Below are 144,179 nucleotides of genomic sequence, written 5' to 3' on the forward strand. Positions count from 1 at the left end.
AGTAGCTTAACATAACCATCATACTGTATTATCAAAATAGATTTAAAATAAACAGTTTAAAGAATTAAGTGCACAATAGTTACATGTACATTTACATAATACACCAAACTCTAATTAGAAATGCATTTGAGAAAGAAAAAAAAGGTAAATCTTGGGTAAAAAGCAGACAATAATTGTTATCAGATCGCATTTCTTACCTGTTGTTCAGTGCCATATTTTCAAATATGTGAAAACGGGAATACACAATTTAAATATTACCAAACACCTATGTTTGATCAGGAATTTACATTTCTGAAACAAGGTAAAATTTAAAAAATATATAAAACCTAAACACCATAGAAATTCGAGCAGGTATATTCCTTATCCATATCACAGAATATGACACACGCCTTATGAGTGCATATGTTTTTATCATCTCCCACTTCTATAAAAACAAAATCATATGCATATGAAAAAGGAAAAAAAGCGATAAGTTCATAGAAGTTAAGTTCACTGTTATGAAGGAGTGATTTATATTTTTTTATTATTTGTAATCTCTAGATAATAGGACATTTCCTTATACATGTAAGTAACTCTCCTTTACTTTTGAACATGACACTTGGATGACACCATATCTAGTACAGTAGGAAATGACTTCCGTAAATGATGGGTCACTTTATCTTTTTTAAGTACACTGACATTACATAACGATTCAAAACGGAAATGCCATAATGATTTTGAAAAAGTCTGACACACGGCTCTGACTGCGGTCTGTTTCAATTTACCACAGCTAGATTTAAGTCAGTAATGAATCATATAGTACAGTTTTCTTATTGTTTGCTGACATGGTAAGCATTTTTTGTTAAGGAGCATTACGCCTTATTCATAAGCTATTTCATTTCTTTCTGGATTAATATGTCCACGGAAGTTTCACTGCAGGAATTGTAATGCATCCTTGCGTGCAAATATGATCAGATTCTACACACTGATGACATGAACTGCATATGAGATAGCCGTACACTTGTGGTTTACCAGCTAGATCGTACCCTGTTTCATGGTTATATCACAAGTCAAAGAACTAACAAATATGGTTTATTGACATTCGATAAAACATTACATACAGCTATGTATCCTGAAATACTGTTGATTAATTCTTCTTTAGTTTAAGTTTTATTTTTCATTTTACATATATTAACTGTTCCAATTCGGTATCAAAATATTTTGTCTTCCTTAATCTTAAGATATGTACTCAAATATGATATCAAGAGTCAAAAGGAAAATTACAGAGGTTTTTAACAACTTACGACCAAAACAATATTAATGGATACCGTTCTTTAAAATCTGATTAATAGTGGAACTATTTTATTGAAAAAAAGACTAAGGTTTCAATAATTTAGAATCAAGAGTTTCCATGGATATTTTCGGGGTATTGGGAATCATTTTTTTAAAATACAATAAAAATACTTTATTGACCCTAATCTAAAACCGCAGTCATCTAAGTTGTTGAGTACCCAAGAAAATCATTCAATCAAGTTAGACATCACTTTTTAATATTTTCAGTGGTATGATATTTCACATAGAGAAGATGCTCGTTGTAGATCGTCGTCCCTCTAAACAACGCACACGTTTCTTTTGTATATCTTACTATTCTTTTATTTTATTTTCTTTCTCTACCTGTCAACAAGTGTTTTCTGTCGACTTTCATATATTTTAAATGCATTTCTTATAGCGCCATTTTCTTCATTATGTTTAGACCATTATCCGTTTAATAGCAGCTTATATTCAAAGGCAGCATCTACAATGAAAAGAAATCGTTAAAATGAAAATCCCTGTGATTTTATACAACACTATACACCATGGATAAAATAAAGAATATAAGTATGGTACCGTATTCCAGACATATTCAATTGGATTTTTGGATTATTCTCCATGTCTGTTCAATTCATGTCTTCAAATAATCAAAATACAGTACCGATCAGACCCAACCTAACATAAGTTAAACCCCAACTAAACCCTGGGTTTACTTTCTGGGTTTACTCCGGGATTACTCTGGGTTTACTAGAGTGGACCCAGAGTAAACCCAAAGTAAACCGAGAGTGGACACAGAGAGTAATCCCAGTCAGAAGTACACCCCTGAAAACAGACGCTAACTGTGTATTCGGAATATACAAGGGGCAGGAATAACCGGCAGGATGCTAAGATAAAAGACGGGTCTGCTTCACACTGCAGTGCGTACAGTTGGCCTCAAAAGCGATTTCCAAGTAAATCCAAAGTAAACCCCGAGTGGACCCAAATTTTCAAAAGGTAAACCCAGAGTAAACCCAAAGTAAGCATCAAAAGTAAACTGGGGTTTAGTTGGGGTTTTACTCTGGTGTTAGGTTGGGTCGGATCGGTACTGTAAGAGTCGATATTATACCGTCAATCTAAAAAAAAATGAATATATTTATTAATGAAAAAGTTGAGTTTCAACCTGCAATTCATAAATAAATGATTTATCCATTAATAAATAACAATACAAATATAAACAAAAGTAAAATTATTTTTGTAATAATAAATGTCATTATCACGCAGATATAGATTTGCTTATGGATAATAATTACATGTAACTCTTTGACCTTTATGTTATATCCTCTGATTTCTAAATATTAAGTTTTTTTGTGTATCTCATCAAGGCATATAAAAGTAAATAAAGGATTCTGTAATAGTTATGGATTTGTAATGAATTTAGAATAAATCTTCGGAACACGTAGCCTATTTTTTTTCAGACATCACTATTAAGATATTTCAAAAATCATAGAGTCAGTCTTTATTGATTAATATTCTCTCTCATCCTTCTCTCGAAATCAAAATCAAGAAGAAACGGAAAATACAAAAAGTCCATGGGGTCACAATGCTCACCTGGGTAATAATGGTCATAACTTTGAACGAAGCAGCTTTTAAAGCATAATGTGAAAAAATGGAAAATTCAGTACAATATTTTGCATGAAATCATTTTTTCCACGTGTTATTTTGCTCGATATCGACCCCCACTTACATATGTACAGATAGGCACCGGTGTTGTTTCAACAATAAAAACGAATCTAAAATCAAAACTATATCAGGTGTATACTTGAAATTATTACAAATCGAAGAAGTGCATTTCTTGAAAAGAATATTTTTAAAGACATCTAATCCATTCTTAACATATTGATTTGATATCTTCTCAAGATACCACAACATTTATTTAGGGTACAATGTAACGGTTTAAACAGTTTAAAACCTAAACTGTAGTACTATATTTAACTTTGAAACCCTCTTCTGGGTCTTGTATAAGTTCAAAATCTACAGTATCAAGATGTTGAAAAAGTTATATCACTAAAATGATGGGTTTTTTTTAGAAGATCCACCATATCTATTCCTATATCAAACCTTGAACCCTAACTGGGGACCAATCACTACTGAATTCAAAATCCACTGATATTCCCAAAAATTGACTGACATTGTCTGACATCTACTGTATAACCACTGTACCCTACTGTAAATCCACTGTACACCCACTGTACAGAGCTACTGTACCACACTGTATCCCACTGTACCCCACTGTACAGAGTCACTGTACTCCACTGTACTCCACTGGACAGCACAGTACCTACCCACTGACCAGCACTGTACCTCACTGTACACCACTGTACGGGGCACTGACCAGCACTGTACCCCACTGTACACCACTGTACAGGGTACTGACAAACACTGTACACCACTGTAACCCACTGTACCTATGTTTTTATAAATTATTATGTTTAAACAATGAATTGAGTGTTTACTTTATTTGATACCAAAATCTGGATTTGTTTCGATTCTTTCCTATCGCTTACAAAAGAGAAAATGGGTTTCTATTTCTTTAAGTTCATATATAATTACATGCGCGGTAAGAATTTTTCCAGGGAAAGGCAGGGATATTTCTTCTCCGGGGGAGCTTAGACATATTTTGGATATTTGTATTATGTATTTGAATTGAATTATCCTCTGAACCCCCCCCCCCCCCAATCCTCCGATTCGTGCAGGTATTAAAAAGTCAGAATCCAATTATCATACAAAATACAGCAACTTATTCAATTAAAAGGGAAAATGTTTTTTTTTTTATATATTTCGATATCAATGTTTAAGTAACTAAATATATAGGTTTTTTTTCAGTGAATTTAATTTAATCAATATTGTCAAATAAATGTTAGTATATATGTTACATTAAAGTTTTAAAAATCTATGTATTACAATTTACAGATACTTTTAAATTCTTTGAATTTTAAAACTTTAATGTAACATATTTGTGGGGGAGGAACAATATTTTCAACGATAAAAAGAATCCGCCATGTTGCTCAACATACTGATTTTTTTTTCAAAAGAGAGAAGATAACTGGTCTGAACACTAACATGTCTTTGAAGTTTTACTTCACAGGAAAATCAGCGAGGCAATATCTGTGTATAGTATACATACTTTCAGTAGATCAAAAGGTGTGAATGTCCCAATAATCAACCCTGTAAATTGTCAGTCTGACACCTTGTTCAAGATATTATGTAATTCTTTTATAAGGGTATTTTTGGTCTTTAGATTATTAAATCCATTTGAAATATATATTTTATATATAAATTAAATAAATATATATATTTTTAAAAACATTTCATGTATGAATAAACATTATACTTTAGATCTTTATATTCATCATTTTATATATTTTTTTTTTTTACTTAAATCAAGTCGAACATTAAACATTAAGAAAAATATTTATAAATTCTTCCCCCCCCCCCCCTCAATCACCACCACCAGTCGCGGATATCAAAATAAGTATGGTGTTAATTTAAAAATGAAACGTGGTGATAACAAACAGTGTTCAAATAATATTTCACTCTATTACGGTACTTTTAATTATATACTTTTGAATTTGAACACTGTTCGTTATCACCACATGTGAAACATCTACATGTATCTTCTCTTACACAGCGAAGAATGTTGCCATGATATACATGTAGTGACATAGTTTTAATAAGAAAAAAATATATCCCCTCCTTCCCTCTCCCCTCTCTCTCTCTCTCTCTCTCTCTCTCTCTCTCTCTCTCTCTCTCTCTCTCTGTTATGATGTACATGTAACTATTCTCCTCTTAAGTCAGAAAGGCATAAGCCCCCCCGCAATATTTTTGCTGCATCACAATTTTATTTTAGCAACTCTTAAATTATAAGCGAAACCTCAATTAATAGGGGCAAACGTGTTTTTTTTCTCTTTCCGTAATAAGTGAATTGTGTACGGGTCGGATAAATGAGAAAAATATTTTCACTATTCAGTAATTGAAAATACGCAATTTATTTTTTAATCAAGTTGAATGAATATGACCTAATAAATTCCACGATGAATGAGCATGCAGCCCAAAACTTGCATAAAAAATTTCTGTTTTAAAACAAACTTTTTAGCTATTAAAGCTGTATTTACTGGTTATAAACTCAATTGGAACTTGTTGCACGAAAACGTCACTCCATGGAAAACGAACTCCATTAGTTGTCATCGTATAATGGCTGCCTTTACATTCAACATTTCTTACACAATTATATTTGTTAAAATTAACGTCTTAAACAATGTCAAGTGCTAAACAAAATGTACTGAGTAAAATTTGTAAAGCTGAATTAGTTTATTGAATTTTTTAAATTGTGCTTTACACACGTGCTCTTGGTCTTAGAGAAAATTCAGACGACATTTCCGTATAAAACCACTTCGTATAGTCATTAGAACAATAAGATATTCAAACTAAGACCAACTCTGACTAATTTTTTATATCGTGTTATATTTGCTTCCTGTGTATAGTGATTAGTAGCGTTCACGACCGCAGATAGACCTACAGGCCCGGAGGCTTTCACACCTCAACAAATTAAGCCCCGTCCTCGCCTGAGATTTACCACCCGTTAAAAATGTTCGGCCTTTAAAACAGTCTTTTGTTTTTTCTTCTGTTTTTTCCCCTTCATTTACTGAAACCAGCATATTATATGATAGCAGACAAGATAATTTCAAATATACTATAAAATCTCTCTCTCTCTCTCTCTCTCTCTCTCTCTCTCTCTCTCTCTCTCTCTCTCATGATAACGTAGGAATATTTCAGTATTTGAATAAAGTACTACCGGTAATATGTACATGTAGTAATGCTGACAGCTTCTAAATCTACATCTTGGCGTTAAAAAAGTTAAATTATGTATTTATTTTTAGTTACGGAATAATGTCCATGGTTTCAAATGATTTAAAGTTCGTTATTTAATGATTGTCTTAAAAATTCTTAATGAATGAAAGTCAACGCTAACAAGAATTTTTTATATCGGCGGTGTACTGTCTCCGTCTTTGTGTATGTGTACATAATCTACAAAATCTTTTGTCTGTCTGGGAACAAAGAAAAACTCGGAACTAACAGAAAGGCTCAGACTATACACACGCCCGGTTGACTGCGACAAGGTGTGAAAACTGACCACCTGTGTATATGTGTTGGGGCATAGGAATAAACAAATGTAAACGTCGGGGAAATACACTGTTAAAACAAAAAGTCTGTATTTTCACTTTTGATTAAAAAACTCATTGCCGGGTGCATTTAATAATTTAAAATCTGTCAGAAAATATTATTATTATTTACTTTTTACTTACATGTAGGACTACTTGCATGTAATGTTTGTACAAAAATGGGATTTATTATATCTATTTAATAGTGATTACACATCGAAGTTAAAATTAAAAAGGCGCATTAATTTCAGTAACCGATTGCTTAACATGAATCGTTTCGACATAGCACAGTACTGCATATAGTATCAAGTGGATTTGGGGAAAAAAAGGGGGGGGGTTATTGGGTTATTATCCATGTTACATTTTATTTTTTGACTTAAAGTTTGCAGATATTTTTCTAAAACCCGGGAGTTGGTTGGCAAAGATAAACTTGAGACATAAAGAAAAATAATCGATATGTAAAAGAAGCAGATAGATTAATAGACAAACAAATTCTTAACCCAATCAATTTCGGATTAATCTCTCTCTCTCTCTCTCTCTCTCTCTCTCTCTCTCTCCCTCATGAATTTTCTAGTGCTAAAACTTGGGGCACCGAATCAGAATTGTATAAGCACGTTAAAATCCCCTTACGGCATCACAACCACCAGTTTCAACATAGATTTTATAGTGAACTTTTCTACAACTAAAAATGACACCAGTACAATATAGTCAGGAAGAGATTTTCCTGTAATCTCGTAATCTCTCTCTCTCTCTTTCTCTCTCTCTCTCTCTCTCTCTCTCTCTCTCTCTCTCTTTCATTATACAAAAATAGTGTGTAGATTAGGGCATTTTAAATCTTATTTCTAAAACATTTAAAAGTAAATAATATTTTAAGAAAACAGTACAGCTACGCATATTACAACATGTTACAACCTTTAATATGTCACTGATTATGTTCAAAATTTATAATGTATTTTGCAGTTGGTGTTATTTTGTAAAATTAAAACCCGATATTTGCAATGTATTTTTAAATGTTTTAATCAAAAGAAATCAATTAACAAATGAGCTAGAAACTCGCACGCTATCTTCAAAATTTACCTGTGTAGTCAAGCGGACAGTCATGATAAATGGACATGTGTACACAAAAAACAGGCATATGTATATTTTATGGATTCTGTTCATGTGTTTAATTGACTGTGTTTAGTGGCTGAAACACAGCTCATAAGACACAGAGAATTAACAATCCAATCATTTGTCATATATCATAAATTTGTAACCTTGCTGGTTGGGGGGGGGGGGGGGGGGGGGGGTGGGGGGGGGGTGGGGGTAATTTTCCAATGACTGGCAGAATAAACATAATCATTATGGCATGCACTTTTTAAATAATCAGATTCAACATGTAAAATTCAAAACTTTCATCTTATAGCAAAAATTTATCATAATTTTGTGATCGTAACATTCAATAACACATTAAGACATTAATAAATAAAACGTATTAAATAAATTTAACGACCTGTTGCATTCTTCTGTCAAGTTAATTGTATACATAATATTAAAGCTATATACGGCATAATAAAAAAAATATTTAAAAAAAAATATATAGTGTATATTGAAGATTTAAAAATCTAATTTTTTTTTCTCAAATTAATAGTACAGTGGCGTACAGTAGGGTACAGTGATGGTCAGTGCCCGGTACAGTGGCGTACAGTGGGGTACAGTGCTGGTCAGTGCCCTGTACAGTGGCGTACAGTGGGGTACAGTGGAAGTCAGTAGGACTGTACAGTGGCGTACAGTGGGATACAGTGATGTTCAGTAGAAATGTACAGTGGGATACAGTGGGGTACAGTGGAAGTCAGTGAAATGTACAGTGAGGTACAGTCAATGTACAGTGGGTGTCAGACAATGTCAGTCAATTTTTGGGAATATCAGTGGATTTTGAAGTCAGTAGTGAATAATTGTCCGGAATCACAGTTTGAACAATCAAGAAATAGAATTGCATCATAAATCTTGTATTGTTATATCATTACTAAATGCATTTAAATTTGATAGCTCATCGTGACTACACATTTTAAACTTTCTTATTAAACTATCTTTCCTAATAAGGGATTAGAACTCTTATTCTAGAAATATTGAATCCGATTTACTTAAGAATTTGTTGTGTGAAAGTTGATTCAATTTGTTTTATCTTGAGATGAAGTTAAACATGTGATAAAGTTTACAGACAGACAAACAGACGGACGTTATCAAAAAGCGATAAAAATAAGCATTTGCCAATGAGAAAAGAGAATATTAACGCATTCAGAAGCGTTGCGTTCATTTGTAATGTATTAACATTCACACAGAGGGAAAATAAGGTAATGAGAAATGATTCTTTAACAAAACCGCTGTAAATGAGTTGTATTGAAAATTTATTAATGATTATTCGAAAACTGGATGATAACTAAAATGCCTGAAAAGATTACTAAAAGGCTACGACATTCAAACACCTTTTAGTGTCCTTTCAGTCACATTTTATTTGATTAAGTGGCAGAGCTTTTGCTTCTGCCATGCCATATAATTATGTACAATACAAGCACAAAACTGAGAAAACAAAAACAATCAGATATAAGATGTGATTTTTTTTTACTTTTGAACAAATAAGTTACATCTAGTCATGCAAGCCAAGTACGGACAGTCCCCTTCACGAACTGCCGACATATTGGACATTTCCGCATTGCAGGAGCACAGTCCGCACAACAACAAAGATGCCCACACGGCAACATGGCGATGGAGGCGTCCTTCTCCATACAGATCTTACACATCCTGAGGTCCTTCAGTTGTCTGTTCTCCTCGATCAACGAGCGAGTGTCTGTCAGAGAAAGAAGTGAAAAGGGTCATAGTTTAAAACTGTCCATCAATTTAAAAACTGATTTCTGTCCCTTTAATGTACTAGCTGCAAATTCAATCAGACCTAACAGAGACGTATAACTTTGCATACCTGCTTCGTCAGATTCTTTCGTAACTGCCATTAAGGAAGATTTCGTTTGCTGCTCATTTGCATTTATACTATCTTCATATGACCTTGCAGTAGCCTCCTTGACATAGTCTGATGTTTTCGCAACAGAAGATGGTGGTATGTCATCACCTGACAAAATGACCTCCATTACTTCTTCGGCCTTAATGTTTATGCACTCTGAAAATTTAAATCGAATACAAAGTATTTAGCATGACTTTTATGAACAATTTTAGTACATGTACAAACAAATGCTAAGATTTTCTTATTTTATTTTCACTGACCTTTTTTGTTTTTTAGAAAATCGAAAGTTTGTTGTATAACATGAGATGGATATCCCATTTCGAGAACACTCTGGAATGCTGGAAGAGTAGAAACATCTGGTTCTGATGAACGTTCTGAGGTTACGTTTTCGGGTCCAGTTGCGTGATCTCTCGCCTGGTGTTCGTTTGGTGCTCCCATAGCTTCCTGAAAATTATTGTAATATTTACATGTATATTATGTAAAATTACCGTTGGTAATTCTTGATATAATCTAATACAATTTATGTCAAGGAATTGAACAAGTACCAGTTCTTGGTGCTGAATTTGAACCAAGGCAACAAACTCGTCTCCTTTGTTCTGTCTCACAAAAGCACACTTCGGAAACCATCGGGCATGTTCGGTCCACGGATCGTCTCCAGGCTCCCAGTTACGCAATCCTCCCCCACAAAAGAAACAACGGGTGTAATCCCCGTAACCTGCATACAGAAACCCTGCAACTGCCAAATCTCTAGGGGTCTGTGATAGACTAGATGGCCAATCCGCAAAGGAACTCACCCTTACAGCTAGCACCGAGTACGACGGATATTTCGGATGGTCAAAGTTAATTCCTAATGGATCCAGATTTCGAATTAATGCATTTATCTTATCTTGCTGTATTCTTGTCTTAGTCAACAGGTCGTTTGCAGTCTTATTTGACGAAGGAGCTTTACTGCTAGTTTTTTTGTCTATATTATCAATATTTGGTTCTGTTTTGATTGCGTTTCCAGACGAAATACTTCCAGAAGTTAATGAGGATGAATGTCTATTGCTACTGCTAGGAAAATCGTTGCTACAAGCGTCGTTTGACTTCTTCCGTGACGCAAAGGCTTGTACGTCAGCTTTTTTGTCTTTTCTATCAGCATTCGGTTCTTTTGTTATTTTGTTTCCATTCGAAACACTGTCTGAAGTTAAAGAGGATGGTAGTTTATTGTTATTGCTAGATAAATCGTTGCCACTAGCGTTAATTCGCTGCTCAGGTTCGTTTATACAATGCCAATTCCTTTGCTCATTTCCAATTTGGATGTTGCTAGTGGGCTGTGACGACAGAAGGGGACAGTCAGGAGACATGTTACGATGAACGACCTCAATGACATCGTCAGACCTCCAGTCACGTTTTCGACAGCCACAAGCAAAACAGATTGTGACGTCATACTCCATAGAATAATAAAACCCTTGGCGAGCCAATCGCAGTGTAGAAACAGATTTAGAGGACGGGAAATTTTGAAAAGACTTTAGTCTGATTAATTCCATGTTCATAGAATGACATACAGGACGATTGGTTGATGGGATATTGTACTTTCTTTGGCATAATATTTCATTCTGAACAAATTCGTCAAGACTTCGTAGACCTAAAATGAATTGAATAGAGTTTATTATTTTATTTAACTTGTTTTATTTTGATTGATTTTTCTTTAGATCAATCGATAAATATTTCTTAATTTTATCAATTTGAGGGATGGATTTAAATCTTAACTCAATTTTTCTTTGCTGTTATATCTTTGCTTATCATAAGAGTTAATAATTATGTATTTTTGCATAATTAATTTACGTCAAGTATTAATCTTTTATCATGGTTACTATCATCGTTTATAAAATAACATGAATATGATTACCGCCTTCTGGAAAAAGAAATACATAGAATTCGGTTATAGCAAAGTCTCAGGCACCAATGGAATTACTTCGTTATGTCCGTAATTCGTTATATCCGTATAACGAATTCGTAACAATATGTATAGTGAAATTACCATATACATGTTTTCTTTCGCCAGACTATATTTTTTTCTATTGATTGATGCTTTCTTTGATACCTTTATTAATCTTATTGTGAATTGAAAAAAATTATATGAATTCATTCAGACTATTCTCTTAAATGGTAGTGCAACCTTTTTTCAAACTGTAAAGAAATACTTTATAAAGGTGTTTAATTTAGTTATTATTCACCTCTTCGGGACTCCAAAGCAGTTCGCAATATCCATAAATTCATTATATTCGAATTCCTTCTAACCGTAAAACTTTGATAAGATTCGTTAAGAATTTTACCAAAAACTCAACAACAAAAAACTTCGCTTTATCCGAGAATTCGCTTTATCCGTGTTCGTACTAAACAAAATTTACTGTATCGTCAAAGAAGTGTCGAGTATTGATCCAACGGTACATTTTAAGGCGGGAAAATATCTTGCTCTCTGTGACGTCATACAAAACATTTCTTCATTTTATTTCTTCACAAAATACAAGGAAAATAAAAGCCATGTGAAACTTTTGTGGTTTTTTTTTCAGAGTGTGTATGATAGTCACGACAAGTTAATAATCCTCACATAATCATGAATTCTCAGTAGTTGGTCAGCTATTTTTGGCGGTTTACTACTGGGAGCATTTCTTGCGCATTAGTTTGAGTAGCTCGCTTCGCTAGTCAGTGCTTCATTTTAGTTTTATTCAACCTTTAGCATCATTTTGAGAGCGTTTAATATGAATCTTGTAACGTTAATTTTTTATGCTATCAATTCATATGCAGTTAATACTTGTCTATTGAATGATCACGAAGTATAACCTTTGTTGTAAGAGTAATTCTAACCTTGATTCTGTGTCCAGTGATTCATTCGAAGGGTATCTGAGGATGCCATTCCGATTGCTTGTTCCGTCCGTCTTTCACTTTCTGTGCTAGAGCTTGGTTCATTTTAGATGAATTCCAATTACGTTCTCCGTCGTCATCATTTTGAAAAGCTGATTGACATATTTTTCTTAACAGACTTTCTTTTCCAGTTTCGTAATTCATCAACTTATACTTGGTTTACTTTAAGTTTTCTTTTGAAGACGGCGATCTGGTTTGAAAATTCAATATTCTAGTGAACATTTTTGAAACAGGAAAAGTAAAGAAATTGACAGTAAGTTAAAAATAATAGAACTCTTACGTATCACTTGCTAGATTTGTTATGATGGTTAACATTTTCAATTTCTTAAGACTTAAAAGATCGTTGGCTACTTACTTGTTTTCATATTTATTTAAATCTATTAATTTCAATAGTAGTTGGGAATAAAATTCATTATAAATATCACTGAGTAGCCACTATTTAAACACAACAACTATTGAAATTAATTTTGTGCTCGCATTCACTGAAAGTGGGGGATATTGATTTGGGTCTATCTGTCCGTCCGTGCGTCCGTCTGTCTGTCTGTCCGTCTGTCTGTCTGTCCGTCTATTATTTTGTCAGTGTGCATGGCTCACAAGTAATTGCTAATTTTAAAAATGTTAATGCTTTGTTTTGTTTACCTTTTAGTGCCAAATAGAAAACACCGGGTTTAAAACAATATACAATGTGACAACGGGTTGAAAGTTCATGTTGTTGCATGGAACAATTGACTACGACTACTGTATTATGTTGAAGATGAAAACCTGTATAGTCATATCTGCTAGAAAAAAAATAAGATCTTATATCTATAGTAGAAATTATGCATATCCCAATGTCGTTTTTTTATAAATCAGGATTTTAAAGGATATATTTCAGTAGGTAAATAACCCCGTAAAGAGCTAACTGGTAGGATAAAGTCCATTTTTATCCTTAAATCTAAAGTCTTAGGGGGGGGGGTATGTTTTTTTCCATCGTGTTTATTATAGTATTCATATCATGCGGGTCATTCTCGATTAGAAATAGACAACGTTGTCATGAAATGCATATTTTAGAGATAAGTATTCAGCTTTAAACAGCGTTTTTGAAGAAAAAAATCAGATAATCCTATCAAACAAAATTATATTGTAATAATTTGAAAAAAAAAAACTCTTTTCAAATCAAAACAGAGGAAGGGGTTGTTATTAAAGGAAATCTATAAGGAACTCATTCAATTTTCTACTTAAACGTCATATGGGCCATTAATTCATTTCATGTGAAATGTTATCCTTTTTTAGTATTTCTTAGTAAAGTAATTGAATATCAGTCAAACAATCTATCAAGTTTGTTGACATTTGATTGTGAATTATTTGAATTGCTAATCTCTGAGAGCATCTTCAGTATATAGAAGTTGCCTGAATTGCATAAAAACGTTGAGAACATTGGGAATTTTACACGTCTATGTAAAGGTCCAGGGTCCAGAGATATGTATACATATACTCTCTGATTTCGGCCACATGTACATTTTGTACATGTAATACATGTGCACGAACCTTATGCATGTCCGGTACCCCCACTTATTTTCGTTTTTAATTGCTATATTACCCAATAACAATTGGTATATTATAATTAATATAGTTTCCATGTATAAACTCAAAATCAGGGAAACATTAAAGATATTTATAAAATTCGCTTACTAATAAAAACATAGTAGCCATTGGATTGATATCAGTAAAAATTATTTATGTAGTGGTTTTATGTGGTTCTCTTAATCTCGTAATCATGATTTTTTCAATGGAAATCTACGTGGAATATTATGGGTGTAAATAAAGTGCGAGGATAGACTGAAGTAGAAAAAACATTACAGCTGATTCTTAGATATTTGAACCTTAAAATAGTGTAGAATCACTTCATTTTTTTTATTTCATCTGAATATTTAATGTTAGAATATCCGGCCATTCTTACATGCAAGGATAGATCTATATGGATCATGAACAACAACGTGACTGTGCTATATCGTACACACGCTTTAGATATGTGTGGACCATCATTCGTTGCGACTTCTTCATAGAATAGAAGTAAACATTGCCACCCGTTATCATTATGTGATTTTGGTATGTAGTATTAACCGCAAAAGCAATCATCAAAATATATCCTTTCTCTGTATTCGTTGTTGTAGGTTAAAAGTGTGAAAATAAGTTTTTTCACACATACGATTTGATGAAATCTTAGCTTATAAAATGTTAAGTGTCGTTCTGCGAGGAACACTTACATGTGAAATGCATCATACTTCATGTATATACATGTATGTTCCTACAAAGGTTACTAACCTATTTCATTATCAATTTATATGCTCAGCTATGTTAAGGAAGGTCTAAGAATTCTACCACGTGTGATTTAGAAAAATTTGCATAAGCCCCGCCCCTTATTCATGAGATTTTACGAGATATGGGTATTTCGGTAATTAACAAACATCTACCAAAATGAAAATGATTAATTATTGGGTTTGAATGGTTCAAGAAAGGTGTACTGAAATAAAATCATAAACTATTCTTTATATCTCGCGAAATCATGAAATTCCTAAGTCGTCTGATGACGTGTCGAGGTTGACTACGTCACATCGGCGCTTGCAGCTGTGATCAGAATAAACATGTGGACTTCAGTGATATATCTCGGAATTTAACTCGTTTACAACCAGCGTGGACAGAAATCCGCATAGGATTCAACTGAACAAGGTAGGATTTATCTGTACTTCCCCTAGATATTGTTTTATATTATTTAATATTGTTGGATGGAACGGAAACGAAGTGAAATTCCTCGGCTTCGATTTTGTTTACTTGTTTACATTTGTTTTTCATGTAATATTGTGTTCAAACATCAGTTTGGTGACTCAGTCAGGCAAAGTAATTGTTCTGCGTTTCGCTAGTTTTGATCATAGAGAGCGTTGAGGCTCATTGTAGCTTTTTACTGGTCTCATATCGCGATAATATTAGATCGCATTTCCTCCATGTTCAAAGTACACATTAAAAAAGGCCATGGCCAAACACTGTATGTGCTAGCACTACAAAGATTACTGTGAGGATCTGGAATGATTATAGACAAGATTGTAATGTTGTTTGTGTTATTTTATTCAGCCTTCTTTATGAAGATCTAATTAATTTTATTTAAGACAAAATTAAAGTGTGTTCAAACTGAATTTCCACACATTTTAAACATTTGATTATGCCTGTTGTAATATCACTGAAATTGAAACCGCCATTAATATGCCCAATAATAGAGTAATGTTTCATTTTCATGTTATCTTTAACACAATAGCTTGCTATAATTATGACACATCATTCATTTTCAGGGTTACTTGGGCAGTAGATGGTCCACTGAAAACACTTCTTGGGATGTTGATAAAAAGTAGGTACTACAAATGTATATAAATATTTCTTTTACTCACTAACTTCAACTTCATGCATAGTTTGTTGTTTTTTAATATCATATTGATAATGATACTAATGTAACCTATTATAATAATTTGCATTGATATCTATTGAAATGAAATTTGAAATTGATATATATTCATCATTTCAGGTATTGGTTTTCTTATCAACTGGACTACCTCCTAATATCAAAAAGACAGAAGAGAAGAACATGTAGTGTGCAAGAAGAATTGTCAATTTCCATAAATTACACATTATGACTGAAAAATACTAAAAATCAGAAAACACTAGTCTTGTTGAACAGTTTGTCACAGAAAAGCAATCTCTATAGTATTTGTAAAGTTGATTATCAAAATAAATTCTTGATAATATTGATATATTGTTTCTTCTTGCTTTCTTTAATTAGTACTAAAATATCAATTATGATTACAAGTAAACCTGATTATACATTAAAAGAATTTATTCACCAGCATAGTAACATAAATTATTATGAAACATAAATGTGTAAATTACAAACTCAACACTTACACCCCCCCCCCCCAAAATAAAGGCAACTGATTTCAACAATTTTATAATGATGATTGGTGTGAACAGAAACAACATTTTAACATTATTTTAGTGAAATTCACAGCGTTAAATTATTTTAAGAATGAAAATTAAAATCATGATCTTAGTCAGTGTTGCGTTTGAATTTCACGCAAATGACGCTGAAAGTGAAGTGGGTCAGATAAAATGCAGTAGTGCAAGGGCATACACTTGATCAAATATATTGAAAATTTCCATGTCTTACCATTGTATCCCTATTATATCAAACAGTGCTGGGAGCTGTATGAAGTCGCTACGCATTTCATATAAATAAGCGTTAATTGCGGGAAATCCCAGTAAATTGCTGTTCATACACTGTTTACATTGAATTTAATAATTGTTCTTACTTGAATATTTTTAGCTCCCAGCACTTTTTGATATTTTGAAGGTTCATTTTACAAGTTAGAAACAGAAATAACTTTATTTGTTTATGTTATGCCCTTGCACTTTGCATTCTTTCGTATTATTCCTGGTTCATCTATTTTTAGCAGTATCACGTGACAGGGTATTCCCAAGAGACTCAAGAATTGCTCATCCGATAACAAATTATTTAATTTGTATAATCGATAAAATATCACTTTGTTTAACAAATGTTTGGAGTAGAATACCAAGATTGTTCAAAGGCTAACATTTTATGTGATAAATATCGCTATTTTTGTATGGACGCCCTTAACATAGCTGAGTGTTGGATACTATTTAAACAGAAGTGTATTTGTTTTACTATAAGACTATCGAACGGCTGAGAAAAACATTTGTTTCCGAGAATTATTATTCTTTACTAGGTGACCTTTATTTTGCATGCTGTTATTGCCAATAACTCAGGGTTATATGTTGCAGTGAATCATTTTATCTAAACTTTAGAAACCACCAGTCGGGACTACACACTAGTGTTGAGTCTTCAGTTGATTAATTGTTTTTAGAGATATGACTGATTTTATAAATCTTTAATGTAATTGTACAACTCATCATATGGTAGTATTTAATTAAAAGCTTGAATCATTTAATTTCTCAAAACTAACTTTCATTTATTTTATAATCATTAAGTAAAGAGTAATAAGGTTGTACAGATTTTCCGTCTCTAGTAAATATCGATTACACATGCAATGACATACGTGGCACTGTTAAATAGTAAACACGTAGTAGACCGTCATGCTCTGCGACTCATTCATAAATTTGATAAACATTGCCACGTGTTGATAGGGGGAGTCTCGAATTTGTAAAATAACAATTTACCATGTGGTAGACATTGCTTTTAAAAATGAAATTGCACTTAGTCTTAGTCATTGATTTATACAATTATAAGGCGGTGGTAAAATTAAGATTGTGTTGTAGAATGCCGTATTTTAAAAAATATTGTATTAGTTACTGTTGTACATGTATATGTTAGCTAATTGCCTTAAATACAGAAAATCCTTACCGAACTTACAATATGTGTCAATTTTCTGCATACACAATGCCAATTATTACAAACCAAAATACTCAGGACAGAACAAATTTAATAAAATAAGCATAAGCTATTACCGAGTTGCTTGCAATAACTGTATTTTTCTTTAAATGTCAGGTCATATTTTCTCATTATTCATCAATATACAAATTCAATACGTTATATTTGGTCATGTAGCTTTTCATAGACCTTAAAAATGTTACTCTGTAACCATATTTAATCATATAAACAATCCAGTTTACCTAAGGTTTAATTTTTGTTTTAAGAAAATGCAGAAATATTGCTCTCCCTTACCTTCTGGCATAATGCGTGAAAAAGATAAATATAGTTAGCCATGCTAATGGAAAGGTTGCCAACAAAGGGGCGGAACCAAGTGTCAAAGTTAAAGATCATATAGAATAAGCTGTCAGTCATCTTAACGAATTGAACAACGTTGTTTTCTTTTTCATGTATGTGTGAAAAAAATCTATACGCGATGCATCGACAAAGGTGTAGGTTCCATTCCATTATTTGAAAGACATGACACGATACTCTTAAAAGCCATTATTTCATGTTTGGAGAAATTCATATTTTTTTCTTTTTGATTTTACATTAATGATGTAGAAATATTTATGTGAATTAGAGCCAGAAATACTTGTTTTATTGTAATCAAACTCTGATACCTTCTTTGTATATTGGGTGTTTACACAGGTAAAATTGCAACGTATGTTCAACATACATGTGTTCGTGCAAATAATTGACCACTGTAGTAAAAAGAGACAGGGCTAATAATATTAAAATATAGCAAATTCAGCCTTTGTTTTGCTTACTTTCGTTATCGCATTGGTTTGCAATCATACAAACTACACGGGGAATACATGTGTACATGTATGTATAAGGTGCTATCTATCAATTATTGTGTTAAAGAACCATGTTTTATCATGAAAATCTCATTTGGGCTGTATTCAAGGTGCGTCTCTTTTGAATAAAAATATATGTTCATTTATATTGTATGAGTAATACACAGTTAATTGTATTTTTTAAAATAAAATATAGTATAGCTTATGTAAGTGTATCCTAAAAGTCTTATAAAATGAAAACGGCAGTACCACTGCAAAAAACAGTGTCAAGAAAGACAAGTAATATTTCAACATTAAAGTCAATATATTTACATTCATTGTATATTCCCCTTATGTTTGCATTGAAAAATCTGCGATATTCAATTTACTGTAAACACACTTAACCTTGTCATGAAGCATAAACACATGTATAAACATCATCACGCGTTTTGAATATATCCATTATTGTAAGTCTATAACTGAAACGTCAAACTTACATAACCAATTTGACTTGTACTTATAAATAATAATCGTTAAAACTTATCTTTTTTGTTAATAATTTTTTTTATCTCGACAAAGTTATTTGGATATCGTCAGTCCTAAAACACACAAAGGATGTTCGGACAATTTATCATACCGCGCTAAAGTGCGGTATTCAATTTGTCTGCACGGCCTTTTTGGGAGTTGATTACCGTCCTTGGAAGACGGTATAAAGAGTTGAAATTATTTACAGTCTCCGGGTTGTGCACTTCCTTTCCTTTGTGATTGGTAGAAAATACATGATGTGAAAATTTACATTTATTTCATTGGTTGAAATACAGTTCGGCGCAAGAAAGATAATTTTCTGATGATCTTATTCATGTACGACTTAACAAATTTCGTTGATTTCAAATCTTAAAAAGTGAGAAAACGAAAAAGCAATACAAATTGCTGTGAATGAAATTCAGCCTTTGGTTTTCAGGTCCAACTAATTGAAAGTAACATTCTATAATATATATTGAAATTATTTGTTTTTCTTTTAGCATTGTTTATTCAAATATTTATACAAAATAAAAAACTGATGCGGTACGCCTAATACCGGTAAAGTTATTTGCACCTTAGATAGATAAATGCAGTGGTATAACTTTGATTTTATAAAAATAATACGAGTCTACGACCCTACCTAAGATCTCTTTTACCCTATAGTCGATCTCAACTTACATGCTCGGGTACGCAGTTCTCAATTTTAGACACGCAGGCTTAAACGACACATGACATAAAATGTTCCACTCGTCATGCTATGTAGAGGAAGGTGACATGTACATTTATATAAAAAGAATTAATTTGTCTTGATAATTAATTGCTGTTTAGGGTTTGTTCTAAAGACGGTAAGCTTTTTAAAAAAAGCTAAACTTGTTTTAATCAACTATCCTATGCAGTTACTCTGGCAAACCGAAAGTGAAACAGCGTTTGGACCTAAGCACAAATCATCACCGCTGACAAGACTTAGTTCTCGGAAATAGTCGATAAATTCGCTGTAATCAATTTCGAAGCATTGTTTTTTAAGGAAACTTATTTATTGATACCTTGAAAATAGTCAGCTTTTAAATGGTAGAAAACAATTTAGACATTTTTGTAGTGGTATGTATTCCTACGCTAGAGTTTACTATAGTATCGTTCAACCAGACGATCGGTGGTTTCCGTAAATCTCCGACAGGCAGAGAATTTCTCTTGCTTGTCGGAGATTAATGGAGACAGCCGAGCGTCTGGTTGATTAATAGTATCTTTAAATATTACACGACATTATTCATATGGGGTTTTCTCGAAATTCTTTTTGGAAAAGTCCGAGTATTCATATTATGAAAAATGTGCGTAAATCAAATACATATAAGACACCACTTCCCATGCAAAATAACATTTTCGTTGATTCTAAAATAAATAATAATCGATAAAATCAACTCCCGTCAGTACTTCAGTACTTTGATTGTGTTATAGGACCAACGACATCCATAAATAAACATCTAATGCTTTAATATATTATGCACTCGAAGTACTGCCGTAATAATAAGAGATACATTGCATCATCTGTTCACTTACTTTAGGAGCTTGCAGGGCTTTATAGATACAATGAATGATCGATGCATTTATATCATACAAACACTTTTTCTTGCATCACAATTTACCATCTTGATACTATACATTTTAGTTATATCTTATGTTTTTAACATAAATTGATTTGCTATTAGAATGAAAGTTGAATTATTAATTTTTTTTATCAATTATCAATTTTTTATCAATTTTCTCAATTTATCAATTAGAGTGAAAAAATATTCGTCAAAATTCTGCCCAAATTATTATATGGTTAGTTATTTCTATAAACAAATTTTCAAGAAATATTTGTAGGTTATTTAGTTTAATGAAATATAGACTATACTACTTACCTAGATCGTTGTTTCTTTTTTTTTCCAATAGCAAATACCAATAAATAGAAGACAACAAATAAAGTTAGTGCTGACCATGGATTTTTTAGAATCTGGCAAATGAATTATTTTCTGAAAATTGTTCCATTCAACTAAGTGAAAAGAGCCCTTCTTTGAACAGGTACTTTCACTTTCTTTTTCCAGTACACCAAGTACTCCAAACAATGTCCACAATAACGGGCGCTCTTGATTTTACCAAAAGGTGAACACCGTGTACACTTTTGTAAATCAAGTGCAAAGGTGTAGCGTTTAGGTGTACACCGGGTGTACACTTTTCTACACCGAGTCAGGGGCATGTGTTGTTGGTTGTAGCACTGAAACCAATATGGCGGACGAATGTTATGATGGGAAACTTGGAAAATGATTTTAAGTAATGTAACGCACTAGCGTCGGAAGCAAATTGAAAGTGGGGGGGGGGGGGCTAGACTAATCCTCAGAAATATTGAGAAAAAAGTAATTTTCCTGCGAGAAAAAGTGGGGGGGGGGGGCTGAACCCTCTATCATGCTATGTTTCTAATGCTTAGGTATAACTTTGCAAAAAAAGTGGGGGGGGGGGGGGGGGCTAAGCCCCCCATAGCCCCCCCCCCCCCCCCTGTTCCGACGCCTATGTAACGGATTAGAAGTCGCATAAAAGTTGTCTTTTGTATGAAAGCCATTAAATTTGAAATGTGTGTTTATTTTATTGCATTTATATCACCAAAAAACCTATAACTGTCGCAGAACAGCAGATTCTTTCTTAAAACTGCACCCTTTTCCGTCATATTCATTCTTAACTTCCCTTCACCATGTATACTACACTATTGAAGTGGACTTGATATACAATACAAAATGTTTGCACGGGTGTATGCCGGTGTACTCCAAGTTAAGCTTAATCAAGCGCGTCCAGTGTGTGATTTTAATCTGCTAAACTTAGCAGTTATAATTTTCTTTTAGTTTATAAGCTAATACAAACAATATGTATAATGTGTTTTATCAAGATCGTACAAAAGATGACTCATCAACTTATGTATAACATTAACATGACTGTATAACATTTCTTACAATTTCCCTTTTGGATTCCAGTTCCTATCTCCTTGGACCTTTCAAAACCAAATAAAACAACTAAGTATACTTTGTCACATTACACAATGCATGTACATACATCAATATAAATTAAAAGAAATGTCTGCTTTCCCCGCTTTTGATATATTATAATATTTAATAACGTTTAATATCAATAATAAATATTGGGTCAAAAAATTATTATAATGGTTTCCTTCTCAGTCCGTGCACAGTGAAGGCAAAATCCTCATTCTATTATTAAACTGTGGAATCGTTGCTCATCAAAAAAGAATAAATTACCTATTACATGGCAGATAGCCATGATATGACTGAATTGCTAGTATTACATATTGGTCAGACACTATAATACTTATGTATACCTAGATACTGCGCAATGAATTGTGTTATGATAACTACCAGAATGAACTCTGTGACTCTTGCAGCATTGCGTAGTATTCCTAAATGATGTTTTAAAACTAGGTGCATAATACGGGCAAAATAATATCCAAATTGAGAGTTTATAAATAAGTATCATATTTGGCGATTCTGTGTCTGCATCGATAGCTCTGGAACTGTATATTGAGTCATGTATTGCATATTCTATATAACCTTCGCAGCCTTTTAAACCATGAACTCATGTTTACTTTTATATATGATATTTCAATATTGCAGTCCTAAGTGAGCCTAATTAATTCTGGCACAGTAATTTCCAAAATGAAAATATATAAACAAGTTACCAACAAATTGTCATATTTGGCAGCCTGTGTCCGTAATGAAGGCCCTAATATTGTAAGTTGGTCATGTAATGCTATTTAACCTTTATGACCTTCAAGCCATGTATGTTCTAATGAATTAATATGCGTAAGCGATGCATCACACCCAGGTGGGGGACTCAGAGACTCGGACTCGGAGACTCACAACCCGCATCATAATATTATTTCTTACAGTTCTGACAGTTTTGTTGCTTTATTTAAAAATAAAATATAACTCTGGAATTTGAACACTAAATGTTCACTCATGATCATCGTAGATGGGCCGAACTGGTCAGAACTGTCAATCATAAGTAAAATGTTACATGTATATATACCCATGTAAAATAATATTAGACAAATTTTTAGAATTTGAGAATTTTTATTTTGGTATGTTGGGTTTTGATTCCGCTTTTAGAGATTTTTTGATTTTGGCTGCTTTTAATTGTTGTAACTTTGACTATACGATCACGCTTTATAAAACTGCTTGTGAAAGAACTACTGGACTTGATTGTTACTAAGTTTGAATTGACCCTCAAGTGGATCCATAAGACTGAAGGGTTACAAATAACTGAAGTTTTTAAAAATGTCGAGGTTTTAAAGGGGCATGGTCACGATTTTGGTCAAATTTTATTTTTCTGTTTTTATTATTTACAATGCTTTATGAATGCATTTCTAATGATCAAATGAAATTTATGTGCCCGTCGATGAGTTTTAAGCAAGATACACCTGGCTCCCAATTCTTCGTCATGTAAACACGGTTCGTGCCCTGATTTTGTTTACATAGGTTCCATATACCAGTAAATCTTTTTCAAGATGATTTGTCTATATTTTTATTCTTTTTAAGCATAAATAAACAGCTCCTAACCATAAACACATTCATTTTAGGTCTAAAACTGGAATTTTCACTTCAACATTCAAAATGTAAACAAAAGCTTTGTTTACATAGCGAGGAATGTAAGCTCTGATACTCGCTTATATCTCAACAAATGACACTCAAATATTGGTTGCCAATTAAAATGCCTTACTGAAGCATTATAAACATTAAAATCGAAAAAATAATTTTTGACCAAAATTGTGATCATGCCCCTTTAAGCCAATTGTACATCGATAATATATCTTGGTCAGAGTATAATATCTTTTGTGTGTGATAAATTACCTACATAAAAGGTATTTCTACATGTTTGTCTACCTGCACTAACATTGTCCAACATTGTCCGACGAACTGAAAACTCGTTTCATGCCAAGAAAAAAAAAGTTTGTAAGTCTCTTGCAGAATGTGGAAATTATATCAATGTGTTCAAGCAATTTCTTTGCAACAACATCGCACAAAGAATGACGACCATGAAGCAAAACTATCAAAACTACACCTTTTTCTATCAAAAAGAAGCTTTGTTTTAAACACCTTTTCCACCTATCAACATATAGGACGTGCTTTTTCTGCCCGAGAATATTGCATGGTAGCATTTCGGTGAGTGAAACTACCTTTCAAGTTCATGAAGTTTTGATGTTGTTTACACGGATACCAGATAATAAAGACAGCTTTGCAACATTTAATTGTGTGGATAATTCACTGAAGAAAAAATAGCTACCAAACACGATTAAATTTTCCAATGCATTTGCCTGGAAAGCAATTGATGAATCTCAGTTGATGGAATGAGCGTATTTCGAGTATTTAAAAGTAAGAGGAGACGGAGGCAAGTATCAGTGATTAGGCCTTCTAACTTTTGAATAAATTAAAAGTATATGTGGCGTATTTTCTCATGCTAAGAAATATTTGATTGATTTTTTTATTTAAATATGTTACATAAAGATAGATCTTCACAATAACTTACGCATTTTATATCAATCGGGTTAAAAAGATATGGTAATTAATAAATATTTTTTTATAATTAAAACAATAAATACAGCATTTAAATAAACCCGCCTTAAATCGGTCACGTGATACCACGCTCGGTCTACCACAACAACAATGGCGACGATGAGAAAGATAGGTATACCGTTAAGTTTGACAGATTAAGCAATGAAAGAAAAAAGAGGCAGACCGACGATGATAGTAACAAAGGGAAGATTGTCATCGGAGACAATGTAGATTGATGGAATAGAAATTAAAATCCGAATTAAACTTAAGTTTTTATTATGAAGCTGTAGGGGTGTTGCTAGTTAGGTTCGTACGTGTTCCATGTGTTCCATGTCTTTTCTTTATAAGTTATAAATCACATGTGGATTTTCGTTTAAAGGAATTTTTAAATAAAGAAGAAATAAACACTTTCAGTACGAGTACGTGTATCCCTCATGGGGGAGGGGGTATTCACTCATTTTACCGTGTCGTTGATGCTTAAGCCGTGTTTCATCTCTATTACACATAATTATCAATTTATATCGTTCTACATTAATGAATAACGGAATATATTGCTTCGAGTATCATCTGATATAAGAATTATCTAATTTAAGACATGAAAAATAATTTGTAAACAAACTGTTTTTTCATCGTGTTTCCAATACTAGGTTTTCTCACACTCATGCGCATCGGCATTAACAAATGGCGGATAACATTAATATTCATTAGACGTGTAGCAAAGTTAAGAGACAAATAACTAAAGAAAGAACATGTTTTACGGGCCTAGAGTTGGTGAAACGTCTAATTATAAGAAGCATGGTGTATATTTTTACCCAAACTCATGTACAAAATATAACTCTAAATACGCTACATAATTATACCTTTTTAAAAAAAGATGTATAATTTCACTTTCTTACTAGTATTTGATGGTACAATACTTGAAAGAGCGTATCAGGTTTTGACTTTACCTTACATGTTATAAACATGTAATAAACAGTCCCCCTTTTTTAGCGTTTGGATAACAAATTAAAGAAGAATTTTTGTTACATTGATATGAGTTACAACAATCCCATTGATATTCTTAACTTAAATAATATTAATATGCATCTTAATTTCTTGCTCTGTTTTGGCTTTTTTGAAAATGCACATGTTATCTGCATGTATTCATGATCACATACATGTATTTTTTTTTCAGTCATCAAGTCATTTAAAAAAAAACTTTTGCAAAAAGGTACCGATCAATATTCAGACAGCTAAATACACATCATAAGAAATATCAGATTATCACGTTCTTACCGTAAGAGCCGTTAACTGGTTGAAGACTCTCCCGAAATATCGTAAACAGGTTTTAATATATCAGAAGATAAAATGCATGACACACTGTCTGTGCATTCAACGCCTGAGGCATACAACATTTGTATATGATCAGTTACAAACGTGAAGTTGTATCATATTTTTAGCCCACATGAGCCGTCCGTCCGTTTGTAAATGTTTTCAATTTTTGACCTTTTTTACAGTGAAATAATTAGTTAATTATTCTTAAAGGCTTCTTTTTCAAATATCATTTTGCCAAAAAAGCTGAAACTAATATGGAAGCTTCACCTGGTAGTGTAGATTCAGGTTTGCTCAAAGAATGATCCCATTATCCGCAGATATATTGCAGGGCCATTTTTTGTGGTGGGGGGGGGGGTTAAATTTTTACATTGGAATAATTAGTGAAAAATATCTTGGATTCTGCTTTTCAAAAAGTATTGCCAGAGAGTTGAAACTTATGTGGAAACATTCTCACGTAGTGTGGTTCATTTCGTCAAATCATGATCCCAGAGGGTAGGGATGGGGCCACAATTGGGGGGGGGGGATGATTTTTTAACAAAAGGAATAAATAAATTGTATAAAGATTTTCCTGAAAAACCATTTGGCCAGAAAGGCTGAAACGTTTGCGGAAACATCCTCAGGAAGTGTACACCCAATGTTGGTAACACCACGAGCCTCGGGGGAAGAGAGAAACCCTAAGAGGATTGAGTTAATCTCTTTTATATAGGAATAGGGAGAAATCTTTGAAAATCTTCCTCAAAAGATCCATTTGGCCAGAAGAGCCGAAACAAATGTGAAACATCTCTAGATAGTGTTGACTGAAAATTGTTTATATCCCGATCCCCGGGGTAAAATGGGGTCACATTTGGGGATGGGGTGAACTTTTTTAATGGGAGGGGGGGGGGTCAAAGTAGTATACCCAATTTTCATCGCCAGTAACTAAATCATCAAAAGTCTTTTTGTAATGTTTTTGGATACAATTATAATAGGTTTTTTTGCATTTTCAACAGGAGTACGGACTCTCGTTTGCTTATTGCTAAGCAAATGAGATATCCACCAAGCGTTTATCTGTCTAAGCTTTAAATATTTCCCAAAATTCCATCAACACAAGCTAACGATAAGTTTGTCATTTGAGCCAATTGGCTCACGGTATATTTTGCGTCTTTCTGTAAGATTTGTTGGATTTTTACGATGTAATTATTGGTTGTAACTGTTGCAGGGCCAACTTGGCGAGCAGCATCTTTGAAGTGTTCGTAACCTGTTATAAATTTAGAAACCCACCTACAAACAGACCTATGAGACATTCTTTTTATTGTGGAGTCATTTATCCTTTGGTATATATCTCTGTCTTCTGTATAAACTTTTATAAACAAATAATGTTGAAATTGTGATATCCACATTTTCTTTTGCTTAACATTGAATTCCTTTAAATATTAGCTATAGGCTTTAATGTTGTTTCAACAATAAATATTACAAATCGTAGAATCGCATTTCTTGAAAAGAGTACTTCTCGAAAGATATGATCCCATTCGTTACATTTTATTTTGATATTCTTTCCAGATATTAAGTTTTTACTTTAATTGGATTTGGTAAGAGAAGAATTTTTATCTATTTAAATCAATTATATTAAAAGATTTATTTACACATTGTGACCCCATCCTTCCTCTGGATATCACAATTTCAACCAACTTGCATCTACACTATACTATGATACCTCCAAAAAAGTTTTAACTTTTGTGGCTAATTGTGCAAAAGTATTTTTTTTTATGTCGGCACTTTTTAAATTTCTTAATTATCTCTCCCTGTTTAATGCATGTAACATGGCCTTTCAAATGAAAATGAATTTCTTTTACCAAGGAATTCTTTGTGCAAACGTTAACTTTATGTTGTCTCTTTTTTTATTTTCTTTTAGCCATTGCTATTATAAAATAACACTGTTGGATTTCATCATCCAATCACGATCAATGTTACAGTTTTCGACTTTATATATTGTTTGCACAAATTCATGAAGTAATAAAATATCTTAGATCACGAACGGCATATTCCTTTACCACATTCATACACACGAACATATGTCACTACGTTCATATCTCTCTATTTTCACTCATGAATTGACAAATTAAGGGCATCCCTCTACTATATTTAGAAATTAAGAGTACATGCGGTATTTTTTTTCAAACTTATATCATGATTTCCGTGTTATTGGCGTTTAAATAAAAAATCCTTTAAAATACAGACTCAGACATTTGCCCACTTTTCCGTTCACCTTTAGTCTGATTTAAATACAAGTGTAAAATTCAAACAACTATATTACGAAAGATTGTTGTAAACTGCTTTAATTTTTATCAGTGTATTTTCCCCATTCTCCCTTATTGTCGGACATGAAGCACACTATATATAAAATAATTAAAATTGTGTTATGATTTCCTTTTTTCTGGTTGGGATGGGGGTCATTTGGAAAAAAGTAGACTTATAAAACTTAAAAACTTAAGACTTTAAAAAGCATATCTTATAAAAATGTATTGAATGGCCATGGATACATTTACAGTATCTAATTATCATATACTATGGCAAAAATGATTAGGCCATAATATTTTATAAAATATATGTATTGAATTAAACCAGGAGAAAAAGCAAACGAAGATAAAGATTGGATATGCTTTCATTTTTACTTTTTACAATCAAAATTAGTAATGCAAGCCAAGTTCAGACAGTGCCTTTTACGAAATGCCGACATACTGGATACTTTCGCATGGCGGGAGCACAGTCCATAGAACAACAAAGATGTCCTAAGACATCCTTAGGTCCATCAGTTGTCTGTTCTCCTCTACCAAAAATCGAGTGTCTATAAGAGAAGGAAGTGAAAAAGAGTTCACAAGTTGTATAGATTGATAATTTATCAATTGAACCATTTTTATGTCTGAATTTAATGATCCGCAAAGCGTCTGATGCGCTTCCTATAAGAGTACTGCATGTCATCTTATTCCTAATTTAGAGATAAGGTAAAAGCTGCAAATCCAAAGGTTTTATCAGGCAAAAATGTTACCTGCTTCCTCAGATTCTGTTGTATATGCAAGTGAAGAAAATTTAATACAATCAATTATACAATCTTCATTGTGCAATATTGTCCTAATAATTGCTCTTATTCAACGAATTCGTAGCAGACAATTGAGGTAGCTAATAGGCCGTTACCAAATTAAAGAGTATATATTATTATCTCCATTACTTCTTCAGCCTTTATGCTTAAGCACTATGAAGTCGAAATCTCGGGAGTTTCTTAATTCTTATTTGACAAACTTTTTTGTGTTTTAAGAAGATCAAGGCTTGTTTTATAACATGAGATGGGTAATCAAAAAAATTAATATTCCAACTGCTCTGGCTTTTTTCTCATGTGTCACTCTGTCCATGTTAAGTTTTTTTCCCCTTTGATACTTAAATCTTTTAATTATTTATTCGCAAAATGTCAGTAATATTAAACAAGCGCAGAAAAGTACAAAGTACAAAGTTTTGGGATTTCACAAAAGTAATTGATTTCAATCGGCGTTTTCTTTTTCATCTGTGCTTTTGTTGAGAAGTCATAACATATACGACATCATTTTAATTTGTAATATTTAAATTACTCTATTCATCAGTGAGGACACTTTAAATTTGTGTCTAGAATATATACATATTTTTTAAATTTTCTTTAACCTTCTTTTAAACTGGTTTACATGTAGTGACAGGCAACGTTTTAAGGTGTGTGTAACCTTTTAATAGCCAGTACATGATGAATTACAAGTATGATTTTGGGTAAAGAAAAATTATTGACAAGTTCTTTGTCTGCAAAACAGCAGTTTAAATAAATAGTATAACAGTGGTCCTCTTATGAAATGCCAAGTATTACGTCAAGCCAATCCTGATTCCACTACTATTTCAATGCATTTACAAGTGCATTCATTCAGTTTTATTGAACGAACTTTGGGTCTTGGTTAAGAATATTGAACTAAATGGCAATCGATGCAAAGTATTACATTTTATATAAACAAAATATTAAAAAATGGGAGATAACTAAGAGATGTTTAGTAAATACATTTTGATTCTTATATATTTTTATGATAAAATTAAACCGAAAGTAAAATCCGGTCCTATTTATATTTTTTCTTCTATTTATTTTTATCGCCGGGTTTTTCTGCGATAATAATTGTTAGAGTGGCAATGCCTGTCTGATATGAGCGAGGGATATACTTAATTTCAAGTTTCCTGTAAGCAAATTACAAATTTAAAACACTGGAGATCTGAATAATACGTTTAATCGTGACGTACAATGAAAAACATGATAATATTATATAATTGACGTGAAGTGTTTATATATCTAAAATAAACTTACAATTTTTTCAACGGATGGCACTGTAGCCCCCAGGTCGTCCATCCGAATTGTTCAGACCAGGGGCTACAGACTTGCATCTTCCCTTTACACGAAGAATCTTGAAACATCAAGAACAATCAGCTTGTAAAAAAAGTTGTGAAACAAAGCATAATCTAAACTTTCTTTTATTGGCTTTTCTTTTTGTTGTTGGTTGCATAACAAAGCACACTGGGGAGTCATGCTGATTGTTTATTTATACTTTAAAATAGAAGCAAAAATTTGTGAATTTTACACTCTTCACACGATAACAACCCTTTTTATCGTTTAGAATTCTATATTCTTTTAGTTTTTTAAATACCTTTTTACGAGGACAAATATGGATCCGAAGAACTCTAAACAATGTAACGATTACAATGATGCATATACCCATGAACTCAATTAATTGCAAAATCAGACTATAAGGAAATCTTTACGCGGGAACTTTAGGAGTATGATATTGCTGCATGCACTTAATTTATTGTTTAGCCAACGTGCTTCTTTAAACATTTTCTTAAGAATATCACGTTTAAGGGTTGTGTTTGTCAGATTTAGAAACAGCTTGTTCAGAAATGAAGCATGTAGTGTTTTAATGCTGCACCACCCACAGCCTCTCTTTTGTTTCTATTTCAGTCAGTTTCTTTAAAACGATCGTTCAATAACTTCCGGCAATCTAAACTTATCTTGAATGCAATTATCAAAAGGGTGTTTCTATTTACAAGAAAAGTTATATTTAGATCGAAGTCAGTCATGGACCTAGTAGAATAGAAAGCTGCTACAATGACTTTATTACTATCGTTTGTTGTTACATTATAATATATATTCCGCAAGTTTAAGTTTAATCATATAAAATGGTTTATATAAAAGCTTTATAAAGGTAGCTAGCTGGCGCTAAAACTGAATGGGAATTGGAAAAAACAATAAGTGTACTTCTACCCAATATGTAGTAATGTATCTTAAATCTGGTCTTTTTATTTTCGATAAAAAAGGGATATGATAAAGGTACATATGTCAAAGAATACGTAAAGTGTATATACAAACACAGGTTCAAAATTTGGACATTTTTTTGTCACTTCATAGAGGGGCCGCACGGCACATGATCCTTGTAAAAAGCTGACCAAGAGTAAACCCCAAAACTAAACCCGGGGTTTCGTTGGATCTGGTCCAGTATGTGAATATTTTATATGATGTAGTCATTTGATGTCACAATCTTTTTATAGTTACATCTTGTTTCAAACCCCTGAAATTTTCTTGTACATCGCATTTTGAATAAGTACTTAGCTAGGTGCAAGTAACTAGTGCTTGTTGTACTTTAGTATCATAACATAACCATAATACTGTATTATCAAAATAAATTTAAGATAAACATTTTAAAGAATTAAGTGCACCACCAGGATACATGTACACAATATACCAAACTCTTCTTTGAAATGCATTTGAAAAAAAAACCAGGTATATCTCGGGTAAAAAGCAGGCAATAATTGTTATCAAAACGCAATTCTCACCTGTTGTTCAGTGCCATATTTTCAAATATGTGCAAAACGGGAACACATAATTTAAATGATACCAAACATCGATGTTTGATCAGGAATTTAAATTAATTTCTGAAACACTGTAAAATTTAAAATATAAAACACTAAAACAACATAAAGACTTGATCAGGTATATCCCTATCAAAGAATATTTAACACCCTTTATGAGTTAGTTTGTTTGTTTTGATCATGCATTTCCCAATTTTATCAAAAATCGTATGAAAAAGAAACAAAAAGAGATAAGTTCATGGAAGTTAGGTTTACTATTATGGGAGAGTGTTTTGTATTTTTTTTTTATTTGTAATCTCTATATAATTGTACATTTCCGTAGTAGTAACTCTCTTTAACTTTTGAACATGGCACTTGGATGTCACCATATCTAGTAGAGTAGGAAATGACTTCCGTAAATGATGTGTCTATTTATCTTTTTTATGTACACTGATATTACATAACTCTTCAAAACGGAAATGCCATTTTGAAAAAGTCTGATTCACGACTCTGACCGTGTTCTGTTTCATTTTACCAGAGCTCGATTTAAGTCAGTAATGAATCATATAGTACAGTTTTCTTATTGTTTGCTGACACAGTAAGCATTTTTTGTCAAGGATCATTACGCATTATTCATAAATTACTTCATTTCTTTCTCGGTTAATATGTCAACGACCGTTTTTACTGTAGGATCGGTAATACATCCTTGCGTGACAAATATAATCAGATTCTACACACTGATTACATGAACTTCCTTTGAGATAGCCGTACACTTCTGGTTTACCAGCTAGATCTTACCCTGTTTAATGGTGATATTACAAGTAAAAAAACTAACAACTATGGAATATTGACTTTCGTCAAAACATTACAAACAGCTATATATCCTGCACTATTGTTGATTAATTCTTCGGTAGTTTAAGTTTCATTTTTTATTTAACATATATTAACTGTTCCAATTCGGTATCAAACTATTTTGTCTTCCTTAATCTTAAGATTATATGTACTCAACTATGATATCGAGAGTCAAAAGGAAAATTACAGAGATTTTTAACAACTGTGGTAGAGTCAGGTATATGGCATTCCTACTAGCTCTGGCTAGTGGGTTAACCCTTTAGCTTGATAGGTAGAGTGCTGGACTGGAGTGCCAGAGGACCTGGCTTAAAACCCAAGCAGAGGTAAAATGTGTCTCTGTTACACAACTTACGACCAAAACAATATTAATGGATACCTTTCTTTAAAATCTGATTAATAGCGGAACTATTTTATTGAACAAAAAAATAAGGTCTCAATAATTTAGAATCAAGAGTTTCCATGGATAATTTTGGGGTATTGGGAATTATTTTTAAAAATGAAATAAAAATACTTTATTGACCTTAATCTAAAACCGCAGTCATCTAAGTTGTTGAGTACCCAAGAAAATCATTCCATTAAGCAAGACATCACTTTTAATGTTTTCAATGATATCTTACACAGATATGATGCTCGTTGTAGATCGTTGTTTCTCTAAACAACGCACACTTTTCTTTTGTTTATTTTATTATTCTTCTATTTTATTTTCTTTCTCTACCTGTCAACTAGTGTATTCTGTCGACTGCTTTTATATATTTTAAATGCATTACTTTTAGCGCCATTTTCTTCATTATGTTTAGAAGATGTATAGACCAATATCCGTTTAATAGCAGCTTATATTCAAAGGTAGCATCTACAATGAAAGGAAATCGTTAAAATTAAAATCCCTGTGATTCATACAACGCTGTACACCATGGATAAAATAAAAAATGGAAGTAAGGTACCGTATTCCAGACATATTCAATTGGATAATTGGATTATTCTGCATGTCTGTCCAATTCATGTCTTCAAATTATCAAAATAGGAGTTGATAGTGCACCGTCAATCAAAAATAAATGAGTTATGAATTAATGAAAATGTTGAGTTTCAACCTGCAATTAATAAATAAATGATTTATTCATTAAGAAATAACAATACAAATATAAACAAAAATAACATTATTAGCCTAATGTTTTTCAGACATCACTATTAAGATATATTTCAAAAATCACAGAGTCAGTCTTTATTGATTAGTATTCTCTCTCAGCCTTTTCTCGAAATCAAAATCAAAAAGAAACGGAAAATACAAGAAGCACAGGGGTCACATCGCTTTACTGGGTATTAATTGTCATAACTTCGAACGAAGCAGCTTTTAAAGCGTATTACAAAAAAAACTGGAAATTTCAGTACTATATTGTGCATGGAATTATTTTCTGCACGTGCTATTTTGCTCGATATCGACCCCCATTTACATATAGGCCCCGGTGTTATTTCAACAATAAAAACGAATCTAAAATCAAAACTATATCAGGTGTATACTTGAAATTTATTACAAATCGTAGAATTGCATTTTTTGAAAAGAATATTTTTAAAGACATCTAAACCATTCTTAACATATTGATTTGATATCTTATCCTAATACCATAAAATTTATTTAGGGTACAATGTAACGGTTTGAACAGTGTAAAACCTAAACTGTAGCGCTATATTTAACTATGAAACTCTCTTCTGGGTCTTGTTCAAATTCAGAAGCTACAGTATCAAGATGTTTAAAAAGTTATATCACATATCACTAAAATGCTGGGTTTTTTTTAAAAGATGCGCCATATCTATTCTTATATCAAACCTTGAATCCTAATTGGGGACCAATAATTGTCTGGGGTCACAGTTTGAGCAATCAAGAATAAGAATTGAACATAAATCTTGTATTGTTATATCATTACTAATTGCATATAAATTTGGTAGCCCGTCGTGGCTCCACATTTTAATCTTTCTTGTTAAAACTATATTTCCTATTAAGAAGATTAGAACTCTTATTCTAGAAATACTGAATCCTATTTACTTTAGAATTCATTGTGTGAAAGATGAATTCATTTTGTTTTATCTTGAGATTAAGTTAAAAATGTGATAGAGTTTACAGACAAACGAACAGACGGACGTTATCATACAACGATAAAAATTTGCATTTGCCGATGAGAAAAGAGAATATTAACGCATTAAGAAGTGTCGCGTTGATTTGCAATATATTTACATCTACCAAGTAGTATTCCCTCTATTTCTTACGGAAACTTATAGTTAATTCATAGCTCTATAGAAACAGCCAGATTGAAATCTACACGCCCCGTTTATTGATTGGTCGAAATCTACAGCGGCTGAAACTGACAAAAAAGTGACAGGACCAAACTTGCCCCACCCAGTTTATCGATTGGTCGGGAGACCTACAACTACCCAGGAAAAATCACGGACCGCACGAAATAATCATGACGACTTCAGACTCAAAGTCTAGCAGGATACGATTTGGCCGTTTCTTTTAGTAAACGTAATTACGTACATTAACAGTAATTCAGTGAATTTTACTTACTTTTCATAATCAATTTATCAATTGGCTAAAAGACAGATGTTAATATAAACAATAAAATGCTTTCTTTGATGATTAATTCGGGTAATGAAGGTAGCGATCATTGAAGAAAAAATTTACATAACTCGCTAACGCGGGTTATGTATTTTTTCTGCAATGTCGCTACCTTCATATCCTGGATGAATCACCAAAGAAAGCATTTTATTGTTTAAGTAATAACATCCACACAGAGAAAAAACTAGGTAATGAGAGGATTTTTAACAAACCGCTGTAAATGAGTTGTATTGAAAATTTATAAACGAACTGGATGTTAACTTAAAAGCTCGAAAAGGTTACTAAAAGGCTACGACATTCAAACACCTTTTAGTTTCCTTTCAGTCATATTTTATTTGACTAAGTGGCAGAGCTTTTGCTTATGCCATGCCATATAATTATGAACAATACAAGCACAAAACTGAGAAAACAAAAACAATCAGATAAAAGATGTGATACGTATTTTACTATTGAACAAATAAGTTACATCTAGTCATGCAAGCCAAGTACGGACAGTCCCCTTCACGAACTGCCGACATATTGGACATTTCCGCATTGCAGGAGCACAGTCCATACAACAACAAAGATGTCCGCACGGCAACATGGCGATGGAGGCGTCTTTCTCCATACAGATCTTACACATCCTGAGGTCCTTCAGTTGTCTGTTCTCCTCGATCAACGAGCGAGTGTCTGTCGGAGAAAGAAGTGAAAAAGGTCATAGTTTAAAACTGTCCATCAATTTAAAAAAATGATTTCTGTCCCTTTAATTTACTAGCTGCAAATTCAATCAGACCTAACAGAGACGTTTAACTTTGCATACCTGCTTCGTCAGATTCTTTCGTAACTGCCATTAAGGAAGATTTCGTTTGCTGCTCATTTGCATTTATACTATCTTCATATGACCTTGCAGTAACCTCCTTGACGTAGTCTGATGTTTTCGCAACAGAAGATGGTGGTATGTCATCACCTGACAAAATGACCTCCATTACTTCTTCGGCCTTAATGTCTATGCACTCTGAAAATTTAAATCGAATACAAAGTATTTAGCATGACTTTTATGAACAATTTTAGTACATGTACAAACAAATGCTAAGATTTTCTTATTTTATTTTCACTGACCTTTTTTGTTTTTTAGAAAATCGAAAGCTTGTTGTATAACATGAGATGGATATCCCATTTCGAGAACACTCTGGAAAGCTGGAAGAGTAGAAACATCTGGTTCTGATGAACGTTCTGAGGTTACGTTTTCGGGTCCAGTTGCGTGATCTCTCGCCTGGTGTTCGTTTGGTGCTCCCATAGCTTCCTGAAAATTATTGTAACATTTACATGTATATTATGTAAAATTACCGTTGGTAATACTTGATACTATCTGATACAATTTATGTCAATGAATTGAACAGGTACCAGTTCTTGGTGCTGAATTTGAACCAAGGCAACAAACTCGTCTCCTTTGTTCTGTCTCACAAAAGCACACTTCGGAAACCATCTGGCATGTTCGGTCCACGGATCGTCTCCAGGCTCCCAGTTACGCAATCCTCCCCCACAAAAGAAACAACGGGTGTAATCTCCGTAACCTGCATACAGAAATCCTGCTACTGCCAAATCTCTAGAGGTCTGTGATAGACTAGATGGCCAGTTCGCAAAGGAACTCAGCCTTACAGCTAGCACCGAGTACGAAGGACATTTAGGTCGATCAAAATTAATACCTAATGGATCCAAGTTCCAAATGAATGCATTTATCTTATCCTGCTGCATTCTTGTCTTAGTCAACAGGTCGTTTGAAGTCTTATGTGAGGAAGGAGCTTTACCGCTACCTTTATTGTCTATATTATCAGTATTCTGTTCTTTTTTAATTTCATTTCCAGACGAAGCAATTTCTGAGGTTGAAGAGGATGGCTGTCTATTGCTTCTGCTAGGAAAATCGTTACCACTAGCGTTAAGTTGCTGCTTGAGTTCGTTCATACAATGCCCATCCCTTTGGTCATTTCCAATTTGGATGTTACTGGTCGGCTGTGCCGACAGAAGGGGACAGTCAGGAGACATGTTACGATGAATAACCTCAATGACATCGTCAGACCTCCAGTCTCGTTTTTGAAAACCACAAGCAAAACATATTGTGACGTCATACTCCATAGAATAATAAAATCCCTGGCGAGCCAGTTGCAATGTAGAAACAGTTTTTGAGGACGGGAAATTATGGAAAGACCTGAGTCGGATTAACTCCATGTTCATGGAATGACGCAATGATGATGCTAATGAATGTGCTTGGTTCTCTAGATCTCCATATAATGCTATTTCTTTCTGTACAAATTCTTCGAAGCTTCCGGTATATCTAAAACATGAAATGTTTGTTCATTCAATGTGATTATCTCCTTAGTTATTATAAAGATCAGGTACCTACAATTGCCGTGAGTTGCAGGCCTTATTGCACTATACTAATTCAAAGTAAAACGTCTGTTTCTTTAGTGTGTAAATAAGTCATGTTGATATTTTAATAATCGTACGGTACATTGATTCATTGATCAACTGTTTTTGCCGTACCACTGAATACGCAATAAAGAAACTCAATAATGTGAATTTTATTAGCAAACGAGATTTTAATTTTCAAAATTTTGTGTATTTCAAAATTAATATATGGTTCATGCTTTTATCGATATGTTCAAAACAATAACAAGTTCAATGCAACTCATTATACAAGTATGACAAGTTTAGGACCTTGATATGGTATCTAGTGATTCCTTTAACGAGTTTCCACGGACGCCATTTTGTTTGCTTTGTAGATAATCTGTCTCCAACCTTACTTTTCCCGCTTCTGAGTTCGAAAAGTTAGTGTCACAGGTGGGATTCAAATGACGTTCTTTGATTTGATTCTTCCCTTCATTTAATAGGAGAGTAATGCCCCTTGTCGAGTTTTTTCTTGACGCTCTTTCTTTCTCGCCCTCGTAATTCATCTACCTCTGCGTGGTTTCTTTGATGGTTTTGCTTTGAAGCGGATATCTGCATAAAAAGATCAAGTAATTGAAATGTCTCTATGCCCCCCTTATCTTAATAATGTTACAAAGCATGGTCTTATTTATCATCAGTGTTTATTCATTTGTTTCTATTCCCACCTTAGCTCTAGCAATGCTTTTTAAGCAAAATAAGTTCTAAACAATTCTTAATATTTTTCTTTGTTTATCGGGCAGGAAAGTAAAAAAGAACCTGAATATCCCTTTATTGTTTGTTAAAAGTTATACATGTTTATTCTCATTTTCGCTTTGTTAAGTTGTTACCTTGAATGTTGATCTTGAACTAATGCTGATGAAAGGCATGTTCTTGCTATCTCGAATAATGCATTCTGAGCACCACAAACTTTTCAATCTTTTCTGTAAAAAAGAAAAAATATAATTTTGATGTAGCGGTATATCATTTGTAAATTCTAATTAGGATCTAATCAATCATATTGCTTTCCTATGGGTACAAATGTGTTTTTGTTGTATAAAAACAGGAAGTTCATCTACTGACCAGGTATGCATGTGTTTCTTAATTCCCGTGCCAGTAAATTCAACATACTCTATTCTTGTATTTAACAATGAACCTGGCATTAAATTGATTTATGCGTTAACACATTATAAAATATCTGATCTCGTTAATTTTGTAAGCATAAATACAAGGAACCTTAACGTTCAAAACATTCACTTAAATGCACTGGTACATACAATGGTTTCGACAATGCTTTAGTTCTTTGGACTGAAAACTTGTCTTTTATAACAAACCATTATACCTGAAAATGGTTGGTACTCTCTGTACTTGATAGGAAATCCCCCCTATATATTTATGTATCACCATAACTAACAATGGTTCTTTAACCAAACCCCCAAACCCCCAATAACTTCTTGAGAAAATATCGACTAAAGGCATCTCTAAGAAACCTTGATTACTTTAACATTTTCAATGGCTTTTAAAATTAGCGTACATTTTTTTTTAATCCTTAAAGCTTGTTTGAGGTAATTTAAGTTCTTTAGGTCTCCTTTTAAGAAAAGGAGAAGGATATGTACTCGATCTCCCCTTCACCCTATCCTGTATTTACCTGCGGTTTCCTGGTTGATGACTTTTGTCTGCACATTTTTAAAGAATATGTTTAAATCGATTGGATGTTATAGTTCTTAGTTAGTGTTTTATATTCTACTTGAATATTTCGTGAGAAATGTACAGGGTGTTGCACCTTTTTTGGTCTGCTTCTTTTACAAAAGTGCCACTGACGTAAACGTGCCCATATTACATCCGTTCCCAAGATGTTACTGGGCGTCATTCAACATTATGTTTATACAACTGAAGTTTGTTTGTGTAGGGATAGTGCATGCACGCTGTAAGACTCAGGTTTTTTTAAGATATCATTTTTTCTTCAAATTTTAGAACGAACACGTTTCTATAAAACATGCATGGGACCCCTTATCTAGTTTACAAAATAGCAAATGAATGAAGTAACAATGTTATATATGTAATTTAAATTCTCATACATAAAATGCAAGGTTCACCAATGATATCAATAATATTTTGATTGTATATAGATGCCATATTTTCTGTATCAATACACTCTTCCATATGGACATCTTGATATAAGTATACTAATACATGTTACGGTATTGGATTCTTTCGTAATGGTATCCGATTAGTTTGATGAGATGTGTATTGAAGTTTTTTTTATTGAATTAACTCTAGGTACATAATAATTTGGGCAAGAAAAATACCAGAAACTGATCAAATCACAACACTTGTTGATGATGTAACATTATTCCTGATAGATCATAAGCATGTATAATATAAAAACTGATTGATCATGGTTCTTTGCATTGATCGACCAAAGAACATGAATTGGAAACGATTGGTATGGTTCATGAAACATCTGACAGCAGATAATATACTTGATTTGAAGACCATAAATTAAAAACTATATAATTATTTTTAGTAGTTCTTTGTGTTTTCTTTTAGATAAGCTCCTTCATTCAGTACTTATTTTAAAAGACACGCAAATAAGCTTTGAAAATAAAATGCACATTTAATTATGACATTTTTTTTTTAGATTATTAATTAATGTATACACTTTAGGTATGTACATAGCATTAGTATCCTTTCCTAAAGAATTATACAATTATGAAACGAATGCACAATTAGGTTAAAAAACTTATTATGAAAAAATTATTATAACCAGTTTATCTTAGCATCTTATGTGCATGTAATGATCGATTTCTGGTCTTCTATTGTATAGTTCTAAAATCCGGGAATTTTTCAAACTCGGCTCTCATATTGAAAAAAATCCCTATTTAACATTCTTTTAATTACCTTTGTCAAATATTTCGAGAACAAGAAAAACATTAATAAATCAAATTGAGGAAAATTAAGTGGGTTTAACCCTCAAATGCTTGCCTTATTTTATTTATTTTTCTCCATTTTATTTAGCTTATACAGCAAACATTTCATCACTTTGTAAAACTTTTTAAAAGGCAAAAATTTGTTGGTATGAATTTTTGTATCATCTATAAATTACAAACAACTTTTATTTAAATTTGTCAGACTGAGGAAGGAAGAAACTTAAAGACATTACAGAAACAAACTTTCTCATGGAATATTTTATAAAACTATTAATGAAAAACATTCCGCTTAATTTTATGTTGCTTTTTGACAACAAATGTCATATAAAAAGTAGTTTAATTGATCTATTTGAACAAAGGCTCTAAATACCTGTGTAAATATATCAAAATATATTCAGAAATATATATAAACTCATAGAAACTTTGAAATGTAAAATGCAAGGTGAATTTTTATGTGAAATTCAAATTAAGTACAACCACGACATTCGTACAACTTTTATCCAGTCCGCTTTTAAATGTAAAATAATTCCTACTCTTGCTAAAAAATACATGTCGAAAATTTGTATGAATTTCAAATCAAACGCATCCTCTAACTCCGTATCATTTCGCCTTCAGAATTATAAAGATGCATGTGCATTCATAATTTATGCATGCATACCTGGTTCTTTTTCAACCTATCAAAATGCACACGGATATATATGTAACTTACCCTCTTTCTACGTTTTAAAGTTCCCCAACGATCACGCTAGTTTGCAATTACAGTCCTTAAATACAGCTCCTCTCAGGAATTTACCTTAAGTTATTTTCGAGAATGAAAGTAGAATTTCCATTTAAATCGTCGTTTACTAAAAATTGCTTTTGTATTCTTTGCAAGGACTATGTCGATTATCGATGTATATATATATATTTCAATTAATGCTATTCTTCAACAACCTTATTTTTACTTATATATCTAAAGAAAAACCGAAACAAACTGAAAAAAAACATATCAGCTCATCAGAAACTCATTGACCTACTTGTGCATGATAATTTTTGGCCTCCGAGTGTTTCCGAAATCAGAACTAACAAATGACCAATTATGCTTTTTTCTGAAAATTTTAGAAGTCATGAAATGAACTATATGGAATTTTTTTTTCAAAGTATTATTGGAATAAAGCTTAAATAAAAAAAAAATCCATGATAGCCGTAAGGCATCTCTTTTGTGAGCTTTTGGAAACTGCTCCACAATTCTGATCTAATTTAAAAATTGACAATTTAAGGACTAAGACGAACATAAACTATTTGTGTGTATGACGTCAATATTAAGTGATTTAATATAGAAGATTTGTAAACAGTTGGATATACTTCAGAGTTAATCATTCAATGTTTTATATTACACGTGTATAAATTGAAATTGAAACAGAAATAATGATCTAATTAAACAGCAATCTGTTCAATAATAATTGATCGTGAAACTGAATAGAAACAATGAGATAATGCAGTCCGGTCTTTGTTTCAGTTCCTGTCAGATGGAGAATATTGGAAATTTTGCATTTAAATCAAAAATGAATACCATAATTGGCTTTGACGCTTCAAATACTTTTGCATTTGATTTGAGTAAAAATCTAAATCAATCTTTTGCTTGTGACGATTTGATATTCAGGAATCCAATGCAGTCTTGTGATTTGATTTTGATTAGTTTTCTGAGGGAAGTGCTCCAGGTTTTTATTACAATATTTTCAGCGAGTAAATCACTTTTTAAAATTACCTATCCGAATGTCTGGATTATCCCATGAATGTTCATTTTTTTGTTGATTTTGTGATTACATGTTCAATTCCTATCTTTATGTCTAGCTCAGTAAAACTTCTTTTCAAAAGGAGTTTTGTGTTTTCTAGCTCAGATTTAAATATTAATGAAATCTGACACTCTCTTTCCAAATTTTTGTTATTTACCTGCATTATTGTATATATATAGCAGTTTTACACATTGACCATTTCATTCAGCTTATTTATTTTCACACTTTAAAAGGATTTTATTTTGTCTGTCCGAGCACAAATCTTAATAATATGTTAAACCGCAGTTTATGTAATAGGTTCATTTAACTACTATAGGAATAATCTCTGATAACTGAGCTTTGATGTTTAATTAGCTAGCTAAGTAACTATGTATATAAAATCTTTTTTAGGGGGTAGGGGGTGAGCTGGGAATGGATATTGTGGGGAAATCTACATGAGCAATTCGGTTACTTGGTAAATAAAAAAGCGGAAATAGAAGCGAAACTGGAAATTGCCTTGACACGGTGCCCTATATTAAAATCAATTTTACAGTACAGTAACTGTAGTAGAAAAGCCTCATTGTATTCGCTGTTAGACATTGAGGTTTCAAAATCAATTCACATCAATTTTAAAAAAAGTAATTTTTTGTGAATGATCATTATTTTTGGGGGGCAGGAAAAACTTCACTAATTTATAATACTCTTGAAAATCTGATTACCAAACCTATAACGACGCAACACAACCTTTATTCCAAAAAGAAAGTAAAGAGGAAATCAATAGTAACCATTGTTTGTTGAAAATCGATCCATATCAATCTTGCAGATATGTGTATGCAAGAAACTTGATCATTGTTATATTAACAAAGCACTACTTACACATCTCTATTTTATTATTAAAAGCCTTGTTTGTACTTTGCATCGTATTGCAGTATTACTTGTTTGATCCTGTTTTAGAAGATGATAAACTGCCAAATTATTAGAGTATTATGTATATAATACGAATGAGATCAAACTAAAAGCAGAAGTCTGTGAAGGGGTCTATATTCAACAGGGTCAAGTATGAATTACGTTGAGATCGTACTATATACTAGTATAAATATTAAGTGCCGAGGAAATTTATTCTGAACCATATGTGCTAATTTCACAATTTGCATTAATATTTTTTGAAGAGAAAAACACATTGAGATAACGTGCTACTGTATAGTTTTGCATAAAATTAAACGACAAAGATACATCAAGATTTTGAAAACATATAAAAATATTGTGGAATCATCATTGTTTATGGAGAAGGCTTACATAGGCATTCGTTGCCTACTGCCTAATCCTTTTATGTAAATGTATATATTGCATAATAAAACATGTTCAAATCAAATCAAATCATTGTTCGTGGAAGACCAATGCTTGTGGTTTTCATGGGTAATCCTTGTCCATGAATTTACATCCTCACGAACATATATTCAAGCAGTTGTTAAATATTTATTGACTAAAAAGAACTTGCTACCAACGAAATAATGTCCACACGAACAAGGAAAATTTTGGCTTCCCACAAACATTAACCTCTACAAATGAAAATGATTCCACAGTATAAAGGGCCATACAGTTATTAAGCATCAGCTATATTTAATCAACTTCGTCTATAAACAATTTATATCAATATAACTATATTTTACATATAAAGTATTTAAATATTATTTTACTTTAGTTTCTTTGTTTTAGGGTATACATAGAGAGGTTTTTTGTAAGCATGGGACCCATCAACCATAATGTTTTAAGCGCTCTCTCTCTCTCTCTCTCTCTCTCTCTCTCTCTCTCTCTCTCTCTCTCTCTCTCTCTCTCTCTCTCTCTCTCAACGTTAAAGTCTCACTATTCAAAGAAAAAAGTTTATATCAACTATTTTGGAGATAAATAAGATAAAAAAAAAATTATTATTTTTCATTTTTCTGATCTTAATAAAACTATATGGAACAAACTATGATTACTCTTACCGTGGATATAACATGATCCTCAGTGACAAAGTATTTGTATAGACTTCAATTTATATATTTTCCACAAGAGGGACTGGTTCATAAGTCCAATATAAGAGTGTATACTACAAAGTACACTCCAAAATTGGACTTATAAAATATCAAGGATTTCGTTATAAATTCTCAAAGCATGAATAACAACGCTGATTTTTTTTTTAACAACATGGGACTTTGTTCTGACATGATTTTTGACAGTGATAAAGATACCATTACATTATATACAGGGCGTGAGCATCACGAGTAAGTATAATTGCATATTCTAGTGAGTTATACTTTTAGAGCGATATTTATATCTATTGTCTGATAGGTTTGTGTACTTCTAGTCATAAATATTTTTTTTCAAGACCACAACAATCACATAAAACAACATTGCCTTACCAATAAGGCTAAAAAATTAATTCGTGTCATTTAAGGGACTGTCTCAAAAGCTTTTTAAATAAATCAAATCGCATTATGTAAAAAAAAATCTATAATTGTGTTATTTCATATATTTTTTTATCCAACTCGTTGAAGACAAGACTATATCCACCAGCGACTACATGTATATTAAATAGCCCGATAAAAGTACATTAGGTAAAATCATGTCTGGTGGTTGGTTGGTTAATCTGTTGCCAACAAAAAAACAAAGAAACTTTTATAATTTATAGTTATATTTCTCTTCCTTGGTTTCCATTGTAAAGAACTTGCCATTGACAACATATGGAAACATTAAGATAAACGTTTGAATAATGATATTGGGCTTCATATACCTTGACATTATAATAACAATACTGCATTGTCAACTTTTTGTTCAAGAATTTGTTTAAATGACATTTATATACATAGTTCAAAGTCCCGGGCATTTTTCATAATTTTATTTAAGAAACCAAGGTCAAGGTCAAATAGGGTTTTTTTTCATCTTAAGAAATAAAATTCAATTGAAATACTGAAAAGAATTGCGACATCTTTTGATAATAAATGTTACATATCTGCGATTCATACAGTTGTCAATTTTTCAGCTTTCGCAGAAAGTTTCTCTCTCTCTCTCTCTCTCTCTCTCTCTCTCTCTCTCTCTCTCTCTCTCTCTCTCTCTCTCGTTTCATTTATAAGCAAACCATATCGATGAAGAGGATTACTGTCCACTATTTACACACAATAGTTTTTTCTCTATTTCTTAAAAGTAATTAATTAATAGATAATTAATTCATGACTGACTGAAATTTGACATTAACTCATGATTTTGATGGATGGTGTTTTGGTGGGGTTTTTTTTTCAAATGCGTTCAATCAAGGTTGAGTAGTCATTTTATTGATAGTTAAATAGCCATCCTGGAGAGAAATGTTTTACATATACAGGATGATTATCTATTTAATATTTTTTTAAGGACTGTCTTAATAGAACCTTTATCTGAAAGACACTACAAAAGACGGAATTTGCCTCATACGTGGTCTAGTGTAGTTTTTGCGCAGCAAAAATGTTTCTTAATTTTATATGCAAAACATTAAATTAACATGGAGCCCCCCCCCCCCCTCACTTTTTTGTGAGAATGTAAAATTGAATTGAAAATAAGAAAACAAACAGTGAAATTGAAGTTAAAAGTATACCCCCCCCCCTCCCGGAATAGGATGTTTTCCTTTTATTCAAGATTTTTTCGATGAGTCCCCCCCCTCCCCCCCCACCACTTTCAAAACCGATGCTACGTGCCCGGTATTCGTAATCATCGAGATTAAATCCAAATAAATTCCTTGGGTTATGTAGCAGAAATCCTAATGGGTCCTTCCTACCAATTTGATTGTGAATAAACATTTTAATAGAGAATAAAAGATTGTTCACTCCATACTTTGGGTACAGTTTTTAATGCAAACTATTTTTCTGAATTTATGAAGTTTAATACACGCATGGATTTATTGAATTTATCATATCGAGAATTGATCGAACCAATTACCATGCAATTTTCATCAATTTACAACAAATATTCCATGTAAAGTTAGAAGTATACTATTTAGAAAATATTATGTATTTTTATTCACTAAAATTGTTTCGTAGATTCCTCTGAAAAACATGTTTATGGTAACATTAACATAACAAAACAAACAATTTAAACAAAACAATCCAATCCAATAAACAAATACGACCTAGAGTACTTTATTTTCGAGGAAGGAATCTGAGTGACCCAGGGTACGCTGTAGCTACATTAATTTTATGAACCAAAACTTTGTTTGAAAGAAAGGAAAATCAAATTCTCTTTAAAATTTCATGTCCTACCTTCTTCCTCATTGACGTTACTAAGGTACACTACAAACAGAAACCAACCAAACCGAAAGTTGGTTGCTAAGAAGTTTTGTTTTTAGTTTTGCATTTTAAAATCAAAACATGTTTGGCAAAAGAAAAATTAAACACAAAAACTCTACCAACAAACATCAATTAAGCACTGCCATATATAAACAGTTCGTGTAACCACTCGTAAATTATGCGTATGATATTTTAACGCGATTTATATCCCCGCAACGGTACCTGAATACAACAGCGCACTTTACTTGTCGGAAGTCAATAACTTCAATTGTCCAAGTTCTTATTAATCCAATAATAAAAGTTATGTTGAGATGTATTTTTTATAACAAAACGCATCATTATGCTTTGTTTAGAAGATTTATTTTAGGGTTTTTTGGCATTATATTGCAATTAAATTGAAACTAGCTTTTGAGCGTTGTTAACAATTAAGCCATACCGACTCAATTCTTTCTTTTCTCTATAATAGAGGGTATTGTTCTAGCACACTTTTCCATTTCATGATTAAGCAGTAAAAGTGTATATATCTTGAATAATCTTGGTCTGCAATCTTTTGTACCTTGAGTTAAAAGCACGAAAGTACAATTGAACAATTAATTTCATTTAGCATGTTTAGAAGTACGTGATATGAAACACATCGATCAAATTAAGCACAAGGAAATTTACTGATGTCTCAGTTAAAGAAAGAGATTAAAGGAACAATGTACTTATTCAAGTACACATTCAAAACTTCCTCATCTATTTGCAAATGGATTTCCCCTTGGTCTTCTTTCCTTACACCCTCTTACCTTATAACAGATCAGAATGCAGGATTACATTTCATTAAAAGTATATAATTCCCTTATAGCACATTACACTGTCTTCATTTGTAAAACACTTAGAACACTGTAAAATGCCTTATGCAAAAAACTAGAAAGTTTATTTAGTTCTGCTACTCTTTGAGATGTATATTTCTGGAACACATACATCCATTCACTTACCAGAACAAAAAATTCGTACAACTTTCTTATAAAGGGGAAAACTGTGAAAAATAAATATATGTGTTGAGAAACAAACGAGATTATCAGCTGAAAAATATTGTTATTTCGGGTCTAACACGTTTAATTTATGATAAAATGTTTAACTGTCAACTGTTTGGAAAATTGTTTTATTTTAGTGCACCTGAGCTGAAAGCTCGAGCTATCTTTTCTGATAACCTGTTGTTCGGCGTCTGTTCATCTGTCTGTTTTTCTGTTCATCTGTCTGTAAACTTTTTAGGTCACCTGAGTTTACTTTTGCTATCCGTTTTCGTCCGTCGTCGTGCGTCATGCGTCGTGCGTTAACAATTTTATATTTTTAACTTCTTCTTAAAAACTACAGGGCTAATTGTTACCATTTTTGGTGTGAGGCATCTCTATGGTAAGAGGAATCTAAATTGTGAAATTTGTGGCTCTACCACCCCCGAGGCACCACAGGTGTGGCCAAATATGCAAAAAAAGCAACTTTTTCAAAAATCTTCTTCTATACTCCAACACATGTGAAGAAAAAACTGTTTAGATGCTTATGATGTCCATGAAGCCCTCTACCAAGATTGTGAAATTCATGGCCCCCGGGTCAGGGGCTCTGGCTCTAGGGTTGGGCCAATATGGCCATATAGTAAAAATGTATTAAATCTTAGAAAATCTTCTTCTTTACTCCCAAACATGTGGGCAAAAAACTTAATATGTGGTTATGATGTCCACTAACTCCTCTACCTTAAATGTGAAATTCAAGGCCCCTGGGTCAGGGGTTCAGGACGTGGGGGGGGGGGGGCAATATGGCAATATAGTGTTAATGTATATAATGTTTTAAAATCCTCTTCTCTATTCTCACATATCTGTATGAAAAAATGACTTCATAATTATGTTTACCAGGAGGTTCTCTACTAAAATTTTAGATTTCATGTCACCTGGAGTATGGGTTTTGACTCTAGGACAGGATCAAAATGGATGTATAGGTGTTAATGCATATAATGTTTAAACATTATCTTCTTACCTCCCACAAACCTGAAAGGAAAACTGAATTCATGATTTTGTAGACCAGTTGTGCACCAAAATTATAGGTTTCATAGTACTTTTTGAAAGATTTCAGGCGGGAAGGTGGTCGTCATTACAAATTTATATTTTTTTGACGCAAGATGGATAACACGTTTGTGTATGGGTTATATGCTACTCAGATGACCGTTAAGGCAAATTGGCCTCTTGTTACGTTTTCTAATTCTTCTCTAGAACCACTTGACCACATTCAAACAGAATTGCCTCAAATCATCCTTAGTTTAATGAAGGGAATTTGAGTTTCTTTAAGCAAGGGGCAGAGCTCTCTTGAGAGGAAAGATAATTGATATTGCATTATATTAATTGGAAAAAAATGTATTTAAAAATACTTTTCTCCAAAACCATTTGGACAGAAAAGTTTAACTTTTGTGGAAGCTTTCTCAGCGTGTGTAGATTTAAGTGTGTTCAAATTATTATTACCGGGGTTACAATGATGGTTATTTTTTAAACATATGTGTAAAAGAGTGAACAATCTTTTTTAAAAAAAGTTTTAATTACCATTTATTCGTAAAATACGTTCTTTACAAAATGTCAAGATATTTCTTAATTGATACAATGAAATTAATTTATGTAATAGCGATTATTTCTCAGATAAGCTATTTAGGCCATATGTCTTTTGGTTTATTAATGCATTATCTTGATTTAGCATCAGTACTATAAGTGTGTGAAAGAACCTACATCCTTCCTGTAAAACCGGGGTTGCTTTATTTATTTTTTTTCAATAATTGATGAAATGTACAATAATCTCTGAAAAATAACGATACCTTTTATAAGATTTTGTAAACCATGGTTATCACATTTGAATGGTAAATACAAGAATTTAAAAATACCTATTAAAATATGTTTCGTTATCAACAGGCAATGCATTGTGCGCCCTGTATTTATGACTTTTTGTGATTAAATGCAGTATCATTTACAGCATAATGTATTGTAGCTATTGAAAAGATGGGAATATGAAACTTAAAAAAAAAAAATTCCGATTAAAACTATGTTTACCTTTTGAACTGGTATACATGTGTATGGTATCGAAAATTATTTCAGAAAACCCTTATAATGGGAACTAGAAAATCAAGCTACTGTCAGTGCCTTGCAGGGTCCTCAACAGGGTAATTCTCGAGAGAATGAAAAAAACTCTGGGCTCAAAATTCTGGGTCCAGCAGGCTTGGTTAAGGTGGCTCACTAGACCATGAAATATTTTCTCAAATCAGTAGAAAATTACTTGATTATGATAGATATCATAATGGATAAGAAGTATTTAATCCAAATCGGCAAAAAATGTGCAATTTTTGGATATTTTAGAAAATCTAATTCAGTAAACATGAACTAAAGCTCCAGGTGGATTAGAACTCATGATCTACTGTCCAGAATCCCAATACTTTAACCACTGGGCTACGACGATATACAACCGAATCGAACGATATAAACAGTTTAACATTTAAATCGCCATCTTGTGACGTAGTGTAATCACTTGCACAAAAGTCTTCAATCTATTTCAACTGCATAGACTTTGATAAAACATTCGATTTAATCGCAAAATGTCGGCAATATTAAACATGCACAGAAAAAAACATATCCTTCTTTAAAGGTTTCCCCGAAAGTAATTCATTTCAATAAGCATTTTATTTTCATCCGTACTATTCTTAAGGATAACGTTACTCAGAATGAAAAAAAAAATATTTCACTGCTGATAATGAAAAACCATTTATTGTGCATTATAGAGCTTTAATAATATTGTTATTTTTAAGTCAATGACCTACTTTTTGAGTTAATGGTCATTGAATATTTTTTGAAAATTTAAGAATAATCGATAATCACTGTGATGAAGATTTTCTGAATTGTGAAAATAAAACAGATTGCTAAACTCTTTCAAAAATGAAATACAGTTTATGAATGGCAGTGAAACTAAAAAGATACATGACATTAAGTTTTTATTCACAATTTTTATAAATATTCCGGTCTGAGTTTCCTCTATCAGTTTTCAAGTCTCTACCCGATTCAATTTAACAAAAAAAAATGAAAAATGACCATTCTAAAACATTTTTAGCATTGAACTATATTATTTTGACCTTACTCTGCTTGTATAAAATTTATATGAGGTCAATAATCAAAGTTATACGATATGGTGTCTTTTATCACTTTTAAACTTTCTTTAAAATATTTTTTGTGGTGTGTGCCATACGACTATTTAAGGGAAAAAGTGAGATAAAACCATCAGAAAATATACAAAGTTATGTTGACTAACAAATAAAATCTTAACTTTAAAAATACATATAAACCCAACATTTGAACAAATTTGTTTGAATTTCCTCTGTCTTGCTATAAGTCCAACTTTTTTAAGCCAAATTCCATTATATAGTAATATTATGTCAATACCTATTCATTTCCTCAGTACATTTTTTGTGTTTAAAACAAATTTTATTTTTGAAGTTGATTTTTAAAACAATCCTAATTTCCGAACTCAAACCCCGGGTAAACAACGTCCTTAAGAAGACATAACGAATAATATTTTATTTTCATTCCTAATTTTCAAATTATCCTACTTTAATGTATCAAGATGGACACTTTAAAGCTTTGTATAGAATGTATTTTTATTACTTTGCTGAACGGGGCATTGTCACAATTTTGGTTTCCCATTTTAATGTTAACAATGCTTTAATAAGTGTAATAAGTTGATGAGTGTCAGTCGTCAAAATATAAGCAAGATACAGAGCTCACAGTTTACATAACGAAGAACTGTGAGCTCAGGTCATGTTATTGTTAGCATTTTGAATGCTGACAAGAAAATTACAGGTTATGACGTAAGATGGATAACATACACTAGGACCTGCTTATCGTTTTTAAAAAAACAAATTAGAGGATAAAAAAATCAGCTTGATAAAGAGATTTTACTCGTTAATTTAATTATTAATGTAAACAAAAAACATGCCACAAGCCGTGTTTAACAAGAATTGTTAGCCCTCTATCTTGCCTATAACTGTACGACTTACAATCAAAATTGACCACTAAAAATGTAAAAAGGAGCTTCAAGACAAGAACAGAACTTACCTGGAAAGACGTGGAAAGAGGGGAAAGACTCGGAAAAGAATGGTTCACCCTAGTCCTTGTCCTGTGCACCTCCTTATGCAACCAAGACTAGGTAGATATTATTAGAAATGCATTATTAACGCATTGTATACAATAGTAATAGAAGAAGAAAAATTGACCGAAATCGTCATCATGCCCTTTTAACGTACATGTAGTACTCAAAATACTTTAGCGTAAGGATAGGCAATAAAATAAGGAGTTTCTTACTTTTCAATAGCGAGAGCATGATGGATTATGACTTCGGGTTACAAAAAAATATTGACAAGTTCTTCCTTTGCAATATATTTACGCAGTTTGAATAAATAGTTTTACAATAACCTTCTTATAATTTGCAAGTACGTTATTACGTCAAAACCAATCCTGGCTCCACTCCACTTCTATTTCAATGCATCTTACAATGCATGTTCATTCACTCAGAATATTGAACTTTATGACAATCGATACTAGACAGTATTATTAGAAAATAAAATCTACACTTCTTGAACACTTCTAGAAGGATTTATGTACATGTACTGGCAACTTTAAAATTACAAGATTCGTGATTTAAACACGTTTACAAAAATAGACAAATGCATTTGGGTGTTAACTAAGAAGCATGCATGAAAATGCTTCTCTCTCTCTCTCTCTCTCTCCCTCTCTCTCTCTCTCTCTCTCTGGCTTCCTTTAAAAAAGATATTTATTTATTTTTTATAGACACATGAAAGAATTGCACAAGAAGTGGTAAATGTATATAGGGAGTTAAAAAGATGTTTAAACGTTAGATATTGAAGCGAGAATTAAACAAATAATTTTTATTTTAAAACGTGTAAAAGGATATGTCCTTTAACTTCAAATAACGTCATACTTTTCACCATTTTTTTTCAAAAGTGCATTTAGCACAAACATGTGGCTGCCGGAAGGGATCTTGTATGCTTATGCAACACTCGCAGAATGTATGGTTACATTCTCAGTGACATGTCATTTGTAAAGTAAGATCTCCGCAATGCCTTAAACCTTATAAATTAACTGTGTTTTGAAACCTTTAGCGATAAAATGGGTGTTTTAAACTGACAAAAGGGCCATTTTCTAAAAACGGATCGATTTTGTGCTTTGTAAATTTGCTGCAAATCTCCTATCTAGACAAGCTTAAGTTCCTTTGTTTATTTTAGTGCTCTCTTTGTTACGTTTCTTCCCTTTTTGCACACATTTGAAAATCTAGCATTAAAAATGTGCAAAATGGCCATTTGTCAAGGTGATATTATGACTTTTATGTAATAGTCTGTATAATTATAACTATTGCTTAGATTTTATTTCAATAACTAGCTCCGGAGCAGCAAACCGCATGTAAAAATTTAAATGTCAATATTTTACATGATATAGCCATATGATATGATAAGTTAATTTGGCGCGGTACAGCTTTTTATGGTTATTTCTTTTTTAAACCCCCGAAATGTTCATGAACATTGCATTTTGAATAAAAATTCCAAAGTGCAACTACCTTCTACTTGGTTTATTTCAGTAGCTGAACATATTACGAAAATGCATTTTTAATTAAAAAGCTTAAAGAATTAAGTGCACCACCAGGTTACATATACATGTACATAATACACCAAACTCTTCTTTGAAATGCAGTTAAAAAAGAAACCAGGTAAATGTCAGGTCAAAAGCAGACGATAATTGCTATTAAAGCACAATTCACGCTTGTGTTCTGTTCCATATATTTTCAAATGTGTGCAAAATGGAAACACACAACTTAAATGATACCAAACATTGATGTTTGATCAGGAATTTAAATATCTAAAACACAGTAAAATTTGAAGGAAATACATATACATTAAAATAACATAGAGATTTGAGCAGGTACATGTATAATCCCTCTACCCTATCAAAGAATATTAAACACGCCTTACGATTGAGTATGTTTTGAATATCTTTCCCTTTTATCTTAATCATTTTCAGTAAATTTATAAATTCATTTGCTACAAAAAAAAAACTCCTAATTAAAGACTCAAAAATCATATGAAAAAGAAAAAAGTGAAAACTTCATGGATGTTAAATTCACTGTTTTGGGAGAGTGGGTTTGATTTTTATTATTTGTAATTTCTAGATAATAGGACATTTAAACAATAAAATGCTTTCTTTGGTGATTCATTCGGGATGTGAAGGTAGCGACATTGCAGGAAAAATACATAACCCGCGTTAGCGGGTTATGTAAATTTTTCCTGCAATGATCGCTACCTTCATAACACGCATGAATCATCAAAGAAAGCATTTTATTGTTTATATTAACCGTTTTCTTTAACTAATTAATAAACCGATTATGAAAAGTTAGTAAAATTCACTAAATTACTGTTAATGTACAAAAGTACGTTAGCTAAATGAAACAGCCAATTAAATCGTCTCCTGTGAGACTTAGAGGCTGGCATCGTCATGATTATTTCGTGCAGTACGGGATTTTGCTAAGGTCGCTGTAGGTTCAGACCAATCGATAAACAGGGCGTGTCAATTTCAGTCCTGTCACTTTCAGCCGCTGTAGATTTCGACCAATCGATAAATAGGGCGTGTAGATTTCAGTCTGGCTGTTTCTATAGAGCTATGAATTAGCTATAAGTTTCCGTAAGAAATAGAGGAAATTATGCTTGGTAGATGTAAAAATATCCGCATAAATAACTCTATTTTAATTTTGAACATGACATCCTATCTCGTACAATAGGAATGACTTCCTTAAATGATGTGTCTTTTTTATAGCATTGAATCATGATTTTTTGAAGTATACACTCTCATAACTGCCGCGGTGTGTGCATACAAATTGAGTAACGCGCGTTAGCGCGTTATGAAAATTTGTATGCACACACCGCGGCAGTTATGAGAGTGTATACTTCACAAAATCATGATTTAATGCTTATATTTACATTTTTTAACTTCTTGCCTTGTCTGCAAATATGAATTATACCTTAAAATTCCGATCTTATCCTAAGGGTAAGTTAATATTAATGGAAGAGCCACAGTAACAGCCACAAGCGTGAACTTTGATTTTCGCTTGTGACGTTGCAGTTTACAGCGTTCAACGTTTGTGACGTCATAATAAAACTCGTCAATTTGACCTTTGACTACTTGTTGCATTTAGAGGCATTTGAAGATCACAGAATTTAATGGGAAAACACAGTAGAATGTAAATATATCTTTTTTAAGTACACTGATATTACATCACTCTTCAAAACGGAAATACAGGTATCATTTTGAAGAAAGTGTGACACAAGACTCTTTGGTCTGTCTCAATTTACAACCTATAGATTGAAGTCAGTGATGACTCATATAGTAAAGTCCCCTTATCTATTGCTGACACGGTATATATTTTTGTTCATCAGCATTACGTCTTATGTAACAACCACTTAATTTCTTCCTCGGTTAAAATGTTTCCTTACGCTTTTCACATTCGGGTATTTAATATACCACTACGTTACAGTTATGGTCAGATTCTTCACACTGATAACATGAATTGCACAGGAAATAGCCTACACTTGTTGTTTACTTTATCAGCAAGAACGGCCGTTGTTACATGTTACATGTCACAAGTCAAAAAACTAACAAATATGGTATATTGGCTATCGTTAAAACATTACATACAGCTGTACATGTAAATCCTTAGATATTCTTGATTGAATTTTCTCTAGTTTGAGTTTTGATTTTCATATAAGCATATATTAACTGTTCTATTGTTGGCATCAAAATGTTTTGTATACCTTAATTCTAAGATTATATTTACTTAAATATGGTATCAAGAGTCAAAAAGAAAATTGCGGAGATTTTTTTTTAGCAATTTCAACCAAAACAATATTAATGGATACCTTTCTTTTAAATCTTATTAATACTAAAAAAGCTAAGTTATCAGTCATTTAGAATCAAGAGTTCCCATGCATATATTTGGGGGAATGAGAATCAGTTTTAAAAAAATGACCTTTATCTATTATTGCGGTCATCTAAATTGTTTAGTAATCACGAAAATCATTCAATCAAGTTATTTATGTATCATTCTTAATGCTTTCAACGGGATGATATCTCACATAGATATGTTACGTTGTAGATGGTTGTCCCTCTAAACAGCGCAAACTTTTCTTTTGTATATTTTAATATTCTTTATCTTTTTTTTTCTTTTTCTACATGTAAACTAGTGTTTTCTGTCGACTTTTTTTATATCTTATAAATTCATTTCTTTTAGCGCCATTTCCTCCTTTATGTTTTTGAAGGTGTTTAGACCGATATCCGTTTTATAGCAGCTTATATTCAAAAGTGGCATCATCTGCAATTAAAGAAAATCGTTAAAATGGAAACCCCTGAGGATTCATATGACGATTTAACACTTTGGATAAAATAAAGAATGGAAATACGGTACCCTATTCCAGACAAATTCAACTGAATTCAGTCTAATGATTCGTCGATTTCTCTGCATGTCTTTCCAATTCACGTCTTCAAATTGTCAAAATAAGTGTTGATAGTGAACCGTCAATCTAAAAAATAAATAATAATTAGTGAAAAATGTTGAGATTCAACCTGCAATTTATAGATAAATAATTGATTTATCCATTAAGAAATCAAAAAAAATAAACAAAAGTAAAATTATATTTGTGATATTAAATGTAACTTCACTGTATCACGCAGATATAGTTTTGCTTATGGATAATGGATAAGTCTGACTTTTAGGTTATAAACTCTGAGTTCTAAATATGAACTTTTTGTTTATCTTATCAAAACATATTAAAGTAAATAAACGATTTTGTAATAGTTTTGGATTTGTAAAGAATTTAAGATAAAACTTCGGAACATGTCGTCTATTTTTTTTTTCAGATATCACAACTAAGATATAATTGAAAAATCATAGAGTCAATCTTTATACATTAGTACTCTCCCTCTTTTTCTTTTGCGAAATCAAAACCAAGAAGAAACGGAAAATACAAGAAGTCCATGAGGTCACATTGCTCACCTGTGTAATAATTGTCATAACTTTGAATGAAGCTTTTTAAAGCATACTAGTAATATAAAACAACTGAAAAATTAAGTAAAATATCTTGCCTAAAATCATTTTTTCTCCACGTGCCATTTTGATCAATATCGATCCTCTTTTACAAATAGACCACGGTGTTGTTTCAACAATATGAAATCAAAACTATACTAAGCCTTATACTTGACATTGTTACAAATTGTAGCATTGCATTTCTTGAAAACGATTTTTTTTTATTTATTCTTATCCATTTATCCATCATAACAAATTGATTTGTTATTTTCTCCTGATAGCTCAAAATTGATTAAGGGTACAGTTTAACGATTTGAACAGTTTAAGACCTAAAGTGTAATCTTTGAAACTCTCTCCGGGGTCTTGTAAAACTTCAAAATCTACACAATATCAAGATGTTTATGAAGTTATATAACATATTACTAAAATGCAGAGTTACAATTTGAACAATCAAGAATAAGAGTTTAATCATAAATATTGTATCGTTATAATATTACTTAATGTATTTAAAGATAGCCCGTCGTGACTCCACATTTTATTTTTTTTTATTAAATAATTGTTTCTATTAAGAGAATTGGAACTCTTATTTTAAAAATATTGAATCTGATTTATTTCAGAGTTGTTTTATCTTCAGAAGAAGTTAAAAATCGGTTAAGTTTAAAGACAAACGGACGTTATTATTTAGCGAAACAAAATGTATTTGCCAATGAGAATTCTTTAACAAAACCGCTGTAAGTACATATGAGTAGTAATGAAAATGTTCAAATGATTATTCGGTTGTTACTGAAAGCCTGAAAAAGTTACTTAAAGGCATTAACATTTAGACACCTTTTAGTTTCCTTTCAGTCACATTTGAGTTGACTAAACGGCAGAGCTTTTGCTTATGGCATGCAATATATATCATATGTACAATACATGGACAACACTAAGAAAAAAAGAACAAACAGCGATAAAGATGTGATAATTTTTATTACTATTGAACAAATAAGTTACATATAGTCATGCGAGCCAAGTACGGACAGTCCCTTTCACGAACTGCCGACATATTGGACACTTTCTCATAGCGGGAGCACAGTCCGTACAGCAACAAAGATGTCCACACGGCAACATGGCGATGGAGGCGTCCTTCTCCATACAGATTTTACACATCCTGAGGTCCTTCAGTTGTCTGTTCTCCTCGATCAACGAGCGAGTGTCTGTAAGAGAAGGAAAGGGAGGATCGTAAGTACTGTCCATCAATTTAAAAAATAATTTCTGTCACTTTTATGTATAAGCTGCAATACTAAATGTTTAATCAGACCTAACAGAGATATAATCATACCTGCTTCCTCAAATTCTTTTGTATCTGCCATTAAAGAAGATTTGGTTTGCTGCTCATTAGCATGTTTACTATCTTCATTTGACTTTACAGTAATGTCCTTGACATTGTCTGATGTTTTCGCAGCAGAAGACGGTGGTATGTCATCACCTGACAAAATGACCTCCATTACTTCTTCGGCCTTAATGTCTATGCACTCTGAAAATTGAAATCAAATACAAACTATTTATCATGACTTTATTGAATAATTTTAGTACAAAGAAATAACAAAAGTTTCTTAATATTTTCACTGACCTTTTTTGTGTTTCAGAAAATTGAATGCTTGTTGTATAACATGAGATGGATATCCCATTTCTAGAACACTTTGAAAAGCTGGAAGACTAGAAACATCTGGTTCTGATGAACGTTCAGAGGTAACGTTTTCGTGACCAGTTGCAGTTGCTTGGTTTCCTGCCTGGTTTTCGTTTGCTGCCCCCATAGCTTCCTGAAATTTAATGGAACATATAAATAAACATTATTTAAAATCACTCTGATTATTCTTGGTTCTGTCTTATTTATTATAAGTCAAGGAATATGATAAGTACCAGTTCCTGATGCTGGATTTGAACCAATGCAACAAACTCGTCTCCTTTATTCTGTCTCACAAAGGCACACTTTGGAAACCATCGGGCATGTTCGGTCCACGGATCGTCACCAGGTTCCCAGTTACGCAATCCTCCCCCACAAAAGAAACAACGGGTATAATCTCCGTAACCTGCATACAGAAACCCCGCAACAGCCAAATCTCTAGGGGTCTGCGTTAAACTAGATGGCCAATCCGCAAAGGAACTCACCCTTACAGCTAGCACCGAGTACGACGGATATTTTGGACGGTCAAAGTTAATTCCTAATGGATCCAGGTTTCGAATGAATGCATTTATCTTATCTTGCTGCATTCTTGTCTTAGTCAAGAGGTCGTTTGAAGTCTTAAGTGAGGAAGGAGCTTTACTGCTACCTTTTTTGTCTATATTATCAATATTTGGTTCTGTTTTGATAGCGTTTCCAGACGACACACTTCCTGAAGTTAATGAGGATGGATGTCTATTGCTACTGCTAGGAATATCGTTGCTACTTGCGTTATGCTGTCGTTCAAGTTCGTTTATAAAATGCCCATTCCTTTGGTCATTTCCAATTTGGATGTTGCTAGTGGGCTGTGACGACAGAAGGGGACAGTCAGGAGACATGTTACGATGAACGACCTCAATAATATCGTCAAACCTCCAGTCTCGTTTTCGACAGCCACAAGCAAAACAGATTGTGACATCCTCATCCCTACAATAATAAAATCCCTGGCGAGCCAGCCGCAGTGTAGAAACAGTTTTTGAGGACGGAAAATTTTGGAAAGACCTGAGTCGGATTAACTCCATGTTCATTGAATGACACAATGATGATGCTAATAAATGCGCTTGGTTCTCTAGATCTCTAATCGATGATATTTCTTTCTGAACAAATTCTTCAAAACTTCCGGTAAATCTAAAACGAATCGTTTCTTGGTGACATGCCGATTTCATATTTTATATTTTTTGTTTGTTTTAATGTTTCATTGATTAATTGATAGTTAAACACAGAGTAATATTTTATGAGCCCGAGAAATCTATCTCATAAGGGAGATCGTATTTCAACGTATAAAAATATATACCACAGGTATATATTTTATTTCAATTTTATTTATATGTTTTCATTTTGTTATTTAAAGTGGGTTTTTTTTATATTTATATGTGCCTGTTCATAATATGTAGAAAATTGATGTATCAGTTTGTTAATATGGCAATGAATATACGTTCATGGTGTCATAATGAAAATACCAACCCCGACAAGGACTCCTCTGAATCATTGTGTTTGTTTCGTACACAATCAGCTCTCAGTCGTACTTTTTCTGCGCATGTGCTAGAAGATTGGTTGCCATTAGTTGGATTCCAGGGTCTTTTTATGACGCCTTTATTTCCTTCATTTGACGAAAGAGTTGTCACCGGTAGCTCTCTTTTTCTTAACATGCTTTCTCTGTCTTCCTCGCAATTCATCAACTTCTACGTGATTTCTTTGATAATTTTGATCAGAAACGGTGATCTGTAATCAAAATTCAAATTCATTTAAATATTAATGCAATTTGAAGAACTAAAATATAATTTAATTAAAAGATCTCAGTTTATATTTATAAAATCGATTGTAATATTTAAGGGCATTGGCAACGAAGTGCTCCGGATTTAAAAAATCCGCACCTGCATTTTCTCTTTTATACAATGAATTAGAGTTACCCCTCTTGAATTGTTTTCCAACTGGGAGTAATCTTCCGTAATATGAATTCTTTTTTAATATTATGGTTAAAAAATAGTGTTTCCGAGGTAAACAAAATATGTCATGTATAATGATGAAGCGATATTCATATATTGCTCTGCGTCAACAAGCAGGTTATATGGGCCTCAGAAAAGAGAGGAGCAAATTCCTATATGGCAAACATTGTGAGAAAGATTTTGAATGACCTTCCTATGCAGTTACTCTGACAAACCGAAAGTGACACAGTCTTTGGACCAAAGCACAAATCATTGCCACTGACAAAAATTAGTTCTTGAGAATAATTGATAAATCCGAAATAATGTATGCTAAAGCATTGTTTTTCCAGGAAACATATTTATAAATACCTTGAAAATAGTCAGATTTTAAATGGTACGAACAATTTAGATATTTGTGTAGTTGTATGTATTCTTACGTCAAAGTTCAATATAGTCTCGTTCAACTCGACGCTCGGCTGTCTCCGTAAATCTCCAACAAGCAGAGAGTCCCTCTTGCTTGTCGGAGATTAACGGCGATAGCCGAGCGTTTGGGTGAACGAGACGAGAGTTCAATATTGCTTGGATCCATAAATTTTCAAGAAATATTTCTATCACTGATGCATAGTTTGATTCAATTTATTATATCTTTAAATATTACTCAACATGATTCATATGGGGTTTTATCAACATTCTTGTGTCGAAAAAGTCCGAAAATTCATATTATAAAAATGTGCGTAATTCAAATACAGATTAGAAACTACCTGTACTTGTCATGCAAAATAACATATCATTGAATTTAAAATAAATAACCATCGATAAAATCAACTCCCGTTACTTCTTCATTACTTTGATTTTATTTGCTATAGACAATTGTCAGACAGACGACTTGGAAATGGGGAGTCAGACCTACCGCAACATCTTCAACATATTGACGAGCAAATTAAAAACAAAGAGTAAACCAAACATTGATTAACTCCGATACTCTTTAACAAAAGACAGTAGACCGAAAGTCATTCATTTATTTCCATATCTATTGTTTTGATATTATAGTACAATACACACATAATCATATATGCATGAAATATTATTTACATATAAACTATTCATAGCTACTTTATTTTGTGAACAATGAGATTATTTCCAAATTAAACTGACCTCAATGCTTATCTAGAATTATCAATGTCTCACATTTTAATTATTAATTTGTAAAAGAGTTAGACATTTCTGACAATAAATAATTTTGTGTTACTTTTGCTCTCTTAAAGCACGCCTAAAGGAATTCAAAAATATTAGAACCTTCTTCTTTCTTGATACATCGAAGATAAGTATAAATAATTGTTAATGATATTTATTATTTACTGTGTGTGTGTACGGTGACAAAATCAAGGATGGTAACTCTTGAATAGTAAAGAGCAAATTGATGTTCACACTTTTCAGAAATTATTGGCCCTATATTTCATTCTCAGTAGGATATCATATAAAATCGATTTACAATAATATGTATCATTTAATTTATAATCACATATCTCACTCATCAAAAATTGCTCCTTTCAAATATTAATTATTGTGATTTGTTCATTGAATTACATTGAAATCATTGTGAATGCAAAATTAATATTTTTGGAAATATTTTTTTTTATAAGGATGCAAAGGTATTATAAGGATGCCAATACCCTTAAACAAATATTCACACTTTGTTCTGATACCGACAATGTACTGACATTACTGATAAACTTAGACAAATATACATCTGACATTTTACCTGACGGAACTGATAAACTTAAGAAAGTACAGAGAAGCGTAGAAATGTACGGAGAAACATAAACATTTAATAGCGCATTTTACTGAAACTGAGAGAAGTACTGAAAAGTACTGACGGTATTGTTTTTACTAAAAACTGACTCATAAAGGTGTAAAATCAATTTATTTATTTTTTGACTTTTTGATTCTATGTATTAATCTTTGTCATTTAATATCATTTTGATAACTTACGGTCACAAAGATAAATTCGTTTACTTATCCAAACTAGTGTACCTTAAAGGTAAGTCTTTGTAAATCACAGATGAATGACATGTTCGCGCTATCTGAAGTAACACATCCTGGACAGCAAAATGTTTCCTCTCTTCTTCTACAAAGACGGATGAAATAATTTCATTTTATGTTTTTAATTATAAAAAGAAATTTAAGGAAAAAAATTGATTTTTTTTGTCAGGTAAAACCAATATATTACAAATACTTAAAAGACACTACGATCTTGAAATAAAGTCTTAAATATAAATATTCACACTATTGTGCATTTTTATGGAATTATACCATAACCTTAACGTATTTTTTCAACGATTCATTAGTTTTGAGTTATAATGTGCGTTATTTTTTTTTTTTGGAAATGCTCTTGGTTATAAGTCGTAAGTTTTTAATATGACCCTGGTGTGTGTTGTCTTGTTCTTATTGATTTAAATTAGTAGAACAGTAATTCTTAAATCTTACCCTAAAGCCGACATTAGTGTAGCATCACATCGTTTTGTAAATGCACCGGTGCGTTGGTAACACATAGAGACATGTTGCGAATTATCTATAAGCCCCTGTGAGTGAGAGAAAAGTTCCACACAGAGGTCTACTTGACTTTCATTAGATTATCTGTTATCTTTTATATATATACTACTTAGTTGGAACTATTTAGCGCTATCCTTATTCAAAGGAAGAGAAACTACACGTCCTTCCTGAGCAAATTCCATTTGGGAAATCCATATGTTTTTATTATAATGAAAGACAACTCTTTATAGCCGGTTGGAAAACCCCATGACCTAATTGGATTACTGAAAATATTTGGGGAATTCTTTAGTAAATTTGACATTTCCGTTTGTGTTTGCTGTAACTTGCAGATAAGTATACATACTTATAAGATATTCCATATCTTGTTTAACCATGTATTACGGTGTACAAGTTTTTGAGAATCTAACATTTGCATTGAATTTCCCAAAATTAAGTAAATAATTCTCCAATAAAAATAACAGTTTATAGTATGATTGTCAAATCTATTAATATTACTCATTAAGAGACAGATTACTTGTATTATTGATAAAGTACTGAATATATTCGCGTTCTTGACTATTCAATTAATTCAAAATTTGTACGTTCATATAATAATCGTATATTTGATCCTTTGTGTTCGTCTGTGCAGTTTAAGGTTCTTTATCCAATATCAAACAAAAATCAAAAGAGAAAGTACAAAATCCAACTTTCAAGAAATTTGATACCCTTCACTGTGGTCATTATATATTTATATTTAGTATCCTTCGGTTATGACATAGTTTTACTGTTAAAATAATTAAAACACATGTGACTGAGAAGGAAAATGAAATTTTTAAATTGTAAGAAAACGTGTAAAATTTATAAAATACTGTATACATGTATTTAAACGGTTATTCTTTTTAGCGATCATTTTCATAGAAAGATGAAAAATGACGGTCATAGAATTTATAAATATATGATATTAATTCTGCAAGTGGAAAACCCTACCTTGGCCTTGATATCTTAATTAACTGATTAATTCAATCATGATTAGGAATTCTGACGTCAACGGGAATTCATCAGGAAACTCTTTATTTGTTCGTTTCTATTTCCTTTATGAATTGAAAAACCACGACTTTTTTTTTATTTCAATGAATTTGATTTAAAACTCAATAATTTTCAAATGTTTGCATTTTAATATACATGGGTTTGGTAACATACATGGACTATGTCTTAAAATGTAGGTGTGTATCATTTAAATCGGTGACCGTGCACGCACTGATGACGTACTTTTTTTGCAAATGAACGGGCATATGGTGCATACGTTAATTAAGCAGATGTTCGTTTGCATCTTCTATGACGCCAGTGATCTCGATCTAGCTCTTCGATCCCAATTTGTTTACACTCGTTTAAAAACTTGTTTTTAAGGATCCTAGCTCCACACCCTCTGAAAATATCTTGCATACAAGTCTTCTTTTTTTATTTTCCTACCTTCTTCTCGCAGCAAAGAAAATTTCTTAAAATTGAATTTTTTTGGGAGTACGTAATAAGTGAAATGAAAATAAGGAAATTAAGAGGGAAATTGAAGTGATAGGTATATATACTACGCTAGCTTCGGTTAAGGCCGCATTCAAGTTTATAAAAAAAATTATCCCATAGGTTAAGAGTTTGATCGTCAACAAACCCCTCTCCCAGTTTAAATCATGATAAATATAATTGGTTGATAAATTAAAGTAAACGGTCGAGTTTATAAATGCGTTTATTAAAGTTTAAAGAAAAATGTAAGACGCCGAAGTACACTTATTACGTTCGTGTTTTAAGAAAAATGCATAGAATCAAGATGCTTTTATACCTTACCCAGTGTGCACGTTAAAAGCCAAAAGTAAAAAAAACCGAAAGTCTACAACTGCTCCCTTTATATGCAAGTCGGGAACTTCCCAGTTCTATTTATATTACTCCTATCGACTCGTTTTGATTTTTTTGTATCTAGGTTCCGATCTTCTAACATTTGCATGAGCGCATTGCTGTTGGTTTTTTCAATAGAAGATTTATTTTTGATGAGATTCTGGGCGCAAGCTGATTGAAAATTATTTTGAACATATTTTATTGACTAAAAAAAAGGATCAGAAACAAGTTCTAACAACTTACAAGTTCCTCTCCTTAAATATAACAATAGTTGTCATGCATATGACTATAGAACAAAAGAAAATATATTATTGATATACACAAAGACATATTATTTAAATCTCAAGGATTCGTCTATAAACTTTTGTACAGAAGCAAAAATGCTTTTGTTGATATGTAAAGGAAGGTTATTGTTGCCATATAAAAGTAAATCAGTATCAATATTGACTAAATCTAACATAAACAATTGATCAAACATGTTGTTTCTCGTTCTAGAGTATTTTTTACAAGAAAAAAAGAAATGATACACATCTTCTGTTTGACCACATAAACACAACGGATTATTTATAATATTACGTTTACAGAGATCATAGTTTAATACACAGTTATGTCTCAGCTTTGTATGAATAATGTTGGTACAGCGTTTACCAAAAGAAAAATAAATAGGGGGTTTCGTAACTTTAGGCATATGTTTGCAAAACAAATTGATTGAGGTGGCTGTTCTGGCTTCTATATTTAGTGAATTCCATTGATTGACAGCATTAGGTACAAATGATTTTTTAAGTAAATCTAACCTGCACTTAGGAACAATAAACTGATCCTTGTTTCGTGTGTTGTATCGCGATATATGTTCCCTCTTATTAGGAATAATATCACATAAATAATCAGGCAGACTCCCCATGTTAAATTTAAACATAGTTTTCATCTTGGCGATGTATCGTCTGGTTTGTAAAATTTCCCACCCCTTTTCTAAGTAAAGCGCTTCCCTTGGTACAAAAATTGGCAACCCAGTGACAATTCGTGCAGCACACAATTGAACCTTTTCAAGTTTGTCTGCATCATGCACAGAACAGCCATCCCACACAATCGACGCATATCCAAGGGTAGGTCTAATGAATGAAATGTATAATTTACTAGAGAGATGCTCTCTACCCAATTAATACTTAAGTTTTTTTAAGAGTCCTAATTTTTTGTATGCAGAGTTTACAATACCATCAATGTATTCAGACCAGCTGAGATTTTGCGATAATAAAAGTCCTAAATGGCGATGGGTCGAGACAAACTCTAGTCTATTAAAAATTCAACCAGGTTTCAATTATTCAATGCTTCAGCTATATGACTATACATTTTACCCTCGTTAGAATATCGTTACTAGAGAAGTAAAACCTTTGATTTTCTGGTACGACTTTACATGTAAATGTTTGCTTTGAACATTTGGATTTTTTGTGATCTACCATGTGACGTAAAAAATCATCAGTATTTAAGATTTGAGAATTACAAATAATATATTACCGAGTTTAAATTATAGTGTACTTTAAAGCCCCCCCCCCCTTTGTAGTATTTAGAAGTGATTTTTTCGCCTGTCCTTTACAACAACACTTTTCTTGACGTAAACAATTTTTTGAAAGGGGGACATCGATTAATACGTATTTTAACATTTTTCTTGGAGAAAAAACACATTTAACCTATGGTAAAAATAAAATGAATTAAAGCGATAAGAATTAAATTAACGTGTTCCTTTCAAAGTCCCATAAACATTTTTATTACCATATTGTCCATATCCCATATCTTGGATATCAAAACTTGTACATGGCATTTTGGCAAAATAAAGTATATCAGAAAATGATGTACACTTTACTTTTCTATAAACATTGTTGTGTATATCACAAAAACAAAAAGGAAAGAGGTCTTTACACTTTACCTACCGTATATCTCCAGGTTCAGGGTAAATAAAAGCAATGTCGATAATCAAAGTTCTTTTATTAGCCAGTGTTATATATTTAAAAATGACGTAACCAATACCCACATGCATGCTATTGAATAGCCCCGTAGGAGTTATCGATTATATTAGATTGATAAGTGATAAACCAGTCAATTATTTAGCGTAATCCTTATCAAGGAACCCTACTGAACGACAAATAGACGATTTTATGTTTAAGGTGATTATTTTTAACGATTATCGTAATTTGCTTCAGGATATTTTTACATGTAATGAAGCTCTATTTGTTACAATTTTCAATGCAAAAAACCGATTCATCCAGTCATATTGTGTGTCCGGTAAACCTACTACTTTTCATCGTTACAAACCACAGTTTTGAGTCCACAAGTTTTCCTCAAACGATGATAGAGAAAATCAATGTGGGTCACCGACGATGAATTTTTGGTTTTTGCATGCGTTAAATACGAAGACATATTTCATTATTATTTAAGTATCCATCCATCTTATCAATTAATTAGCTTTGCAATTTGTGCATTCTCCCTGTTTGTAAGGTGTTACTCTGAAGTCCCGGACGCAGCTACTCTGGTTGAGACCAGACCCCTCCACCGCGACTCCGCTCTGTCCATTCGCGAACGACGAGAGGAGAAATTCTGATTTATACAGAGAATGCAACATTATGAATAACGATGTAATCTACATGTATGTAGGTTTCTTTCGTTGTGTGTATTATCATTTATTTACTTTCAAAAATCAATCTTGCTCATTTTTTCAAATTTAGAACTAGATACTACCCCGCGTAAGCGTGGTAAATTAACACTTTAATGTGATAGAATGCTTAAAAAAGCTTATTATCTATATAGAAGAAATTACCAAACACAAATAATGGTGCAATTAGATTTTTATTGTTTGGCGTTTTTGGTCGTGGCAATAAAAGCTTATGTTGAACCATATTTTTGTTCATATTTGCATATACTTTGTCCTAAAGTTTCCCGAACCTATTCTTTAAAATTGAAATAAAACACAACTGCATGGCTGAACATTTAGAGAAGCGGACAGAGTTGAAAAATCTTAAACTCAAATGTACATGGCCTTTATTCTTTTTGCTGCAACTGACTGAAAAAAAATAACATTTTACTTTTTTTAGGTACACAATGTACATGTATGCTGTGCTATATCAGGGAGGGGGTTGTGGTAAACAAATTGCACGGGAGGGGGGCGTTAAAATAATTTTAACTTGGAATGATGTGCAAAAACATGGGATTATGTTTAAAAGGAAAAGTCAATTAATGCAATACCGGTAATATTGGTATTTTGATGTTAAAAATAGAATTGTAGAAAGAAATAATCACTGCTATATTTAACATGGGCAGGACAGAAATCCAGAGGATCAATGTTCATTGGGGTTAAATTTCAATTTAATGTAGAGATCATGAGATTGGAGAAATAATTAGAAGTTGTTGAACAGTGACCCCCAAATCAAGTTCACGAGAAGTTTTGTTTAGAACTAGTTGCCTTAAAAACCATGCAGTGCACGTTAAACTTTAAAACAATAACGTCTGCATACAACGTAGGTTTTTTTTTAAAAGCAATTGTTGTAAAAAATCTCATCTGATGGCAATTCTGTAGAAAGACAGTAAATTTCGGGTAAATGCTTCTTCTCTCATCATAATCTTTTTCTTCAAATATATTCTCATCAGAGTGTTACTGACAAGAAATACAGCTACTCCATAGTCTGAAGTAGTACTGTGTCATTTTTGGGAGTTGATTTTAATCAACTCTCCTATGCAGTTACTCAGTCAAACCGAAAGTAAAACAGTGTTTGGACCTCAGCACAAATCATTGCTGCTGAAAAGACTTAGTTCTTGAAAATAATTGATGAATTCGATGTAATGTATGCTAAAGCATTGTTTGTCAAGGAAACCTTTTTATAAATACCTTGAAAATAGTCAGATTTTTAAATGGTACGAACAATTTAAATATTTTTTGTAGTCGTATGTATTCCTACGCCAGAGTTCAATATAGTCTCGTTCAACTCGACGCTCGACTGTCTCCGTAAATCCTTGTTGGGGATTTACGGTGTCGGCCGAGCGTTTGGTTGATCGAGACTAGAGTTCAATATTGCTTGGATCCATACAATTTTCGAGAAATATTTCTATTACTGATACATAGTTTGATTGAATTAATTTTATCTTTAAATATTATTTAACATGATTCATATGGGGGTGTCTCGACATTCTTGTCGAAAAAGTCCTAAAATTCATAATATAAAAATGTGCGTAATTTAAATTAGAAACTACATGTACTTTTCATGCAAAATAACATATCATTGATTTTAAAATAAATAAACATCGACAAAATCAACTCCCGTCAGTTCTTCAGTACTTTGATTATCATTTACAATCCATAAAACATAACATGTATATATAGGTGTATATGGACAAGCTTTATCTCGGTTGTGAGGAGCTGTTTCCAGGTGTGGTGAGCCACTTTAAAAATCCAGTACTAAAGTTATAAGTATACCTTAAAAGACAAAAAGTACATGAAATACTAATAGATGAAAGTTGTCTGAACCCACTGCAGTGGGGAAAATGCAGTCTTCTGGTGATTAAAAGTGTTATAGTGGTCTCATCCTAAAAATTAAAACTTATTCCAATGACATTCCAACGGCTATATATTTGTGAGTGTAAATGAACATGGTGGGTCTGCAAATGTAGGCGTGAATGCATACTGTATGTTGAAACAACAAATTGTTTCAAATGCAATTCATATACTGTAAAGGTAAAATATCATAAAATCTAATTTTCCCTTTAATTTGTGTACACAAAATATCAATGTCATGTAACTTCACTACTTGAATTTGTATTTGGGAGAGAGTTAATTTACATGTAGAAGTTACCCAATCCCATTGAGTATCTGATATTCAATTAAATATATATGTTTAAATCAAATAAAGATAAGAATGCTTGACCAATAACGAATCACTAGTACATGTATGACAGACACTGTAAATCATACATTTTTCTTTGTTTTACAACAAGTGGAAGTTCACATTATTAAAACCATAGAGATATATGTAAATAAAAAACACATATGCATGTAATCAAATGGTATTGTTCTTACCTTATAAATATCGCCAACAAATGGGTGTGATAGTTAAGGTAGTTTTTCGAAAACGCCTGTTTATAACAGTCCAACCGTACACTGTGACCGGACCTAAAATTGTACACATTGTAAACTGCATGATCTTATCATGAGTAATGTTTCCTTATGACCAATCTACTTTGTATTCGAAAGGATGTAAGTAATATTATAGTCGCATTTATTACACCCTCTGATATGATCATTGTCCATACATCCATAATAAAACCGTATAAGGAGGTAAATAGTTTTGAAATAATCAATTCGTTTGCGTATCACTTTATACACTTTTTTCCCTTTTTAAAACAGCTTAAGAATGTGTTATTTAGCTTATTGAATCAAGTATCTATTAATAATTGATTATGATAACATCGTCAACTTGTTTCTCGTTTTGCAACATATATGGAAGAATAAGTAAGTGAGTAAATCATTGATGTTAAAGTTACATGTTTTTCAGTAGAACATATACAGATTAATATATTCCATATAATTGTCAAACCCGGGCCATCAGACCTACATTTATATGTCACTGTGAAACATGTTAAATGTGTAATACAAATACAAAAGTCAGCGTGAAAGTTTGGTTTGTCTTTTCCTGAAAGCTTTAAAAATATAAATTGAACGCATTGTCGGGGAGAGCTGCAAAGTAATGTTTTAAATTAAAAAAAATCATATAACTTTTTTCTCCTTTTTTTTATGGTACATGTAATTGTGCAGAACTAAGCTATTTTGAATTTTAACGGATTATTTTTTAGGCCACGCATTTCACGTCGTCAAAAATCATTTTTGATTTTTTTTTTACAATTGAACTACTTGGTGATTTCATTTTACGATATATTTTGATACATGCATTTGGGGGGAAAAGCTGTTCATAAAAAAAATAAATAAATGAAATGAACATTATTACGTATACTGTTTTGCTAATCACATATTGAATATCAACGACCGATTCATATAAATACATGGGTTTTTTTGTTTTGTTTTTTGGGTTTTTTTTGGGTTTTTTTTGGGGGGGGGGGGGGGGTTGTTTTTGTTTTTTGTTTTTGGGGGTTTTTTTGTGTTGTTTTTTTTACAGCAGTGTATAATGTAATATAATAGCCTAGACTTTTCACCGATGTATCTACCAGGAGGAAAACTCTTTGATTTTCAAGAATTATTTTTGTTAGAGTCGGTTTAATTCGATTTGCTAAGACACTAGATAGAAGTTTATATACTGGTTTTAATTTCACGAACGTTGGTTCCAAATCAAATGTCAAAAATCACACAGAGAGCATGTGTTATCAAACACGTTCGCATCTAAGTAGATTTTACATGTAGAATGCAAATGTCAGATTCCATTCAATTGGTAGCCTTTTATGAAACAAGACAGAAAACACCAAAAATTGCTTGAAAAAAAAACAACAACTATTTTAATGTTTTGACGTTTCGTCACGTAAAATTGATTTCAATCGTTGTTGTCTCAAAAGTATTTTATCTGTGCTTTTGATTATAAGAGATTTTGAAAATTTCACATTTTTTTTTTTTTTTTTTTTTTTTGTAATTTTCAAATTATTCTATTTATCAGGGTGAACACTTAGAAGTTTTGATCAGTGTATGTTAAATGTAGAACCTATTTTGCATTTTTTCTACGAAAATTTGATAACAGACAATTGTTTTTAATGATTCATCGTCGAAGGTATTTTGAATAGCAATTTTACTATAGTTAGAAACACCAACGCTATTTTATCATGAATATCATTTCCTTATTCCTGTTAAAGTTTCAAATTCGTTATTGTTGTGCATGTTTGGTTATATTTATAGACATATAATGCTTTTTATATATTGATGTACAAAAAAAGTTCTCTACATTCTCTGCTAAGAATAAATACCACCCACACGAAAATGGATGTGATGCCAGTTTACTTTTATATCAAGATATTCACCAGAAAAAAAACATCACAGATATCATATCAACAAGGTATTTCCACTAATACCATTTACCCTCCATTCAAACATTTTCAATGAAGACACTCTTTAACACTTAGTTAAAACCAGAATATGATTTTATCTTTAGCATGACATGGAAATCTTTGCTGCATCCTGTTTTCTATTTAGAGAAGTGGATAATGATAGCTTTTACATGCATCTTCCTTCGTCATCGCATATTCTTAGGTCCTCCCAGCAGAGATCGACAAAATTGGATGTACATATAATATTTTACTCACTGGATGTTAAGAGGCTGGATTTGTTCTGGTCCTTCTTAGACTGTATTGATCTCCTTAAAAACAAAAGTTCTGTATCAAGATATATGAAAATATTTAAACTTTAAAAACTAAAATATATGACTTTAAAAAAAATTTGTAGTTTTGGAAATTAATGTAGATCTCATGGCGATAAATGTGTTGACCAATCCGCCTTCTTCAAACACCTTACAAGAGTGGGTTTAACTTTTTTAGTGTGTTGTAAGTATTTACTGCAAAAGAGCTAACTGAGACTTCTATAATTTAAGTGTGATCAATAGAATGATAGAGTATAGTATCAGTACTTAACTATCTTGAGTTAATGAAGAATTTTCCAACTAAGAGGGAAACGGGTCCCTTTAACTTTACCCCCTTCCCTTTATCTAGATCCGCAAAAGGAGGGTATATATTTTTTTTCTTCGATAGAACTACGTTTATAACATTTTAGTTTTAAGGTTAGAATTCAACGAATTATATGTTAAGCTCGTTTTATGTGAATTAATCGTAGGCTTTTGAGTTTAAAAGTCAAATACACCCTAAATCAATCAATGTATGTGGTGGTCTTACATGGAAATCGTTTTTCCGGGTAACCAATCTTTTCAAATAATTGTGTATGTTTGATTCTTGTAATACTATCAATACAGATAAATTTAAAGTGTTCTTTGAGCCTCCTCTGAGATTTCTTAGAATATTGGCCCATATATCTTATCTAATATATTCGCATGTCGGTTAAAAATGAAATATTCTCATGTTTCTTTTTTAGATCAACTTCCTCTGTAAACTTTGTACATTAAATATTTTTTTAATTCTACTTCATCTTTCTTTGCTTTTTTCCCTTGACAAATATTTTAAAGATTATATTTCCTGCCTTTAGTAATGCATGACTACCTTACATAAATACAAGAAGTGCCTGCATGGTTAAATTGCAAAGAGAGGTTTTTTAATCATTCATAAGCTACAGACTAAATTACGCTCATCTCAGCTGGTTTTTAGTAAATGATTTACTATCCGATTTTTGTTACACTGCACGTAAGAGAGTTACCCTTGCAAAAAAGCCTTTATTTTATAGCAGATCTTTTTTTATTTTTCGTTTTGTAGTTTCCAAATGTCGATTTCGAGAATTATTGAAATCTATCTGAAATTAATCTTTAAAAAAATAACAAATAACAATCATTCAAAATAATATAATTATATGGTCTGTACCATATAAACTGTTTAAACGTCAATTTACCCCATCCCTGAATCTACGTGTGGTGCCTAGTGTACAATTGAAGCTCTCGAAATGATGTTGCATTGTCATTAAATGAAACCCGTCACCTGTTTGCCGTCTATATTTCTATAGTCGGTAAGTATTTTCGGATTTTTAAGTTTTGGTTTAAATTATTACAAAGTAAAAATTGCATTTTGAGGTCATGTTATGATAAAATGTTAGAAGAGTGTGAACACAAATTGAAAAATGTATCAAACTGGGTGTCAAATATCAAAGACAAATTGTTTGAAATTGGTTTAGGCTACATCTTGGCTGACCAACACAAAATATGCTATAAAAGCCATTTTTTACCTATTAAGCAAAGAATAATTGATATTTTTGTACAAACTCTTTTTGCAGATATGAATAGTTCATCTAGATGTATGTTATATAAAAATATTATTGACCATTTTTCACTGCAATATTATTTGGTGAAACCCATTCCTTGTATTTACAAAAAAACAACTCAGTAAAATCAGAATGTCATCACATAATTTATCCATAGAAAGTGGACGCCACAGAAATATTTTGCGAAATAACAGAATATGTGAATTTTGTAGATCCGAAATTGAAGATGAATATCACTATGTCCACGATACCAGCAATTAAGAGCCAAATATATAAAAAATTACTATTGGAAAAAACCATCAATGTATAAATTTATACAGCTATTATGTGTAAACAATGTTAGAGAACTCTGTAACTTAGGAAAATTCTTGCATCATGCCTTCAAACTACATGTTGACTAATATACTATTTTTAAAACAATTGTTGTAATTAAATTGATGTGTTGAATTGACATTCTCCAATGCTATCATCACTGTATTACATATTCATTGCTATTACCATTTGTTAGTAAATCCATGCAATGTGCTGCACATATTATATATAAAAATTTCATATGCAATAAGATGTATGTCTTACGCAATAAAGAAAGTTGAAGTTGAAGTAGCAAATTATAAATGGCAACATGGCGACTGTAGCTTCGTCTTGTATTATACATATATTATTAAGAATATAACCGCAATATTGTCAGATTAAATGATTTTGCAGTTACCATTATCATTAGATTTGTTTCTGACTGTTTAAGGAAAATATATTGTTGTAAAGTCTATCTACGTACTTTAGTTACCCGACATATTTCCATAGACAGTAACAAACCGATAAAAAGATACTTGGTTTTGTTGAGAATCTAAACATTTTCTATATTGGTAAATTGAAGAAAAATAGAACGCTAGATTGTCTTATGTGAACATCAAAGGAAATAAAAAAAAAAGTCGCATTAGACAGGGAGTAACTTATTATTTTTATAATCTCTTTCCCATACCAATTCAGAATAATTTTATTTGACTTCCGATTCTAGTAGAAACTAACTACTTAAATCATTTATAGCTATACACATGTAGCTCAATATTGCTTTTATACCTGTGATTTGTCAAATATTTTCCTTCCTAAATCTTTTACAACCCATGCTGTACTTTCACTTTTTTTTATGATAAACATGTCCCGGGGATCTGTACCTGTTTTTTAATATTTGTATATGTAATCTATAGTCATATACATTTCAACAATGACGCAAATAGCAAACTATGTGTGCACAAATGGAATTTATATAATTAATAATAATAATGATAATAATATCTGATCATACAATCGCTGAAACTTATATATAAAATTACAATGCTCATGTACTAAAAACCATTAAATACTTTTGAGTGATGATTATAGTCAATGCATGATCAAATCACCTCATCATACTCAAAAAATGATTCCCTACTCCTTCATTATCTATTCTATAAATGTACCTTATATACTATAGGATCTGAGTTTAATTGAATTAAAGAACTGAATTGATTTTCCTTGCAAAGGACCCTTATCTATTGTTTAACCGGTACTTTGACGTAAGTAAATCTGTTGTGTTTATAGATATTTTATGACTAGAAACGCTATTTTTATGAACCTTTCTTCTTCAAATTTATGGATTTATTGTTTTTAGGTGAATTCCTAGAATCTTATTGACCTGGTACATCATCATAGGAAAAATTTGGAATTTTCCGATGAACGTATCATATGACCTCGTCAGATTATATGGTAAAGGTTCAGATATCCGTGATATCTATGAAAGATATTTAGCGTGTAGCCTTTAAAATCACGCCCATCTATCTGCATGGTTTCTATTAATATTTTAGTTGTTAAGTTTAGTTTTAGCTGAGAGCTTTCCTCGAAATATTATTTGTTCGACATTTAGATCTGAAGATTTTGTTATTGTTGTTGATTTTTTACTTCTAAATTCTACAATTCATAGGACTGGATGGCTGTGGCTATTTGAGACTACAATAATCTCCTTGATCTAAAAAGCGTTGAACTTTTACCAATATCTTTTACAATAGAAAAAAAACATGACACGAGCCTTGTATGCATGACAAAGAATTCTGAGCTCTGTGTCCTGCTTATAACTCACATGCAGGATTTATCATACAATACAAATCAAAATTACGAAAGAACACGTACGTACTTTACTTATTATACTTGTATATCTAGCTCGGTTTAGGAGAATAGAATCTAGGTTAAAAGATTAAATGACACATCCCACCGAAATCAAGGTATGCGGGGGTATTACTGGGTAATTTTCTTCCAAGAAATGATCTTTCCAGGTAATCATTCAAGTTAAAGATTTAGAGATATCTCTTCCTACTTATCGTAATAAAGTTGTTTTTTCCTGCTCAAACCTTATCACATTTCTTGCAATATCAGCTTACATGTCTTATTTATCATAATTATTCAAATGTTTGTAGCAGAACATTTCCCTGTCTATTGTTTGATCGTAGAAAATAATTAATCTAATTAATCTGTAGGACAATATTTCATCAGAGTCTTTAATGTGGTGAGTTTTTTCCTTCCTAGTGGCATAAAGGTAATTTGTAACCTATTGTAATACTTCCTGTCGTTAATTACCTGTAGCGACACGATAAAATCTGCAACAAGGCGTTTTTTTACAAACTTAAGGCTTGCCTCAGCTGATTTCAGTTCTTTTGAATATTAAGATAATAAGTATCGACACTGAAGAAAAAAAATATGTATATAACTCGCGTTTGCAATTTGGCGCAAGGAAAGGAGACAGGAAGGATCTAAAATGGTGGTTCAAATTAACAGATTCAATATAAATCATTACATGTAACATTTAAATAAAATTGGTGGTTTTGTGAAATAAAGTTGTATGTTATAAACATTAGGTTGACACTTTAAAATTGTGTCTTGATTAAATGAATAGATTCTTTCATTGAAGTATATTTCTATATAGTTCATGGTATTAGAAATATGAGCGATATAGCCGATAGGCCTATCGCCATATGGAGGTGTTTATCATTGAAAAAATGTGATAATCGCTTTTCGCTTATCTTTCCGTGATTGTCTTTACGAAATTTGACCGAAGCACATGTAATCGTGAGATGCAGGTTTTTAACAGACCATTCAGAGATATTGGTTATTTCGCATTTCGGCTGTAAACGGCAATGGGGGGGGGGGGGTGCATATTGATTTTTGTTATCAGAAATTCTACGTTAGGAATGCCGTAACACTAACTTGAAAATCAATATTGGAGTTTTTGGATATGCTGTATAAATTCGAAATGTATATACTTTACAATATAACGTATATTTCTATGATTTTTCTTATAATTATGGTATATCAATTGGAATTTTACAGTTGACAGTTTCTCAATAAGCAGTGTAGAAGATAATTTTTAAAAAGTTTGCTTTTCATGAATTCATGCAGAATTTTGTAAACCTTTCTTTGACAATTTATTTGTTTAGAGTTCACAGTTTAAAAATAATGAAGTACACTATATCAAAAAAAAGATTTCTTATACAAATGAATGTAGATTGCTTGCTCTCTCTCTCTCTCTCTCTCTCTCTCTCTCTCTCTCTCTCTCTCTCTCTCTCTCTCTCCTCCTTTTTCCTTTTTTTGGTGACCAGGAAAGAAGATCAAACAGCATTAAAATTAACAGTTACCCCTTTTGGTTACACGCACCAGTCGTTATATATGTATTGTATTGTTTATTGGCTAAATTCAAATGAATTATAAGCTGTTGAAACATATGTACATAATTATAAATATATAATGCTACACTCTATCCAATCAAAATATATAAGATACATGTATACACCCTCTATCTAATTATACTCAAGGCACTCATCGCCGCCATCTTGGATTTATATAAAACTGTCATATTAGGTGGAATTTTTTATTGAAACTCATCGGTAAAAATATTTTGCGTCTTCCAATTGATTTATTGTAACATCTAAGCTTACAAACAATTCAACAAAAAGGTGCATTTCACCTGTCCATACTAAAACTCATTAAAAATCACCCTCAATCTGTATCTACCGTCTTAGAAATTTGAAAATACAACTTTCAAACCCAATATATGCCTGATTTTATGACGTCAGGCAATATTAGCGTCAGTTGTCTGTTCTTTTGGGAAAATAAATTCTTTTATTTTTTACAAGGCAAAATACTCTTGCAGTTATAAAATATATAAAATGAATGGTACAAATGCACTTGAAGTATTTGTATTCATAAGTAGAGTTTTCCTTTTATGCTTAAACTGAAGTATGGTCCTTTAGCTTTTAAACATTTTTTTTTAAACAATATGCCACTATAATGCATTCTGATTAAAATCATACACTCAACACATACAAAAGCCACACATCAAGAACGAAACTGAAATTTTATTTAATTACTTCAATTTAAAGTTTCCAAAAATTCTTTCACTTGAACTAATTTTAGCCACAAAATGACCTGGCATTTTCCATTATACATTTTAGTTTTATTAATTAACACGTTGAATACATTTCTAACGCTCTACTGAGTGGTGACCCTTACAGAATTTTAACATTATCAATAGATTCATAATTATTCTAAAATAAATCTACATCAATCAATACTATCTTTATTCCTCTCATCAATTCATCATTGTCATCATAACTATCATAATTATCAGCAACAGCAGCGTAATTATCATCATCAGATTCTTTATTATCATCAGTTATCATCTCAGCATCATAACAGTGGCACGATTATCATCATCATCATCATTATCATCATCATCATTATCATCAATCTAATGAAAATTAGCCCCTGCGGTTTTTTTTTTTATCTCTTATGCCGTATACCCTGAAAAGTAACAGGCGAAGAAGTTAAGATGAAACCATCAATCTTCGTTAAAAAACTAACAAAATGAAGAACATTGTGGGTTTGATGAATGTTAAATTTATTTTATAATTTTTTTTCTATCAATACACAATTTAAAGGAATAAATGTATGTAAAATTTCCTTACTACTACGGGGAAATTCGATACAATTAAAAAAACTAAATAACTTTTTTTGATGTTATGAGTCAGTACTGAAATATAAATTCTGACCATGCAGCATAAATTTTGATAAGGTCGCTTTATATATAACATCGGTATAAATATGATGTGATTGCTGTGTTTTAAAAATAAAAATTAATTTAAACTCGCGCAATATTTTCTTTGGCCAAGAAAATGCCCAATTTATTTCCTACCTCAATGATAGCAACACACGGGTAGGGGTGGGGTGGGAGTAGGAGTGGTATGAATTCGTTCCTAAGTAAAGAAAACCTAGACGTAACGTTGAATCCATTCGTTAAAATGTCAGACATTCCTCTTTTACAATAAAGAACTTAGTACTCATAAACTTCAAGGCATTTTTTAATCTTTTCAAGCTAATCAGATCTTGACCTTGAACTGTTAACACCATAGATAACTTAAACTACCGACCTCTTCATTATGTTAATTATGAGTCGAATTTTTGTGGTATATGTCGAACACCTTAATAATCTTGTCACACATACTCTGGTTTTTCGTTGTTTACTTCATACATTTACATTTATGGTTTTACATTTAGTTAAAGAATTAGAGGAATGTTTTTTGAATACCGCTATGCCCTTCACAATATGAATACTTACATTTTATAAATATGTAAAACAAAGGACTCATGTCAAATAACTTGTAGTTAGCCAGGCAGTGTGACTTTTTAAAACTGAAGTTCCCTTAATGTAAAATTTACGTCAGAAAATTCAAATATTAATCTACTACTTAACTATCATGTGAGTTTGGTATTAATATCTCATTCACAACTATAAGTCTATTTGTTGAAATCTTTAATTAAACAGCATAAGGTTACCTCTAATGGGCAATATCTTATTTTTGGAAAAGTACTTTATTTTTATAGCTGAAACAAATCTCTCTCTCTCTCTCTCTCTCTCTCTCTCTCTCTCTCTCTCTCTCTCTCTCTCTCTCTCTCTCATGTATTTTTTGATATAAGAGGAATAGCTTTGCTGGGGTATAGGAGTGTCTACTTAACTAGTATTTTTAATGCTACACAAGAATGGATTGTTGAAAGTTTTTATTAGTTTCTCAATGACCAATAGATTTTTTATTGTGATTTGAGAATAAACTTCAAGAGCTGGAATTTTCAGAGGCAGTGAATTAAAAAGAAACTTCAAAACAATTACATGTATTGTAATAATATCATTACTACTATAACCATTTCTCTTTTTCAGCTTATCTTTCACAGAATTCTACCAATTCTAAATGCTAAGCTTAAAGTACATATATATCAATCGAAGCGGTTCGGAGGTTTCAATACATGGGAATTTATAAACTTTTTCCAGGAAGCGTCTCACATATCATTTAAAGTACCCCCCCCCCCCTCCGAGAAAATTGAAGTGACTATTTAAACTTCGGATCGAGGAACCCGAAACATGTGGTTTTTTGTCGATCGCGTATTAAACTTCCTAAATATCTGAGATTTCGTTTGTGTATTTGTCTTGATAAGAGTTTTTGCTACTTTTTTTCACCATTACACCGGTACATACAAAGTTTATTTAGAATTTATAAATGAATGCGTCGTATATATTTTACAAACAATCTGTGAAGGGTATTTAACAATGGTTCACACGATGAGTCATATTAACAGAATGCTTAAATTACACACTTTTAATTTTAGACATTAATACACTGCAATTAATACAAATTTCAAAATAACAAAATGATCCATTCTACATATGGTGTACTATACATATATATACTTGTAGTAATTTCTCACTTTACCTCATAAGCTTTTACAAAAAGAGATGAGCGAAATGGATGATATAGTTAAATCCGAAACAACTGATTTTATTTTAAACAATGAAGTGCTTTGTTTGTTGATTCATTAGGGATATGAAGGTAGCGACATTGCAGAAAAAATACATAACCCGCGTTAGCGGGTTATGTAAATTTTTTCTGCAATGATCAATGAACCAATGATCAATTAACCAATGGCACAGTTGAGCATTAAATCGTAAGTCCGGTTCTACCGTTTTAGTTTGATATGATTTCACAACATTCTCTTGTTCTTTAATTTGAACCCTATCGTATTAGTTCAATAAAAAAGTTTAGTATTACTTAAGTACATGTAAACAGGTGCAGGTATTTAACATGTGCAGGTGCAGTGAACTAGTTTCGCCCGGAGCGCTACAGTCATTTAAATAATAACAGATGCAGATGCATCCGGCCCAAAAAAGTTTAACCAGTACTCAACCACAGGCACCTGGGGCATTGACCACATGACAACCTTTCTTGTTTTGTTTCAATTGTATCGGAAACGAATTAAATTTGGCAGACACATATTCTTTTTTAACTAGATCGTGTTTCAGGATATGAGTAATATTATTCTGATTTTGTAAGATGTATGTCTTTGAACTTTACTGTATAAAAAATCAGACTCGTAAAAAGGTTCTCATTTGATGTTTGATGTGTCAAAAAGAATGGCATACTCTAAGACCTGGCCTGGCCTCAAAGTTGGCCTCAAAATTGGCCTGGTCCCAAATCAAATTTTGGCCTGGCCTCAAATTTTGGCCTTGCCTCTACTTTGGCCTCTTGAAAAATTTTTGGCCTCAAATTTTAAAATTTCTCTTTTTCTCATTTTCTTAGATTAAGATTGAATTTTTATTGATTTCTTTTAAAAATTGAAAATTCTTAAGGAATAATTATATAATCATATGAAAAAAAAATATATGGAAGATGACCAATTTTTCAAGTTAGATTATTTTATTCCTTGTCTAAACACACAAAAAATACCTTTGAAATGCATGTACAGCACTGCTCTAACTAAAAGGAATATATTTTGCCAATATCAAAGCGATTCAGTTGCCACTCCCCCCCCCCCCCCCACTCCCAGAACATAAATTTAAGAGACTGACCTGATTGATATCCAAATCATTTGTAAACTGGTACATAGCATTAAATTGTCACTGTGTAATGCACTTTAAAATTTGCAGTTTGTTTACATTACCTGTCAACACCAATCAAGCCCAAATTTCCCTCCCCAGCAGAAATTCGATATTAACCTTTTCTGTCGCTAATCTGCTACATTGGGGTCAGTTTAATTGCCTATCCTGTCATTTTACACGGTCTAATTTTATTAATGGCATTTGTGAACGTCTGCAACATTGCATCCTTCCAAAACTTGACTCAGGATGTTCATTAATCATCACCTTCCGATTAGAGTAAAGTTTCATGCATGCATTGCTTGTATCATCGTCGGATACCCACGGGTGATCGCGTCTTTTACTTATCACCCACGGGTGATAAGTAAAAGACGCGATCACCCGTGGCTATCCGACGATGTGCTTGTATATTTAGGAAACAATTTTCCATTGCCATTATCAGAATCTGAACAAAGCAAAATATTTTGGGACCTTTGTGTTGGTTAGAAGAAATATTGGCCTCTTCCAAAACTTTTTTTCTCAAACAGAAGAGTTACATAGATATTGTCCAATCCTGAGAGCAGTTTGATCTAAATACATTGCATAATAATGCCATGGTTATACAAGAGCAGGGCAAAATCACATTCTCAAGTCCTTAAGAATTTAAATCAGACTGAATTAAAATCTATAAAAATGGATTACTCGACATACTGGTAGTCATAGATATACATTGTTAGAACTATATTTTCAATTGTAACTTTTTTTTTTAAAAGACTATCACTATAAGGCACTATAACCACCAAAAGGGATGTTTAATGTGCATTAAATATGAATAAATAAAAAACAATAAAAAACATAAATTATGATAATATAAAATATAATGAAATAATATAAAAATAAATTTGAGGCCAAAAATGTTTATAGAGGCCAAATTTGAGGCCAGGCCAAATTTTGAGGCCAGGACAAAATTTTGAGCCAGGCCAATTTTTAGGCCAAACGTGAGGCAAGACCAACTTTGAGGCCAGACCAGGCCAATGGGGCCAGGCCAGGTTTTAGAGTATGCCAAAAAGAATGCACACGCACAAGTCAGAACTCAGACTGCAATAAGCATGTTGCAGTCGGAAAAACAAAGAGAAAAGGATGCAGATTTTTAGGATTTTGAAAATGAAATTCAATGCAAACGGTTAGTCTTTTCTTAAAAATTATACAACAAATGAATGGGTTATGAATAATTTTCAAAGTTGGTAAGGACGAGTATAGGATGTGATGGCACGCTGTATACTTTCAATGACTTCAAAGCTTACATTTCAATTTGCAGTCACACTCACACATTCTTAATAAAAATACAGATTTTGTTAAAATTAAAATCAACCTTAACGGTTTTTTTTTTGGGGGGGGGGGGTGCGTTATATAAACGCCTTTCGTAAAAAAGTTAAATTTAATACGCCTTTGATTTTTTTTTCAGTAACATAAATATAAATGAGACTTTTTTTGGCTATACCGTACGAATGCTCTAAAAAAGGAGACAAGAGGACAGCAATCGCAACTTCTCGGGACTTTCCGGCAGGCTTTTCCGTAACCGTCACCGCAAACCTTTTTATCGGTTCAGAAGAGGGCGAGTGTGAACGGAATGGATTAAATATATATATATATATATATATATATATATATATATATATATATATATATATATATATATATATATATATATATATATATATATATATATATATATGTGTGTGTGTGTGTGTGTGTGTGTGTGTGTGTGTGAAAAATTGGGTCTATATAAATATGACAGATGTGTATTTTACCACTAGGAAAAAGAGAATATATTGAGGAAATCAAACAAGAGTTGAGGGCGAAGCGGGGGGGGGGGGGGGGGGTTGATGTATTAGTCTCAAGCAACTTATCCATGTCATTCGCATCATCTATATACTCTACTTAAAGGGATTGTTCCTATCTCATAATGTTAGATAAGGATTTAGAAATGTTTCTGGGTTTTTTTTTTAAATCATTAAGATCAAGACAGATCTTTATCAAGATTATCTTATGGTAAGACTGTTATTGAAAAAGTTACTCGTATAATAGGTTCTTTTGACAAATTTTGGTCTTAAGACAGTCGTAAACGTGTCTTGCACTTTGTTGCATAATATGCAAAATTATTTACATTCTTTTTAACTGAATCATCAATTGATCCCTCTGCAATGTGTGTTGATTCATTGTTCATTGTGTTTGTTGAGATATTAAACATTTTGAACAATGAACAATTTTATCTTTGTTTGAACTTGATGATTGATTTCATGTCGTGATCATCAATATCAAATTGAAATATCTTAAATAGGTGAAATTCCTTGGTTTATGTGATAGAGAATCTTTCCTATAACTTTTTTTAAAAAGTCCTTCATAGCAATTTGACGGTGAATAAACAATCTGTAAAACTTTTATCAATAAATTTCCAATTCGGTACTTTGGGTTTGATTTCTGACCGCCAATTAAGAATTTATCAATTTTCATATACGTACTACTTTATTGAATCTATTTATGAGGAATTTGAAATGACTGTATTTTTTATTTTAGATATTAATCGTGAAACACTACATTGTGATGTAGTAATTATTTTTCAAGGTTACTATTCAATGCAATGATATTGTGAATGCGACAATTTTGGCATTTTAATGGCAGCATGCAGTCGACGATATTTTAAGAGTGTCCTTTGCATTGAAATGCCAAAACCGTGCTTCTTACTAGGACTGGTATTTTATCATTAAAACAAACACAAAGTACATGTAAATGTAAACATGTCAACCACATTTCAATTGAACCATTTTAACATGATTTGCTTTTTTCTGTCTCTTTAAAATACTAATTCAAAGGGCCTTTATAGTGCCTTCTCACGTGTGTTTATTTAAACAATAAAATGCTTTCTTTGGTGATTCTTGCAGAATTAGTATGTTATTTTTGTCATTATTATTTTTCATTTATCGCTTCCTTCATAAAGATAGCATTTTATTGTTTATACTTACATTGTACTTAAATTAATCCATTGTAAAAAGTAAGTAAATTATAAATTAAATTACCGTGAATGTACATCAGTATGTTAGCTAAAGGAGACAACCAAATTTCACACTACTATATAACTATAAATAATGTATTAAAACTACCCGACTTCAATATCGCTGGAATTTCAAAAATATTTTCAAAAGAGTGCAAGAGTTTATACGTACTTTAATTCATTTAAATAAAATACATATGTAATTGAAAGTTTCATTTGCACTAATTATTTTTCATTATTTTATGAATCCTATGTGTAATTATTTTGCTTATATCGACAGTACGATTTTCAAAACAATTTTCTTAAATATAACATCACTCAAAATTGAAGCTTCAGAATTTGAGAAATAAGGCTTATAAACTTTTAAATAGTTGTAAAGCTATTTATTTCTTACATGTAAATTTCTACGCTGGATTTCGAAAAGTGCATAACTGTCGTAATTTACTTCTTAGAAGAAAGATTGGGGAATTTATTAAAAATGAAATGACAAGCCTGTTTCCCTTTATTGAGTGATATATTACAACTAACCAAAGTGCTCGTTCAGTGGAGGCGGAAGTTACATACTGGCTTGTTAACTAAAAATTGTCTATCCCTACAGAAATGCACACATTCTGGTATATTGTGCTGTTAAGTTTATCAGAGAGAGAGAGAGAGAGAGAGAGAGAGAGAGAGAGAGAGAGAGAGAGAGATCAATGTTCGGCAAGAGACAACCTTAGGATTAGAAGGATATGTAACATTTGATTTATTATTAAAGAATTTCGTTATTTTGTTCTTCATTGGAATTTCGTATGTCAACATCATTTTATTATTTTTTTTTTTTTAGCTGGATTCTTGATAACTGTTTGTAAGAACTTTTAAAAAAATATTTACATAATTATGTAGCCAATACCATTTTAACAATACCATGGACTTTTGGTAACTATCTATTTCAAATTAAAAATGACGCTTGTTTCGATTAAGATATACAAAGATTAAGATTGCAAAGTCTTTGCTAAAAAGCCAGACAATTCTTGTCGATTTTAAAGAGCCATGACCTCCGTCACATTGCCGATTGACACAACTACACAAAGTCCAAGCTCTTGTTAAAATGGTTCTGTCTCAAATGATGCTATGTATTTCAAAGCTTAACTTAATGAAGAAAGATTTATCAAAGTCTGATTTAGGTTCATCCGAAGTGACATTGCATATATATTATTAATAGCAGAGTTGGAATGCTATGTACATATTTACGCATTGTCAGTTTTGAATGTTAAAATGTCATATGTTGAATAGATATTTTCAGATAACGGACACGTGATACCATCAAGTTACGTGCACATGAATAGTGTAAGCATATCTGCATTCCTGTGTTGATTGACAATACCCTACCCCCCCCCCCCCCCCCCCCCCCATTGTTATTTTTTATTGGAAACATGTCTGCATGTTGCTGTGTTAACTTTTTCCCTTTATGAGATAAACTCAGGGCCAACTCATTAAAAAACTGTTTAGATAAATAATCTAATGATAAAACAATTTGAAAAAAAATAAATACAAATGTTTAGGTATTACAATAAACTTGATGTAAATAGTGAATTTACAAGGACCAATCTTCGCTAGCCAAAGGTGACGATCCAAGCACACGTGCTTGAGGACAGGATCAACCCCCTTCCCTCCCCCCCCCCCCCAGTATATAAACCCCCGGGACAGTGTTTTTCTTTTTTTTCTTTTTTATTAAATTATCCTTTGACATATTTCTCATCTAATTTATACATTCAATGTCCAAAATTACCTAAAACAAACTTTTTTTTAAAAATCAGACCCTCTACATATATAATACAAGAATGTTGCTAACTTTGTCTGCCAGCCGAGAGGCACTGCCGATGAATATTTGTTGAAATGTACTATAAAACTACATCTACCAGTAAAAAAGGTGACCTCATGTCGTAGCCCGATAATTCCCTTCATTAAATATCTACAAACCATGCCCGTGTAAATACATTTATTAGGCAAATAGGACAATTTTATATGTACAGAGGGTCTGATTTTTTAAAATGTTTCTTTTAAATTATGTAATTTAGGGCAATAGATGAATAAATTAGATTAGAAATATGTCATAAAAGGATAATTTAATAAAAAAAAAAAAATTAAAGTCCCGGGGGTCTATATACTGGGGGTGGAAGGGGAGGGGGGTCGATCCTGTCCTCAAGCACCTGTGGATCCAAGGTGTTTCTCTATTCACGTTAATAGAGAAACACAATGAATCGTCACCCTTAGCTAGCGTTGAATGTGTTAGACTTCATGCAGCCAATAATTTGCGGATGGAGGGGGGAAAAGGGTGTAGACTGAGCCAACTGGGCCTCAAACCTAATCAAAATGTCAGATCAAATAGACTGACACATTATCTGCATTCTCCATGGTCTGCTGATAAAAGCAGTTTACATCAGTTTTATTTTTGGAATATTCGTGCTTAATAAGAACAATGCAGATGCATGCCCCCCTCCCCCCGGAAAGTTCAACCTGTACTAGTTTCAACTAAAGGCACAGAGTGCATTTACGGTATGTATCAGAAACCAATTAAATTGACGGGTTGACTTGGTACCCATTTGTCTTTGAGTACTGTATAGAAAAATCAGGTTTCTCCTAAAAATAGTTTTTATTAATTGTGTCAGTCGAAAAACATGCACAAAAGCCAGAACAGAACAGTTTGCAAAATGAAACAGCTATCAGTTAGCAGATTGAATTCGAGAAAACGTAGAGAAAAGGAAGCAGATAATTGGCTTTCGAATACTAGTACATATAGTTACGTTTTCTCTCCTCTTAAGAATTACACAACACATGAATGGGTTATAAAAATTATTTGTTAGTAAGGACGAATACGACATATTGGATGTGATGGCATGCTGTATATTGTAACTGTCTTAATTAAAACCATATATTTTAATTTCAGTCACACTCATACCTACTGAATAGAATTACAGATTTTGTTGGAAATAAACATGAACCTGAAAAAATTAACAATAACATAGTCGATTTTTTTTATGAATTAAAATAATATCTACTTAAAACTTGTTTTGATCACAACAAATGTCAATATCGACATTTATAGTGATAATTTTATGTTTTATTTTAATGGTTCTTACAGACATCTTTTTGCTCTCTTAGAATCATTTTTGTAAACAAGAGCTTGGACTTTGTGTAGTTATCTCAAACAGCAATGTGACGTACACCTGCCTATTTCATTGCTGGCAGTTACTCTTTATAATCAACAGGATTTTTTCTAGCTTTTGAGCCAAGACTACAAAATCCATTCATATCTCACTAAAAACCAGCATCATTTTTAATTTGCTTTGATGCAAGAGTTGAATGGTTACGTCCTTCCGAAAGTCCAGGGTTCAATACAAGGGACTTAATCATTGCAGCCCACCATTGTTATGCCCTAAAGTTCAACGATGACTAAGCCTATCGTATTGATGTAATTTAGAATATATTTGAGGTAAATGTACAAAGGCTTATACAGGTTTTGTAAGTAATAAAGAATGTCAGGTGGTAATTACACTTTACTCTGTTCTCTTTTTAGCTAATAAATACCTATGTTACGTGTTCCTGATAAGGTTGATGTGTGATCAATGTTTTTTATGGAATGCAATTAGCTATAGAATTTGGAGACTAGGCTGACGTGTTATGCTTCACTTTTTCGCAATAATAAGATATATTTATATATGTGATCTATCATAGTTTAAGAATTCATGTTATTTTTCATGATTTAAAATTCTAACTGGAAATTATATATTACTTCTTTTTTTAGATACAACTTAAAAGCATACATGTATCATTATATTAATTGCGTGACATTACATTTATGATACAGGACACGATATTTCTATCAAGCATGCATGGTTTGCAAGTAAATATGGGAACACACATGTTGTTCTATAGGAGTTTGCAGACTCTGAGGAATTTTACAGACTATTTATATTTCATCTAAATATTTAATCTGGAAAACCGCGATTTAAGATAACCGACTAATTAATCAGTCATTGCACACTTTGTTTAAATTAGTTGTTAACTATATTTTTAGAGCTCGTGTGCATTTTGCATGTTTTGGGAGTTAATCTTATAAAGAAAAAAAATAGAGTGTTTTTTTTTAATATCTTCTCGAGAAGCTTTTGAACATTTCTTTTTATTTTCTACTTTTACTGGGTATGAGCATTGATTTAAACAATTAAGATAGTTCACTTTTCATATTGTTTTATATTCCTGTTTGATGTTAGCATTAGAAAAATAACACTCTATAGTTAAATTAACGAAAATGTTGAAATGCAATTTAAAGAAATCATTGCATGCGCATTTTTGTTATATTGACGCACTGATATAACTATCAACAATTCAACACACATGGTTTTTATTGCTTAATCATTTAATTGTATCCCCTCATCCAATCTGTATTCAGATGCAAAATAATTTTCTTTTGTAAATCGATTTTATGCTTATTTTTAAAAAGTAATATTGAACGAACTCGTCCCCACTTTTTAAAACAGAATATATAAAATCAAGGAGCAACTTTATAATTATATAAATCAAGTTTCGAGGTTCAACGAGGAAAATCTTCCGTCCTCTACGAATTAGGATTTAGGGGATTTGCGAAGTTGTTTTATGATTTGTTAAAACAGTTTAAGTTTATATAACTATTTCTTGTGGTGAAGTATTTTTGGTTTATCAGTAGTATCTACAAACATTTATTTTAGCCACTACAAACAATTATGTAACTGTTTGGGTCACATATTGACATATATTTACAAGGCTGCTCTGGTGAGCAATGTGGCCCGTGGGCATCGTATTTCTTGAATATGGGGCCAGTTTTGTTGGTACTAAGAGAGCCCATTGATGGTAAAAACATACACACTATAGTGCGCCATTAATGTGTTATGAATATATATACGCTTTAGATTTTGATTCATCACAAGGATTAATTGAAAAAGTATTAAATCAAGTTTTATATCATTAAAACATTTCAAGGTAATTTAATTTCATGCAAGAATTTTTTTTATCCTCTTTTTTAGATAAATCATTTTGTCAACGGGTTTGAGATTTATGAATGAAGTTTTCACTTCCTGGTTCAAAATCTGCGTTGGCCATTCTAAGGAATTTAACTTCCTGGTTAGCTGATTGGACATAGCAATCTGCCATTAGTTTTATGATACGTGTACAAATGCACTCTTTGAAAATAATTCATTGAAGAATTGTTCCTATATTTTCTTCTTTTAGAAAGTAGACTTTCCAGAATTCTTGCGCCTTACATAATTATCTTATTCAGAGTAAACTTTATTTTCTAAGATTAAACTCTTCAAAAACATCTATTTATGCAGCAACGTTTACGTATATCATTTTTTCCCACCATGAATAGACTCGTTTAACTAAGTTATTTTTGTAAAATGTTTTTCCTTGTACAGAAAGGCCATTGATAGGAATAAATATAAATTTTAAATTCCCGGGTTTTACCGTGGCTGGACAATGGTTGCCCTGTGTTTTTACTATGGCAATGCATTCAATAATGATCTGATTCAATTCTTCTTCTTTTTTTTAATTTGTAGATATATAAATTTAACAATTAAACGTTTGCACCGAAAGTTTGTTTACCTCCCAAGTAATATATGATCTTAATTTTAGTACACCAACAATTCGAGTTATAAGTTAAATCATCTTTCGTATCTGTTTTATTGTTTATCAATATTTTACAGTTTATACATTCAAAATAACTATACATCATTTTTACGATAAAAACATAGCATTACATGCGTAAATCAAATATAGTGAGTTCTTTCTTGGTAAAGTTGGTGAATACGGGTATATAATTAGCTTATACATCCTTCTACTCCTTCCCCCTAAATATTGACGTCACGCACTCAAAACCCAGCCCCACCGTTTCCAGTGAGATAAAGTCCTTCTTCTGAATTATTGATGAAATACAATTTCCAGCCACGTGTCGACCCTTGTATTTTCATAATTTTCATATTAATCATTATAAGTTTTTTTTCTTTTTTTGTTTGTTTGTATGTGTGGTTTTTTTGTGTCTTTTTTTTTGGGGGGGGGGGTGTTTTTATAGGTTTTTATGTTTTGTTTTTCGTTTGTTTTGTTTTGTTTTTTGTTTGTTTTGTTTTTTGTTTTTTTTTTTTTTTTTTGGGGGGGGGGGGGGCATTTCTTACTGAATCATTCTTTATGATTGACCATAGATTATTTTCTGCACTTTCAACTTTTCCACGGTTTCTGGGTATATATACATGTACATGTACGTCTGTAGTATGTACTAGAACTTAAGAAAAACTAGCATAAGTCAAAAGAAGGACAAACTTATAGAAATTCCGTTCCTGTCATTCAATCTTTCCTCTTTTATTATTAATGGTAAAAAACGACCTTCGAAAATCTTTGAATATGATCTAAGGACACAAATGCAAATGGAATTAAATTAAAAAAAATATTGTGAGTCAAACATTTTGCATAAGAATAATTCTATTTATATTGTGTATCATGATTATAAATTAAAAGAAAATGCGTTATAAAGCTTAATGTTTTTTACGATAAACCGATTACTGAAATGTAATTTTCCGGTTAAGCTCTTAAACGCGGTTAACCAATCCCCAAGTGACATTCCTTAATATGAAGTATGACAGGCAATTGTTTTAAGATCGTGGTATTTTACTATTGTCACCAATGTTTTAAAAAGATCCAATCTTACGAGAACTCTTGTCTTTTCATCAACATTTCCGAAAACAGGTCTAGAAAAATGAATATTTTTATTTCGCTGCATATACCAAGTGGCGCATTTTTTTTTATCAAGATAAAAGCTACAAAAAGGGGTTGTTTCAAAGCTAGCTAGTAACTTTTAGATAAATCTTTCTTAACCCAAAAGATGTTTAAAAGGTCTTATTTTTAGCGTACACGCGAGTGAAATTTTGAGACCTAGAATTATAAAGTAACTAAAAAAACCGGTGCCAAACTTCCTCAATTATACTCAAGGGTATTGTTATGTTCTTTAAACAAGTGTTTTCTTCTCTTACATTTTCTTACTATGTTTATATACAGTATTCTATATATGATATCTTAAGATGTTCTAATTATATTCAGATTTGTGGGGGTTTTTTTTAAATACAGAAATAATATCATACAAAAATTAAAATTTTTCAAATAACAACCATGAATAGAATTCATTTATTACAAAAATGACTTAACATTTCTCATTTTTAAATTCCTCTTTCCGTTTGTAAAAATAGAAATTATGAAACTTGATAGCATTGAATTCTTTGTTACAATGTTTTTTATCGGTTCTTGTGTTAATCTTGATGCAAGTTTCTATAATGCAAAGGTATTAATAATTTTGCGTCATTACTACAAAATGTATTGTGTGTTGCTCCATTTAAAAAAAAGTGTGCATATATTATAACAGTCGCGCTTCGGATTGGTCATTAATATCGCAAATATTTGTATGTATTTGTTTCGTTTATACATGAAAGTGTTCTATAAAGAACTAAAATTGATTAGTTATACAGTAATTAAGGATGTTTACATTTATCAAACATTATCATCATTATGAATATCATCCTTAACAGAACTCCCATGATCATTATTGTGAAATTCATCATCATCATCATCATCATCACCATCATCGATACATGTATCATCATCACAATCATCTTCATCATCACAATCATCTTCATCATCATCACTGTCAAATGTGTCATATTCGGTAAATATAAATTACGACATGAAGCTTTCAACTTCTATCAACATTTTAATAACAATGAAATCAATTTTGTTGAATAATAAAAGATACATTCAGAAAACAATACACAACAATACAATGAACCACTCACTCACTCTGCACTCACACACAGTTCTGTCGTTGAAATCATTATCGATTTTCATCACATATTTCAATTCCTTTACAAACACCTGTTTCAAACATTGTATATATTTGGATATGTAGACTGAAATAAAAATGGTAAAACTAAACCTACACACGGTAAATACGTCATAATTTACAATAATTTGTATATACAAAATTGTTTTATAGTTCATGTTTGTAGAACACACATATATCTAATTTACACACCCACATCAAAAATAACATAAACGAGGATTAGTTTTAAGAAATATAATAATTATTGACTGAATCTAACCCTGAATAATTAAGAGAGTGGAAACAATTCTGTTTTTACTCCAGTTTTTTTTATGCATTCTTTTTAAATGTCTTAAAATTAAACACAGTGAATTCGTTTTCAAGTAAAAAAAACCATACAATATTTCAATCCATTCAAATATTGATATACAGGATTTAAGACTACAATGAAATCAAGATTTATGCTAGACAGTAAACACTGTATTTCCTTTTTACAGGCTGACAACATAATCCTCATGGAATCGCTCATTCCGCAAATTTTGTATTCCATCATATCCACTCCAAAGGCCACGTAAAATTAAAATAGTTTAATGTTAAGACCTAGATATCACATGAGACCAGGGAGGGAGGGGGGTGAAACAATTTTCCCAGAATTCCCCTGCCCTGTACGGAGGTAGGACGCTATAGATCCTTCAGGGCGGCTAACTGTCTCTCTATGTCGTCATCCGTTACCCGAGATTTCGACGTCTCCCCGAGACCTTTACCTGGAGCAGCTGGCGCATGTACCATCTATAATGAAAACAATGGATATTTAGGATTGCAGTAAAAAGTTTATAATCCTACAACATAACACATACTACATTTCAGGGTTGTTTTTTTTATCTGCAGCAAATTTTGCAAAATTTTTAATCTGTCATGAGAGCTTTATAGTTTGCAAAAGTAATATTTGCAAATACAAAGTCTTATATAGTACACAATTACTGATATAAATTTTTTATGTCTTATGATTTTGAAATGAAATACATGTACATGTACTGGAAAACAGATAACAGCAAAATCTTTCCAAATGTAGTGTTTAGTGATTGTAGGGCTTAATTTTACCTTGCCGGTGATCTCGATTCCGATCTCGTCCAGAACCTGACTGACGACAGCGTCAGATTCCTCCTCATCTCCCGATTCTCCAAGAATGTCATCCAGTGTATCGTTAACTATCAAAAGGAACATCAATACCATCAAATATCTCACTTATCTGAATCATCAGTTAATTAACTGTGTCATCAGTAACATACAAATATTTTTAGGTTCTATTAACCTTTAAACACTTGTTCTTGTTTAAATAGGGTTTTTGAACTAAGGAACATGTAATAAAATTTTCTGTAATTTTGGAAGTCAAGAGTTTTTAATTTTTTTTTTAATCTACTTGAGCTACTCATCAAATGAGTGAGAAAACAAGAAAACAAATTAATGATATATAAGTTTTCCATTATACTTACATGTATCATGACACACAATTAAACTTAATGTAATTCCTGGGCAATTAACAATACCACATTAAGAAATAAATCTATACTTTTAAATTCTGTAACATCTATTACACGGGTAATATTTTTTATCAGAATTAACCCACCCCATGATCCATGTTGATTTTTTAACTTATTGAAAGGCAATTAAATACAATTATCAAAAAACACATTTTAACCTATGGTAATAACTGGATTATCAACATTAAGAAATCAATTTGGACTTTGAAAAGTACTATGTTATATAACAGAGGTATTATATTAATCAAGGCTCTCTGTATGATTCCATACGATCATGAAAAAATCCAAACACAATAAATGAGTTGAGTGGACTCACTCATGTCCTCAGACATGCCCATCTTCATGTTCTCTCTCTCAAACTCCTGCATCATCTTGGCCGTCTTCTGGGGATCCATCACTGTGTTCATCTGCTGCATCGTCTGAAAACATGGAGGAGAAACAAACAAGCGTTAGGGGCAGATTATAAATGTCTCAATTCATTATTCACAATAGAATAAACTCTTATCATTTATTTTTGAATGTCTATCATACACAGCAATAGATTTTTATAATCCTGATAGACACTACCACAAATTTTGTGGTGTAAGGGGAATAACTCTAACTGCAATATGGAGAAAAATCTTTCTGACAGAGTGATGTTATTTATGTACTGTGCAACCTGTTTGAAAAATCCGATACAAATGAATTTGTGGTTAAAGGGGAATAACTCATTTTAAAGCCAACAATGTGTTGGTGATTGGTTAGTTTGTTGTACCTTGGTAGTTGTTGCCATGGCTCCAGCCATTTTCATGTTAGAGTGCATCAACTGAAAAAGACACATTAATCTCGTAAAGTAAATTTAATTGAAAACATAGGACAGTTGCAACATGCATTTATTAATGTCAAAAATTATTTTGATATTCATAGACATTATGAAAAAGTTGGTAAACTCATGAAAAGATTAATATTTAAAAGAAGAGTATTTTCCTTTGTTTTTTCTTTTATTCTCTAAATATTAAAGTACATGAATAAAGTGTTTTCTACTTTTAATACCTTCAGTTTTTACAAGTGTGCTTCACTCACACATGTAAAAAATGAAGGTATTAAAATCAGTATACACAGCGAGAACAAACTTTAAGTATTCACAGTTGCAATACAAGAACTGGATGCTGATAAACTTTTACAAAATTATAGAAATGCATTCTGGTTGCAAAGCATTCATGAAGCGTAATTAACTTTGCTGGTTCTACGTTGTTTTACCTTTTGCTGGTTGCCTATCGCCGATATTTTGGATCCTACAGAGTAACTCTTGGTTTGCTGTTTCCTAATTGCCACTAGTTGTTTTGCTAAGACTGTCGCTGCCTAGAAATTACAAAAATTCCATAATGTCTAATTGTCAATGTCCTCATCGTTTTATAGCAATCAAGTACTGTGGAATCATTTAAATTTGTGGGGGCCATTTTTTGTGGATTGTAAGTTTTTTGCTTATTCGTAAGGATGAAATTTTGTAGATGGATCAGGTTTTAGTTTTAATGAAAAAGATAACTCTTTCTATATTTGCATGTTTTCATCGAGGATGTAAATTCATGGGGGTGGCCTACCCACCAATATCACAAAAATTGAGCCACCATGAATTCTTATGATTCCACAATATGCATAATAGAGTCAAGTCCATGTACTTATTAATTATTGGTGCAGTTTGTAGGAACTAACCTGTTTATTGCCTTGCTTTGCTGCTTTCTTGATTTCCATTTCCTATTTAACAAAAAGCAACCAGTTAGAAAACAATTATAAAAAATAAAGGAATTCGTCTTCATCATTAGAACCAACTACAGTAAATTCAGAGTAATGGAGTCATTTAAACTTTGCTATTCATTTCTTATTATATGTATTTTATTTTTAGAAATTCAGGTTTTTTTTAAAAAGAAATAAGGAATTATCATACTCCAGGTATAATGAGGTGATAATTTCTTTCAGGGCGTGATCAAATCTACATGTACCATAAAGCCTGAAGAGCTTTATGGTAGATTTGATCCCGCACTGAAAGAAATTATTACCTCATAATATTCAAAGAATGATCCCTTATTACTTATATTTATACACATTTCGGCAATTGTACGATCAAATATTAGAATTTTCATTCTGCAAACCCCTCTTGCGCCCCAACAATACATTTTAAATTTTTAATTAAGTTTTAATTTAAACTGCGCACTGTCATAACATAAGTTAATAATTCTACTGATCAACTTAGACTCACAATTCTTTTCTCCTCTTTCTCAAGCTGCCCACGGTCCCTCGTGAGATCTCTCTGGGTTTTACGCATTGTTCTGTCATTTTCTCTCAATTGCTCTGCAACAACAATAGAACTATGAAAGGGATTAGCTTCTAATCTAATAAATAGAATTGTTATGATTGAAGGATTCTAATGCAGAGTTTGAGTTCCATAATTTTTAGCATATCTAGAATAACTGATTTTAAATATCATATATCGTAGTTAGCTTAAAATTGCTATATACCATAGTTTTATTTTACCTGAGTGTATAGATTGTAAAATAATGTAGTCCAGAGAAATCAGCGATAAATTGGAATAATAACAGTTTACCCTGTTTTTTTTTATTTTAACATTTTCTCCACTATTGGTGAAAAAGTAAAACAAACATCAAAGGACCTGTACGTGTCTTTGACATGTTTAGTGTTTGAGTTTCCTGGATTACATTTACACCCATGCACCCACCTCTCCTATTATCTTTTGCATTATGCTAGTTCTGCATACTGATGACTTATACTTGTTAACAATTCAATATCCATGTATAAGAGGCAGGGCTTACTTAAAGCAGAAGATAATTTAAATTGAAGACCGATCCGCTTGTCACTTCAATTTCTTTAAGCTAACACCAAAAGGGAACCCTGAGAGTCACCTTGAGCATGTTGAGCGGACAAATAAATTTCAGAAGCTGCATGCAGACCATGACCAGAAGATGAGAACCCAAGAAGATACAAAGCTTGGGGACTGTTCCAGTGTTCTTGAGTTATATCGTGTTTGGTTGGTACTGTCAGGGACGTATACATCCCTGGTACTGTTTCGTTGGTACTGTCAGGGACGTATACATCCCTGGTACTGTATACATGTATGAATTACTTTACTATAGCTATTTCACACTTTTCAGTTAAAACATTCAGTTCAAAGAAAGGAGTATGAAGCTAAGATAAAGATATAATAAAAAGAAAGTTTACATATTACAAAAAGAACTTCACATTCATTAATGATTTAGCCCCAAAGCCCGAACCAGGTAGCTGGTAGGACACAGATCTTATGAAAAATTCCATTCACCATTTCATACACTTAAAAACTATTCAGTGTAGTATGTACATATGTAGTGTATCCTACCTTGGACGGTTGGTTTCTTTTTAAACATGGTGCTTTATTTCTTCTGACACAAACTATGGACACAGACTAGAGTTAATATTCTGGCGTGACGTGAGTTAATTCGGGAGCTATTGATATTTCTTTGTACACTCTCTCATGATCATGACGAAGTTTGTAAACACGGAAGTGACCTAGACCCGAGGTGACGCTAAATACCCATAAACTACTGTTGACAGAAAATGCTAATAACATCAAACCATATAGAAGCGGAGTGATTAATTTCCTTTAGGTTTTTGAAAAGTGATTTTGAAATAGACATTTCTATAATTATTTCAAAGGCAAATATAGTTATTCAGATTTTTATCTCTCCAAAAGTAGCTGTCTACTTAAATGTTAAATAAATTAACTTACACTGTAATTAAATTGGAAATTTCATAAATATCAAATGAAATTTCATTTAATTGGCTGATCAATTTAACAATGCTAATATGCCTTTATAATGCACAGCTTTTTCAAATAATTGATTAAAAAAAATTAAGAAGTACTCTTCAAATCTTTAAATGTTCATAATTAATAAAGGATCATTTATAGTTGAGAAATCAATGACACTAGTACTAGGTTAATGATAATGAAATGGTATCAAGCATATGCATGCAAGTTGAATGTTCAATGATGATTAAACAACTAGGCTAAAGTATGAAAATAAATGTACTAGTGTATTCTTTTTAAATTAGTTAAATATATGACCAAAAAAAATACCTAATCTTTTTTATGTGAATGTTAAAATAATCTGATTCAACAGAAGATCAATCCTACTAGAGACTTTATCAATAAGTTATTCAGAAGGGAGAAATATTTACACTCATTTGTGACTGAAAGTACAATAGATCATGCAAACCTATGGAACAGAACATCAGCAGAATTTGGTGAATTGGTATCAAAATATGAATCAGGGGACAATCTGTATAAGACAGATATTTAGAAAACTGCACTTCTCTATTGTAACATGAAAGTCATCAAACATGTCAAATTTTGTTCAGTATTTTTTTAACATCTGCCATTTAGTTCCATGGAATGCTGAAAGTGGATTAATTGCCAGATTTATTTAGGAAATTTAAATTGGGAAATATTAATAAATATTATCATCTTAGCAGTGAAAATATAATAGATCTTTAAATTTTTCTTTAAATCTGACACTCTGGAGAGAGAGAGAGAGAGAGAGAGAGAGAGAGAGAGAGAGAGAGAGAGAGAGAGAAAGAGACAGACAGACAGACAGACAGAGACACAGAGAGAGGGGGGCAAGGTACATAATTGTTGCACAGTTTAATTGCCCCTTAAAGAAAATAAACCCCAAACAAAAGATATTGTTCGAATATTTTTATCACCTTTATTTTCCTCCTTCCACAAGAAGCATAAACATACCTATAATATTCATATTTCATCTGTCAATGAATGTGTCTATCAACCATTTCATGATATTTACAATGTTGAGATTTGATACAAAATATGCTATCGGAATATGGCAGTGAAAAATGACAATAATATAAATAATCAAGGATTTTAAATACACACTATAAATTAGCCATAAATTGTTTCACAAATATTGTGATTACACACAAGAGAAACAAAATCTCTTTCTGTGAAAATGAACTTTGTCTTCACAAAAAATCCATTTTTTTTTTTACATTTGTCCCCTGAATATGTTGACTGTGTTATTTGTAGCATGCATCATTTTACTTCATTCCTCACTCACACTTCAATAAATTTATATCTATTCTTGCAACCATGTATATAGTTTCTGCTTGTTAACATATTTTGTTGGGTTGCATGTAGGTACAAAAAAAAAATTCATATGACTTGAGATACATCAAGTGATGACCAAGAAAGGTACATGTGTATGTGCTTATCAAGCATAATTAATATCACCCCTGCCATTTGTTGTCTTAACGAACATCAAATATACACTGTAGATATCATTCATATCAAAGTGACTAGACCTGGAATAGGTAATCATAAAAATAGATGTAAATGGGATGCACAACCAAAACATGTAGCAGGGAGGAGTAGTTTTTGGACAATATTACGACTAATTTCCAAATCAAGAAGAGGAAAAATAATTGTGAAAATGAATGCAATGATGAGACCAAATTCCATTATGTACATGTAACAATGACTGATTATACAAAATATAAAAAAAAAATAGAAGAAAAATAAAATAAAATGCCAAAGTAATTTTGCTACATCAACTGTACTTTTTTAAAACTTCACTTAAAAAATTGACGAAGGAGATGTTACAGTAGTAATTCAGTTATCATTAGTACAATAGATGTATTTAACAATCATTTACAATTAAAAAATTGTTTACTATAACTGAATTTTATCACATTTCTTAAACATGGTGGCCTCAGGGAAAGAAATTTTCATTCATCAACAATACGACAAATAGAGTGTACAAATGGACACAACATCGCCACTCATTTGATATCATCTCAGTCTCTGTCTGATTGAATATTATTGGATTGTGCCTCCCTTATAGTCTTAGTTTACATCCTCAAAATCCGTGGTGTAGTCAGTTGTCATCCGAGTCCTCGAGATCCGCGGAGTAATCAATCAGTCCTCATCCGATTCATCGAAATCCGTGGAGTAATCCGAGTCTGTGTCCTCATCTTTGTCTTTGTCGTCCTCATCATCCGGAATGTCCCACTGGGGATGGTCCTCAATCACCTTCGCTTCCTTCACATCCAACTAAAAATAAAAATAGAAATCATAGATATCAAACGAATCAAAATAACATGTTCTGATAGAAGAATATCATTTTTTTTATTTAGAACGGATACGATTTAAAATTGCACAAAAGTGACTCATTTTAATGCCAAATTATTATCACGTTTCACCTATATAAATTTTGAACAAACCAAGAGATATAAGCTACTAAATTCACCTGTGTGTACCTCCATGATGTATACACTTTTTAAATTTAATTTTAATCTCAAAGGATTAACAAGACCTGAGTACCTGTATTTCTTCCTGATAAATTTTCAATAATGCATTACAATTAAGCGAATAGGTTAACAGTTAAAGTTTTAACACCATGATAATCATTTAAAAAGTATTTAAGAGGGCTCAATGGTCATGGTCCGTTTTAGACTATTTTAATCTCTAAAAGAAGAAGAGTTCTGTATAAAGACACAGTTGGATTTTTTCTTTACTAAATGTTAATTTATGGCCAAAAATATCACGTCACATTTTAAGACAGATCTGATGTTTAATTTGTTGTCCTCCAAGTCTCCTCAACTTCAAGTTGATAGAGATAAATTTCAAGCTGATTCTTTCGATGTACTACTGTACATGATCTGACTTCTTACCCTGATGTTTTTGGACTGATCAAAGTCCACGTAACAATCTGAGCGCAGGCACACAGTGTACGAGTACAGCCCAGGCTTGTGTGGGGCTGAAAACTTCAGGGTCAGCTAAAAACAGATCAAACATATATTGTTGAGTATTGTTATTACATATAACATGTACATGTTCAGTACACATTTCTCTTTTGTGGATAAATATCCTGCCATTTTGGTTGAAAAATACCCTGCCAGATCTAATCCAGTAGATATTAACTTATAGTTTACTGAAAGACTTCAGTTCTGTAGTGAAAATTCAGGCATTGAGAAATCTGTTTAGCTATTCTAAGAGTTCATAAGAGCGTAACTATATTCAACATTTGACTAGCCCACTGCATTACCGTAAATTCCTAATTAAACGCGAGGAATTTATATCCCCTTAAAATTGCAAGAAGCCCGGCTCGCTGATTTAAAAACCTCGCCATTATTTTCTGTGAGTTATGAGCTATAAGAAATATAATGGATAAATGTTCCACATTCTTGATTTTCTATTCTCGCGATTTGATACAAAACAGCGGGATCGTGAAATTAAGTACTTGCGTAATATAAGGAATTTACAATACTATACATTGTACAAAATGAATTTAAGAACATAAAAGTTTGATAGGGACCATGCAGCACTGACCTCCTCCTCGTCCTTGAGGGTCAGGATCTGTACGGGGGCGGTGATCAACATGTGGTTCCTCTTGTCACTGACGTACAGCCACCACCCTTCCTGTTTCTCCTGCAAAATGTCACAAAATGATCACAACCGCAGTCCCTCTGTTCATAACTTTCTGTATATTTATTATATCATACTTGTAACAACAATTATATTACAATCAAAAAGCTTATATATTCTATCAATTTTTAAGCAACAAAAATGTGCTGTCAAAACTTCTTTCAAACAGTGTTGCTGTTGTTGAATTGTTGAATTATATCTTTATTAAAAACTGCCTTATCATTTATCTTGCACAAAATAAATAAAAGGCAACTTATTCATATTTGTTTTCTATTTCTGACACTCACCTCCCCATAGTATGGACAGTGGACGGGGTGGCTCTCCTTGACCTTGGTGTCCAGCTGTTGTTCTTTCTTGGCCTCCTCCTGGTACTTCTTCCACTGCTCCTCGTCCTCCTCGTGTTGCCCTGAGGAGGACTCCACCCTGTCCTCTCTCTGGTCCTCGCCTTCTGATGCATTTGTCTCCTCGTCTGTTTCTGCTCCTCTCTCTGACACGTCGTCTTTGTCCTCGCGCTCTTCCTCGTCTTTGACAGCCACCTCATTACCCTGTGTATACAATAAAGAAATATTTACGCTGGTCAAAGTATTAAAATTATGGTCACCGTTGTAAATTTCAAGTGAATTGATAGGAATAAATTTTTAAGACCAAATATGATTTTTAAGACTTTTCTCTTTCTTTTGCCTCAGGTTAATCAATATTCAGGAGATCAGCAGGTAATGCCTTATGTTTTCATCTGATATATATAATGTCATCTGATTTATTAGAGGAGTAAAATTTTCAAACTAATCCGAAATCTAATCTTTTCAAAAGTATTCTTATCCCCTTTGCAAGATGCAGGGTTAACTTACAAGGTAAGAAAAAAGGATCATTCTTAACAGATCTTACAAATCAAAAAGAAAGGTTAAATGGAAAATTTAACCCCCTAACCCCCCCCCCCCCCAACCAAAAAAGAAAAATTAGGAAATAAATGGATTTTGATTATTGATAGAGATGTAGACTGTCCTAAAAATAATATGACAGAGACTTTAAAGAACTGATTCATGGTTTGAATCAGGTCAAAACTGTTCTCAGATTTATCGCGCTCACAGCAATAGATGTGTATCATTTCTGATGAATTACCTGTCTTTCTTAAGGGTGTTGTTTACTCCTGGTTTGAGTTCTCAAATTCAGATTGCTATAAAGTTCAATGTCATGATTAAAATTTGTTCTAAACACAAAAAGTTTGTATGAAATGAATTATTATTGACATAACATTCGATATTTCTACACAATTAAGGAATTAGGTTCAAACAAAAATTTTTGACTTTTAGCCAAACAGAGGAAATTCGGACTAAAATTTGCAGATTTTGTTTTCCGGTAAAACATTTTTGGCAGTACTCTTATATAATTTTGCATACTTTCTATTTTTTTTACTCACCTATTCAGTAAAATAACCATATTGCACGAATTGCAAAACTATCGATGCTTAAAAACGATAAAAGACACCATATCTCAAAATTTTGATCATTGACCTTATATAAGTTTTTTGCCAACAGAATAAGGTCAATAACAGTAGTTAAATACTTTAAATGGTTTTTATCATTATCATTCATTTTTAGCTCCCCTGAGCTGAAAGCGCAAGTGAGGTTTTCTGGTCACATTTTGTCTGTCGTCCGTCTGACCTTTTTACATTTTCAACATCTTCTCAAGAACTACTGGGCCAATTTCAACCAAACTTAGCACATATCATTCTTAGGCAAAGGGGATTCAAAGTTGTGAAATTTAAGGGCCACACCTTTTTTCAAGGGGGGATAAATAGAAAGATATTAGGTAGAGTAGATTCAAAGTTCTCCAGGGGTAAGGTGGGGCCACAATGGAGGGTCTAAGTTTTACATAGGAATATATAGAGAAAATTTTAAAAATCTTCTTCTAAGAAACTAATCAGCAAGGAAAGGTGAAACTTGTTTGGAAGCATCCTCAGGTAGTGTAGATTCAAAGTTGTCAAAATAATGACACCCCCGGGAGTAGGGTTCGGCTTCAATTGGGGGGGGGGGGGGGTTCAAAGTTTTACATAGGAATAGTAGAGTAAATCTTTAAAAATCTTCTTCTTAGAAACTAATCAGCCAGATGATTCTTTATAATTGTTAAGACTTTGATGTAGGTTTATATCCCATATATAAACAATTGTTAAGTATATTTTGGAGAGCTGCAATATTCAACATGTGATATGACTGTAAAATCATCCTGTTAGAAGAGACTAATGATTATAAACATAAGAATATCCAGGGGGAAATGGATTTTATTTTTACTGGATATACAAGTACATGTATAATTGTACATTGTCCAGATAGTTTGTATTATGACTGCATTTAGCTGATTTTATCATACCTATTGTTCCTCAGGTGAGAAATTTGGCCCATGGGCCTCTTGTTTTTAAATTGAATCAAAAATGGGTAAGAAATTGAAAAGTGATAGAGAAAATTCGGACTGGAATATTTTTAAAAATTGACACTGAAATTTTAATGCTTTGTATATATTTAGTGCCACAACCATTCATAAACTGTATTTCACTTTTTATAAAGTGTTTAATAATTTGTAATATTTCCACAAATAAAAAAATCTTTATCGTAATGTAAAATTTTATGGGATTTTCCTTGATTTTTCAAAATATATTCAATGGCCATTAACCCAAAAAGTAGGCCATTAACCTACTTCTTTAAAAGAGAAAAATAACACTACAATCAAATGTCTATACATGTAACACACAATAGATAACTTTTCATTAACATCAGTGAAACTTTTTTTCATTCTGAGTAAACGTCATCCTTAAGGAAGTTTGTGATGTTAAAATTAAATCATAATAAAACGAATTTATTTTCTATTTAGATTTTTTATTGAAACTATAAAACCACATTTAGCATAAGTCACAAGTCACATTTTTAGGTTCATAAAGAGTGAACAAATTGTGATTAAAAGAACGCATTGTTAACATTTCTCTTCAAACATTATTACAATTATTCACGTGTTAGTAAAGCATGAATTCATTAAACAAGATTAAAATATAAACACAAAACAGCTTATAACAATGATGACACATTTTGTCAATCTGTTACAAGAAGACACATTTTTTTTAATTTGTAAAAAGAAACTAAACGTATATCATCCTTTACAAAATCAGACATTGCGCTTCAGGGACACAAATATCAGCAGGACAGTTTCCAAAATCAATAATTGTACTGTTCATAAAACCACAACTGAGTTGACTGAAATTATGTTGTTCACAATTAAAGTTAGTTTGCAAATGATTCGAAATCCCTCTGTCAATGCTTACATCCCTAAGGGCATTCCTCGCATATTCTTGTTTAAAATCTTTAATCATTTCATCCATCGAACTCAAACAGGATTTTTCGACAACGATACATTCAATATTACATTTTTTTAAATCATAATTGTGTTGCAAAGAAGCGGAAGTTAACAGAGCAACGCCTTTTCGAGCAGTGCTTCCAATTCTTTGGGCGTTCGTCATATAAGCGTTCTGTCCGATTTCCATAATATCTAGAATACCTTTTGTGATTTGAAAGTCTGCAAAAGATGATGCAGTATCTGAATGAAAATTGCAGCTGCAACGACATGAATAACCAATACTTCCGGTGAAGGTTTCCAATTGTACTCTTTCAAGCGAACCTAGATCTGCAATGCCAGTCCCCCAATTGACTAACGGACTGTCAAGTTGATACACTTGACTTAACGTATTTTTACCTACTTTGTAATCTGGATCAAGACTGTCTTTGACGGCAATGACTTTTTCAGAACAAAAACCAAATATGCAGTTTCTTACGCTAAGCGTTTTATAAACTTTAATTGAACCTATTTTTGAGCTGTGAGCATTTCGATTTTTACTGTATGTGTTCAACATTTTAAATCGACCTTTTTGACATTCAAAATTATATAATTTTGGTAATTCTAGTAATTGGTTACTTATATTCCTATCCATCAGAAATATTTTTCTCTCTTGCTGACAATGAAAATTTGTTGGTAGTTTAAGGAAAGTAAAAAATAGTTCATTTTTGTTTGTGTCACAGAAATAGATAGTGTTTGTTACGGATTTATTTATAACAAAATCATTCACATTTTCCAAAATCTCCGAGCAAAGATGCAAAAACAAATTGGATCCCCCTGTATAAAAACACTCTTCTAAGACATTTAAAGTAATTTGGGTTAGTGGAGAAGAACTTCGAAACTCATTTGAAGTATTGTCACCAGAAAAAATCCAGTTTATATAGCTTTCACAATTATTAAATGCAATGGAATAATTTGTTTCCCCAAGTCTTAACTCTGCCTTAGCTATACATTCATTCTCGGCTCTTTCACTTTCTGGGTAGTCATCTCGGTCCACTACAATAACTGTATCTCCGTTTTTCCAATTAAATATTTTCATGATATCTTTGTTTTCCATGTATGAAGAGTATTCAAGTCTTTCTTTCTTTATTTGAGCAGGAGGGCACATTTTCAGCAACGGTAACAAACTAATGCTGTAGTGATAAATATCACAACCAGACACATCTGCTTCTCCAACAAATATATGATGGTTGTAACCAAACTTGCGTCTGTAAATTTTAAAATGTTTACAACGCTGAAAAGTTTTTCTCAGCCCAAATATACTTTTGTCGTCCATTTTTATAGCTGCCTGAAAAAGGTGGAAAGTGGAATTTTATGATTGGATATTATGCTTTCAAGAAAAACAAAAATTATTTCATAGAAATCAGGAGAAGTGAAATATACATATGTAATCGGTTCAACATGAAAATCTCCATATCAGTATTCAAATTTTCAAACTACATGTATCATACATAAAATGCAAACCTAAAAGTATATATAGTACATCTCCTATTGCGTACCAAGCCCCCTTTCCATTTCTTGACATCTCGGGGTATATATATATATAATAAAATTGTGTGTATATATATATATATATATATATATATATATATATATATATATATATATATATATATATATATAACAAAACTAATCGCAAAACGTAAGCGCTTTCATTTCTTCCTCAGACGTTTCACAATACATTTAAAAATAAGTGACGTTAAAATCGATGACGTCGTACAAACAATACTATGACGTCACAATATAGTATAAGGAAACAGTTTCATAACGTTCATGTTATTGCATAGTAATTTGCTTCGCCTCGCCATCTATGAGATTGATCAACCCAATATATTTCCGTAGTGAGTCAGTAACTAACCTAATAAGTAATTATATATATATATATATATATATATATATATATATATATATATATATATATATATATATATATATATATATATATATATATATATATATATATATATATATATATATATATATATAACACTTTAATAAATGAAAACACAAAGATCGAGTAAAACATAAGCGCTTTCATTTTCTTGGTAAGTACCAAGTAACGTAATTGTTATTTTAAAAGAACGTCTGAAGATTGAATGAAAGCGCTAACGTTTTACTCTGTGTTGTCTTTTATTTTTAATTGTTTTTTTTTTTTATAAAACCGGACACTGCGATTGAGTATGATTTGTCTCTTAATGTTAATACAGATTGTGTGTACAACAAAGCTATATTTTCAAAACAAGTTGTCAAGAATGTGTTTATTGAAGAGGAAACAAAATGGAAACAATTGTTGTACAGCACTCCTGAAATGTCAGTATATAGAAATATTCATTGTAAATTAAAGCCAATTCATTTATGGGCAGTTGTTAAAGAAAACCCTGGTCTAAGAAAATATTTTAATCGATTTATTGCATTATTGTCTATGAAAACGGTTCCCAAATTGTGTAACCATTGTAAAAGAATGGAAAACAATTTTAACATGCACATTATGCTCAATTGTTCATTATTTATGAATGAGAGAGACAAACTTTTGGAAGATTTATTAGATATTCGAGATGTATTTGAATATGTTTCTTTTGATTTGCAAGATACCGAAATCCAATATTTGGCTCTATTAGGGTGCATTGCAAATACCAGTTTTGCCCAAATTACATTTGTAAAGTGGAAAAAAATTATAATTTGTGTATCGAAATTCGTATTTTTATTGTGGGATCATTTTGTTATTGATTGTAGAAAAATTTAAATTATACTGTTTGCATTTATATTTATTTTTCTCTTACTGTTTTTTGTTATTTAGTTTCATGTTAAACATCATAATACTCTCCAATAATGTGGAGGAAATAAAGAATATCTTATCTTATCTTATCTTAATATATATATATATATATATATATATATATATATATATATATATATATATATATATATATGCGTTTGTGTCCAAGGTACATTCATTTACTAGAAAGAAACATCTGTTTTGAAAAAATAATTTAGATTTTAATAGACAGCAATGAAAATGTCAATGGGGATTTTTCATTCAAACGGCATTAAAAGTACCAAAGAAAATGTTGCAAAATGTGTGCAAGGTGTTTTGAGAGTTTCTAGTTGGATAACAGAAGTCAGTTTTACACTTATAAATACCACTGTAATTTTGCAAAACGTATATGTATTCATTAAGAAAATTAATAAAACGTGATGGAAACACAAACCGTGGTCAGACTATATACTTTTACTCATTCAAAATGTTTCTCGGATGAACAATGTGGCCAATGGATCTAAAACAATTGCCTTTTCATTCCAGTCGGTGCATATTATCTATCTTCATCCCACAATCTTCGTTTGCTATATAAATCAAATGTTACACATTTTTCAATTTTTACCAGCGACAAAGCAAACTCAGACAAGCATCCGCATGGAACAGACGCAAACTATTTGGGGTTTTTAATGCTCAATGATGTTATATCAAGACTTTTTTTTGAGTAGTATATCATTTAAAACTGTAGAGAAAACATACTTCAAAAAAATAAAGAAAAAGAGAGTTAAGTTTTCATTCCTAGTTAAAGCACCTATTTGCACCTAAAAAAAAAAAAACAAAAAAAAAACAATTACTTCAAACCAATTGTCATGTGATACAAGCTATATTATCAGATCCGTGACATGTATAGCTTTGATCTGATTGGTACTCAAGAATAAAGAGATAATGAAAATATTAAATTGACATGATAAAACATGAGGTTGGGTCAGTGATGTCGATTTTAAGATCAAGGGGTCCAAATGTAAAATGTTTGCAAAATTTTGCTATAATGGCTAGACTTTTCTATATATTTGCAAGCTATTATGCTTAAAGTCTACCAAACGCTATATATTTTATTTCTACGAGTTAAGATCGATTCTATGTAAGAATCAAAATTCGGTGGCCACACATAATCACGAATTTTCCTCTTACTTTACAATTTGGAAGACATTGATAAGTAAAAAAGGTAAATACCATTTATTTATTACTATGTGGTCCCGTTGCTATGGTAACAGAGGGTAAATATGTAAAAATGACATTTTAATGCTTACTTGTAAGTAATGTGCATCAAGGGTAGAACATATTTTTAAACAAAATTGTCATTTTTCAAGAAAAAAAAGAAACACATATTATTTAAAGTGTTTCCATGGTAACTCATGAAAAATTTCAAAATACGATTTCTTCGCAGCAATGTTAAGGCGTCCCGATGCTAAAATACGGCTGGAAAACGATATTATTTGAATCATTGCAAAAATACTTTGACCGGGAGTATTTCTTAAAATCTATGTTACATTTATTGACACCGATATTAAACATAATATTTGATGCATTTTTGTGACGTCATATGTACTTTGTAATCACGTGAGGGCGAATCCTAATATTGCAAATGATCTTTTTAAATCGCATTGGCGCAGGTGATTAATGACATTAAATTACTGGGGTAAATCCGTGGGTTTCCAAAGCACAATTCACATTGGTAGTTATTTTACGTAAAATATTCTAAAATTGTGTTGATCTTTCACCTGCGCCAAGCTGGTTTTACATGCATTAAAATTTCTTCATTCAGTTGTTTACACGTAACAGGGAGAATCTCCAAACCACTAGTTTATAAATAGTCTTTTACTTTAAAAAACGAAGCTTTAAAACTGCCGATTATTTGATACTGGTGTTTAATATGAATGAATTCTGTACGTCTAGCATTAACGGCAGCATTTTTGTAAAGGAAACATGCGGTATTATACTGGTTTGATATAATTTCACTTTTAACGTTAAGAAACATTCCCTGAAAACTATCGACAGGAATGCAGATCGTGACGTCAAAGTTAATAATGACGTCATATCGTATGAAGTACAGACAAGTGACTTTCCACACATCGCTGTAAAATCCATCGGGAAGCCTTAACATGCCCGCGTTCCTTTAATTTGAATTAAAAATGCAAATCTTGATCTTATTCGTATAAACTATTATGGTTGTGCAATTAAGAATTTATAAATAAAAATTGAGAACCGTTGCTATGGCAACAAGATAAAAATAAAGTACATTCTAATATTGTGAGGCATATTTGAATGAGTATAATTCGTAAAAAAAAAAGTAAAGATAACATATATCAATGGGTGAGAAAATATCAAGTATGTCATGAACTTGAAAGCAAATTGGAAAAAAAATGTGGCATTTGCTAAAAAATATTTCTGTTGCTATGGACTTTTCAAAAAGTGAGAATTTCTGTGTGATTTTTTACACAACTTCAATTTCCTTAGCAACAACACTTCTGTCTTGAATTGCAAAGTTTTGTGTGGTATACAACAAAAACTTAGGCATATTTCTACAAGTTCCGGCAAAAACAATTATTCAAAATAGGATTTACAGCATATCAAAATCATCTTCAATTTTTCAGTTTTTCTGTTTCTTGTCCTTGTTGCCATAGCAACGGGTTTCAATTTTCATAAATAAAATTTATATTGCAAGGAAATTGATAAGGATATATAAAAAATTAATAATTTACCGTTACAGCTTATAAAAAATACAAAGGACCAATTTCAAACATTTCTAACGGTTTCCATTGTAAAATTTCATAAGTATTAGTTTCTCCATCAGTTTTCTGCTATGAAATAAGAATTGACAATAGAAAAAAGATTGTTTAATGTCTTTGATAGTTTGATAGTTTATATTAGTAGGCAAAACCGTCTAATATGGCTTTAAAGTAAGTTTTGCTATTTTTCCATCTTTAGCCTCGGTTACCATGGCAACGGTTACCCCCATTAGTCTATTTATGCGTTTTACACCTAAGTGTGGCCATGTTGAAATATTAAAAAAAAATCGGTTATTTTAAAGAACCAAGGCCATTGGTAGCTATACTGAAAGCAACTGAACAGTTGTACAATCCAGTTTTATAACAGTACTCAAGGCAAATGAGGATGCAGTTGATACCAAGTATCCAATGCTATTGATACAGCCTACTAAGAGCAACAAAAGAGTAATACATTAGTGCACGACACAATTCGTATTTTCCACTAAGAACAACTCAACATTGATTCTTACATAAAATTTATCTTAAAGAGGATTTACACAATATCAAACCAAATGTTAAAAGTTTTTATGATTTAAAAATAGAAAAAAAAAATATTTTTTTAATTTTTTTTTTTAAATTACATGATTTTTACCAATTTTCTTAAAAACAAAAAAAATTCGCTGGAAAAAAAAGGTTTCAAAAAATCTTAATTGTTCATTTTAGTAATAATCATTCTAGTCTTACTAAATGAATACAATCAAATTTATTTCAAAAATAATGAAAACGTTCGCAATGTACTACTAAAAGACGTTCAATGAACCTCTGCTTTGAAATTGCATATGCTATCGAAACATTTTTGATGAGAAACACAAAAATAATACTAGATGCTGTCATTAGACAGTAATACCCGCACCATGTGTTTGCCCCTAAATAACACTGTTTTGTACCAGTTTAATTAAAAATGAAGGCTATATGCAAGCTCCGGTAATACAATTAAAATTCATAATTTTCATAACTGAAGGATGAGATCCCTTCCCATATGATAATACACATCGTGACATGAGCAGCACTTTATGTGCAATTTGGGGTAGAACTGTTTGCAGTGAATTTTCAGTTAATCAATAATCTTAACATTTTATGTCATAGAAAGTATAATGGTCTATATAATTATTACAAACAAAATTAAAAATTAAATTATATGCCCCCTCCCCGTGGCGGTTGCCGGATTTAGATTTGCTTCTGTGTGCCTACATGAACATCATCGTGTGCACAGATTTAGAGAAGGGGTGGGAGTGAGGGGTCCGGACCCCCCCCCCCCCCCCCCCCCCATGAAAATTCATTTATATCAATTGTAAAATTACCAAAAATACACCTTGGACCCTAATGCTCTTACAGACATGTAAACGCTCTAACCCATTGCGCTTCAATGTTAGGTAACATTATTTGGGGGGTAAATATTTAATCAATATTTGATATACTTTATTGTTTATCTCAATAGAAAGTATACATGTACATCACAATATGCAGGTGTCCTGCACCACCTTAAAGCTGTTATTTACCTAATAAAATAGTGCAAGTGGATTTGAAGAATAGGTCATAAAAATACATGCATGTTACAAATGAATGATCTTTGTCTGAAGTTACGTACACAACATAGGTCTGCATGTCTCATTAGCGGGTACTAGTTTTACCCAGCTCTTCGATTAGATGGGTTCACGTGTATACATACATGGGTGTTGATAAATTGCGGAACGGAAAACGGAACGGAAAGCGGAACGGAAGGGAAAACGGAAAATCTTATCTAATGTTATTTACCTCATAGATTTGTTAATCAAGCTAAAACGATATACTTTATGTACCTTTTTAAATTTTTTTGAAAGATTAGCAATATTAGATTATTTATTCAAGAATATTTATTTCCTAAAAATTAACAGTACATGCATTGACCACTATATTCTGTCCCAAAATATCCTCGATTCACTTTTTGCTGTATATTTATATATACCTCAGGGTTCAAGCGATTCTCTCTTAGAAGCATTTCACATTCTCATTATTCTTTCTTTAAAACGTCCCCTCTAGCTTATCAGCTGGCATAAATACACGGCTAAAAATAAAGAAGTCTACGGGGTTTTGCATTTCAACAGACCCGGATGATAGTGTTGAAAAATTGTGCAAGGTCTTCTGAGTGACTTCCAAATGAAGAAAAGATGTCAACATTTTCCATTATAAATCGTCCAAATGTGCTGCATGAATATTTTGGGATCGACAGACTATAGTCCCAATATATAATCGGAAAATCAAACCAGGCAACCTCTAGAGCTTTCTATTCGGATCATATGTATATAGCTGCTGGAATAAACAACTGCTTAGTAATGCAAACGTAAACAAAATTGCATTGCTAAAAATACTAGTTTCACAAATTACCGGGTATTTTAATGTTTACTGTATTTTAATTTTTAATGTCGTCAGTCCTACGGGTTTTTCTCTTCCATCTCAATGATACTGTATCGTCTGTATGATAAAAGATCGTCTAGAACACCGACAATTCAATTTTGATGTAAGTATATACATGTACATCATACTAGTGTTTGAAATATAAAAATACTCAAAACACGCATAAAACGCTTTCACTAAGTGCGTACGTTACGCTGATATGCCAGCAATACCATATAAGAAAAATAAGTAAAAAGTTATAGCTAATTTGCTCGTTTAAAGTCATGTTAATGTTTCACAATTCGAATACATTTGATTTTTCCGTTTCGTACTCAACTAAAGCCGAATGAATACAATGCTATAATTGATAGATATTCCTAATTATGAATATTAATAAGATAACAACATGTTGATAATCATTCATTTGATATAAATAAAAGATACAAAGTAAATCGTTTCTGGCCAGTCTATACCCTTTTTAAGCGATAAACGTGATGATATTTTCCATTCCGTTCCGTTTTCCGTTCCGCGTTTTAGCAACACCCATACATACATGTCTGTGTTTTCCGTATGCATGAAAGGATTTGTTAAGATCAGCTAAAGGAATTCATTATTGTGTTTTAATTGGATTATCATTATGATGTTGACCAATTTAGGTAAGCATAATACATGTAGTAGCAGTAGCACAATATAATGAGATGCCAGCATACATATATAAGTTCTACTTTCACTTTCTAAATGTGATCTCCCTAGGCCTTTGACAGCATACTGTATCATCATCTTTTAATATTTAAATAAGTTTATCATCGTTACCTATCCTATCGCATTTGTAAAGTTTCTGTCATTTTAGTTGCAAAAGTTATTTTTTTCATTTGTCAGACTGCATGCACTATTGAGTTGACCCCATATTGACCCTGTATAAACAATTTCTTATTAAATTTGTGTATCACATGTAAGTAGGTGTAGACACTTATCATTTCTATATGAGTTATAATAGGAAGGAAGGAGTATTTCTTTCTTAATGTATTATATTATGCATCAAATACAATGTAGGTCATGACCTTATGGGACTGTTCTGACCCCACGAAACAGGAAAATACAAAATATCTTCTAATGTCATTATGATGCATCTAATGGTGTAAAGTACATTAATGACCCCCAGGTGTTGTCTTTAACCCCCCCCCCCCCACCTTTATGAAATAGGAAATGATATGATACACTGTATATTTTGTTAACTTCTGAGATCTGAGATCCTCATCCCTAAACCATATAATTTATTTTTGCTCTTTGTGTCATTGCGCGTAAAATTGTATATAGATTATGTCCCCTTGGAGAAACCCTGACATTTTAGAACTAGAAATAATAATGTATTTTATCTTATTCATATGTTATACAGTAGTGTTTGGTCCATGTGGGTAATTCCTAGCCTAATGATGTCAGTGCTTTGTTAAGGAGACTTTAAAATTTCCCAAAATAGGCGAATACACATGGAAGTGATGCATATAACATTTTGTTTATATAAATCTTAAAAATTGAATTAAGCAATTTCCAAAATGTTAATGTGAATCACGAGAGAAAAAGCAATCAAGAAATGATTTAAAATTTGCTACTGTACACATGTAAGAATGTATTAAGAAGACTGAATCTTTATAACCAGGTTAAATTGGGGGGGGGGGTGAATGTGGAGTATAAACATTTATAATTTGAATCATTTATTGTTATTAATTTTAACTTGTCAATGAATACAACTTATTGATCCCAAGGTAGAAATATGACCTCTGATCATATCTCAATAGATCATTTGTCAATTATGCAAGGTGTAATATAATTTTTTTTAAGAATAACATTTTTTACCAGTTCATAAAAGTTTTGACACCCAAATTATATTTTGATTTTAATAGATCATTCGACAAGAGGGGGGGGGGGGGTGGGGGGGGGGGGGGGGGGGGGGGACAGTTTATATTTGAGTTTGTTTGGGAGTGGGGGTTCCAAGTCATATATTTGACAATTTTTTAATGTAATTTAAAATAAGACTTATAAGCCATACTACAGTCATGAACATGAATAGTACAGAACAAAACACAAACTAATACATGTACATGTATATATACATAGGAAGTATTACAAAACAGATGATCTATATCTGGGTTCTTAAATTGAATCATATATCATGTACATATTATATTATTGTTTCTTTGTTCAAGGCATTTCAGATGGTATGTAGGTCATGATCCCAAGTGCTCTTCCTGAAATTATTAAATATCATGAAAACCATTGAGATCCCCACCTTAATCCAAAGATATTATTCCTCCTTAGGTCATGCAGGCGCATCAGATCATTATGGCATGTAAGTCATGACCCTAAGGGGTCATCCTGACCCTCTTAGAATCAGAAATTGTCAATTATCTTTAAATTATTGATGTTTGATGATCCTATCTCTATTTAATCTTTATTATTAAGTCTCCCGAATGAAATTAGAGACTTATTGTTTTTGTACGGTTATTAATTCATGTTTTATTATTCTTCATCTTCTTTTTCTAATTCTTTCCTGCTCTGCATGCATGAACTTGTTTCTCAGAGATGGCTGAACAGAATTGTACAAAACTCTAGGATATGATAGGCCTGCATATCTAGTTGTGCACCCTGTCTTGATTTTTCTCATTTTGGGTTAGACAACCACTTTTCGGGGGAGGGGGGGGGGGAGGGGGGTGTCAAAAGGTGTGGGGTCTAACATTGAACATTGTAGGAAGAATCGTAGACTGTATTGTACATGGTAACTTGAAAACGGACAAAGATAATAATATAGGGTTTTCATAATCATATATTGGCTGTTACTGGCAATATATAGGGTTTATTAGAATCTGACCCCTGGGGTCATCCCACCCCCCAGGAATTTGAAATTACCATATATCTCAGAAACTGTTATAATCATGACCCCTAAACCATATATATTCATGTTTCTGATGTCAAGGGGCATCAAATGTTATGTAGGTCATGGGCCCTGTGGGTGGTCCTGACCCCCTCAAACAGCAAGTCCCTTAATATCTTCAAAACAGTTGAGATCCCCACCCTTAAACCATATATATTCTTGTTCCTTGTGTCAAGGGGCATCAAACGGTATGTAGGTCATGGGCCCCGGGGGTGGTCATGACCCCCCTTGAACAGGAAGTGCACGAATATCTTGAAAACGGTTGAGATCCCCACCCTTAACCATATATATTCTTGATCCTTAAAGGGCATCAAAAGGTATGTACCGGTAGGTAATGGGCCTCAGGGTTAAATTTAATTTTTCAAAACCGTAATGTACATCTATGGAACAGTTCCCATGCGCGGATCTAGAGGGGGGGTCGGGGGGGGTCCCGACCCCCCCTGGAAAATGAAAATTTATTAAATTTACATAGTAAAATTATCGCGAAAATATGCCTCGGACCCCCCCCCCCCCCCCCCCCCCCCTGGCAAACACAATTATCCTTCGGACCCCCCCTGGAAAAATTTTCTGGATCCGCGCATGGTTCCTATCATATCCCAAGATATGATGTGTCTATCCATTAAATCATAAAAGGAGTTCTAGGATCTATGTTTTTTTTAAGTGATTAACGTCAATTATCTGCTACTTTTTGACTCCCTGGATGAAATTTAAATTTTTAAAACCTTACTGCACATCCATAGAACAGTCCCTATCATATCCCAAGATATGATTGTCTATCCATTAAATCATAAGAGGAGCTCTTGGATCAATGTTTTTTTTTAGTGATAAACATCAATTTTCTGCTACTATTTGACTCCCTGGATGAAATTTAAGTTTTTAAAACCTTTATGCACATCTATAGGACAGCCCCAATTATATCCCAAGAGATGACGTAGCTACTCCAAAAGTTGTAAGAGGAGTTCTGGGAACCATATTTTTTTTGCAAAAAAACGTCATTTTTTGTTGCCCACTGATCCCCTTAATAAAAAAAAAAATTCTGGAACCTGATCACGCCTCAATATGACACCCCAATCATATTCTAGAAGATCATTTGGCTACTGCCAAAAAAAAATGACGTTTTTTAAACCAGTTTTTTTGTTAAAAAACGTCATTTTTCAGCCATTAAATGACCCCCAGGACAAAATTGAAAATTCCGAAACATTATTGCGCATCTATAGGATACCCTAAAATATATTCCAAAAGATGATTTGTCTACTGTTGAAAATGTAGGAGGAGTTTGAGGAAGACGGTTTTTTGTGAAAAAACGTCATTTTTTACCAATTATTTGACCCCCAGGACTAACAGAGAATTTTTGAAACCTTTTTACAAAACAACATGATACCCCAAATCAAACTCCAAGAGTTCAGTTTGCTGGTTTATAAGATGTAAGAGCAGTTTGAGAAAGTAAAACGTGACAGACGGACGGACGGACGGACGGACAGACGGACGGACGGACGGAACAAGGTAACAACAATATACCCGAACTTTCTTTAGAAAGTGCGGGTATAACAACGTACTTTCGCTGATGTTTGGGACAAAGGTTTATTACAGAAGAAAAAACTTCTGTAATAGGGTCTCTTTATTAAAGTCCCATGGCAAAGTGGAAGGCAGTTATTAAGCAGTTTCTTAACCTTAACAGTTAAAACACCTTAACAGTTAATAAACAGTTTTTCAACCCTCTCAGCACTGCTTAGGGGCAAGCTGGAACCACAATAATCCCTTTAATAAAATAAGCAGTTTTATAAGCCTTAACAGTTGATAGGCAGTTTCAGATAGTTCTTTAGCAGTTCATAAGCAGTTATTTTGGAAAGATTTTTTTATTTCTGAACTGCTTATTTACTGCTTTATAACTGTTAAGCTACTGCTAATTTATTGCTTCATTAACTCCTAGTCAACTGTTTATATGGACTGCTTACAAAACTGTCAAGCTGTCCCACATTTTCTGAATTAGTTGCCCAAAATCATTGATGGAAATTTTTCCAAAAAAATACATTACAATATATTACACAAAGATACACATGATACATGTACATTGTACCAATTATTTCCCAATGATACTAGGTAAATGCAATTTAACTAAAGCCAACTTGAATCTACACTGCATGTTGATACTGCATGCATGCATGTAACTTGCTTTTAGCATATATAGTTGACATAAATATATAAATTATATTAATAATAATTAAGACATAATCATGACCTACTTTGCTAGCTGTTCTTGAGATTTAAAATGTTTTCATGTAATTACTCTGATATATTACATTTCATTGATCATATATAGTGGCCCTACATTCCCTGCACTTAAAGGGCCAACTCACTTTCACAGCTCCATTGGCTTATAGTGTATATCAGATCTTAAATAATTTAAGTGATCTAACTAGGGCAATCATATAAAACTGTTCACTGAAAATTTATTTGAAATATTTTATCTTAAGAGTAATATGTGTATAAATATCCATAGAACATATTAAATTCCATAAACTCACTTGAGTTTGCTGTGAGACACATTTTCTATCTGAATATCACATGCACTATCAAACTGCCCCTCATGGCACTGATACATTCAAAATTTGCAACCCAACTTCCTTACAGTTATCTCTGATCTTGATGCTGAGTGGTCATGCAGTTTATCTGGCAGTGGCCAGTGACCCAAATTGGTAACTCGGTCTAGAGTCATGCAAGTCCCCTGTGAGGTGTGTATTAATTAATTAAGCTATAACTGCTTATATATTGCAAAGACTGCTAAGAAAACTGCTAAGAATAACTGCTTATACTTTTACCTAAGCAGTTTTGACCTGCAACCAAAATCCTTACTGCTTGGTACTGCTTAAAAACTGCCAAATAATTTGAAAACTGCTTAATAAGAACTGCCTATCTACTGCTAAAATAGGCAGTTCACTTTTCCATGGGGTGGGATGTCTTTTTTATAACTTTCGACAACGCTTTTAGTAAGTTTTTGGGCAGAAACAAGCCAGTCCAGGAAATGCATACATTTTTATTCTCAAATAATTAAGATAGCCACACATACCCTTTAAAAAATAATCATCATGTATAGAAAACGACAAAGCAATAAGCAGACTTGTTTGGATACATTCAAATAGATATAACAAAAGAAGAAGTGAAATCAGAAATTTAGAATTAACTACATTATTACTTACCGGTTTTTGCAATCTTCGTAATTAACCAATATGGTTTTTTTTATGTTAGTAAGATTTTTCTTTCGCAATTCTTTATTATACAGGTAACAATTGAACCTAATTCATTGGTTCAGCCAACGTGGTCTGATCGCTGATATCCAATAAAAACACTGGAATCTTTTTCATTGAAACATGCAGTAAAAACCTTATTACGAATCTAGAACTTTTTTGTCAAATCAATGGTCCTACATTGACAAATAATGAAAAAAATAATACATTTTTAAGGCGAAATAGAGTTTTAAAACTGCGCAGCATACTAGTCGTTTTAAATCAAAATAGGGCAGGGGTACTTAAGGCTTAAGCCGAAAGTAGACTGTTAAACACCCAAGACTTGATTATCCTCTAATGTATCATTTTACATATTACATTTGTACGTGCAGCAAGATTTTGTTATCAAAAACCACGATCAAAATTGTCGCCAAGATAAAGAACCCTATATATTATGACCCAATAATTGAAATTTGCATTTGGTTTACATGTAGAACAAAGAGGTTAAGAATTTGTATACACATCTTTAACTGTTATTTAGCAAGTTCGTGTATATAAGCAAAGAATAAGCGATAGTCTTGAGGATTCAGAAAAAGAAAAAAAGTCTGCATTCTAAGACCCAGAAAGAGGTTGAGGTATTTGGAGCAAATGTCTTATGATGGCCACATCTAATTTATTTTTGGTGCTGTCGTAATGATAACCATACTTGAATGGATGATCCACCTCGTTGACAGGCTTTGCTTCTGATCTGAGCCATAGGTTTCAGATGCTGACAGAAATTAAAGTTTTGGAACAATTCAACGGTTTGTAGTAAATTGTTAAATGTAAGTATCTGGTTAGATACTACATTTGTAGTCCTAACCTACTCAAACGATTATTTGAAGTATAGAGTATTAGTATTTCAGTATTTCAAGATTTAAAAGCAGCTTGATCACAATGAGTTTTCGGCCATGGTTAAAGTCTGGGATCTGCATGGTTACACATCTCGGCAAATGTTGATCCTTACCCATTCAGACTTGCATCATTGATGAAACAATGGATGTGTAACATAGTGACAATTCAAATACAGAGTTTAATTGTTTTCAGCAAGTAATAGCTTTCCAAAAAACTTGCCTGACTAAGCAAAATTATTCAATGGAAGCATGCATGTATCGATCGACAATTAGGCTATCTTATCAGAAATGAATTTTAGTTTTCGCTGCTGATCATAAATTTATAAACGGAACGTGCAAATTTAATACGAAATGTCAATTTTTTCCTTTGATCTAGAACATGTATATATACATCACTTGAAATTCAATTATTTTATCAATTCAATCTTTTTAGGCATGTACGTATATCATATAAGTGCATGTACATGTGAGCTTGAAAGCTGGCCAGGAGATTAAATTGTCATTTTTTTAAAAATTGTATTTGTTATACTAAGATGCAAAATCATCTGAATTTAGGCATTTTTCCTTATTTGCAGTTTCATTTATTACATGCTCCTACAAAAAGTGGAGGGGGGGGGGGGGGGGGATCCATGATATTTCAATTTATTATATAAAGTTAAGAAAAGTACCTGCTGCAAAAAAAGTGGGAAGGAGGAGGCAGCCCCCCTTACCCCAACCCCCGATGCTACATGCCTGTGATGTAAACACACCGTGTGTTTTGGGGTATTCGCATGATCCCAACGGACTCGTCCACTAATCGGCGCGAAAAAACTATAAAACTATGAATGAGACATTATGGCGCGAAGTTCTGCTTTACCATTCACGCATCAGCTGAGATGTTTGAATAAACTCATCCATTGGGATGGGGTCAGATGATTTTTTTTGCATTTGTTTTGTAGTAGCTATACATACATGTATATTATACTTATGATCGGATTTTTTGGAAGAAATCTATCGAATTAACAAACACACTTGATTAGTAATTGTTAAATGTAGTAATGTATATTTAGTAAGACACGCAAGTTATGACCCCTTTTCAAGATTTATGATATCGCCCAACTGAACGAACATCGGGTCACACCCCGCTTTGGCGATTTAGTTCCTTCAGTAAACATTCCAGCTGTATTAATATCTATTTGTTTTAATACAAACTGATGACTCCCCTGTAATAATCATAATCCAACAGCAAATATTACTAACAGTGTACCGTAATAGACAATATGTAACAACTTGTTGCAATGACCCCCTCCCACATTTCCACCGTTCAATTTTGGGTAATCTAGAAATCACACACGTGCGCTGAATGGTGAACATCCCTTTTACTTGAAAACTCTTGCTCGTTGTTGATATTACATCCCATATAACATTTTCATCAATTGTGAATGTAAATGCTGACACCTTAAACATGTATTGGTTAATCTTTTTGTGAAATATGATGATATTGGTTGCTTCCATTATCTGCACTGTTTTGGAGAATGCAACTTTTAAACCTTAGATATGCCTGACGTCATGAAACATGACGTCAGGCAATTAGCCGCATACTATGTTTGGTAGTTCAAATATTTTATGTCATCAAGTACTATGTTTCTATGATTCGTGTTGCTTAAGCCCCTTTCACAATTGGCTTACGAGCACTTACAACACTTTGCAATCGGAATTTTTTGGCATCGCACGAGCTATCACATACGTTGCACTAGCTCTCGCATTTGTTGCATGCGTTTTTGTGGTCGCATCAAATTTCCTCTGGATAGTAGACATGCACACTATTCAAACGCGATCGAATGCTATCTAAAATATTGCAATGCAACACACGAACATTAGTACGAACGTTTTACATTTTGTGTTGTCGCAAGAGCGATGCACGATTTTTAAAGATCGTAAGATAAATCGCAGCTGTTTTAATGCATATATTGTGCGATCAAGAGACTGTTGCTCAACGTGTCTCATGTAATCTTGCAATTTTACTATCATTACAAGATTTATCGGTTTCAGTTTCCATGCTTTACTACTTGACACAGGGTTTTTTTCGCTCCTGGATATTTTTGCTTTACTTGCGATTTGACCTCGTCTTTAATTCTCCCCAGCAATGTTGTGGTAAAAAAGAGAAAATGTGAGACATTGGAATTCATGAAGCATCAGGGGAAGGAAAGTCAAAAACATAATTTATTTATTTTGTAAAAGTGGTGTAAATTATCGCATGTGGTCATGTTGTTTTGAAAATAAAATACGTAATTAAGCTTTAATGAACGTTTGAAGTTGGAGAAATCGTATTTACTGGAGGCTGACATGATGTAGAACTCTTTTGTATTAAAAACCAAAAAAATTAATTATTTTGACGTCACACCATCTATTCCGTTTTGGTTTACATATACAAATGAATGTACACAGTGCTCTGAATATAATTAACGCTGGTTTATGCCTTTCTGATACTCAAATAATCGACTAAACAAAATTGATAATGTTTGAGTTCACACGTCAATCTAAAGAATAAATACATGTTTCATTGTATGCATAAATATATGCATTTTTATAAGTAAAAGACAGCTGTTAATCTGCTACTAGTATCATTCAAAGTTGAAAACGACCTCGATTAATTTTTTTATTCCAAGTCAAGTTCTTCGCTAACTGATTGAATAAAAGTTATGATTGTAATCGGGTGTTTAAAATTCATTCTTTAAAGTCGGAATTACCATGTCGAAATAACGACGGCAGACACTATGATTTTCTATGAATCAGATACTTGGCATCTGTTGACAATTTCCACATTTAATTACGCGGAGATTTCTCCGACAATAACCTCCGCTTTTAGATTTCAACGAACATGCTCCATTTGACGTTAGTTTGTAGTTTGCAAAGGTAAAAGAACGGTCTCAAATCAATATTGTTTCAAAACCTTCCCCTTTAAAAAGAGCCAAACGAGCGAAAATTTAACGAAGGCGATTGGTTTCCTTATATGTCTTCACCGTTCAAGCATATCTGTTTCAGGCCACAATTGACCTTAACTTTAGCTGTTGCTTTTGTCATCTTCTTGAGGAGTATCTTTTCTTGTATTTAGCTACGTCTTAAGTGAAGAGCATCAGAAACGGGCAGTATATATACCCATCTGACTCTTACGAGCGTTAGTCGGTCGGACGAACGCCGCTCGTCTAATCGAATTTGCACGTGTTCAATCGTCAGACCATCAGGTCTTTCTTGCGATCCTATCGCATTATCTTACAACACTCGCTTTCATTATACTACAGTTGCATATAGACGCAAGATATATCGCAAGATTCAATGCGTTTACATCGCACAACGGTCGCTATGAATCGTGCGAGTTTCGTACAAGTACTTTTTAATGTGAAATAATTTTGGCAACAGTTTACGACCCATATGTGAAAGGGACTTTAGTCAATTATTTTAAACGGAGTTAAAAATTAAGTTGGAGAGAGCTACATGTATTTAACAACTTTATTTTAGTTGTCTCTCAGCTGCTAGATTGTTACATGTATCCACCTGTTTTCAAATGCTAATTTCGCTGTTTAGTCTGATCTTCGTGTTTACAAGATCAGTTAATTACCATTTTATTTGAGTATTACATGTTTGTTCAAATTGCGTAATATCATACATTGCTTGTCCATTTCAAGAGGGTGTTTTTTACTCCACACTTCTGAGATTCTAAATAGTACGTGTATAAGAGAGTGAATTTGCTCATTAAGCAGATTAGATAAGATCACATCAAATAAAATACCACAGATATCGTTATGATTTTGAAGGATCATGAAAACGATTGAACCTTGGATCATTTCTTTGGAGGACTCTATGATACTAAAAATACCTGGTAAATAAATGTAATTATATCAAATATCGAGGAGAATAATAAAATCAAAGGCCGGAACGGCCACAAAGGCGTCGAGCTGACATTTTCTTTTATAAAAAATGATATCAATAATTTAAATTTTTGTACTAAAAGTCCGTATATCAAATAAAATTAGAATATAAAAGTAAATGAATTATATTTTGTGCTGCTTTTAAAACAAAATTTAGTTTATTCCCTTATAAAATAGGTAGTGATGGGTTATAATACAATAACTCATCATGGTTACAAAAATCGAAGAAATTTCAAAGTTAAAAAAAAATATGTTCTTCTTGCTTCAGGCACGTTACTAGCACCGATTTTGAAAGTGGGGGGGGGGGGCGACTCATCCAAAAAATCTTGATAAGCAAAAAAAAAGAAAAGAAAAAAAGCCTGTCTCCCAAAATCTTCAAAATCCTAATCCGTGTGTGTGTGTGTGTGTGTGTGTGGGGGGGGGGGGGGGGGGGGGGGGGGGGGTGGGTAGCTCTATAACTTCGATTTCTCTCATTTCAATCTGATTAAAATCAGATCCTCGATGCTCATTAAACGGGAGCATCGAGGATCTGATTTTAATCAGATTGTCTCTCATTTCTATTCAAATTTTTTACATACTCAAAAAAGTGGGGGGGGGGGGGCAACTACATGTACATGGTAATTCATTTTTACTATGTAAATTTAAGATAATTTATTTGGGCGAGAAAAAGTGGGGGGCCAGCCCACCCCCCCACCCCCCCCCCCCCCCCCCCCCCCGATGCTACGTGACTGTGCTTAAAACAGTCTTTGAACATTTTTCACAGGTTCATAATTTGAATACATTAACAGTGTGTCCCTAAATATAAAAATAAAACATACTTTTATTTATTTCAATTCCCTTTTGAAACGAGATTACCTATTTTAGTATGGTTGTTTACAAACAAATCCACAACACGTGCTATCTAAAATACTCGACCAAACCAACTGCATTATCGTTTTTATATCATTAGCTACGTTTATCGCTTACATTTATTTTGGAGACCGTGCCCGATAACAAATAAATTTACATATAAAATTTTATTTCTATCGGGCACGGTCTACAATTAAAATGTAAGCGATAAACTAAAATAATATTTAGTGGTTTACACCTTATTGTATTCATCCGCCATTTCTTGATTAAGCAAATTTCTACTTATGCAATGAGTTGTCAATTACCAGAGAGGCAAAGTTGGGTTTTTTGTACACAATTAAGTTGAATAAATGGAATAAAAATCTTGTAATGTGTTTAATACTTTAAGGATCTTATTTCTTATGCGCATTTAAAAGGCGGTGCAGAGCATGAATTTTTGGACGATTGCCAATCCAGACGATCGCTAGAAGGCTGCCGAGCATTAGCTTGACGCCTTAAAAATCTATGTTATCGTGATGTTTTTAATTGAACAACACAGGGGGTCCTTTCAAGCATAGCTGTAGACTTTGACAATGCGATTAATTAGCGGGAGACTTAGTTTAGTAGACTTAGTAATCAATTAGAATTCAGTAAGTTCAATTTCTAGTAAACTGTACTATGGTAAATGCATATAAGTGATAATGAAACAAGTCATGTAAATTTTACCTACTCGGTTTATTTGAACATCTGCAATTTGATTCTGTAGAGTGATAAAAATTGGTTACAAGAAGATAATCTTATTGAAATTAAATGGATAATATTTACATCAATAAATAATTTAGCCCTCTTGGTTTTTTTTTTATCTAATATTTTCTGAAAAGAAAAAAAGGAGGAGAGCTACATTATTGCAGCTTTGGTCCTTCGGAAAAATAAGTCCCAAACAACTGATATTGTTTGAATAATTTTATCACCTTTATTTTTCTCCTTCCACAAGAAGCATAAACATACATGTAATATTCATATTTCATCTGTCAATGAATGTGTCTATCAACCATTTCATGATATTTACAATGTTGAGATTTGATACAAAATATGCTATCGGAATATGGCAGTGAAAAATGACAATAATATAAATAATCAAGGATTTTAAATACACACTATAAATTAGCCACAAATTGTTTCACAAATATTGTGATTACACACAAGAGAAACAAAATCTCTTTCTGTAAAAATGAACTTTGTCTTCACAAAAAATCCATTTTTTTTTTTTACATTTGTCCCCTGAATATATTGACTGTTACTTTGTAGCATGCACCATTTTACTTCATTCCTCACTCACACTTCAATAAATTTATATCTATTCTTGCAACCATGTATATAGTTTCTGCTTGTTAACATATTTTGTTGGGTTGCATGTAGGTACAAAAAAAATTCATATGACTTGAGATACATCCAGTGATGACCAAGAAAGGTACATGTGTATATGCTAATCAAGCATAATTAGTATAACCCCTGCCATTTGTTGTCTTAACGAACATCAAATATACACTGTAGATATCATTCATATCAAAATGACTAGACCTGGAATAGGTAATCATAAAAATAGATGTAAATGGGATGCACAACCAAAATATGTAGCAGGGAAGAGTAGTTTTTGGACAATATTACGACTAATCTCCAAATCAAGAAGAGGAAAAATATTAATTGTGAAAATGAATGCAATGATGAGACCAAATTCCATTATGTACATGTAACAATGACTGATTATACAAAATATAAAAAAAAATAGAAGAAAAATAAAATAAAATGCCAAAGTAATTTTGCTACATCAACTGTACTTTTTTAAAACTTCACTTAAAAAATTGATGAAGGAGATGTTACAGTAATAATTCAGTTATCATTAGTACAAAAGATGTATTGAACAATCATTTACAATTAAAAAAAATTGTTTACTATAACTGAATTTTATCACATTTCTTAAACATGGTGGCCTCAGGGAAAGAAATTTTCAATCATCAACAATACGACAAATAGAGTGTACAAATGGACACAACATCGCCACTCATTTGATATCATCTCAGTCTCTGTCTGATTGAATATTATTGGATTGTGCCTCCCTTATAGTCTTAGTTTACATCCTCAAAATCCGTGGTGTAGTCAGTTGTCATCCGAGTCCTCGAGATCCGCGGAGTAATCAATCAGTCCTCATCCGATTCATCGAAATCCGTGGAGTAATCCGAGTCTGTGTCCTCATCCTTGTCTTTGTCATCCTCATCATCCGGAATGTCCCATTGAGGATGGTCCTCAATCACCTTCGCTTCCTTCACATCCAACTAAATTAAAAATAGAAATCATAGATATCAAACGAATAAAAAACAACATGTTCTAATAGAAGAATAACCAAATTTTTTTTAAAGAATGGATAAGATTTAAAATTGCACAAAAGTGACTCATTTTTGAACAAACCACTTGATAGAAGCTACAAAATTCACCAGTGTGTACCTCCATGATGTGTACACTATTTAAACTTAATTTTAATCTCAAAGGATTAACAAGACCTGAGTACCAGTATTTCTTACTGATAAATTATCAATAATACATTACAATTTAGTGAATAGGTTAACAGTTTAATTATAGATATTTTAACACAATCGTATCTTTGGCATTTAAGAGGGCTCAATGGTCATGGTCCCTTTTAGACTATTTTAATCTCCAAAAGAAGAAGAGTTGTGTTTAAAGACACAGTTGGATATTTTCTTTACTAAATGTTAATTGATGGCCAAAAATATCACAGGTCACATTTTAAGAGAGATCTGATGACTATTTTGTTGACCCCCCCCCCCAAGTCTCCTCAACTTCAAGTTGATAAGAGATAAAATTCAAGGTGATTCTTTTAACTGTACTACTGTACATGATCCGACTTCTTACCCTGATGTTTTTGGACTGATCAAAGTCCACGTAACAATCTGAGCGCAGGCACACTGTGTACGAGTACAGCCCAGGCTTGTGTGGGGCCGAGAACTTCAAGGTCAGCTAAAAACAGATCAAACAGACATGTATTGTCATTATTACATATTACATTTACATGTTCAATACACATTTCTCTTTCATGGATAAATATCCTGCCAGTTTAGTTGAAAAATACCCTGCCAGATCTAATCCAGTAGATATTAACTTATAGTTTACTGAAAGACTTCAGTTCTGTAGTGAAAATTCAGGCATTGGGAAATCTGTTGAGCGACTCTCAGAGTTCATAAGAGCGTCATCATTTGTCTAAGCCACTGTATTACTCTACATTGCACAAAATAAATCTAAGAACATAAAAGTTGGGAGGGACCAGCACTGACCTCCTCCTCGTCCTTGAGGGTCAGGATCTGTACGGGGGCGGTGATCAACATGTGGTTCCTCTTGTCACTGACGTACAGCCACCATCCTTCCTGCTTCTCCTGCAAAATTTCACGAAATAATGACAATCACATTCCCTCTGTTCATAACTTTCTGTATATTTATTATATTATACTTGTAACAACACTTTACAAATATATTACAATGAAAAGCTTATATATTCTTTCAATTTTTTAAGCAACAAAAATGGGCTGTGAAAACTTCTTTCAAACAGTGTTGCTGTTGTTGAATTGTTGAATTATGTCTTTATTAAAAAACTGCCTTATCATTTATCTTGCACAAAATAAAAGGCAACTTATTCATATTTCTTTTTTATTTCTGAAACTCACCTCCCCATAGTAGGGACAGTGGACATGGTGGCTCTCCTTGACCTTGGTGTCCAGCTGTTGTTCTTTCTTGGCCTCCTCCTGATACTTCTTCCACTGCTCCTCGTCCTCCTCGTGTTGCCCTGAGGAGGACTCCACCCTGTCCTCTCTCTGGTCCTCGCCTTCTGATGCGTTTGTCTCCTCGTCCGTCTCTGCTCCTCTCTCTGAAACATCATCTTTGTCCTCGCGCTCCTCCTCATCTTTGACAGCCACCTCATTACCCTGTGTATACAATAACGAAATGTTTACGCTGGTCAAAGTATTAAAATTATGGTCACCATTGTAAATTTCAAGTGAATTGATAGGAATAAATTTTTAAGACCAAATATGATCTTTAAGAATTTTCTCTTTCTTTTGCCTAAGGTTAATCAATATACAGGAGATTATCAGGTAATTAGGGCTTTTCGACTTTCGGTCGAAAAGACCTATTGTTATTCTGATGTTTTATTATTATTTTTCTTTTTCTCGACAGATTTTCCGTCAGCGATTTTTTGAAAACGGAAAGGATTTCAGAAATAACTATACAATAGTCTTATAGCATTTTTAAATGTCACCAGTATGTAAGGTTTTGGACTTCCGGTTCTGGTACTTCCGGTTTACACAAGCAAAATAGTAGAAATTAAATGAATCAATATATTGTTTTTATTTTTAAAGGAAATTCGTTGTAATTTTACAGTTAGATCAACCATGTCGAGTTGTTTAAAAAGTAAAGTTGAGGCGAGTTTCTATCTCTTATCAGTTATGAGATTTTAGGCCTCAAACTTTAAAAAAGGGGGGATGAAAAAATAAAAAACTCAGAAAAGCTTAGGAATGTTCTAAGACGGATATATATTGTTTAAATAGATGTAATTAAGATATATTCCAAGTTTCATTGAAAAGTATTGAGTACTTCCGGTTTTATGAGCCGATGAAAATTGTCTATGGGAGTTTCTATGTTAAATTGAATTCACGCATGTAACGTTTTCTCAAACAGTTTGTATTTGCAATTAGGGACCTAATGCGCAGACCGGAAAAGGTCTTGGGAAAAAAATTCCGAAAAATAAGGGATATGAATGGGTGAATATCAAAAACGGTTTTTTAGCTGTAACTTTTTTATTGTTAATCCGATTTTCAAAATCTTTTCGGTTTATGGTTCAGAATAAAGAGTACAATTTAAAAAATATCGTCCGAGGGGCCACTTTTTGACTCCTTATAGGGGTTTTAAGGGCCTGAAAATGATAACTTTATCACAATTCAATTTCAAGAGTTATCTCGCTTTGCTCAATAAATGATTAGGATAGATATTGTGTAAATTGACGTAATTAAGATATATTCCAAGTTTCATTGAATAGTGTCGAGTACTTCCGGTTTTATGAGCCAATGAAAATTGTCAATGGGAGTTTCTATGTTAAATTGAATTCACGCATGTAACGTTTTCTCAAACAGTTTTTAAGCAAATATTTTTATATTTTGTACTTGTAATGAGGGACTAAATGCACAGACTGGAAAAGGTTTTAGGAAAAAAATTCCGAAAATTGAGCGACCTGAAGGGGTGAGTATTAAAAACAGCCCTTTAGCTTGAACTTTTTTATTACTCATGCAATTTTCAAACTCTTTTCAGTTATTAGTTTAGAATAAAGAGTTCAATTTAAAATCATTGTCCAAAGGGCCACTTTTGACTCCTTATAGGGGTTTTAAGGGCCTGAAAATGATAACTTTATTACATTTCTAAAAATCAATATTCAAGAGTTATCTCGCTTTGCTCAATGAATGAATAGCATTAGAGCTTTAGGCATACCAAAACACTTAAATCTTAAATGAGTACTTTCTTATATATGAATTTTTAAAACTTTTTTTTCAAGAAATAAACGATATAGTTGGATAAAAAATTCTGCAGTTGTCTTTCTTTGAGCATTTAATTTTTTAAATTTTAACGTGTGGGTATATGCTCATGATATTTTTTTAATTTTTAAGATACAGATTTTGAGAGAAAATATAATAAATTTAAATAAGGGTTTTAAGGGCTGTCGAAAAGCCCTTCCTTTTTGTTGGGGACAAAAATAGGTCTAGTGCCTTTTGTTTTCATCAGATACATACATGTCATCTGATTTATTAGAGGAGTAAAATTTTTAAACTAATCCTAAATTCTATCTTTTCAAAAGTATTCTTATCCCCTTTGTATCCCCTTTGCGAGATGCAGGGTTAACTTACAAGGTAAAAAAAAAAGGATCATCCTTAACAGATCTCATAAATCAAAAAGAAAGGTTAAATGTAAAATTTACACCCCCCCCCCCCCCCCCCAAAAAAAAAAATATGAAAAAATTGGATTGTTATAATTGATCAAGATGTAGACTGTCCTGAAAATAATATGACAGAGACTTTAAAGAACTGATTCATGGCCCGAAATATTTGTGTGGATGAGGCTCTTTCAAACCTCACAAAAAAATCTCCCCTGGGAATAAAAGTTGGATTTCGTTGGATTGTTGTGAAGCCTGACCTGTTTTTCCGTGTCCTGTTTGCTGCTCTCCTTCTTCTCCTGTGTTGTGGCTGCTGCCTTCCAGTTGTAGGCCTGCTTGGCTTTTTTGTTCTTTTGATTGCCTCCCTTTTTCTTGGGCTGTTTCTTCGGTTTTTGCCACACTGGGGCTTTCTGGTTTGTGTCTGCATTTTCTTCTGTCTCGTTTTCCTGCTATTGAAATACACATTACAAAATTCACCTTCAGTTCTGTTTCCTAACATTTTATGTTAACAAGAGAACAATTTATGGCATTTTGTTGTCAAATATATTAAAAGTAGAATGCATAAAAATCTACCATATATAAAGTTGTCAGTACTTTATCTAGATGTACCTCAAGTTTAACATACCTTTAAAAATTTTACTTATATGAAATAAATATTAATCTATAAAAATTAGTTATATCATTTGATCCAATACAGTAGCTACATATGTACAACCCTCAAAATTGAATAATGTTTCTAACATTATTTTATTCGTTTTCTAACATTGTCTTTTAGAATATTTAAAATATCAAATTCTGATATCTTTGACCAAATATATTCCAAAAAAATCTTGTTTGGCTGTCCTTTTCCTCAAATTCCCTCATATCTTCCCTACCTGACCTGTTTTTCGTAGATTTTTACCTGGTCTTTGTTAGATTTTTACCTGTTTTTCGTAGATTTTTACCTTGTCTTTGTTAGATCTTAACCTTGTTTTTGTAAGATTTTTACCTGGTCTTTGTAAGATTTTTACCTGGTTTTTGTAAGATTCTTACCTGGTCTTTGTAAGATTTTTACCTGGTTTTTGTAAGATTTTTACCTGGTCTTTGTTAGATCTTAACCTGGTTTTTGTAAGAATTTACCTGGTCTTTGTTAGATTCGTTATCCTCGTTCCCGATGGCCAAGTTGTCCTGGTCCTCGTCCACATGAGACAATTCCTCCTTATCAAACAGAACCTCCATCATCTGTCGCTTCAGACTGACCTCAACCGTCACTATAGAGCCCGCTGTTATACTCGTGTCCTCGTCATCCAACACTACAACAAAAAATCCACACCATCAACACAACACTATACAAGTTCCATCCTCAAACATGTGAACTCAACGATTTAGAACATAACCCGAGATATATACAAAGCTTAAATCTAAAGCTAATGAACTCAAAGTTCAGAATAAAGTACAATATATAAACAGTGGTTATTATAAAATCTCAATGTGAAAACTCAGCAACTGTCAAGCTAAGACATTAAAAAAATCTCACAGATAAAAATCTACTTAGCAATATTATATTATTTATCAACATTCGAGAAAAAAAAAATTGAAATGTCCTGTAACTTGCATACAAAAGTTCTATTTCATAATGCATAAATTGAAAATGACACCTAATGAGATAAATACCTGTGGAGTGGACTTCCATGGTAACATAGGGGAGTGATGCGCACACATTGATGATGTCACGGTACTCATCCATCGTCAAGTGACGTAGAAGTGAGCGACGATCTTCTTCCTTCATGCCAATCAAATCACGGATTTTCTGAATGTGTCTCTACAACACACAAACCAACATATCATTAGCTCATTATTATCCATGACCCATGCAATCAATTACAATTGGTGGAGTATTCTGCACTTGTGTTTTTAGAGTGTATCTTTTTTAATGGAAAGTGAAAAAAAAACTCCGTAAATTTATGACAAACCGGTAAAGTACATTTTGAAGCTTTTGCGATGTAGTATTTAAGAATATATTTTAGTCCCTGTGGTGTGTTATTTGAGTGTATCTCATTTTGTGTTTTAAGTTTGTTTAAGCATGCATGTACATTTTTAAGTGGTGAAATACTAAGCATGCCTTGACCTTTTTTTAGTGGTGAAGAGTGTAAGTGCGTTGCATGCATATACCTTTTTTTGCAATTTAGTGTTTACCTGTGTTTAAGCATACATGTACCTTTTTGGTGGTAAAGTGTTTAAGTATGTTTAAGCATGCATGTACCTTTTTGGTGGTGAAGTCTTTAAGTGTGTTTAAGCATGCATGTACATTTTATTGGTGAAGTGTTTAAGCCAACCCTTTTGGTAGTAAAAAGTTTAAGCCTACCTATTTTGGTGGTGAAGTGTTTTTTTAAGTAAACCTTTTTATTAGTGAAGTGTTTAAACTTACCTTTTTTGTGGTGAAGTGTTTAAGCATGCATGTACCTTTTTTTGGTGGTGAAGTGTTTAAGCCTACCTTTTTTGTGGTGAAGTGTTTGAGCCTACCTTTTTGGTGGTGAAGTGTTTAAGCCTTCCTTTTTGGTGGTGAAGTGTTTAAGCCTACCTTTTTGGTGGTGAAGTGTTTGAGCCTACCTTTTTGGTGGTGAGGTGTTTAAGCCTACCTTTTTGGTGGTGAAGTGTTTAAGCCTTCCTTTTTGATGGTGAAGTGTTTAAGCGTACCTTTTTGGTGGTGAAGTGTTTAAGCCTTCCTTTTTGGTGGTGAAGTGTTTAAGCTTACCTTTTTGGTGGTGAAGTGTTTGAGCCTACCTTTTTGGTGGCTAAGTGTTTAAGCCTACCTTTTTGGTGGTAAAGTTTTTAAGCCTACCTTTTTGGTGGTGAAGTGTTTGAGCCTACCTTTTTTGTGGTGAAGTGTTTAAGCGTACCTTTTTGGTGGTGAAGTGTTTGAGCCTACCTTTTTGGTGGTGAAGTGTTTAAGCGTACCTTTTTTGATGGTGAAGTGTTTGAGCCTACCTTTTTGGTGGTGAAGTGTTTAAGCCTACCTTTTGGTGGTGAAGTGTGTGTATCTACCTTTTTGGTGGTGAAGTGTTTGAGCCAACCTTTTTTTATTGGTAAAGTGTTTAATCCTACCTTTTTGGTGGTGAAGTGTTTAAGCCTACCTTTTTGGTGGTGAAGTGTTTAAGCCTACCTTTTTGGTGGTGAAGTGTTTGAGCCTACCTTTTTGGTGGTGAAGTGTTTAAGCCTACCTTTTTGGTGGTGAAGTGTTTGAGCATGTCCTGAGTGAGGTGGGGGAGCTGTAACAGTGGACTGGTTCTGACGTCCACCGCCTGAATCAACATCTGGGACACCTTCATACAGTTCTCTATCGTCTCCAGCCGCGGCATGTACTGAACAGCTGTAAAGGTAGATACACAGGCGGTCAGACATGTCAGGATATCAAGTTAACAACCATTACTATAATACTTGATATTATTACAGTAAATAAAGCTTTATTGTAAGATAGCAATGTTAATCTCCTTATAAAAAGAGAAATTTTGTATGTGGTTGATACACTCAAAGTCTAACATTCACACCCACCCCAATATTTCACAGTTCTACACCCTGAGCATTAAAGACTGCAATTGAACTGTTAAATCATTAATTAGTAGTAGGCCAACGTTTGTGGATTATGTGAATGCCACTTGCTTTCTAAATGCGTAATTCTTTTAAAAATGTGTTAAATGTCATCTGTATACATAGGATCTTTTTTTCATAATGAGGTTGTATGCCGCGAAATAAGCTCCCAGGATTAGTAACATTTTGACAAATAATAAATCGCTGACAAAGACTGGCCCTTACACTTAAAATGATTCCATAGGAATTGAAAACCAGTTTTAATCTGAATGTACAGAGTACACTGATTACAATCACAATTATACACAATCTTGTTGCAAGCAACAAAGAGGTCGTCCGTCAATTTGAAATTGTTCATGAAATGACATCTATTAAATCTTGAGTCATGACTGAGATTTCGTCAGGAATCATGAAAAAAAAAAGATGTTTAATTTTAATCTAAAGTCTGATGTTTATAGTAACTAAACTATCTGAATATAAATTAGTGACCAAGATAATGAAGACATTGGCCCTTCTATGTAAGAATGCACACATCTTTTTCTTGATATTAGATTTTTAAAAATTTTAATTATCAGCCATATAAAAATTTATCATTTCTGAGATATTTTCAAAGGTACATTTTGGGACAAACTTTATTATGATATGAGCATTTTTTGCTCAATTTTGGATTTCTCTTTCTTTTTTTCATTTTTGATATCTGAAAGATGAAAAATTTGACCATGATCTATTGTAACGGTTGTACCTCCTTAATTATGCATCATATGATGACAATATCTTTAGAATTACATACACGTATTTTAAGAATGTTAACATAATTAATCAGGCCAAAAAACAAAAATCTTATCACTTCAATAATTCAAAAGACAACTGAAAACAGCAAATCAATGAATTAAATACATGTATGATATAAATGAAATCCATTCTTTATGCTACATACTTTTTCTACCCATTATCTTTGCTGAAAAAATTATAACTTGTATAACAATGAGCCTTATGTTAAAAAATGAGATTAATATAAATAAAAGTGTGAGCAGATGTAGGCGACACCACAAAAAAAGAGAAATATTTTGTACCGGTATATCACTTTATATCTTTAAAATACATGTACTTACTGGTACTTAACAAAAACTGGTACATATCAAATCAAGAATTTGACAGATAAAATCATTTTCGTTAAATTTTTAAAAAGTTTTCAAAAACTCAATTTTTAAAGAAAATTAATGCTGATGGAGGAAAGTAGAAGAGACAGACAATGAGCATATATACTTTCTCGTAAAAATCAATTTTAGAGATGTATATTCATTGTTTTGTCACTCTAAACCACCTCTGAAAATTTAAACAACAAAAATCAATGCACCTATGAATATTTTCTTAAACAAAAGAAAATGTAAGAAAACATTTTATAAAAGTGAAAATAGAAAGAAATTGAACAGAAACAATACAGTCTTTCTATTGGAAATTCAATCAATGTCTCAATAAAAAGAATTAATAAAATGTGTCGTGGTCTTCTGTGAAACAGTAGATCTTAAATATTAGGGATTGTAAAAGAAGAGGGATAACTACCGTTTCTGTGAGCTCCAGCCACCAGCTGTGCAATGACGTTGATCATCTCATTTACCAAGTAGGGACACTTCTTCACAATGTACTCTTGGTCTGAAAAAAATCAACAAAAACGTTAAGGTACATGTTCATTTTTGCATATGAAATAAATACAATTTAAAATATGTTGTCTTGCAAAACATTCTACCTTTTTTTATTAAAACTACACATCCAACTGAAGATAATATCTTAATTTTGTATAAATAATTAAAATCAGTTCAGAACTGTAAATGCCGTTATTTACATTTGGGGATAATTTACACTAGCTAAAAGGTAAGCTTAAAATCGCATAAAATACCTCTGCGTGTATGGTTAAGAAAACTTGACTGTGATAAATAATGCATCTACATAATTATTTAACTCCCAAAATCAGTCTCACTCTCACATATTCAGATTTAACTTTTCTCATTTCTATAAATATCTTTAATTCCTAATTCACAAATGAGAAAACAGAACCATAATTTTGGAGGTATGAAAATAACAATCATGTTGTAAAAAGATATCCTCTTCATTAGTGTGAAGGAGTCAATCAGAATAGCGCATGGATTGCTTACAAGAACAAGAAAAATTTGACAAGTTGAACCACAGTCAATGCAATTAGCTTATGCAAGACTTGCCATGGTTTTCTGAAAATGTAAGAGTCAGAACTTTAAAAAAAATGAACTTTTTTTATCTTACAACGATTGATAAACAAGTTTTACAACTTATGTTAATGTCTCTCGTTGGCACGGGTGTTAGCGCGAGGGGGTCATTGGTGTGGGAAGAAGCCGGAGTACCCGGAGAGAACCCACGTGTCCAAGCGGGCGACCGCCATACCCTATCACATACAACCACTGTCAATCACGGTGATCGAACTCGGGTCGCAGCGGTGAGAAGTGAGTGCATTGACCAAGTACGCTACTTGGACACCTTTTACAAAGTAAAAAGGGTGTCGGTCCACTTACCAATAGCCAGGGTGTCTGGGGGTAGGTCCAGCCTCTGGAAGTGGGCGTGGAGCAGGGCCCGGGCCTTGACGCTGTACGGGTAACAAAGTGGCTTCTCCTTGTTCTTCTCATCCAGGTTAGGCAGGTGTTTGATCAGCTGCACAAATAATAATGATTTATATTGTCAACATTGTAATTGCTGCAATCATCATCATCAAAACAGTGAATCGATTGGTTTTAATTTCTTAATAAATTGCTGAGCATATATATATATTTATGCCATTATCTTTTTATATAAATATTCAATACTGTAAGAAGAGCCTTATTTCATCACTATTTTATCATCCTCTACAACACTCCATTGTAACAATTTATTTGGCAATTAGTTGGATGAACCATAAACATCATCATCAAATCATCCTTATCATCAATAACAAGACCATCACTTTCACAATCAACATCATCATCATCTCACCATAGGGACTTCTTCGTTGTCACTAGGTCTCTCCACAATCTCAGCATTGTGGAATTTGTCAAATTCAAACGACCCGGCCAGCACCATGATCACTCCTGATCAACAAAAAAGACAACAATATAACAAATATGACATGAAATGCATTGTAATAGTCAGGGCCCTCTTCAACAGAGAAAGATTTTTCATCAAAGATGGATTTCTTTTGGAGTATGGCAATTAATTCATAAGGCATGTGAATGACTTTATCTACATGTATAAAGAACTTCATGTGTCTCTTTGGCAAGATTTAACTTCTCTTTAAAAAGAAATATTATCCAATTACTGAAAGACTTTATCAAATAGACTCTGCTTTAGAATTTTTGTAGCTTACACACTTACGTTTGAGAATCATGTTGGGATTTTTCTGGAAGAAGTAGTAATACAGGCGGGTGGTGTCCAATAGGACCTGATCCTTGGAGAACTTAATGGAGCGGTACCACCAAACACCCTGGATATGAAGTAAAACAACACAGGTTATTATATCAGTGATTTATCCTTGTCACATGTATAGAAAACTGATGAAGCAGTACCACCAAACACCCCGGATATGAAGTAAAACAACACAGGTTATTACATCAGTGATTTATACTAGTGACATGTATAGAGAACTGATGGAGCAGTACCACCAAACACCCCGGATATGAAGTAAAACAACAGAGGTTATTATATCAGTGATTTATCCTTGTCACATGTATAGAAAACTGATGAAGCAGTTCCATCAAACACCCTGGATGTGAAGTTAAACAACAGACACTATTTTAACATGTCAACAAATTTTATGAAATATAAATCACAGTTACTTTGAAAGTTAAACATGTTAGGTATCATCAAAATTTAAAATAAAATGATATTAATTTTGTGTGATTTTCTAAATGCTCAAAATATTAAAAACAGCTACTAAATTTTATATATATTTTTTTTCATCTGTATCAATGAACTGTGACACTTAAATAAGTTTCTTGAGATTTATGTGAAGTTTACTTACCACAACTACGGGTAGGAGAACCATAAACAACAGTCCATACACCAGCAATACCTAGATAAAATCACAACATGAATGGTTACAAACTACTTAATATTCCTCATTCAATCAATCTGATCTTTGTAATGCAAAGATACAAGTTTGTATTGCTTGGTGTTAAAACAAACAAATACATCAAAAGTGTATTGAAACTTAGTGTGTTCTTAGTTTGGAATATTTTGCGGTACAATAGCACTTTAATTTGGTGGTAAATAATGTTCATGATTGTTAAATATTGAAGCAAAAATTTCTGAATAGTACGTAATATCTAGCATTACCTCATGCATGTAATGGTACCTGTATTCATGTACAAACTAGAGGTACTGTGAGCAAGCTCACAATTGATACCCCCCACTCAGAAAAATCATAACTCATGTATTTTTTCTATTATAGAAAATATTGGATGAATCTATTACATCGTCCATTTTCTATAAATAACAACTGCTCTATTTTTTAAAACTGTTAATGCTTATATGAGTACACAAACCAATTTCTATTCTTTAAATTCCCTTTTAGTTCAAGTTAACTGTTAATGCATGAGGACATTTGCATCCTTATGTTAACAAACATGACTAGAATCAAACGAAATTCCACATGTCAAGCAGCCACTTAATATAAACATTTTGAATTATTGGTATACTGAGCCCGATTTTTTTTTTACAATGACCTTGAACTTCCTCAATTGACCTTTGGTCAAGGTCATGACATACTCTCAGGTTATGAGCATTCTAGATGTGAATTAAGAACTTCCAATATTTGTCCATTAGAAAGATATGGACTGGACACGAGTTTTATACTTTTCTGCAAGTGACCTTGACCTTGCCCAAATGACCTTGGGTCAAGGTCATGACAAACCCTTAGCTTATAAGCAATCTTTGTGTGAACTGAGAACTTCCAATGTTTCTCCATAAGAAAGATATGGACCGGACAAGAATTTTGCACTTTTTTCTGCCATTGACCTTGACCTTGTCCAAATGACCTTACGTCAAGGTCATGACACACCCTTAGGTCACAAGCAATCTTTGTGTGAAGTAAGAACTTCCAATGTTTCTCCATTAAAAAGATATGGACCAGACACGAATTTTGCATTTTTTTCTGTCAGTGACCTTGACCTTGCCCGAATGACCTTGGGTTAAGGTCATGACACACCCTTAGGTCATTAGCAATCTTTGTGTGAAGTTAAAACTTCCAATGTTTCTCCATAAGAAAGATATGGACCGGACACGAATTTTGCACTTTTTCTGTTGGTGACCTTGACCTTGCCCGAATGACCATGCTTTAAGGTCATGACACACTCTTAGGTCATAAGCATTCTTTGTGTGAAGTAAGAACTTCTAATGTTTCTCCATAAGAAAGATATGGACCGGACACGAATTTTGCACTTTTTCTGCCAGTGACCTTGACCTTGCCCGAATGACCTTGGTTCAAGGTCATGACACACCCTTAGGTCATAAGCAATCTTTGTGTGAAGTAAGAACTTCTAATGTTTCTCCATAAGAAAGATATGGACCGGACACGAATCGAACAGACAGACGGACAGACGGACGGACGGACAAGGTGATTCCTATATACCCCCCAAACTTCGTTTGCGGGGGGTATAATTACCGACTTAAAAGAAATTGAAAAAACTCCCATACCCACATAGAGTTCTGCTTTTCCACAATCCACTTGGGTAAGGCAATACCAAAGCGAGTAACTGTGTGGAACAAAAAAAATATTTATAAATACATGCTTTTAATGAATTCAAAAACCAAACAAACGAATGTGAAATATAATATACAACTCAAGGAACAAATTACAGCACTGCATACAATATTATTGAAAATATATATGCATGAAATACAATTTACTGAGGCACATCGTTTAAGAATATCACATTAATGAAATATGTTCGGGAAATAAAATATAAATTCCAGATTTTTTTTTCATTTACTCATGCAATGTTTTATCAGATTTTCTTCCTTTGTTCATGAAACAAGATGTGTGGGTCACCCTCTCCCCCCGAACCATAAAACAAATCTTACCCCCAGGACCGTCAGGGTCCCCACTTTCTTCCCAAATCTTCCTGGTCTCCTCATTTGTTAATCTGTAGAAATACAGAAAAATATTGATAATATTATGTATTGATTTTCTTAACTTACATGCACACATAAATAGTAAATACATGTCTGTCACAAGTTTGAAACAATTGCAATTTTCAAATAAATTTCTAATCAAAAAACATGCAACAGGAATGATTGGGGTTTATGTAAAATAGGTTTACTTTTATAATTCAGATGTTCCATTATCCAAAATATTTTTCAAATAAGTGGAAATAGCTAAAACTCGATGTTTTAACAAAAAGTATATATACTTATAGATTATTTCCAAAACCGATGGAATCATTTTGTCGTAAAGTGTGTCAAGTTATATAACTTTCATAAAAATTTTTCAAATTTTGAAATTCCAAATCAGGATAACCAGTAAAGTTTGATTGCCTAAAAATAATGCAACAAAAACCCCTCCTTAATCTGGTTTTGGTGTACATGTGCATGGCTGTAAATACTCACGCAGTGTAGGCCTTGGCGATCTTCATGAACTTCTTGTGGTCTCCTGTGGCTTTATCTGGATGGTACTTCAAACTGAGCTGCTTGTAGGCTTTCTTTATCTGCTCTTTTGTGGCTCCCTACAAAGCAATATCTGAAGGTAAATAATCTGCTAAAAGCATCAGGCTGTCTTGTATATGTATATACTTTTGCAGATCTGAACAAATCTTAAGTCTTAACATTATAAGTTGAATTTTTGTAGATTTCCAGTTTTTCACTATTTTGTTGGGGCATGATGAATGAATATAAAGGTCAGAATGACAGATTTCCTAATTTGTAAAAAAAATTAAATTAATGGGTGAGGGCAAACCATGAAATGCATGCAAATGGAGCCCAAATGAATATTAATGATTCGGATCCATTATATTCACTGATGTTCAATGATAATATGAACAGATAGTTACCACATCCAGACCCAGTTCTCCGTACGGATCGTACTCCTGATACTCTATGTGGATCTGGGACACTTTGTATGCAAGAAGGGCAAATATTATCCAGGCTATAATGAACACTATTTTTCTACAATGGCAAAAAAAGATAAACATTACAAAATGAACTTGCAAAAATCTTAAGAGCTGTGTGAAAGCTGCAATGACAATATGTTCTGTTTATAAGGCTAGATATTGACTGAATTTTTGTTATGATATTTATCTATGAAATATTAAATTATTAGATTCTACATTTGGGAATTATAAGCTTGTATATTGGTCTGTTGAAAACTATACTTATAGAAAACTTCTTTCAGAAAAAACAACTATTGAAAGTATGACATTATGCCTTAAAAATTTGAATTCTATCAACACCTACAGAATTTTTTCTTTCATTCGCGCCCATTTTGTGCTGGACTTGAGCTGATGCCTTTTGATTACACACGGATCACAGTTACACTCCCGCCTCTTTTTATCTTTTTCGTCTGGAAAAAGAAAACAAAGTGTTTCAGCTATATTAAGCAAAGGAAAGTAGCTGATTTAATCTCTCTTTCAGAGTTTCTATCTCTCATAGGGGGATAACTGCACCAAATTAATATTGCAAATATTTTTTTTTTCCGTTGGCGTGGAGAACAGTTTGTATATAAGAATTCAAACACTTATACTGTACACCATTACATCTATCTATAAACTAAGATTTAACATGGCCATTTTATTTCATGTAATGTACCATTCTTTGCTTCTTTATTTTTATTTGAAAACTTTCATCTAAAAATACATTCAAACACTGGTGAATCAACTTGCACATGGAATGGTTATTATTATACTTATATCTTTCATATATATTCTTTGTTTAATAGTTACTACATGTATGTTAAACATATGATAAATATAAATAGAAGTCCTTATAAAAAAGCATGTTAAATATTGATATGACAGATTTATTAATAAACAGTGAACACACCAATAAATATACAGCAGCTTTAACATGGATGATCATGTATTGAATTAGTGCATATTTTATCCACAATATGTTTCAAAATATAATGGCAATGGCTAAGGTGGGTGGGCCGGTAGCATATGATGTAATTTAGAGTAAGGTTGTTGCAAAAAAAGCCCCCAAAAAACCCATATCTTCACAAAATAGAAACAGCATAATTATGATCAAATTCAGTAATTGATCTTACATTTCTAACAAAGCTTTCCTGAAGAGAAACATGTCATTCAGTCATCATTTTAACCAAAATATCATTAAAATAGACGACTGAACACATGAACAGCTGTGGAGTAAGACCAAGCGACAACATGCTACATCCTTACCGTCTACGGGTTTCCTGGGCCAAAAATAATATGTAGTCGGAATCAAGACGAGGCCCCAAAGAGAGAACAAAAAGTAAAAGAAGGTCCCTCCTTCCTCGTCATACTCAAACTGCATCCCAGGCATGATGAAGTTTGTCTAGAGTGTCTCTCAAACAACCGACACGTCTGTAAACCAAAGCCGGAAGTACAGTAACGATGAGAAACGGGTGCCGTATCAATTCAACCCCTTTTTCTTTCGCTCCGCATTCACTTCCGCCTTTCCAAAAAGTCAGTAAGTACAGTACGTTTGACAATGTTGACTGTGTTCCTCATTTATTAATTGATTGTTTAAAAAAAAAAATATAAATAATACTGCAGATGACGTATATCATGAACATTTTCAGTAATGCATATTGTTATAGGAAACGGGGGGGGGGGGGTTTATAGTTACATTCATGAAGGTTAACGGTATCCCAAGGCTAATGTATAAATGAATATTTTTTCCCTAGAAATTTAAGTCGAAGCATGCTAGCCTTATTCAGATGATAGTTTCATGATTTTTCAATTTTAGAAAAGATTTAGAAAATGATATAAACGATAAAAATTGTACCTCAGAGGTCCTCTAAATACCTCTACAACATTCTATTTCCAAATTCAATTTACGTGTAGCTGTGAGAATCGTACAAAAAGATTAAGTGCATGTGAGAATATAATTTTTTTTGTGTTTAACTAATGTATAAAACATTAATGTAATGTATCGAGATCATCCAACCAGCTTTAATCTTGTCGGTGATTATAAGTACATATAAATGTCAAAAATTACATCATAACCAAACTTTTAATTGATTTAATACGCATGCTTCATTTCAGTGGTGTTCATAATGGATTAAGCTGCGTGAGGTTTAATTTTTCAATGTCAACATTTATTAAACTAATCTGTTTGTCACTTGTTTACTAATATTTCGATTTTTCTTATGTCTCTTTTAAATAGATCCGTAAAAAGTTAAGCGGTCGGCCAATGTCCGATTATATTTTTCATAATATTTTAAATCTTTCCTTGACTTTTATTTTATACTTGTTGCAACAGTCGGGTTTTAAAGCAATTTACTTTAATTTTCACTATGCTACCAACATCACCTTTGAGACTATATTGTAGTTGCATGAAAGAAAACTGTCGAAAGATAAAAATAAATGTGCATGTCTGAAAAATCGATTTTAAGTTTTCTGCTCTAGCACTGAATACCTACATGTTCAGTAGTGTAGTCCAATATTATGTTCATCTCATAAATAAATTGGTGAAGTCAAGTATTCACACAGGTAAATTATAGGGTGAAGCCCGCGCGGGGAAACAGGTCTAAAATTGGGGTGGGGTGGAGGGGGTGGCATTTACACATACCTTGAGAACGTTGTCAAAAAAGTGTA

The 144,179-nt window shown here is 32.4% G+C and overlaps 5 protein-coding genes and 2 long non-coding RNA genes across 13 annotated transcripts; 1 reads left to right on the forward strand and 6 right to left on the reverse strand.

Annotated features, from left to right (window-relative positions):
- Nucleotides 1–8,858: 8,858 nt before the first annotated feature.
- On the reverse strand, nucleotides 8,859–26,106 carry LOC105331304 (baculoviral IAP repeat-containing protein 2). Of its 3 annotated transcripts, none has more exons than XM_066072405.1 (6): nucleotides 26,025–26,106; nucleotides 12,334–12,580; nucleotides 10,029–11,110; nucleotides 9,744–9,927; nucleotides 9,445–9,639; nucleotides 8,859–9,315 (listed from the first exon to the last, which is right to left on the reverse strand). In XM_066072405.1, exons 2-6 carry the CDS (start codon nucleotides 12,380–12,382, stop codon nucleotides 9,119–9,121), a joined length of 1,707 nt encoding a protein of 568 aa, XP_065928477.1. In that variant the 5' UTR covers nucleotides 12,383–12,580; nucleotides 26,025–26,106; the 3' UTR covers nucleotides 8,859–9,118. The 3 variants fall into 3 exon arrangements, with proteins under 3 accessions (XP_065928477.1, XP_065928475.1, XP_065928476.1); XM_066072403.1 differs by lacking the exon at nucleotides 26,025–26,106 and adding an exon at nucleotides 21,060–21,479; XM_066072404.1 differs by lacking the exon at nucleotides 26,025–26,106 and adding an exon at nucleotides 13,030–13,235.
- LOC117684738 (uncharacterized) lies at nucleotides 14,710–16,235 on the forward strand. Its single transcript, XR_010709855.1, has 3 exons — nucleotides 14,710–15,099; nucleotides 15,714–15,769; nucleotides 15,944–16,235. It is a non-coding gene; the product is annotated as an uncharacterized lncRNA (long non-coding RNA).
- A 2,591-nt stretch (nucleotides 26,107–28,697) lies between the features above and the next one.
- Nucleotides 28,698–30,539, reverse strand: LOC117692264 (uncharacterized). Its single transcript, XR_004603707.2, has 2 exons — nucleotides 30,409–30,539; nucleotides 28,698–28,887 (listed from the first exon to the last, which is right to left on the reverse strand). It is a non-coding gene; the product is annotated as an uncharacterized lncRNA (long non-coding RNA).
- A 5,305-nt stretch (nucleotides 30,540–35,844) lies between these two features.
- On the reverse strand, nucleotides 35,845–38,747 carry LOC105320825 (baculoviral IAP repeat-containing protein 7). Its single transcript, XM_066072399.1, has 6 exons — nucleotides 38,655–38,747; nucleotides 38,098–38,379; nucleotides 36,787–37,714; nucleotides 36,502–36,685; nucleotides 36,203–36,397; nucleotides 35,845–36,072 (listed from the first exon to the last, which is right to left on the reverse strand). The coding sequence occupies exons 2-6, from the start codon at nucleotides 38,331–38,333 to the stop codon at nucleotides 35,876–35,878; spliced, it is 1,740 nt and encodes a 579-aa protein (XP_065928471.1). The 5' UTR covers nucleotides 38,334–38,379; nucleotides 38,655–38,747; the 3' UTR covers nucleotides 35,845–35,875.
- A 19,128-nt stretch (nucleotides 38,748–57,875) lies between these two features.
- On the reverse strand, nucleotides 57,876–70,133 carry LOC105323879 (putative inhibitor of apoptosis). 3 transcript variants are annotated; one of them, XM_066072402.1, is made up of 7 exons: nucleotides 70,028–70,133; nucleotides 62,587–62,680; nucleotides 60,092–60,349; nucleotides 58,828–59,755; nucleotides 58,538–58,727; nucleotides 58,247–58,441; nucleotides 57,876–58,121 (listed from the first exon to the last, which is right to left on the reverse strand). In XM_066072402.1, the coding sequence occupies exons 3-7, from the start codon at nucleotides 60,301–60,303 to the stop codon at nucleotides 57,925–57,927; spliced, it is 1,722 nt and encodes a 573-aa protein (XP_065928474.1). In that variant the 5' UTR covers nucleotides 60,304–60,349; nucleotides 62,587–62,680; nucleotides 70,028–70,133; the 3' UTR covers nucleotides 57,876–57,924. The 3 variants fall into 3 exon arrangements, with proteins under 3 accessions (XP_065928474.1, XP_065928473.1, XP_065928472.1); XM_066072401.1 differs by lacking the exon at nucleotides 70,028–70,133 and adding an exon at nucleotides 64,921–64,982; XM_066072400.1 differs by lacking the exon at nucleotides 70,028–70,133 and adding an exon at nucleotides 63,040–64,872.
- A 22,890-nt stretch (nucleotides 70,134–93,023) lies between these two features.
- Nucleotides 93,024–97,793, reverse strand: LOC105333773 (charged multivesicular body protein 2b). The gene is made up of 8 exons (XM_034479703.2): nucleotides 97,622–97,793; nucleotides 96,491–96,582; nucleotides 95,947–95,988; nucleotides 95,494–95,595; nucleotides 95,009–95,059; nucleotides 94,571–94,673; nucleotides 93,815–93,921; nucleotides 93,024–93,502 (listed from the first exon to the last, which is right to left on the reverse strand). The coding sequence occupies exons 1-8, from the start codon at nucleotides 97,647–97,649 to the stop codon at nucleotides 93,395–93,397; spliced, it is 633 nt and encodes a 210-aa protein (XP_034335594.2). The 5' UTR covers nucleotides 97,650–97,793; the 3' UTR covers nucleotides 93,024–93,394.
- Nucleotides 97,794–98,973: 1,180 nt separating this feature from the next.
- On the reverse strand, nucleotides 98,974–142,977 carry LOC105333774 (translocation protein SEC63 homolog). Of its 3 annotated transcripts, none has more exons than XM_066072557.1 (19): nucleotides 142,779–142,977; nucleotides 141,838–141,943; nucleotides 141,435–141,549; nucleotides 140,995–141,110; nucleotides 140,470–140,531; nucleotides 140,083–140,141; nucleotides 138,410–138,460; nucleotides 137,764–137,872; nucleotides 137,386–137,480; nucleotides 136,932–137,067; nucleotides 135,952–136,041; nucleotides 134,022–134,170; nucleotides 132,475–132,622; nucleotides 131,941–132,113; nucleotides 131,082–131,270; nucleotides 102,007–102,264; nucleotides 101,624–101,722; nucleotides 100,966–101,070; nucleotides 98,974–100,345 (listed from the first exon to the last, which is right to left on the reverse strand). In XM_066072557.1, exons 1-19 carry the CDS (start codon nucleotides 142,900–142,902, stop codon nucleotides 100,211–100,213), a joined length of 2,319 nt encoding a protein of 772 aa, XP_065928629.1. In that variant the 5' UTR covers nucleotides 142,903–142,977; the 3' UTR covers nucleotides 98,974–100,210. The 3 variants fall into 3 exon arrangements, with proteins under 3 accessions (XP_065928629.1, XP_019925100.3, XP_011435241.3); XM_020069541.3 differs by lacking the exons at nucleotides 98,974–100,345; nucleotides 100,966–101,070; nucleotides 101,624–101,722; nucleotides 102,007–102,264 and adding exons at nucleotides 125,784–127,168; nucleotides 127,764–127,868; nucleotides 128,183–128,281; nucleotides 128,570–128,827 and having other exon boundaries at nucleotides 131,082–131,267; nucleotides 142,779–142,976; XM_011436939.4 differs by lacking the exons at nucleotides 98,974–100,345; nucleotides 100,966–101,070; nucleotides 101,624–101,722; nucleotides 102,007–102,264 and adding exons at nucleotides 125,784–127,168; nucleotides 127,764–127,868; nucleotides 128,183–128,281; nucleotides 128,570–128,827 and having other exon boundaries at nucleotides 142,779–142,976.
- Between the last annotated feature and the right edge of the window lie 1,202 nt (nucleotides 142,978–144,179).

This window comes from Magallana gigas, chromosome 9 (assembly GCF_963853765.1).
Source record: "Magallana gigas chromosome 9, xbMagGiga1.1, whole genome shotgun sequence".
NCBI lineage: Eukaryota > Metazoa > Mollusca > Bivalvia > Ostreida > Ostreidae > Magallana > Magallana gigas.

Coding starts and splice junctions, on each gene's coding strand:
- LOC105331304 (XM_066072405.1), bottom strand. CDS start 12,382: ATGGCATCCTCAGATACCCTTCGAATGAATCACTGGACACAGAATCAA. Junction 9,928..10,028: donor AAATTCAGCACCAAGAACTG/GTACTTGTTCAA, acceptor AATAATTTTCAG/GAAGCTATGGGAGCACCAAA. Junction 9,640..9,743: donor TTTTCTAAAAAACAAAAAAG/GTCAGTGAAAAT, acceptor TTAAATTTTCAG/AGTGCATAAACATTAAGGCC.
- LOC105333773 (XM_034479703.2), bottom strand. CDS start 97,649: ATGTTTAAAAAGAAACCAACCGTCCAAG. Junction 96,583..97,621: donor AAAGAAACCAACCGTCCAAG/GTAGGATACACT, acceptor TTGTTGTTGCAG/AGCAATTGAGAGAAAATGAC. Junction 93,503..93,814: donor GAATCGAGATCACCGGCAAG/GTAAAATTAAGC, acceptor TTTTCATTATAG/ATGGTACATGCGCCAGCTGC.
- LOC105333774 (XM_066072557.1), bottom strand. CDS start 142,902: ATGCCTGGGATGCAGTTTGAGTATGACGAGGAAGGAGGGACCTTCTTT. Junction 132,114..132,474: donor CATGGAAGTCCACTCCACAG/GTATTTATCTCA, acceptor TTTTTGTTGTAG/TGTTGGATGACGAGGACACG. Junction 131,271..131,940: donor ACGAATCTAACAAAGACCAG/GTAAATTCTTAC, acceptor GTATTTCAATAG/CAGGAAAACGAGACAGAAGA.
- LOC105320825 (XM_066072399.1), bottom strand. CDS start 38,333: ATGAATTACGAGGGCGAGAAAGAAAGAGCGTCAAGAAAAAACTCGACA. Junction 36,686..36,786: donor AAATTCAGCACCAAGAACTG/GTACCTGTTCAA, acceptor AATAATTTTCAG/GAAGCTATGGGAGCACCAAA. Junction 36,073..36,202: donor GAAAGAATCTGACGAAGCAG/GTATGCAAAGTT, acceptor TTTCTCCGACAG/ACACTCGCTCGTTGATCGAG.
- LOC105323879 (XM_066072402.1), bottom strand. CDS start 60,303: ATGAATTGCGAGGAAGACAGAGAAAGCATGTTAAGAAAAAGAGAGCTA. Junction 59,756..60,091: donor TCAGAGGAGTCCTTGTCGGG/GTTGGTATTTTC, acceptor GATTCGTTTTAG/ATTTACCGGAAGTTTTGAAG. Junction 58,442..58,537: donor TTTTCTGAAACACAAAAAAG/GTCAGTGAAAAT, acceptor TTCAATTTTCAG/AGTGCATAGACATTAAGGCC.